Source organism: Chiloscyllium punctatum, unplaced genomic scaffold, assembly GCF_047496795.1.
Source record: "Chiloscyllium punctatum isolate Juve2018m unplaced genomic scaffold, sChiPun1.3 scaffold_427, whole genome shotgun sequence".
Lineage (NCBI taxonomy): Eukaryota > Metazoa > Chordata > Chondrichthyes > Orectolobiformes > Hemiscylliidae > Chiloscyllium > Chiloscyllium punctatum.
Genome location: NW_027310161.1, coordinates 2,277 through 144,444, shown reverse-complemented (window position 1 = coordinate 144,444; position 142,168 = coordinate 2,277). Strand labels below are relative to the sequence as shown.

At 43.5% G+C, this 142,168-nt stretch overlaps 37 non-coding genes across 37 annotated transcripts; all 37 read left to right on the top strand.

The window, feature by feature from the left end:
- The first annotated feature begins 64,761 nt into the window (after positions 1 to 64,761).
- trnal-cag (transfer RNA leucine (anticodon CAG)) lies at positions 64,762 to 64,843 on the top strand. Its single transcript has one exon. It is a non-coding gene; the product is annotated as a tRNA-Leu (tRNA).
- Positions 64,844 to 66,578: 1,735 nt separating this feature from the next.
- Positions 66,579 to 66,651, top strand: trnav-cac (transfer RNA valine (anticodon CAC)). Its single transcript has one exon. It is a non-coding gene; the product is annotated as a tRNA-Val (tRNA).
- A 1,649-nt stretch (positions 66,652 to 68,300) lies between these two features.
- On the top strand, positions 68,301 to 68,382 carry trnal-cag (transfer RNA leucine (anticodon CAG)). The gene has a single exon. It is a non-coding gene; the product is annotated as a tRNA-Leu (tRNA).
- A 1,525-nt stretch (positions 68,383 to 69,907) lies between these two features.
- Positions 69,908 to 69,980, top strand: trnav-cac (transfer RNA valine (anticodon CAC)). The gene has a single exon. It is a non-coding gene; the product is annotated as a tRNA-Val (tRNA).
- A 3,267-nt stretch (positions 69,981 to 73,247) lies between these two features.
- On the top strand, positions 73,248 to 73,320 carry trnav-cac (transfer RNA valine (anticodon CAC)). The gene has a single exon. It is a non-coding gene; the product is annotated as a tRNA-Val (tRNA).
- A 1,649-nt stretch (positions 73,321 to 74,969) lies between these two features.
- Positions 74,970 to 75,051, top strand: trnal-cag (transfer RNA leucine (anticodon CAG)). Its single transcript has one exon. It is a non-coding gene; the product is annotated as a tRNA-Leu (tRNA).
- A 1,525-nt stretch (positions 75,052 to 76,576) lies between these two features.
- trnav-cac (transfer RNA valine (anticodon CAC)) lies at positions 76,577 to 76,649 on the top strand. The gene has a single exon. It is a non-coding gene; the product is annotated as a tRNA-Val (tRNA).
- Positions 76,650 to 78,298: 1,649 nt separating this feature from the next.
- Positions 78,299 to 78,380, top strand: trnal-cag (transfer RNA leucine (anticodon CAG)). The gene has a single exon. It is a non-coding gene; the product is annotated as a tRNA-Leu (tRNA).
- A 1,525-nt stretch (positions 78,381 to 79,905) lies between these two features.
- trnav-cac (transfer RNA valine (anticodon CAC)) lies at positions 79,906 to 79,978 on the top strand. The gene has a single exon. It is a non-coding gene; the product is annotated as a tRNA-Val (tRNA).
- A 1,649-nt stretch (positions 79,979 to 81,627) lies between these two features.
- Positions 81,628 to 81,709, top strand: trnal-cag (transfer RNA leucine (anticodon CAG)). Its single transcript has one exon. It is a non-coding gene; the product is annotated as a tRNA-Leu (tRNA).
- Positions 81,710 to 83,244: 1,535 nt separating this feature from the next.
- On the top strand, positions 83,245 to 83,317 carry trnav-cac (transfer RNA valine (anticodon CAC)). The gene has a single exon. It is a non-coding gene; the product is annotated as a tRNA-Val (tRNA).
- Positions 83,318 to 84,966: 1,649 nt separating this feature from the next.
- Positions 84,967 to 85,048, top strand: trnal-cag (transfer RNA leucine (anticodon CAG)). Its single transcript has one exon. It is a non-coding gene; the product is annotated as a tRNA-Leu (tRNA).
- A 1,525-nt stretch (positions 85,049 to 86,573) lies between these two features.
- trnav-cac (transfer RNA valine (anticodon CAC)) lies at positions 86,574 to 86,646 on the top strand. Its single transcript has one exon. It is a non-coding gene; the product is annotated as a tRNA-Val (tRNA).
- A 1,649-nt stretch (positions 86,647 to 88,295) lies between these two features.
- Positions 88,296 to 88,377, top strand: trnal-cag (transfer RNA leucine (anticodon CAG)). Its single transcript has one exon. It is a non-coding gene; the product is annotated as a tRNA-Leu (tRNA).
- A 1,525-nt stretch (positions 88,378 to 89,902) lies between these two features.
- Positions 89,903 to 89,975, top strand: trnav-cac (transfer RNA valine (anticodon CAC)). The gene has a single exon. It is a non-coding gene; the product is annotated as a tRNA-Val (tRNA).
- Positions 89,976 to 91,624: 1,649 nt separating this feature from the next.
- On the top strand, positions 91,625 to 91,706 carry trnal-cag (transfer RNA leucine (anticodon CAG)). The gene has a single exon. It is a non-coding gene; the product is annotated as a tRNA-Leu (tRNA).
- Positions 91,707 to 93,231: 1,525 nt separating this feature from the next.
- On the top strand, positions 93,232 to 93,304 carry trnav-cac (transfer RNA valine (anticodon CAC)). The gene has a single exon. It is a non-coding gene; the product is annotated as a tRNA-Val (tRNA).
- A 1,649-nt stretch (positions 93,305 to 94,953) lies between these two features.
- trnal-cag (transfer RNA leucine (anticodon CAG)) lies at positions 94,954 to 95,035 on the top strand. Its single transcript has one exon. It is a non-coding gene; the product is annotated as a tRNA-Leu (tRNA).
- A 1,525-nt stretch (positions 95,036 to 96,560) lies between these two features.
- trnav-cac (transfer RNA valine (anticodon CAC)) lies at positions 96,561 to 96,633 on the top strand. Its single transcript has one exon. It is a non-coding gene; the product is annotated as a tRNA-Val (tRNA).
- A 1,649-nt stretch (positions 96,634 to 98,282) lies between these two features.
- On the top strand, positions 98,283 to 98,364 carry trnal-cag (transfer RNA leucine (anticodon CAG)). The gene has a single exon. It is a non-coding gene; the product is annotated as a tRNA-Leu (tRNA).
- Positions 98,365 to 99,889: 1,525 nt separating this feature from the next.
- On the top strand, positions 99,890 to 99,962 carry trnav-cac (transfer RNA valine (anticodon CAC)). The gene has a single exon. It is a non-coding gene; the product is annotated as a tRNA-Val (tRNA).
- Positions 99,963 to 101,611: 1,649 nt separating this feature from the next.
- Positions 101,612 to 101,693, top strand: trnal-cag (transfer RNA leucine (anticodon CAG)). The gene has a single exon. It is a non-coding gene; the product is annotated as a tRNA-Leu (tRNA).
- A 1,525-nt stretch (positions 101,694 to 103,218) lies between these two features.
- trnav-cac (transfer RNA valine (anticodon CAC)) lies at positions 103,219 to 103,291 on the top strand. The gene has a single exon. It is a non-coding gene; the product is annotated as a tRNA-Val (tRNA).
- Positions 103,292 to 104,940: 1,649 nt separating this feature from the next.
- On the top strand, positions 104,941 to 105,022 carry trnal-cag (transfer RNA leucine (anticodon CAG)). The gene has a single exon. It is a non-coding gene; the product is annotated as a tRNA-Leu (tRNA).
- Positions 105,023 to 106,547: 1,525 nt separating this feature from the next.
- trnav-cac (transfer RNA valine (anticodon CAC)) lies at positions 106,548 to 106,620 on the top strand. Its single transcript has one exon. It is a non-coding gene; the product is annotated as a tRNA-Val (tRNA).
- A 1,649-nt stretch (positions 106,621 to 108,269) lies between these two features.
- trnal-cag (transfer RNA leucine (anticodon CAG)) lies at positions 108,270 to 108,351 on the top strand. Its single transcript has one exon. It is a non-coding gene; the product is annotated as a tRNA-Leu (tRNA).
- Positions 108,352 to 109,876: 1,525 nt separating this feature from the next.
- Positions 109,877 to 109,949, top strand: trnav-cac (transfer RNA valine (anticodon CAC)). Its single transcript has one exon. It is a non-coding gene; the product is annotated as a tRNA-Val (tRNA).
- Positions 109,950 to 111,598: 1,649 nt separating this feature from the next.
- trnal-cag (transfer RNA leucine (anticodon CAG)) lies at positions 111,599 to 111,680 on the top strand. Its single transcript has one exon. It is a non-coding gene; the product is annotated as a tRNA-Leu (tRNA).
- Positions 111,681 to 113,215: 1,535 nt separating this feature from the next.
- trnav-cac (transfer RNA valine (anticodon CAC)) lies at positions 113,216 to 113,288 on the top strand. Its single transcript has one exon. It is a non-coding gene; the product is annotated as a tRNA-Val (tRNA).
- Positions 113,289 to 114,937: 1,649 nt separating this feature from the next.
- On the top strand, positions 114,938 to 115,019 carry trnal-cag (transfer RNA leucine (anticodon CAG)). Its single transcript has one exon. It is a non-coding gene; the product is annotated as a tRNA-Leu (tRNA).
- A 1,525-nt stretch (positions 115,020 to 116,544) lies between these two features.
- On the top strand, positions 116,545 to 116,617 carry trnav-cac (transfer RNA valine (anticodon CAC)). Its single transcript has one exon. It is a non-coding gene; the product is annotated as a tRNA-Val (tRNA).
- A 1,649-nt stretch (positions 116,618 to 118,266) lies between these two features.
- trnal-cag (transfer RNA leucine (anticodon CAG)) lies at positions 118,267 to 118,348 on the top strand. Its single transcript has one exon. It is a non-coding gene; the product is annotated as a tRNA-Leu (tRNA).
- A 1,524-nt stretch (positions 118,349 to 119,872) lies between these two features.
- Positions 119,873 to 119,945, top strand: trnav-cac (transfer RNA valine (anticodon CAC)). The gene has a single exon. It is a non-coding gene; the product is annotated as a tRNA-Val (tRNA).
- A 1,649-nt stretch (positions 119,946 to 121,594) lies between these two features.
- Positions 121,595 to 121,676, top strand: trnal-cag (transfer RNA leucine (anticodon CAG)). Its single transcript has one exon. It is a non-coding gene; the product is annotated as a tRNA-Leu (tRNA).
- A 1,524-nt stretch (positions 121,677 to 123,200) lies between these two features.
- trnav-cac (transfer RNA valine (anticodon CAC)) lies at positions 123,201 to 123,273 on the top strand. The gene has a single exon. It is a non-coding gene; the product is annotated as a tRNA-Val (tRNA).
- Positions 123,274 to 124,922: 1,649 nt separating this feature from the next.
- On the top strand, positions 124,923 to 125,004 carry trnal-cag (transfer RNA leucine (anticodon CAG)). Its single transcript has one exon. It is a non-coding gene; the product is annotated as a tRNA-Leu (tRNA).
- Positions 125,005 to 128,251: 3,247 nt separating this feature from the next.
- trnal-cag (transfer RNA leucine (anticodon CAG)) lies at positions 128,252 to 128,333 on the top strand. Its single transcript has one exon. It is a non-coding gene; the product is annotated as a tRNA-Leu (tRNA).
- The last annotated feature ends 13,835 nt before the right edge of the window (positions 128,334 to 142,168 follow it).

Sequence of the window (142,168 nt, the reverse complement as noted above, 5' to 3'; positions counted from 1 at the left end):
TATTGAGAGACAAGTTTAGAGTTAACGATGGCGGCCTTTTCGCAGGAGGGGAATGTCAAGACGAGATGGCATATGTTTAAGATTAAAAGAGAGATTTTTTTAAAAAAAAGACATGTGCGGCATTTTTTTAGGGACGGTGTTTTAGGGACGGTGTAATTAACTTGCTGAGGAAGTGATTGATGAGGGAATGTTTGCAGCATTTAATGGACAATTGATTCCAAACATGAATGGGAAAGTGGGATTTTAAAAATAAATGTATTCATGCCTAGTACGTCAGTTATTTCCCAGAGCGCATTTAAGAGTCAACTACAGTATTATCCGTCTGGAGTCTCATGTGGGACGGAGCAGATGAATATGACAATTTGCTTCCTGAACTGGCATGAGTGAATCAGATGGGTTTTTCCACACATCTTTTTCAGGTCATCACGAGACTCTTCAATTCCAGGTGCTTATTGAATTCAAACTCCACTATCTGCCATGCCAGGACCTGAACTATTTGTCCACAAAATATTACCTGGGCTTTGGATAAACAACACAGTAATAAAGCTACAAGGGCCTTATCACCACTCAGCGGGAACAGGAGGAGGCAGACGGGAATGGGTTAGTTTGGCAGTATGTTCAGCATGGATCGGTTGCACTGACAGGCCTGTTTTCATGTTGTATGACTCTGACTGACGCTATGGAGCAGGCAGCTGGTTGGGATTAACAGCCGCATTGACATCATAATCGAACACCTGATGGGATATGTGATCCTGCTGGAGTCTCCGGAGGTTGGTTTGCTCAGTCATACCTTCCCACACACGGGACTGGTGAACGGTCTCTCCCCAGTGTTACTGATTAAATGAGATTCCATTTCTATGGTTAATTAACTCCCTTCCAGCAGTTCCCACATTGCCCTGCTTTCTCTGTGGTATCAGTGTCCTTTTTTTCTACACAGCGTGAACGATCCTTTTAAATTGTGTCCACACAGATACCAATCCTGTTTTCCATGTTGTGAATGTGTTTTCATTCTTCCTCATTCACCCACGGGGTGTGCGTATCACTGGTGATGACAACATTTATTCTTTGCCCCTCGTTCGTTGCTGTCTGGCTACACCACAAACCCGGATGTGATCCCAGCCTCGGGTGTCTGTCTGTGGGGAATCTACACATTCTCTTTGTGTTTGCGTTTTTATTTCTCCCTCTGACCAAAGATGTGTCAGTTACAGATTTCAACAATGGGAAATGCAGGCTTATGGGGCATGGAATACCGTGGGGACTGGTGGAATGGGCTTCGGCTGTACCGTGTGGACTGGCAGGGCCGATTTGACTGCTTCCCCACGCGGAGGAGATTCTTGAATTCAGGGTCAGCTCATGTTTTTCTGGTCCTGGAGTCTCTCGTAGGCAGGACTTGGTGAAGATGGTTGAATCCCCTGCATCGGGGACATGAATGAATGGGATTGCAGGAAATTAAAGTCATGATCTCTGTTCCTGAGGTCAGGCTTGTATTTCATGTTTTATTTGTCGAACGTAAACATCAAAATTTCCGGTGTCCCAACCCCCAAGGATGACTAGTTTAAAATATCACCGCCAGCAGCACCTTCTCCAGGTTGAAGTCTTGACTGTGTGGAAGAAACTGAGCTGATGCGAGCAAATGTAGCTGCCACCGCCAGTGTCGGAAACACAGATCCAAACAGAAAAATCATCTTTGCAGCAAAACCATTGCAAAGTTAAGGGTTCAACACGCTCCACTTGTGCCACTCAGCTGTCTTAGAAAGATGCACCGGAAATCGCAATGATAGTATAAACGGGGACAACCATTCCCTTGAGCAGGAGCACACTCAACCGAGGAATTTCTTGCGCCCCTGTACCATCACAGAAGGACAGGACGCTCACCTATTGCATCACTGGAACCAGAGAGTAACTCCGCGCGCACATTCCCATCCCCATTTCCGGTTGGATCTGGGCGGCTGTGCTGTTGTTAAGCTAAAATGCTATTGAAGCATACATTTCAACAATATCCTGTACTGTCCCCCGAGTCTTTGATGTTTTGTCGAAATCGATCGATCTCATTGTCATTCAAGGGATCTCCACAGTCTCTGAGGACATCGAACTGAACGATTCAGCTCATTGTCAGTTCCCACATATCTGTCACTCTTCGCTGAGTACTGATATTGTACATTTGCTGTTCTTCCGAACATTTCCTCTGCTAGTATACTTATTGCTGCTTGCAAGCATCCAGTTCAATGGTTGCTGTGATCGTGGTTGTCGGTATTTTGCATTGTGACCACAGCAACCTCGATTTGAAACCAAATCACGGCACTAATTGTTCTCTCCGTTGTCCTTTTTGTGACACATGCTAAGAAATTAATTGCTTTACCTTCAAATTCCGCTCTCTTACATCTCTGCGTTTCATATATCAGGGTTCAAACACGCCCGTTGTCAGAGATTCCGGTCCTTCCCACGATTATTAAACCTCCTTTCCGTCCCTCCTCCCATTTCTCTGAGGCAATGCACAATCTATCACTCTCTTTCACATTCATACTGTTCTGTCTGTGCTGCTGCTGCGGTTACTGTTGTTGGGTGAACGTGCCCCAATCCCACCATCGGGACCTTCAAACAAGTCGATCCATTTGGATCCCATGGTTGTGAAATCAATCCCCATGTAGCAGCTTTGACTGACATAGGACAGAGACAATTGTAGCGTCAGGCTCATGGAAAATACCCAGGGCAGTTTTGGTGAAAAGACATTTTATTGTTCAAGATCAGCTTTGTGGCATTCTGTGTTGGTCTTGTGGTAATTTCAAAGGACTGATAATCCAGAGACCAAGGTAATAGTCTGAGTACTCGGGCTTGAATCCCACCACGCCATGATCATCAAATTTGGATTCAATAAATATCTACATTGAAGAATCTAATGACTACTCTATATCCAATGACAATGGTTGATTAAAAAAAACTATTTCATTGATGTTATTTCGGGATGGAATTTGCTATCCTTAATTGGTCTGGGCTGCATGTGACTTCAGACTCATAGCAATATGGTTGAGTCTCAACTGCCCTCTGGGCAATTCGGAATGGGTAATAAATTCTGCTTCGCCAGAATCGCCCTCATACTAATCTAGAAATTTAAAAAAACAAATGCTCATTAGCCTCAAGCAAGAGCGTTGTGTGCAGTCTTGCAAGTCACATTATAGCAGGGATGTGATCACACTGAGAACATTACAGGAGATATTTACCGGGATATTGTTTGGGCTGAAGAGTTTCAGTGGTGAAGAAAGACAGGACAGAGTGGAGTGTTTGTCGCAGTGCAAAGGAGATGTAGACAAGACATGATTGAGTTAGGGTATGGACAGGGTTGACTGAACGAGTTTACCATTGATGCAGGGATCGATCAGCAGGGGCCAGAGATTTAAGGAGAAAGCCAGAAAGGTTTGAGCAGATGTGCGAAAAAGCTTTATCAGCCACGGGGGGTTGGAATTTGGAATACACTGTCTGCATTGTTCAGAGCGGCAGAAACCCTTATAGCCTGAACAAATATTCAGATGTGAACTTTTGATGCCAAGACAAATCAGGCTGTGGGGTAAGCATTCTAAAATGGGATTCAGTTCATTAGGCATTGTTTTTGACAAGTGTGGCCACAATTGGTGGAAGGGCCTCCTTTGACACTCTTGTCCTCGGTCGTATAATGGTTAATATCCCTGCTTGTCACAGGGCTCAATTCTCCACTGGGGACAATGTGAATATTTTAAAATTGTCGCTCCATTTCCAAGTGCGGGTATTGATACCTGTCCTTCCATTCTCGATGGGGCATGTCACAGGAAGGACAGTGCTGCCTGAATCAGTGGGGGAAAGGGCTGCAGCTCTCAGGGAGGCAGATTGTCAGTGAAAGTGCAAACACGTGATCTCTGCAAACTGCACCTTTTTACTGTGTTGGAATGAAAAGCATTTGACAGACTTGTTCCTGATTGAAGTGTTTATTGGAAGCAGGAAGGTGAGGAAGGAACAGCGTAAAAGCGTTCAAATATGAGCGCAGAAACATTTCCCGCAGCACGAATCAGATTGTAAAGCACAGAGTAGTGTTTCGATACATTGAATTTGGGTTGATTTGCTTTGATGAGGCTGAGTTACCAGGATATAAAGCCATTAAGAATGATACAGGTTTTGCTCACGATGATGGAACATTGGCTCAGTAATTCGCATTGCTGTTCGGTCTGAGGGTTATATTGATTGGCCAAGTTAAATTGCCCTCTCGTGTCCAGGGATTGAATTAAGTAAATTAAGTGAATTAGCCATGGATAACGCGGGGATAATGCCAGAAGTCACAGGACGCCAGGTTATAGCCCAACAGCTTTTTTTTTCGATATCATAACGGGGAGGGTTGCCCCTTCTTCTGGTGAAATATAAAGAAATGGGGAGGGGAGCTAGGTCTGGGTGAGATGCTCTTCAGTGTGTCGACACCGGCTTGATTGACTGAAATGCTCTCTCTGCACTGTAGGATTCTGTGATTCTCTCGGAGAGGGTTATGAAGGTGTTTACTGGGGTGTAAAGCCTTTAGAGACGATGCTGAGACGGGGTGTACTGAGGATGAGATTTTATTCACTTGTTGTCTTCGAAAATTTAGAACAGTTTTCCCTGAACCAAGAAAGACTTAATTGGGGTGGGGGGTTCATGTTATGAGATGTTTGGACAGAGTAAATAGGAGGAAAATTCCATATTTCAATTGAGTAAATGTCTAGACGTCAGGCATTCAAAACCTTTGATGAAACCTTTGAAGGACAAAGAAATGATGAGAGCAGAATCGCTGTTACTCCGAGAATCTGTTTTTCAAAATATTTGGAAAGGCACATTTGGTGACATACAAGGAAAAAAATTCACAAGGAGAGAGACAGCGTGTGGCTAGGTAAAGGTGTAGGGGTGTGGTGTAGTCGGTCGGAAGTTGCGGGGAAACAATGTCTAAGTGGGTTGACTTTAAATGTAAAGAATTTCGTGAACGTGTGCAGCTGAATATCATTCGATTCCAAAACCTCTGGACTTCGAAAGATTTGGCATAATATTCTACCTGAAGCATTGTGAATGGAACTGAGTGGATTTTTCTTATTGTGAAGGGAAGATATTCCATAATGAATAGGAAGTGACCAGTTGCTTGGAGAGCGACTTACTGCTTTAATCACATGCGATAATGATGTGAGGACAAATACCATGATGTTTGGTCCATTTAATACTCGTTGAAATCTGCCAAAGCAACGAACAACAAAAATGGTGGATTTTCTTTTGCACTTTAACCCTCTGATTTTCTAAGCAGTATTTTCCTAAAGCTGAAATAAAGTCTGAGCAAATTTGAATGCAACATTAATCGTTCCAAGGAGATAAATCTAATTCACTTGTGATTATTACAATGAACATTGTGAGGTTGCAGCAAAATTAAAATGAAACGAACAAAACAGTGTTTCTTGCGATTTAATCCAATTCAGGTTCAGCCATATGAGAAAGGCCATTGAGCCACAACATCGCCTTTATTTCCCTCTCCATGGCTGCTTCTTGACGTGAAAGAGAAAGTGACTGAAGAAATTATGAGTCAAATGTAGATGTGATTATGAGGGAAAATTCTTGTTCTCTGTTTCATTCCGTCACAGTTCTGACTCAGAATGTATCAATGACAGCTATTCATTCGGACGAGCATGGCGATTTGTTGGCATTTGCTGTTATTATAATTCAGGTGCAAGCAGAATCACAATGGTGTGGATTTGATTCCGCTCTGCAAATTTCTCATCCTTCACTTTCACCACATATAACCTGATGAGGTGACATGTCACCACTCTACAAAATGTGCTGAGAAGACTGAATGATTGTGGTGGTGGGTTATTACACCACTGTGCTCCGCATTCACGAGTTCGAGTCACACTCTGGTTGCTAACTTCACAAACCGCTCCAGCAGTTTTTATTGGCACCTCACACGTCTGGTATAGAATGGATAGAGAATCTTGTTCTTGCCCTTCACTGCACGGGAGATTCACGAATAATCGGCATCACATTAAAGTCGAAATGAAGAGTGAGAGCAGTCATTCTATTCAATTGTAGATTAACTTGGTGTAATGAGAAAGAACGCATTTTTCTTTCCGCCCCACATTCCATCTCGTCTTTCTATGAATTTGCATCGAAAGAATGAGAAACAAATAACAACAGATCGGGAGCACAAGTTTATCCAGTGGGGGGTGGGGGGGGGGGGGTGGGGGCATGAGTATCTTAACCTAACACTTCACACAATGATCTGATCAGTAATTCAAACAGTGACTCGGAATTGGAACCACAGAAAACTTCTGCAATGAAACGAACCTTTCATTCTTTCACAAATTTCTGCTGTGTGTGAATCAAACAGCGATCCATCATCCAGCGTGATCACTGACTTGCCAATTGTATAAGGTCTACCAACTTTCTTCAGCTTTCACAACTTATGTATGCAGCCACCTGTGCTGTGCCCAGTGTCATTTGTTGTCCCCAGGTCACAGCACATTTCGTCTTCCTGAACTTATGAGCCTTGTTCCTGATATGTCTGATCTGTTTAATAAACCTTTTCTATCACTTCATCCCATCCCCCCACAATTCTGAACTTATTAATAAAATAATGCGTTTGACAAAATGTTAAACAAATGGGAGTTTGCCATTCAGCCCCTGGGGTCTGCCCCACCATTCAACGAACTCATGATTGATCTGATAATCTTTAACTCCTTTCTGCCCACTTACCTCGTCAAATTTTCATCATCTTTCTGATTAACTACCTGGCACTGTTTGAAAACACCCAACAACACTGATGGCACAGATTGTTTGGCCGCTGAGCAAAGAGACGACTCCTCATTTCTGAATTAAATGAGCAATATCTAATTCTGAGATTATGTCCTCTGGTGCTCTCCTCACAGCATGGGGCAAACCACCTGACCGTGTCTACCCTGTCAAGATTCCACGAATATTGAACGTTTATGATTCGTGTTATATGATTATAGAGCACCCCTCCACCTCCTTTGTTTCGAGGAGAATAATCCCAGCCTAACCAATCATTCCACGAAGGTCTATTTTATACAGAGTTGGCAACATCCTCGTAAATCTCTGCTGTCCCCTGCAGCGTCCTTAGATATTCTTAAGACAGGTGGAGAAATTTCGGTGATGAAATGTGTTGGAATTTCGGCCGCAGACCAAATACAGCAATGATAACTCTGACAAATCAGAATCTAATCATATTCGATTGTCATTTGATGGCTTCATTGTAGCTGAATTCCTCCGTGTCATCGTCCTGACAGCTAGTGTTTCGGAGAAATGGAACCTGATCGCGCATAAAAGAAGTTGACAACAAAAATATGTCCGTCGGTCAACTTTGTTTGATTATTAACTCAACCCTTGTCTCCGTGAAGCCTACATCGTCCACAACGCACAAATTAGATGTTGAACAGAACTCTCTCCATTTGCCTAGGTGGGTGCCGCTGAAATACCACTGAAGGAACTGGAAACCCTCCACGACAATACAGGCACTTACTGTACATTGTTCAATGCCTGAATATTTATTCACTTCACTGCTGAGGCACAATTGCAGCAGAGTGCACCACCTAGAATATTCACTGAAGTAACTCATCCAGGCTTTGTTGACAGAACCTTCAAAGCTCAAAGACTGTACCGACTATAATGACAAGGTTGAAGATGCACTGAAACATCACCATTTATGAATTCCCCTCCAAGGCACATACTAGCATGACTTGGAGAGGAAGCAGTGGTAACTTCATTGAGTGGTGAAGCGGTCTTGATGGCAAAGAGTTATAATCGAGCCCTCCACATTTTATTTTACAATTTTGAAAAATGTTGATTATCGCATTGACCAGACTTGTGCTCATTCCTTCAGTTGTTTCCAAAACTGGCGTTTGCTAAAGATCGAATATCATTCTCAGACTGTGGTCAACAAAGAGCCTCTCGTACAACTGATCTCCCTGCCCAACAATCTTCAGAGATCTGTGAATATCTACTCCAAAATCTCTTTGGTCCTGTACACCACTCAGAATCCTCACTGCTATTGTTTCAACTCTCCAAATTCATTACCATTTATTGGTTTGGATTCAATTCCATTCGCTGTTTTTCCTTTCCACCTGATTGATACATCGCTGCGATCCCTGATATTATTCATCACAGTCACCAAGACGACCAGTTGTTGCATCGTCTGTAAACATCTAAACGTAACTCCTACAACTATGTTTGAATTATTGATCTACATCAGGAAATAGTGGTACTCCACTGGAAACAGGCATCCAAGCATTGTTCATTGCTGGATGGGATGAACACCTGCAATAACAGCAGAATCGGACCCTTGCTATCATTTGTAAACCTGATTGCAACTCTGCAGGTTGGTCTCCTGACTGATTCCTTCTCACATAGGGGAGTTGGTGAATGACCTGCCCACATTGTGACTGAGGAAGTGAGTTTACATTTCAGCGGGTAATTAAATCCCTTCCTACAGACCCCGTCCCCATGGACCTGACTTCTTGGAGGCGTGGGTATTCTTGTGTCTATTTAGTTTGGATAATCAGCTGAATTTGAGACCACGCTGAGACGATTCCCAATTTTCCTGGTCATCCATGTATCTTTTTTATCCTTCCTTATTCTCCCCAGGAGTGTGACCATCATAGTCTGAACAGCATTTGCTGTTCATCCTTAACTCTCCTTGAGCTGAGTCAGAGGGAATGTATGGGTGAACCGTACTATTGTGGGTCTGGAGTTATATGTTGGCAGGTCTCTTTAAGGACGGCAGATTTCCCTTTTGAAGGGACATGAATGAATGGGTTTTCAGCAAATTAAAACTTTTTGTCACTCTTCCTCTGAACGGGTTTATATTCCAGATTTTATTCATCAAATCTAATTACCAGCAGCTGCAATGCTCCAGTCTCCAAGGGTTGCTCGCCCAAATATCACCATGATATTTACAGATGACACGAAGATTGGTGGAGTAGCAGAAAGCATAGTGGACTGTCAAAGAATGAAGAAGAATATAGATAGGGCAGTTGAGCGGAGAAGAGGCAGATGGAGTTGAATCCAGGCAAATGTGAGTTGATGCATTTTGGGAAGTCTAATTCCTGGACAGATGCATGTGTCGGAAGAGTGCAGAGGGATGCTTTGGAATTGGGTGATAGGTTTAGACAATGGATTTGGATCAGCTCAGGCTTCGACATCCAAAGGGCGTGTTCCTGGGCTGTAAATTTTCTCTGTTCTTTGTTCTTCTTTGTTCACTACTCTGTCAACTTGATGCTACATTGCTGCATCTCAGAGAATGATATTGTCAATTCTAATTTTCACAGAGGGAATGAGAATATGACATGTGGCTGTGTCGGAATGAAAGTGATGTACGCTGGTCTGGAGTGTTTACTGGGAGCAAGCGGCTGATGTGGAGATGATGTGATCAAAAACAGCTCGTACTGTCGAAGTAAAAAAACTGCGCATTGTTAAGGAAAATTTCAGAGAATGCGTTCAATTAATCGATCGCTTGCTGAAGGCTCCAGCACGCTTCAGCTGATCCAATCTGTAGTGCGGGTTAATGCTGGTATTGTATCCTAATACAACAATTATGCTCTTCGTTCCCGCCTTTGACCAGGAGCACTCCCAGCTTTGGCATTTCTTTCGCCTCGGTGCCGTCATAGAAGAACCAGGTGCTCATCTTCAAGCCAATCAATCCATTTCGATACTATGGTTGTGAGATCAATTCTCATGTAACAGCTTTTACCACATGGACCAGAGATTATTCGAAAATCAGGCTATGGAAAAGGACAGAGGGCAGCACTGAGGAAAAGAAAATTTATTCGAAAATACTTCTGTCTGTGGACTTCTACATCATTTATTCCACTTGCTCATTTAGCTCTGTCTTGTCTATTGTGTGCAGTTATGCAATTCGCATTATAGAACGGATATGATAGCACTGGAAATGATGCAGGAGAGATTTAACAGGATATTGTCTGGGTAGAAGAGTTTCAGTTTTGAAGAGAAATTGGACAGACTGGAGGCGTTTTTCTTAGAGTCGAAGAGATTGAGAGGAAACATGATTGAAATGCATAAAATAATGAGGAATATGGATGGCATAGACTGAAATCAATGTTTTTCTTTGATGGTGAGATCGATCACGGGGGGAGGGGCAGGGTGGCATAGATTTAAGGATAGAGGAGGAAAGGTTTGAGTGAATGTGCAGACAAATGTCTTGAAACAGCCGTGGGTTGAAATCTGGAACACAATGCATGCAAAGGTTGCAGAGGCAGAAATCCTCAGAACTTTCAGAAGTTTTCCGATGTGAATTTGTGATGCCAAGACATACAAGGCTATAGGCCAAGTAATTTTAAAAAGTGTTCCAATAGTTAAGCGAATGTTAATTTCCAGTATTAACACATAGGCTTATTTTTGCATAGAATTCCTGGGTAGTACCACCGCCTGTCACTGCGTGAGGTCGGGTTCAATTTGCTTCCAGGACAGGCACTTGCATATTGGGAGGTCTCAGTGGGTAGAACTGCACCATTCAGCGTCAGAAATCTGCCTTCGATTCAAGTCTTGTGTGACTGACTGTGTGGAATTTGCACACTCCTGCTCTCTCTCTCTCTCTCTCTCTCTCCCTTGTGAGTTTTCTCTGGCTGCTCCGATTCCTTCCCACAATGCAAATGTGTGCAATTCAGGTAAATGGCAAACAAAATCTGAATGGACTGTAAGTGCTGTAAATAAGATACAAAATTCAGAATTGCTGGTCGGGGAAAACAGAATGACCATTTCGGGTCAACAGACCCTTCGTAGGACCTCATTTAAATTCTCAATGTTAATTCTGATTTCTCTCCACTGATGCTGCCTGACTCGCTGAGCTTTTCGAGTATTTTCTATTTTTGTAGGTGCACCACAAATGCTGGTTTAGAAAGATAGAGTGGAGAGTGTGAATCTCTTCCATGGCACAGTGCAGACTCAACTGGCCAAATGGTTTCTGTGTGCACTGTGTCTAATTCCATTAACTCTGAATCTAGAAGTTTTTGTCCTTTCTTTAGTCTTTGGTTTTCACATCTCTCCTGTCATGTGAATTGCAGAGCAGGACAATCGACGGTTCGGACATAAGCCACCACCAAAACTTTACCACCTGACGCCTGGAAGATGAACGACTTATATTCTGCCTTGGGACCCTGCAACCACGCGGGATAAATGTGGATTTCAGCGGCTTCCTCATTTCCCCTCCCCCACATTATCACAGTCTGAAACATCCAACTCAGCACCACCCTTCGGACCTATTCATCTCTACCCCTCTGACTTATTACCTTCTCCCCGCCTCCATCCACCATTTGCTTTTCAAGCTACCTTGCACCCAACCCCAACTCCCTCCCAATTATCTCTCAGTCCCCACCCTCAAGCCTCATTTCTGATGAAAGATTTATGCCAGAAACGTCGATTCTCCCGCTCCATGGATGCTGCCTGACCTGCTATACTTTACCAGCACGACACTATTGCCATGGCGAAGATAGACAAGCTATGTTCAGGCTCTTTATCTGGGAGCGGAGAAGGCTAAGTGAGGAAGTGGTTAAGGTGCACATTAAGGGGATCGGTATGTGTGATAGGAATGAACTTCTTATGGGAAGAGTTAGCATCCAGGGTTTTCTGTTAAACGCAAGGGAGAGAGGATGTTCAGATGAGATATAGGAAGAACGTTCTCACTCTGAGAGTATTGTATAATTGGAAATCACTGTTTGAACGTGAGGTAAAGCTATGAGTCATCAAAACATTCCAGGAGTATTTAGCCGAATACTTGAGAAGTGAGAGCACTCTTGGATAAGGACCAGTTACTGGAAAGTGGGGTCAAGATGTCTGATGAAAGATCGCAACACTGCACAAAAAATACAGAGCATGAAAGCATGGGAAGGTTAAAGGCATGGAAACGACTGGCCAACTGTTACAAGGGGTCTATGGAATGCTACATTCATCAAAAGGTCACTGTGGCAGGATGGGATAAGTACAGTGGAATGCTCCTACACCAATTAGCAGAGTCAGACTGAAGCTGAAAGGTTACTATGGCAGGCTGAGATAATATCAATTATATTATATTCCTACTAAATATTATCATGGCAGTTTGGGAAACGTCGTGACAGTACATACTTAGGACATGACTTTAAATAATTAATTGATAATAGAGTCAGCCTGCTTGAGACACTTGTCGCAGGATATGGCATTAAATATCTAATTCGTAGTTAGTAGAGTCCGCTTGGGAGAGGAAAACATTGTGATAGATGGGGGAGCTAAATATCTAATCATGACAGGTTAGTCTGGGATGGAGGTTCATTGTAGCACAGGTGGCAGTAGAATACTTCATAGTTACAGTAGAATAAATTAGGAAAAACAATGGTGGCAGAAGTAGAACGATAATCGGAATTAGCACCATTGGTTTATTGTATAGCTGGAGTGAGGTAATTCTGACTAACACAGTTGGCATTCTGATAAGCGAACAATACATGATTAAAGAAAAAGGTATAAAGTGATGGAGTTTAATTCAGATGCATGTGAGGTGCTGAATTTTGGGAAAGCAAATCTTAGCAGGACTTATACACTTAATGGAAAGTCCCTCGGGAGTGTTGCTGAACAAAGAGACCTTGGAGTGGAGGTTCATAGCTCCTTGAAAGTGGAGTCGCAGGTAGATAAGATAGTGAAGAAGGCATTTGGTATGCTTTCCTTTTTTGGTCAGGGTGTTGAGTACAGGTGTTGGGAGGGCATGTTGCGGCTGTACAGGACATTGGTTAGGCCACTGTTGCAATATTGCGAGCAATTCTGGTGTCCTTCCGATCGGAAAGATGCTGTGAAACTTGTAAGGGTTCAGAAAAGATTCACAAGGATGTTGTCAGGGTTGGAGGATTTGAGCTATAGGGAGAGGCTGAACAGGCTGGGGCTGTTTTCCCTGGAGGTTCGGAAGCTGAGGGGTGACCTCATAGAGATTTACAAAATTATGAGGTGCATGGAAAGGATAAATAGACAAAATATTTTCCCTGAGGTTCGGGCAGTCCAGAACTAGAGGGCATAGGTTTAGTGTGAGAGGGTTAAGATATGAAAGAGACCTAAGGGGTAAACGTTTCACACAGAGGGTGGTACGTGAATGGAATGAGCTGCCAGAGGATGTGGTGGAGGCTTGTACAATTGCAACATTTGAGAGGCATGTGTCTAGGAAGGGTTTGGAGGAATATGGTCCGGGTGATTGCAGGTGGGACTAGACTGGTTGGGATATCTGGTCGGCATGGACAAGTTGGACAGCAGTGTCTGTTTTGATGCTGCACATCTCAATGACTCTATGACTCTATGCCATGGACCCTGAGGTTCGTGCGAGTCAAAAATTTGTTTTCTGAATGTCACTGTTTTTGTTTGCCAATAAAAGATCTTCTCCTTGAAAAACTCCCCATCTCCTGGTGATTGTCGACATCTTCTCGATGACAACCGCAACTTTGGGTGCAGTACAAATTGTGGCGAGTGCAGCTCTGTGGCGCAATGGAAAGCGTGTTAGATTTCTACAAATTTGGGAACTTTGCAATTTAATGTTTGTGGGTTTGAACCGCACTAGAATTGGAGTTAAATTCAGTTTTCAGCTGAACCGTTGAGTGTTGTGCTGTTTCATCGCCAATTCCTAACGTCTGGAGTTCTCCTCCCTGCTACTGACCAGAGGAAATTCATTACCTTCTTGGTTGTGAGTTTTTACAGAATCATATCGTTTGAATAATGATAAGATCAGAATCAGATGCTCATCGGCAAAACCTGCAAATTTCGTGCAGAAACCCACTGTGCAACGTGTTCTTGGATGTCCGAATGGTGAAGAATATTGATGGATGCAATATGTATCATGTTACCTGTATGAACAGAAATTTTCGATTGCTTAAATGTCTTTATCGCATTGTATGACAGGATGTTGTGGATGAGCTGGGCAAAGACATTGACATGTTTGGTCAGCCATTATAATATCAAACGGCGGGTAGACAGTGAGAGAATTAATCCCACGCTGTTGGTCTCATTTTTCTCACAAACCAGTTACTCAACGAACTGAGCTAACCGACTTCCATTCAATGCAGAGCTAAACAAAACAGATCAGTGCATTTGAATTATATAATATTTCATGTAGAATGAGCTGCTGCACCTTCCAACCCCCTTAGCTCTTCTTACACTTAACATTTTCAATTGCAGGTGTTATGCAATTTCTTTCCGATGAATGTTAACCACTTCCAGAGTGTTTCCCTTTGGGCACCCCCATCCAGGCAGCCCAGAATCACTGTCGCTGTTTAATTCACTCCTTGTCTGCCTGCACGTGCTTTTCGAATATTCTGGAATCAGCTCCTAAAATGTTTTTATTTCTGAAAATTCATCTCCGAATGCAATAACTCTCAGAATATAAAATGCCTGACCAAAATTATTTCCCGTGCCCTGCTGGGTTTGAAGTTCTAACGTCTAGTTTCCACTCACTGAAACGAGGAAACTTCCCTCATATTTACTCTTAAGATCTTCACATCAGCTGGATAACCTCTATTCGAACACAACTCAGTCTCTCCTGATTTCTCCCGTATTATTCTTTATCTATGCCATCATCCCATTAAAACGCCTCTTTTCTTTTCTGGTGGCTTTATCTCCCAGTCAACCTCATTTCAACAACATGGAATCATGGGCGTGTCATTCCTAATGTCTTTGTATTTCAGTAAACGGTGCCCGTGTCATTATTCATGTCCTTCTATCCCTGCAAATTTCAACCTGAGAAAGGATGCTGGGTCGAATTCAATGCATGAAAACTCACCACTAAGCTGTGCAATCTTATTACCGAAACAGGAAAGGTGGAAGCAATTTCAATTACAGCTGCAACAGAATCGGGTCAAATCGCAGTCACATGCTTGACTGTTGTTCTTATAGTTATTTCTTCTCTACGTGTGCTGAAGTTTCACAGTGAGGGATCAATTACTATTGCCAGACATACATAAGGGGGCGTATGAAATGCTGAAGTTGTGAGACCAGAGCAGGTTTTTATTGACATAGACCATTCACTGTTTGAACATCAGTCTTAGGAATTAGACAGAGAGCGATTTTGAGCAAAATTTGAGCAGGGACATTTACGCCATGATGTAATACCAAATTATGCGGTTACTTTGTTGTTTACCTCATTTGTGTGTTTTGCCTCATTGAGGATTTTGAAGTTATCCTCTCTATACAAAAGTTTCGTGCTTTTGCACCATTATACAAAAGATGCAGTACAATAACACCCAATGCTGTTTCAGTCTACTTGTACAGATATTGACCCCTGGAAACAGCACTATGCACTCGCCTCGAGTCTGGAAAATAATTTGCTACATTCCCATTCTTATGGCTCTTTTCATTCCATCGGCTTCTGTTCTTCACAGAACCCAATTCAGCAGATCTGGTCACTGAGTCATTACTTTGTATGTGTTCAGATCATGTGAGCAGAATATCACAGTCCATAACCCAGAAGTCAGACCATACTCAGGGAACCGTACTCTGCTCTAGATCATTTCATGAACACCAGGAAGAAATATCTGTGATCTTCAAAATTTACTCACCTGTTTTTCAGAAGCAAGGTAAACAATTCCAGGTTTCTGCTTTTGTTGTCACACCGACAAGGTTGTAATTGCTGGAACCAGTTGAGACTGTCCGCTCTTCCATATCAATTTTCTCCACAGGAAGTGTTAAGATGATGGTCTGAATGGGATTCTTCAAAAAAGAAGAATCTTTTTATCGATTGATTTCTGGTTTAGGGCCGACCAGGCTTCCGCTGGGCCTCTACGCTAGCGCTGATCACAGCAGTTTCCCGCAGTCTTCAGCGTTTTTGTAGCAAGTCCCTTCGAGGATGACATCAAAAGATATTTGCTGTTACTGTATGATACTCTACCAATAAAGACAGCTCTATCAATGCTGGCAGCTCAGTCCGCTGGGATGGGAAAATTTCTGCAGTGTGTCCTGCGGATCAGATACAATGCACTTTATCATTCAGATCATACAGAGTGAGAGTGCTCGAAAAGGCAAAGCGAGATTTCCCCACAGGAGTTTATTGTAGGTGGAACAATACCAGTGGCATTACCCGAACCGAGGAAAGAACAGTCTCAGAAGTCCATTTGGCAAGATTACTTTTCAGACTCTGGTCACCATGCTCCACGAGCCCTGCAGCTTGTGGGCAATAAGCACAATGAAGTTGATGGTGGATCCCAAAATGAAAGTATAATTCTTCATTAATATGTCCAATAAAATGGGGGTGAGGGTGGAGGGTGGCATTGTCAGAAGGTAGACAATATCAAATACCAAAGCAGGTCATAATCTCCTTGAGTAAAACATTTACAACAGTTTTAGCAGTAGTGTTGGAAGTGGGGTAAGCTTGAACCCATCAAGGAAAAGAAAATCTACAATGACCAAAACATAATTATAGTACTGACACTTTTGCAACTCAATGAAGTCTTTAAACATCTTTTGCAGTTGGCATTAGGTGGTCAGAGGTCGACTCACACTTGTCAGAAAACGTAGAACATAGAAAGTACAGCACAAAACAGGCCCTTTCATCCACTATGTTCTGCCGCGATTTAATCCTAATGTAAAATATAATAACAACCTACACACCCCTCAATTCACTGCTATCCATGTGCAAGTCTAGAAGTTGCTTAAATGTCCCCAATAACTCTGCTTCCACCACTACCACTGGTAACGTATTCCATGCATTCACAGCTCTCTGTGTTAAAACAAAAACTACTTCTGATATCTCCTTTATACCTTCCTCCTAATATCTTCAAACTATGAGTTCTCATACCAGTCAATCTTGTCCTGGGGAAAATACTCTAGCTATTGACTCTATCTATTCCTCTCATTATTTTGTACACCTCTATCAGGTCTCCTCTCTTCCTCCTTCTCTCCAGAGAGATATCGGAGCCTATTCAACTTTTTTTTCATAAGCCAAGCCCTCCAGTTCAAGCAGAATCCTGGTAAACCTTCTTTGCACCCTCTCCCAAGCCTCTGTATCTTTCTTACAGTAGGGCCACCAGAACTGGACACAATATTTCAAGTATTGCTTCACCAGGGACTTGTAGAGCTACAGCAAAACGTCACAGCTCTTAAACTCTATCCCCCCGTTGATGAAAGCCGAAACTCCATATGCTTTCTTAACAACCTTATCCACTTGTATTGCAACTTTGAGGGATCTATGTACTTGCACATCCAAATCCCTCTGTTCCTCCACACTGCCTTAAATCCTATCTTTAATCCTATATTCAGCATTCGAGCTCCACCTTCCAACATGCATCATTTCGCATTTATCCAGGTTGAACTCAATCTGCCATTTCTCAGCCCAGCTCTGGATTCTGTCTATGTCGCGCTGCAGCCTACAGTAGCCATTTATACTATCGCTGACACCTCCAAACTTTATGTCATCTGCAAATTTACTAACCCTCCCCTCAACCTACTCATCCAAGTCATTTAAAAAAAACTGCATAAAGCAGAGGCCCAAGTACAGAACCCTGGGAGACCCCACTCAACACTGTCGTCTAGGCAGAATACTTTCTATCTACAGCCACTCTCTGCCTTCTGTCAGCCAGCCAATTCTGTGTATATCTGTTTAATGCCTGGAAACAGAGTGTTGATGGAGGGTTGTCTGTTTATGTCTGATGAATGGTCGGTGTTAGGGGGTGGTGCAGGATTGTGTGTGTTTTTCTTTATATATCTGCTTAATGACAGGAGACAGACTGGTGGTGGTCGAATGCTGTGTGTGTGTATTTATGTGCATATCTGCTCAATGGAAGGATAACAGGACAGTGGTGGAGGGTTGTGTGTGTGTGTGTTTCTGTGTATATCTGTTTAATGGCACGAGATAGGGTTGTCCTGGAGAGGTGTGCGTGTGATTCTGTGTATGTCTATTTAAGGGCTGGAGACAGGGTGGTGGTGTGAGTGTTTCTGTGTATATCTGTTCAGTGGCAGGAGACAAGGTGGTCATGAAGGGTTGTGTGTGTGTTCCTGCAAATATCTGCTCAATGGCAGGAGGCACGTTGTTCATGGAATGTTGTGCTTGTATGTGTGTTTCTGCGTGTATCTATTTAATTGCAGGAGATAGGGTGGTGGTGGAGGATTGTGTTTGCATGTGCGTTTTTGTGTATATCTGTTTAAGGGCAGTAGGCAGGGTGTTCGTAGAAGGTTGTGTGTGTATATTTCCGTGTATGACTGTTTGATGAGAGGAGACATGGTGGTCAAGGAGGTTTGACTGAGTGTGCATGTGTGTTTCTGTGCATATGTGCTTAATGGCACGAGACAATTTGGTGTGTGTATGTTATTGTGTATATCTGTCCAATGGCAGGAGGCAGGGTGTTCATGGAGTGTTGTGCATGTGGGTGTTTCTGCGTATATCCTTTATAATGGCAGGAGACAGGGTGGTGGTGGAGGATATATGTCTGTGTTTCTGTGTCTAAGTGCTTATTGGTAGGAGACACGTTGGTGGTGGAGGTTTGTGTGTGTGTGTTTCTGTGCATATCTGTAAAATGGCAGGAGACAGGGTGGTGGTGGTGGAGGGGTGTGTGTGTGTTTCTGTGTATATCTGTTTAATACCAGGAGACAGAGTGTTGGTGGAGGGTTGTCTGTGTGTTTGTTTTTTTTTCCGTGTCTGTCTGTTTAATGCTGGTGTTAGGGTGGTGGTGCTGGGATGTGTATGTTTTTCTGTAAGTATCTGCTTAATGATAGGAGACAGACTGGTGGTGGTGGAAGGTGTGTGTGTCTGTTTCTTTGTATATCTGATTAATTGCAGGAAACAGTGTGGCAATGGAGCATTCTGTATATATGTGTGTTTCTCTGTATATTTGTTTAAGGGCAGGAGACAGGGTGATGGTAGAGGGATGTGTGCGTGTTTCTGTGTATATCTGTTTTATGGGTTGGAGAGAGTGTGGTGGTGGAGGGTTGTGCATGTGTGTTTCTGTGTACATCTGATGAACGGCAGGAAACGGGGTGGTGGCCGAGGGATGTGTATGTGTGTGTGTTTGTGTGTTTGTGTATATACCTGCTGAAAGGCAGTAGACAGGTGGTAGTGGAGAGTATCGTGTCTGTATTCCTGTATCTATGTGCTTACTGGCAGGAGACAGGGTGTTGGTGGAGGGTTGTGTATGCATGTGCGTTTTTGCATATATCCGTTTAAGGTCAGAAGGCAGGGTGTTCATAGAACATAGAATATAGATCATTATGGTGCAGTACAGGCCCTTCGGCCCTCAATGTTGTGTCGACCTGTCATTCCAATCTGAAGCCCATCTAACATACACTATTCCATGTACGTCCATATGCTTGTCCAATGACGACTTAAATTTACTTAAAGTTGGCGAATCTACTACCATTGCAGGCAAAGCATTCCATACCCTCACTACTCTCTGAGTAAAGAATCTACCTCTGACATCTGTCCTATATCTGTCACCTCTCAATTTAAAGCTATGCCCCTCATGCCCGCCGTCACCATACTTGGAAAAACCTCTCCCTGTCCACCCTATCTAATTCTCTGATTAACTTATATGTCTCTATTGAGTCACGTCTCAAACTTCTCTCCAACGAAAACAGCCTCAAGTCCCTCAGACTTTCCTCAGACGACCTTCTCTCCGTACCAGGCAAGATCCTAGTAAATCTCTTCTGCACTCTTTCCAAAGCATACTTCGTATACTTCTTATATTGCGGTGACCAGAACTGTACACAATACTCCAAGTGCGGCCGCACCAGAGTTTTGTACAGATGTAGCATAACCTCATGGTTTCAGAACTCGATCCCTATATTAATGCCTTCCTAACAACACAGTCAACCTGGGTGGCAACTTTCAAGGATCTGTGTACCTGGACACCGAGATCTCTCTGCTCATCTACACTACCAAGAATCTTATCAAAAGCCCAGTACTTTGAATTGCTGTTCCTCCGACCAAAGTGCATCACCTCTCACTTGTCCACATTAAACAACATTTGCCACCTCTCAGCCCAGCTCTGCAGCTTATCTATGTCTCTCTGTAAACTACAACATCTTTCGTCACTATCCACAACTCCACCGACCTTAGTGTTGTCTGCAAATTTACTAACCCATCCTTCTACTCCCTCATCCAGGTCGTTTATAAAAATGATGAACAGCAGTGGACCCAACACCAACCCTTGCGGCACATCACTAGCAACTGAACTCCAGATGAACATTTCCCATCAACCACCACCCTCTGTCTTCTTTCAGCAATCAATTACTGATCCAACCTGCTATATCTCCTACAATCCCATTCCTCCGCATTTTGAACGATAGCCTACTGTGGAGAATCTTATCAAATGCGTTGCTGATATTCATATACACCACATCATCCAGTTTACTCTCATCTACCTGTTTGGTCACTTTCTCAAAGAACTCAATACGGTTTGTGAGGCACGACATAACCTTCACAAAACCGTGCTGACTCTCCATTATCAAATTATTATTTTCTAGATGATTGTAAATCCTATCTGTTATAACCTTTTCCAACACTTTACCAATAACTGAAGTAAGGCTCACTGGTGTATAATTATCAGGGCTGTCTCTACTCCCCTGCTTGAACAGGGAAACCACATTTGCTATCCTCCAGTCTTCTAGCACTATTCCTGTAGACAATGACGATTTAAAGATCAATGCCAAAGGTTCGGCAACCTCCTCCCTCGCTTCCCAGAGGATCCCAGGCTAAATCCCATCCGGCCCAGTGGACTTATCTATTTTCACATTCTGCAGGATTTCTAATACCTCTTCATTGTGAACCTCAATCCCACCTAGTCTAGTAGCCTGTATCTCAGTATTCTCCTCGACAACATTGTCGATTTCTAGAGTGAATACTGTCGAAAAATATTCATTTAGTCCTTTCTCTATCTCCTCCGACTCTTCACACAACTTCCCATTAATATCCTTGATTGCCCCTAATTTTACTCTTGTCATTCTTTTATTCCTTAAATACCTATAGAAAGCTTTATGGTTTACCCTGATCCTATCGGCCAACAACTTCTCATGTCTCCTCCTGACTCTTCTGAGCTCTCTCTTTCGGTCTTTCCTGGCTACCTTGTAACCCTCAAGTGCCCTAACTGAACATTCACATCTCATCCTACCGTAAGCCTCCCTCTTCCTCTTGACCAGAGGTTCCACTTCCTTTGTAAACCACGGCGCTTGCGCTCTACAGCTTCCTCCCTGCCTGACAGGTACATATTTATCTAGGACTCTCAGGAGCGTTTCCTTGAATAAGCTCCACATTTCTAATGTGCCCATTCCCTGCAGGTTCCTTCCCCATCCCATACTTCCTAAATCTTGCCTAATCGCATCGTAACTGCCGTTCCCTCAGCTGTAAATTTCTGGAAGTTGTGTGTGTGGGTATTTCCATGTATAACTGTTGGTGGTCGAGGAGATTTTAGTGAGTGTGTGTTTCCATGTATATGTGCTTACTGGCACGAGACAGTTTGATGTGTGAGTTTTTTGTGTATATCTATCCAATGGCAGGAGGCAGGGTGTTCATGGAGTTTTGTCCGTGCTTGTGTGTGCGTGTGTGTGTATGTTTGTGAGTTTCTGCATACATCTTTTTCATGGCAGGAAACAGGGTGGTGGTTGAGGGATGTGTGTGTGTTTGTGTGTATATCTGCTTAAAGACAGGAGACAGGGTGGTGGTGGAGGATTGTGCATTGGGTTCAGTGTCTACCTGTTTAATGTCAGGAGGCAGGATGGTCATATTGGATTGAGTGCATGTGTGTCAATGTGTATATATATTTAAGGGCTAGAGACAGGGTCGGAGTGGAGTGTGCTGTGTGTGTGTTTCTGTGTATAACTGTTTAATGGCAGGTGGCATGTTGGTGTGGAGGGTTGTGTGTGTGCTTCTGCGTATATATGCTAAATGGCAGGTGACATGACTGTGTGTGAGTGTTTCTCTGTATACCTGCTCAATGGCAGGAGACAGGATTGTCATGGAGGGTTGTGTGTGTTTCTGCGTATCTCTATTCAATGTCAGGAGACAGTGGTGTTGAAGGGTAGAGTGTCTGTGTTTCTGTGTCTGCGAGCTTAGTGGCACGTGACAGGGTGGTGGAGGATTGTGTATGTTTCTGTGTATACCTGTTTAAAGTCAGTAGACAGGGTGTTCGTAGAAGGTTGTATGTGTGTTTCTGTGTATATCTGTTTAATGGCAGGTGAAAGGGAGGTGGTCGAGGTTGGTGTGTGTGTGTTTCTGTGTATATATGTTTAATTGCAGGAGACGTGGTGGTGCTTGAGGATTGTGCGTGTGTTTCTGTGTATATCTGCTTAATGGCAGGCAAAAAGATGTTGGTCGGGGATTTTGTGTGTGTTTGTGTGTCGGTGTTTCTGTGTGTATCTGTTTAATGGCATAAAACAATGTGGTGGTTAACAGTTGTGTGTTTGTGCATTTATACGTATATCTGTTTAATCGCAGGGGACAGGGTTGTGGTGGAGGGTTGTGTTTAATGTCAGCAGACAGGGTGGCAGTCGAGGATTGTGTGTGTGTGTTTTTCTATGTATATCTGTTTAGTGGCAGGAGAAATGGTTGTGGTTCAATTGTAGCGTGCGTGTTTAAATGTATATCCACTTAGTGGCAGGAAATAAGGTTGTGGTGGAGGACTGTGTGTGTGTTTCTGCATGTATCTATTTAATGGCTGCTGACAGGGAGGTAGTGGGGGGTTTGTGTGTTTCTATATATATATTGAATTGCAGGAGACAGGCTGGCAATGGAGGGTTGTGTGTGTGCTTCTGTGTATATCTGTTTTAGGGCAGGAGACAGGGTGATGGTTGAGGGTTGTGTGTGTGTATTTCTGTGTATATCTGCTCAATGGCACGAGAACAGTGTGGTAGTGGAGGGTTGTGTGTGTGTGTGTGTGTGTGTGTGTGTGTGTGTGTGTGTGTGTGTGTGTGTGTGTGTGTGTGTGTGTGTGTGTGTGTGTGTGTGTGTGTGTGTTCCTGTGTATATCAGTTTAATGCCAGGAGACAGTTTGTTGGTGTAGGGTTGTCTGTGCGTGTTTTTTGTACCAGTCTCTTTAATGGGAGTTGATAAGGTGGTGGTGCAGGGTTGTGTGCGTTTTTCTGTATATATCTGCTTAATGACAGGAGACAGACTGGTGTTCGTGGAGGGTTGTGTGCATGTGTGTTTCTGTGTATATCTGTTTAATGGCAGGAGACAGGGGGTGGTGCTGAAGATATGCGTGAATGTTTCTGTGTATATCTGTTTAGTTGCAGGAGACAGTGTGTTGGAGGAGGATGGTGTGTGTGTGTTTCTGTGTATATATGTTTAGTTTCAGGAGACAGGGCGGTGGTGGAGGGATTTGTATATGTGTTACTGTATATATCTGTTTATGGGGAGGAGATGGGGTGTCATGGAGGTTTGTGTATGTGTGTGTGTTTCTGTGTATGTCTGTTTAAGGACTGGTGACAGGGTGGTGGTGGAGGGTTGTGTGTGTGTATTTCTGTATATCTCTGCTTAATAATAGGAGAACAAGGTGGTGTTGGAGGATTGTGTGTGTGTGTTTCTGTGTATATTTATTTAAGGGCAGGAGACAGGGTGGTGATGGAGGATTGTGTGTGTATTTCTGTGCATATCTGATTAATGGCAGGAAACAAGGTGGTGTTGGAGGATTGTGTGTGTGTTTCTGTGTATATTTATTTAAGGGCAGGAGACAGGGTGGTGATGGAGGATTGTGTGTGTATTTCTGTGTGCACCTGTTTAACAGCAGGAGACAGGGTGTTCGTTGAGTGTTGTGTGCCTGTGTTTCTATATACATCTATTTAAGGGCTGCAGACAGGGTGGTGGTGGAGGGTAGTGTGCGTGCGTGTTTAATGACAGGAGACAGTGGTGGAGGAGGAACGTGTGTGTGTTTCTGTGTTTAACTGCTTAATGACAGGAGACAGGGTGTTGCTGGAAATATGTGTGTATGTTTCTGTATGTATCGGTTTAATTACAGGACACGGTGGTGGAGGAGGCTGGTGTGTGTGTTTCTGCGTAAATCTATTTAATGGCAAGACACAGTGTGGTAGTGGAGGGTAGAATGTCTGTGTTTCTGTGTCTATGTGCTTACTTGCAGGAGACAGGATGGTGGTGGAGGGTTGTGTATGTGTGAGTGTTTCTTTGTATATCTGTTTAATGGCAGGAGACAGGGTGGTGGCCAAGAGTTGAGTGTGTTTGTTTCTGTGTATATCTGTTTAATGGCAGGAGACAGGGAGTTGGTCGAGGGTTGTGTGTGTGCATTTCTGTGTATATCCACTCAATGGCAGGAGACAGGGTGGTGATGGAGGGTTGTGTGTGTGTTTCTGTGTATATCTGTTTAATGGCAGGAGACAGGGTGGTCGTGGAGGGTTGTGCATGTGTGTGTTTCTGTGTATATCTATTTAATTGCTGAGGACAGGGTGCTGGTGGAGAGATGTCTCTGTGTTTCAGTGCATATCTGTTTAATGACAGGAGACGAGATGGTGGTAGGGCGATGTATGGGTCTGTGTTTCAGTGTATATCCGTTTAATGGCAGTTAACAGGGTGGTGGTGGTTGGAGTATGTGCGTGTTTCTGTGTATGTCTGTTTAATTTCAGCAGACAGGGTGGTGGTAGAAGTGGTGTATGTGCGTTTCTGTGTATTTCTGTATCATAGTAGGAGACAGAGTGGTGATGGAAGTTTGTGTGTGTTTGTGTTCCTGTGTATATCTGTTTAATGAAAGGAGACAGGGTGGTGGTGGAGGGTTACTGTATGTTTCTGTAAATTTCTGTTTAATAGCAGCAGACAGCGTGGTGGTGGAGGATGGTGAGTGTGTGTTTCTGTGTATAACTGTTTAATAGCCGGAGACAGGGTGGTGTTGGAGTTTTGTGTGTGTATTTCTGTACATATCTGTTTAATGACAGGAGACAGGTGGAGGGTTGTGTGTGTGTTTCTGTGTATACCTGCTCAATGACAGGAGACAAATTGGGTGTCATGGATTGTGTGTGTGTGTGTGTGTTCCTGTGTATATCTGTTTAATGGCAGAAAACAATATGGTGGTGAAGGGGTTTGTGTGTGTTTCTGTGTATGTCTATTTAATGGCAAGAGACAGGGGGATGGTGTCGAGATGTGTGTGTGTTTCTTTTTGTACCTGTTTAATTGCCGGTGAGTGTGTGATGGTAGATCGTTGTGTGTGTGAGTGTGTGTGCGTGTGTTTCTGTGTAGATCTGTTTAATGGCAGGAGACAGTGTGGTCATGAATGATAGTGTGTGTGTTTCTGTGTATATTTGTTTAATGGCAGAAATCAATGTGGTGTTGAAGGGTTGTGTGTGTGTGTGTGTTTCTGTTATATTTGTTTAATGGCAGGAGACAGGAAGGTGTTTTAGAGATTTGTGTGTGTTTCTGTGTATATCTGCTTATTGTTCGGAGGCAAAGTGTTGGTGCAGGATTGTGTGTGTATGTGCTTCTGTGTATATCTGCTTGATAGCGTGAGACAACGTGGCGGTGGAGGCTTGTGTTTTGTGTTTTAGTGTATATCTGAATAGTGGCAAGAAACAGGGTTTTGCTGGAGAGTTGTGTGTGTTTCTGTGTATATCTACTTAATGGAAGGAGACAGTGTGATGATGGAGGGTTGTGTGTGTTTCTGCATATATCTGCTTATTGGCAGGAGACAGAGTAGTGGTGGAAGGTTGTGTGCTGGTGTTTCTGTCAATAACAGTTTAATAACAGGAGACAGGTATTGGTGCAGGTTGGTGTGCATGTTTTTCTGCATTTTACGTGAACCGTACAATTTGCTGCAGAGACATTCACAACTGGACACGAGCCACATTGATAATAAGTGAGTTGGAAACGTGTTGGAACTGAGTTGGAAGAGTGTCTTTTTTTTAACGTTTGCAAGATGTCAATTATGCTGAACAGCAACACGCTATTGGAAACAGAAAGGTGAACAGTGGAATAGCTTCAACTTTCAGTGCTGAATGCCACTGAGCCGCAGGAGGTGGGACAGCGGCTTGTTCCTGTAGTGTAGCGGTCATCACATTCGCCTTACGCGCGAAAAGTACCCAGTTCGAAATTCGGCAGAAACTGCTTTGCTCTTCAACTGCAGCCTTTTACATGGACAAGAACGGAGCTTTCTTGCTTGCTTTCCAATCTGCAAACCTGCCTTCGAGTTTGCTTGAACAAATCTGCTCTCGAAGTGAACTGCAATACAATTCCATTTAAATACTGTGAAAAGCATTGTAAATGATCATATGCCATTCTGTTTGAGAGTGTAGTTACCCCCTTCAGATCCTTCCACGAAAAGCATTACCGAATTTGCATTCCTTGCGCAGGCGGCTCGGTTCAAAGACAGGGAAGAAGCTGATGCGCTGGTGTCACAGTGCACCACGGATTCCTCAACTAGTCTGTCTTTCAAATGTACCCCAAAGTCATCGCTGAAAGACCTCATTTGGAAGGTGTCTGTCGTTATTCAACGTGCGAGAATTGGCACCAGAGATCCTGAATCATGTTTTGGAGCAGTTCGCACGTTAGTGGCTCATTCATTCAGCAACAGCAATGAAAGAAATTACACTCTCAGAGGAACCTCTGGACCTCTGCTTTCATAGCGTCGCTAGTATTAAGGTGCGCCCTGAGATCTAAGCCACGTTGGAACTGAAACGGAGAATCGACAGAGAGGCTACAGAATGACATCGCATCCATTTGGTTTTCTTTAAATCACTGACGAGCAGGAAAATGTAAACGGGGAGGGCGAGTGGGGAAGTGAGGCAGTTGCAGCTCTGGAGAAACTCCTTCTTTGTGACTCGCTCTGCAACCAGAGACGTGACGGTGACTCAGGCATGAGAGCACTTCACCTCGTGAACAAAAAGCAATCAAGGGCAGTTAGCACCTCTTCCGGAGTGGGGGTGGGGTAAGGTAATTACCTTTTTACTTCTGTTACTATGTTCAGAAACTGCTTTTTAGATTGAGGTGAACAGAAACTGCATTTCTAAAAAGCACCATGGAAAATGTTAAACTTTATTGAGTCGCTTCTCATCGATTCCCACACAGGTTTCCAACTCAGTTGGTATCCATGAGGCTCATGTCCAGGTGTGATAATCTCTGCAGCAAATTGCACGGTGAAGGTAAAAGGCAAAGAAAGTGGCATCTCGAACCGGCCCCGATGTCAGAGCATCCTCACAATGTAATCTGTCGTTCTCGGATTGGAATGCGACCTCCGGTTTTAGGGTGGAACATTCTTTGGGAACCTTATTCTGCAAAACAGACACAGTGACTGAAACTATGCTGCACGGTATGATTTGGGACACGGCCTGCTCAGCTTTGTGTATTTTCCCTGTAGTCCGGTGTGTTTCATGTTCCGTGTAAACGTGAAAGTTGTCCTGTTTTGAGCAATGGGTGAAATCATTTAGCAAAGCAAGAATCCGAATTGCAGTAATGTCAAGTAGCTGATGGTAATTTGACCCAATCATAACCGATCATATATTCTCACGCACTCACAGATACATTTGTAGCTGAATCCAGTCTGAGAAGATAGACTCAGCTTACCATTGATTTTTGTCTGGATTGATGGGCTGTCTTTATCTGCTGAGAAATTGATATTGTAGACGGGCACATCCGAGCAGCTGTGCGAGTCGGAGAGGGATCATAGAACCCTTTTCACGTAAGTTTGCATCTGTTGTTATGCAGGAGCACAATTGGAATTGCAAGGAAATGACGAGTTGGGCGTGTTGGTAGTGTTGGTAGTGTATCCGAGCGCTCTATAGCGCTGGATTAAGGCTCCAGTCTCGGCAGAGGCGTGGGTTCGAATCCCACCGCGGCCTTTTCTTCTGAACAGCTCCATTGGCACAGCTTGTTAAAATGCTGTTTCAAAACCTGCTGCATTTCTGTTTAAAACAGAAGAAAAATGGATTTGCTTCCCGGGGAATTGACTGCGGTGTGGGAAAGTCCCTAATTTTCCAAAGTGTCTGTGCTGTCGTGATCGTGTTCGCCTCCCGCGCGGAAAATCGCAAGCAGCTCTACTGTTGCTTTCTGTTCCAGGCAAGTTGAGCTTTTACTGGAACCGAATGGAGACTGTTGTTTCAGCGCTGTTGCGAAACAGAGTCCTACGGTGACTCGACTCGCCGTCATTCGGTTTTCTGGCCAATGAGAAAATCGTTCCAATCTATTTCGCTGTCATATGTTGTTGAATTTCTCCCACTTTCTTCATTTCCGTCCTGGAGACATCGGAAGGGAAAGGTAATCTAATCGAGAATGCGATTGGTGAAATTCACTTTTTATGGTCCATTCTTATTATGTTCTTTCTTTGTCGCTTTGCAGCATTGTCTGGGAAGTGGTGGTGCACTCAGGCTCCAGTATGTTTGAAAGAGTAGTTTGGAATTGCCCTGTTGTTAGTTGTGTGATTACTTTATGGCTCATGCCCCCGGACTGTCTCACATTTAGCATTCATGCTCGCGATGTCTGAAAATGCATTTGGTTTTCCAGTTTTGTTTGTGTTCCGTGTTAAATGCTTTCTGTTTTACGATTCGCTCAATACATTACGAATTAACAGGGTTTCTGAGGTAACTTCCAGCTGCAAAAATCTTCAACTGAGAATCTGGTAAACTTTCACGGAGTTTGGCCAGTCGGAGCAAAAGTAAGGAAGTCGTTCGTTTCTGCAATGTTTCACAATGCAACCTTTCCCGTGAGCAGTCGAACAGACTGAATGATTTTGCCACAGACTGCGACGGCAAGCTCCGCAAAACGTAATTCTTTAAAGCAGGTGTGAGCAACACAACGTTATTGGGGTACACCGCGTGGAAACAGATACTTCGGTGTATCACGTCCATGCTCACCACATAGCCAAATTTAAACAAGTCCCATGAAACAACGAGCTCATGGAAACAGAAAGGTGAAAGGTAGAATGGCTTCAACTTTCAGTGCTGGGTGCCACGGGGCCGCCTCAGCGTCGGCTGCGGCTTGTTTCTGTAGTGTAGTGATCATCACGTTCGCCTCACACGCGAAAGGTCCCCAGTTCGAAACGGGGCAGAAACTGCTTTGTTCTTCAACTGCAGCCTTTCACATGGACAAGAACGGAGCTTTCCTGCTTGCTTTCCCATCTGCAAACCTGCCTTCGAGTTTGCTTAAACAAATCTGCTCTCGTAGTGAAATGCAATGCAGTTCCATTTACTAACAGTGCAAAGCCTTGTAAAGTTTTTCTCCAACCTGGTTCTGATCATATGCCATTCTGTTTCAGAGTGTAGTTACCGCCTTCTGATCCTTCCACGAAAAGCAGTACCGCATTTGCATTCCTTGCGCAGGCGGCTCGGTTCAAAGGCAGGGAAGAAGCTGATGCGCTGGTGTCACAGTGCACCACGGATTCCTGAACTCGTCTGTCTGTCAAATGTATCCCAAAGTCGTCTCTGAAAGACATCATTTGGAAGCTGTCTGTCGTTATTCAACGTGCGAGAATTGGCACCAGAGGTCCTGAATCATATTTTGGAGCAGTTCGCACGTTAGTGGCTCATTCAATCAGCAACAGCAATGAAAGAAATTACACTCTCAGAGGGACCTTTGGACTTTCACCACAGCTGCAACTTCCTCACTTCCCCACTCGCCCTCGCCGTTTACATTTTCCTGCTCGTCAGTGATTTAAAGAAATCCAAATGGATGCGATGTTATTCTGTAGCCTCTTTGTAGATTCCTCCGTTTCAGTTCCAACATGGCTTATATCTCGGGCTGTACAGTAATACTAGCGACGCCACGAAAGCACCCCTGTTCCCTCAATGCTATAACAGGCCATTTGTTTGAATAAAATGATCCTCCAAAGAGTAACCCACCCAAACACTTTTTCTGATCATATTTCTTCACATTTACAGCTGACTAATACACATATCCCTGAACACCATGTGCGATTTAGCATGGCCAGCTCACCTAACCTGCACATGTTTGGATTGTGGGAGGACACGACAGCAAAGTCACATAGACTTGGGGAGAACGTGCAAAGTCCCCACAGTCACCCGAGGAGAGAATCAAAACAATGTCCCTGGCGCTGTGAGGCAGCATTGTTAAACACTGAGGTACCATGTAATCTTATGCAATAAGTAAAATCAGTGAAAGATATGAAACAAACAAGTTTCAAATGAACACTCTCCGGCATTGTCAACGCATGTCAATCTTGCATTCAATACGAATAGGTGTATGGAAAACAATAAAAAACAAAATCCCGGCAATTCATGAATATACAATAATTAAAAGTTTAATTTGATCAAAGGTCATAACAATGTTTCGATGAATTGCAATTTTTAATGACACATGTAGGTAATTAGCTAACTAATGAATAATTGGAAGTGGCATATATTTACTTAATGCCGAAGAAAGCGACTTGTTTTCCCTTTGTTACACAGCAGCATAACAATGTATGTGTGTGTGTGTGTGTGTGTGTGTGTGTGTGTGTTCGAAATGTTTGAATCAAGCTCTTTCTCACAAAATAACTGATGACTTACGATCATTTAGCCTTGTCACCTTTAAAACCACAACATTGTCAAATATTTTCCAGGAATTTACAACCAGAAGAACTAGTTAACTTCTTTTCATAGGAACCCAAAGAGAATAAGTAGCGGACACTGTGAATTCGTTGAGTCAATGCAAGAATTCAACTGAAGACAACATCACTTCTTTACAAAAATGTTCAAAATTTTAAAAAATCAGAATTTATTGCCATTGTTGAATGAAAGAATAGAGATGCTAATTCATTTTCATTTGATTTTGTTACATGAAACATCCGTAAGCCGTATTATGATTACAAGCACAATAAATGTGAGCATTGAAGTCAAATATAATTTATTGAATTCAACGATGTTTCAACAGGCAAAATAAAAATTGATATTTACAATGATTGAGAGATTGTGCACTGCAATATCTTTGCAGTGGTTCATGTACTGTGCCGTAAATCCAAATTTGTGCAACCTACTAGATTGAATAATTATTATTTTTATTCTAAATCAGCAACAATTTAATTTTCAAAGTCTGTCAATGCATTAAAGAATAATGAATAATCTCTTTTTGCAAGTGATTGAGCAATGTCTGGAAATGAACTGGAATTAATTCAGTTAAAAGTAATTACATTTCCCTGAATTTTAAGGCTGAGATTACCGTGATCATTCAAATGAGCAAACATCAGATATTTTCAATGACGTTGGATGGGAAGTCATTGGTTTCTTTGTGGGGTAGGTGACCTGAAAAATAAAGGCATTTTCATACTGTACTATTCGTACTCAGAAATAATGGATTAAATCTAAATGTGAATCTCATTATACTTGTTCAAAAGACTTATTTATAAATAATTGTGCCATTACTGTAATGGCAATGACTTGATAATGAATGCTGTATTTTGAAGAATTAAAATGATACAATATTTCAAAAGCACTTTGCTGTGATGTTGATTGGATATTTATTAAGATCAGTAAACCGAGGCATAAAACATTGTACCTAGCTTTATGGATTGAAGAAAAATGAGCCATTCTGTGATTATTGAGCAATATTCTTCTTTTTTTAAGTAAAAAATGTGCATAATACAAGAATTGTGAATTTCCATACACCGGATTCCTTGTAGAGATATGATACATCAATATTATGATCAATGTTGAAAGATTTGTGTCAGAATTAGGAAGAGAATTCGTAAGTCATGAAAGTGAGCTTGAAACTGAACAATGTAGTCAATGACATGTGGCATATATGCGATTTTAATAATATTGTCATTTTTGGACAATGATGAATAATGTTGGAATAGAAATGCCAAAAACATCAACATGGTCAAAGCAGTTCTTTTCTTACAATGAAATGAAAACAATAATCATTTTGTAGCACGCATGATTTGAAATAGCAGTTTTTTAAATATGACATATACAGTGAAGACTAACCCTTTTTCAAAAATGTAGGAACTTCACGAATTTAAAATGCAGTATTTGTTCAAATTGTAATAAAATGGTTATAATTTGAATTGTCTCTTGTAAACATACAACAAAAAAAGAGCTTAAAGATTGTTAGATTGACAAAAATTTGCTTCCCAACGTTATTGTAGTATCCTCAATATCTGTGATAAAGTAGAATTATTGGTTTAAACAATATAAATCAACATGAACGACTGAACTGAAATATAACACATCAATTGCATAAACTGCATAGAATAGTAAATAAATGCTTAATGTTGTCATTTGTCCCAGGAACAATAAGACACTTACTCAGGTTATTCCACTGAATAGTAATCAGCTGATGATGAATATTTTGTGTCGCTTTATGTGCACTGTTTTGTGTGAACATTGATTTCAATAAATTTAGATATTTACATGAATTAGGAACAGGCTGATAACTGGGTGTGAAAGATCTTATTTAAGATTAGACAATTTTGAGTATTCTCTAGGTTTGCTGAGCAAAACACAGTTAAGTCATCATGCAATAAACTGGATTAGAGAGAAATATGCAAAATTCAATTTCAAATGGATGCACTCGGATATTTTCACAACATTTCAATCTTACATTCAATATAAATAGATGAATGGAAAACTAAAAACAAATTTAAGACAACTCATAAACAGATGAATAACTAAAAATTTATATATAGTAGGAAGTGGCATTTGTTTATTTAACTGAAGAAGAACTTGATTTTTTTCTCGTATTTACACCTTTGAAGCATCAAGTTCTATGTGCAGTCTGAACTCAGCTCTTCAGAACAAAAGAAAATCAAGGAATATCTGTACTTTGCATATTTCATCTTTGTGAGTGCAACATTATCAAATATTTTGCAAAGAATATTGATTGAGTGGAATTAGATACATTCTGTTATTCGTGGACTGAAGAAAATATATAGCAGATATTGTGATTATTGGAATGAACAACAAATGAAAACATATCTAATGTTGAATTGAAAGGCAATTCATTCGATTCTTAGATATTTTCTTATCAACATTCAGAGCTGCTCTGGCACAGCTCTGTGCAAGGTGGGAATTGAAATTGTACCCTCTGGTCTGGTAACAGAGACACGACCAGAGTTGCACAAGATTCCTTCATAACATTCCCAACCAGGCTGGGCAGGGCTGAAAACTAATCAGATGTTTATTGTAATAATTGGATTGGAATTAAATGGTTGGATACTGTGTGTAATCTACTTAAAATTCAGTAGCAATTTACAATAATGATGGGAGTTAACAAATGTCTTAATTAAACATGATTTTTATGATCACTTGGGGAACGACAGCTTGACAGGATGGTGTGATTAGTGTGCATTATATATAAAAAATGAATTTAATTATTCTATATGGTCAGAAGTTTCTCATTTTCTGAAATGCAGATTAGAATGTTTTTGATAGACATGTAAATTGGAACAAAATGATGAATTGGTCAGTCAATGTGCCTATTCAGCTGAAGACAACTTTCATTCTTTCTGAAAATGTACGATTTCTAAGAAGTCACTATTTCCTGTGATTGTTTAATGAAATAAGATAGATGCCAACCCTTTTTTGTATGCTTCAAAAAATTCATGGGGATTTGAATGATTTTGCACATGAAACATATTCAATTGTTATTGTGATTAAAAACACAATAAATGTTAACATTAAAGTGATTTCCAATCAAATCAATTCAAAAGTGTTTCCAAGTTTAAACTGAAAAGCAATATCCAGAATGATTGAGTGATTGTACATTGCAATGTCCTTGCATTAGTTATTGTATGGAAACATAGTTCCACATGTCCACCCCTTACCGAATTGAACAATTATTAGGTATTGACAACAAATCGATTTGAAAACTTTTATTAATGAATTTAAGAATAATGAAGTATCTCCTCTTCCTATTCCACTGAGTAATGTTCAGAAACGAAGAGAAATATTGCAGTGTAAAATAACTGGTGTTCTCTGAATTCCAATGGCTGAGAAGACTGTGATCGTTCAACTGAGCAAAAGTCATATATTTACAAATGATGTTGCAATGGCAATTATTGGTCTTTTGTGGGTATATTGGCCTGATCAAACAGGTTTTAATATTGTAGCAGTCACACTAAGAAATATGGAAGGTATTAAAAGCACATTGTTCTTGTTATAAAGCCGAAGTTAAAGTATTGCGTAATTATTGTAATTGATCATTGTTTCTAAAATCCTGATAAATAAATTGACTTAATATTTTGAATGCACTTTGCACTGATGTCGATTGTATATTCATTAAGATTAATAAACTGAAAATTAAAATATAAAACTTGGCTTCAATAATTAAAAAATCTCAGCAACAATTGAACATCGTTCAACTTTTTTTTGGTCGGTTCATGTCTATTTTATTAATGTAACTTTTATCATGATAAATGTTTAGATAAATGTCAGCACTAGGAAGAAAATAATGAGGATAGGAAAGTGAGTATTATCATGAACTAAACATCGAGTTAATGACCTTTGGTACAGGAAGTCATTTTGTCGGAAAAAACTAATAATTCTTTGATTATTGATCATTGACAACTACTGTTGGAAGAAAATAAAACTATCTCAAAATGAAACCAAAAAATGAATATCATTTTGGAGGTCACATGATTTGAAAAGTGGACATTGTCACTTAATGTGACATTTGAGCTGAAGAATCGTTCTTCCCCCCTCCCCCCGCCACCCCCATGTGTAGTCCTTTCAATAATTTAAAATTTAGCTTAAGTTGAACTAAATAACAAATGGATATTCCTCCATTATTTTCTTGCACACAAAAAATTAAAAAAAAACATGAAAATGATATCGCTCTGCAAGGAATAGCTTCACAGATAATAAGTGTTTATATTGAATTAAAATGTCACCATAGCTGTAGGAGTGATTTCCCCTGACAAGGAATGAAGATTGAGGAGATAGGCCAAACTCAGGCAAGTGGAAGATGTTTACTCATGCTGCAATCAGTTAATGCAGGGATCATCCCCCGAGGCAAATCTAGGAAGGGAGATGCATGACACACTGTAACGTGTACAGTAAAAAACAGTATTTTTACACACCTTCTGTATTACAATGTCCACATGCAATGTAGTTACAGTCCTTCCCTCATTATACAGACACCCGATCCTGTAGAACAACTAATCTTGGATGAACATCGCTATGGATAGCCCGAGCTTCCTATAGCTTCATGGTGTTTTACAGGTGGTATAATCTCCAGGCCTTGGGATCTCTCTGTGCATTTTATTTCCTCAGATTACAAAATTAATTGTTGCAGTCCTTTGGGCCTCTCACTCTGCCTTATTTACGATTCTCAAGAATATGTAATTAGAAACTTTTTAAATGTTCTGAGCAACGTTAGTGGGCAGCATGGTGGCACAGTAGTTAGCACTGCTGCATCACAACGCCAGAGACCCGGCTTCAATATCCCGCCTCAGGCGACTGACTGTGTGGAGTTTGCACATTCTCCCCGTGTCTGCGTGGGTCTCCTCCAGGTGCTCCGGTTTCCTCCCACATTCCAAAGATGTGCAGGCCAGGTGAATTGGCCATACTAATTTGCCCATAGTGTTACCTAAGGGGTAGATGCAGGGGTATGGGTGGGTTGTGCTTCAGCGGGGCGGTGTGGGCTTGTTGGGCCGAAGGGCCTGTTTCCACACTGAAAGTTATCTATCTATTCTCCAAAAAAAATAGTAACTATTTCTGGCAATCAAACCCTGTCTGTTTCCCTGATAGCAGCTGTGGAAGTTAGCTGGGCTCTATCCTACAGCTGGTGTTTATTCATTCACTGGGAAAATTATTCTTTCATTAATGAAAGTCAGGGTTGGTCATTTTTCTGTATGCCTGCATTCTCTTATCACTATCTGGTGTATGACTGTCTGGAATGGCATACTTATGGACTTGGAGTAGGATTGTACTAAATGTTCTTTTTCAACTTACGACTGAAACAGATTGTTCGTCTCATTTATCTCCCCTCCACCATTTTGTGTTTTAATTCCAAGGCAGGCTGCTCGGGGCTTCCCTACAGCAGCAAATCTACAAGGATTTCAGCACTAAAATAAAAATTAGCATTCGCTACCATTAGGAAACAGTACCATGCAATATGCCTACGTCACTGAGACTTAATTCCACACTTAAAGCCGACTATACTGGATTTGATCAATGATTACATATTAGATATAAGTAACATTTAGTGTTAAAACTAGTCACGGTAAACTTAAAATAATTATAAATGTCATATTACAATCCGTCACATGTAGAATTGAACATTAATTATTGGAGTCTAAAACAATCAGACGTATCTTCATTTGTAAGGCGAATATGAATCCAATGATTTCTGTGAACATTCAAATGAGAAGGTATCAGATATTTCCTGTCAGTGTTGGATGAGGAATCATTGCTTGGTTTGTGGTTGTGTTGACCTGGAATAAAAGATAATTTTTTCTTTGTAAAATTGGCACTACTAAATAATGATTAAATTGAACTGTGAATCTCACGATATTTGTTACAAAACCTAAATTGAATTACTGTGTGATTGTTGGACTAACAATGAATTGGTAATCTATTTTAGAACACTGACACATTAAGTGATTCAATATTTCCAAACGGGTTTGCTGTGATATTGATTACATAATAATTAGTATCAGTGAACTGAGAGTTAGAATGCTTCCATGATGTTTTGGAAAATATTTTCGATATGCAGTGATTATTGATCATTCAACATTCTCAGATAAAACTGCAATCTGTAATTGCTGTCTCAGCTTTTCTTCTGTAGAAATACAATATATAATCCATGCAACTTTTCATGTCATCAATATTCAGACATTTGTGTCGGCATTACAAAGAAAATAAATCGACAAGGAACATGGGTATCATAGCAAAAAACAGTCAACAGCATTTATAGAGAAAATTTTTAAACATTGTCTCTGAGTGAATACATAAAAAGGTTGAATGGGGATCTGTTACAATGTATTGAGCCGCATTTACATTTTTAGCACGATGATTGGGGGAACCTATCAGAAAACTCGCCTATATTTAGGAATTCCTTTATCTTAAAACATGTTACTATCAGCATCCTTTGTCGTAAGTGAAGTCTATTTAATGGTGTGGGAAAGATGTGTGTATATGATAAGAAGGAATCTCTTGCATATATTTGGGATGGTGTGAAAGCGTGATGTTTGTTGTGGTTATTCATCTTGAGAACAATACAATACTGACAAAAGATTTTGCACTGAACAGTAGTTAGGTGGCCTTGAATCCCATCGTGTGGCTTTATGTGCAGTGATGAATTTATTACAAGAGCTTTTCAATAGCAATCATATTTTCCATGATTTGTAAAATGATTAATAATTTTGTGACAAACATCCACATGTGGTCATGAGCTGGATTCAAAGAATCCAATGTGTTGGTGTGAAAACCCTTCATTATTGACATTTCCAAGCGAGGTGTATAATGCTCAGGCACTGGCTGGAAGTCAAGGTGGAAGAAAATCTGATTCACCCTGGAGCTGATTGATTCTAACTGCTGTTTGATTGAGGTTGATTGATTTTGTATTTGTCCCGATTTCTCTGCCTGTGGGTGAATTTACAACGTCCAATTTCTGTCCATGGGTCACTTCACATCACTGGAGGTTTAAAATATAATTCTCATATTGTGATAACAACGAATTTTCAATTAAAGTTTGTGTGTTAACAAACAAAACGATTTGTTGTTTTCCAGGAATTTCCACTGACATTGATTAGATATTTATTAAGATAGATAAACTGAGAATTATAATCTAGTTGCAGGATTGTTGAATTGTTCAACCACAGACTTAAGGGTTTTATTTTGGGAATGATTTGGAGGCGCCAGTGTTGGACTGGGCTGTACAAAGTTAAAAATCAAACACCAGCAGTTTATTAACCAATATGTTTATTTTGAAGAACTCGCTTTCAGAAGAACCAGCGTTCATCAGCTGTTTGAAGGAACAGCGCTCCGAAAGCCAGTGCTTCCAAATAAACATGTTGGACTATAGCCTGGTGTTGTGCGATTTTTAACTTTGTTTTTTGGAAGGAATGTTTTCTTTATTCAAATATACAGGCTGTTCAATAACTCTATCGCGCCTTTCTTGATTTTCTTCTAGATTTTCTCATGTAAAATTCACACAATTTTCACTGTAATCAGTATTTCAAATTTCCGTCAGATCTAAGATGAAACGAGGATCAATTAATGAGTACTTCCATGAATGGAAAGCACAATAAATTCACTTTGCAGAGGCAAGATTCAAAATTTATCTGAATAAGCAAATAAACATTTTGAATGGAAAATATCTGAAAATGTTTACATTCAAATTTGAATGAAGTCAAATAACTTCTTTTTGAAATACATGGCCTGAAAACCTGTTTGAAAACATGAACAAATCAAGACTATCAATATGTCTTGCTCTCAGTGTCCTCGGCCAATTTTCAGAAAGAATAAACACCACTTTCAGCAGAAAGTATCATGTGTAATTACTGAATTGAAAAATAAGGTGATCGCTCTTGTATCTATTGGCAAGAATGTTTACTGTGGTTATTGCACTCAGTAAAAATAAGATCAAGACCAATGGCTGTTAGAATCATCAAAAACTATGTGACATGCGTTTATTATTATTTAATAAAATAATTATTAAATTATTTTAATAATTTTAATAAATTTTAAAGATATTAAAAATTATCTTTAATAATTTTAAAGATTCTGCGGTGTAAATAATATTTAAGGTGAGGGGGAAAGATTTAAAAGGGGTCTGAGGGGAAACTTTTCCACACAGTGTGTTTCACATTTTGGGATGAGCTGTGAGAGGAAGGGCAGTTGCTGGTACAATTACAACATCTAAAAGACTTTTGGACACTTTATTGGATAGAAAACTTACAAACGGGTATGGGACAAACACAGGGAAATGGGACTAGTTTAGTTTAGGAAACCTGGCCGGAATGCTAAGTTGGGCTGAATGGTCTGTTTCTGTGCTGTGTCAGTCTAGCATTCTACAATTCAAACTTCACTGTGATTGGTAAAGGAAAGAACAAACGGGTGTTAATTGTATTTTGTGTCCATAAAAAAGTGTCATGAATTTTAAATAATTTTGTCACATGAAATATTTCGCTCTTATTGTGATTAGAAGTACAATGAACGTGAGCATCAAAGTGAAATATAATTAAATCAATTCAACTGGTTCCATGGTTAAGATAAAAATTGATATTCACAATCATTGTGAGTTTGTAAATTGCAATATCTTCACATTACTTCATGCACTGAGCCATTATTACACATTTATACCCCCTACTGAATTGAACAATACTTAGATATTAGCAACACTTAGATTTTCTAAAATCTATCAGTACATTTAGAAGGAGAAATCTAATTTTGCTGCATGACTGTGCAATGCGCAGACATGAACAGGAAGTATTGCAGAGAAAAGTAGTTACAGTTCTCTGAACTCATAAGGCTGAGATTACTGTGATTATTCAAATGAGCAAAAGTCAGTTTTCGAAGCGTGTTGGATGCAAAATGATTGATTCCATTGTGGGATAGTTGACCTGAAAACATTGTTGCAATGGATTAAATTAAAATATGAAATAAAACAATATATGGATCTGACGATACACGTTAGAAAGCCAAATAACTTATTCAGCAATTATTATAAGGATAATGAATTCCTAATAAATGTTGTATTCTGAACAAATAAATTGACACAATATTTTAAAAACACTTTGCTCTAGTGTTGATTAGACGCACATTAAGATCGGTAAACTGATGACTGAAATATAAAATCTAGATTGATGGATTGAGGACAATAAATCAGCCATTCATTAGTTTATGAAAAGAATTTATTTTTTTCTCAAAATGCAGACAATACAGGAGTAATGTATTTCATTCAATTAGTTTACTTTTAGAAACATGTGTTTTTAATTTATGTAATTTTATTCCGATCGATGTTCAAATATTTGTGTCTGAATTAGGAAGCAAATAAAAAGATAATGAAAGTGAATATGATAGTGACCACAAGATACAGTTCATGACATTTGATAGAAAAAGGAATTTGCATAATCTCATGACTATTTAATGTTCATAAATAATTAACTCCTCAGGTACTGAAGCAGTCCAAGTCCAACGACAACAAGATCAGGACAATATCCAGGCTTGGGCTGACAAGGGGTAAGTAACATACATGCCACACAAATGCAGGCTATGTCCATCACGTATAAGAAATAACCTAACCACCATCCCTTGACATTCGATGGTGTTACCATGACTGAACACCCACTATCAACACTGTCCTGGGGATAATCGTTGATCAGGAACTGAATTGGTCTCACCACATAAACACAGTGGCTACAAGAGTAATTCAAATCCTGGCTCCTGAAATCCTGTCCAAACGCTACCAGGCACAAGTCAGGAGTATGTTGGAATACTCCTCACTTGCCTGGTTGAGTGCAGCCCTTACAACACTCAAGAAACTTGATACCATCCGGAATAAAGCAGCCCACTTGATTGGCACTGCGGCTACTGAGCATCAGTGGTGCAATCTCTACCTCTTCTTATTAACAAGGATAAAAGAATTTTACATTGTTCAACTTTCTCATCAAAACCGAGTACAGTATTCACCGCAGCCCTCTTTTATACTAACCAGCAGCATTTCCATCACCAATAGCAGCTCCTCTTAAAATATTTTGTCAGTAACTTGTAATTAACTGATTGCTCCAATTAAAACTGAAAGCGTGTTACTGTAAAAGCGCAGCAGGTCAGTCAGTATCTACGGAGGAGGAGAATCGACGTTTCGGGCATGAGCCCTTCTTCACGAAGGTCCTGAAGAAGCAGTGAACCAAATTTTGAAATGATCTTTCTAAACATAATATCGATCAGGTTAAAACTGAAGTAGGTGTCTTACACAACTTGCTGCAAGGACAAAGACAGTAGAATCTGAGGTGATCATGAGTATGTGGAGGTGAATGTGGGAGACAAGCTGGGACTGTATTGGATTAGTCATGGTGAGAGGGAACAAATGCTGGATGCAGGGTTTCAGCAGCTGATGGACTGACGCTGAGGCGAGCCATCGGAAACTGAGCAGGAGACCACCATCTAATAGGACAGAGAAACTGATCCATCAGCCTGAAACTGAGTGACCACGTGGCTGTCAGTGACTCCAACACAAGTGAATGGAAACATTGCTCAGAGCCTGTTTCTGTACAACTCAACACAACCAGGAAATGGAAAGTGATTAATTAGCTGAGAACAAAGCCATTGCTCTGTTAGAGTCTAAACCATTCAATGTTCAGTTATTGAACATTATTGATTCTCAGAATATTCTACCCTGCAGAATCACAGTAAAAGGGGAAAGTAAACAACATTCTTGGCAAAGACATAATGAACCAACTGCTTATATAAAAACAGCTCAGCAAAAAGGGCTGAATCCTCCACAAACTGACAAACACAGTTACCATCAGATTTATAGATAGACAATGAAATTCTTCAGAAAATCACTTCCCTGCTTATGGTGTGTGGGAGAAACCATTCTCAGTGAGAACTGCCACTTATTTCCTTTGAAAAGAGTCTCATGTCCCCCTCAGAAAAGCAGGTGTGTTGCTCACTTACAGACTGACTTACAGACAAAGGAAACCTGATCAGGGACTCGCAGGTTAATTAAGCTATTAATGACAGTCCATTGCACACAACAAGAGCTTAGACCACAACAGATTCTAGTGAAACCAACAATGCAATGAAAAAGGTGAGTTAGTCTTTATAATCATGCAGCCTCTCTCAATCAAATAATCCCAGTCAACTTCCAAACATTTTAAAACTATTAATACCAATGTATACATATTTATTTCCTTTCCTAATTTCCTCCAAAAAATATCTGATTATTCTCTTCAAAGTATATTTTAAATGATTAATTCATAATCACAATTCATTTCCAAGTATTCTTAGAGCAAAACAACTTGCAAACTAAAATAGTTTTCATGTCAATAATGACACTGGAAACTTTGTTATGTAGTTTACCCATATTTCCAAATATTGTTTTGGTTCATTATTGCAGTGGAGCTAAAATTGAAGTCTACTTATTTTCTTTGATATCCTTCCATTACTTTATTCCCTAATAACAATGCCCATGGTGTAATGGGTTACAAGCATTGAATAAAATTGAATTTTCATTGCAAGAACTGGTACAAATAATCACATGTTGTCGTTGATTATCATTTATTTTCATTGTATGATCACATTAAATTCACTTAAATAATCACAGTACAATTCTCACCTCGATAGATATGTCGAGTGAATGTCAAATTTTTCTTATTTCAAGTAAAACCAAATTACATTTTGCTCTGTTTTATTCCAGGAATGACGGAATATGTTGCATTATTATGACAAACAGGAACAGGTGAAGGTGGTGGCTCTCAGACGTGAGGCCTTAAAGCCAAAGAACCAGGTGGTAGTTACAGTGGGGGAGGTACCTAGTGCCCCGCTCTCCTCAGAAGGCAGTGAGGATGGTGACACTGACTGGAACGGGTTAGATGACAAAGCGCACACGTATGGACAGAGAGACGGCAATGAGTGGGATCACCCATTGCCCTATAAGGTCCAAAAGGCCCTCTCTATGGAACCACTGGGCATCTAAGCTCAACTTGGACAGACAGTAGGGAGCAACAAACGGAACTGACAGAAATCAAACATGAACCGTTCACCTGCTGAATGACAGATGTTGGTGAGTTAACACCCAGCCTGATAGAGAAATGGTAATAATGGGCCTTATTGGGAGAATATAGATGAATTAATTGAGGTACAGTCTCACCGATGATGGTGTCAGGCCAAAAACTCTCAGGCCAAGATGCCCCGACATGTACATCAGAACCTGTCTCTGCAATGAGAGGGTGCGGGTGCGAGCCGATTCCCCCAGTGCACAGCTGATCAGTGTCTCCAGGCATTTACATATATTACAAGGACACACTGGGGAGGGTACAGGCTGAATGGGCTAAAATAACCTTGGTGTCTCAGGGAACCAAGGGTAATATCGAGGATCATACAGAGAGGAAGCCTGAGGTGTGTAAGGGCCACGGGGGATTACCAAATCCCAATCTGTGATGATGATATCAGTTTGTTGTTTTTCAACTGGGACCCCATTTAACTATAATTATAAACATGTGACTCCCAGTGGGAGATCATTCTAACCACCTTCTGAATTGGACCATGAGTGCTGAGACAAGCTCAGAAACACAGGGGAATAGCTGCAGTACAGGGAGGGTAACCAGACTGGCAATTTTACAAGTAAAGCAGTAAAGGACATATTGCCAACGAACGTAGGCAGAGAGAGGGAGATAGATATTCACATTGTATGTGTGCATGTGTTCACCTAGGCACATGAATATTCTTTGATGCTGTGTTTGGGAACCAGCAGAGCATAATATTAATACAGGAGCATCTATATCAATTACCAATATGGATTTGCCACATATCACCTCAATTGCTAAAATGAGAGCAGTCGGAGAGGGAATCGAGGAAGCTGGACGAAATAAACCTCTCCCGACGCAGATCACGGATGTGGCAAAATATATTCAGATATGGGAGTGGGAAACTGGGGAAGGGACCATTCTGGGAGTTGCAAGTTTAGAACAGTTAGGACCAACTATTGATGTAGAGACACAAACTGTAATATGGGAACAACCTGAACAGGCCTGGGACAGGAAGCAAAGGAAAGGCGACATCTGCAGAGTAGTTACCTTGCAGGGAGACTGGAACAGTCAGGGAATCTGAGGAGTTATAGCTAGGACCCAAACAGCAGTGTGGATAACTTAAACAGGAATGTGGGTTATTACCTGTAGATACTGTAAAGATCGAGGGCCCTCTCACACCCCACACAAACAGGATCTCATTAAAGCTGAGGAGGCAGTAATTGCGACAGTAACAGATTGACAGAAGCAGGGAATAGTCAGATGGACAGTATCCCAGACTAACTCACAGAAGCCGGACAGCTCATCCCACCTCACTATTTAGTATACCTCCCTCAGTAAATCCGCCACTAAAGAGTATCCTACATGAGCGAACCACACCACTGTATTTAATGGACTGAAATCGCAACAGTACATTGTCTCAACCCTTGATATTGTGAATGGGTTCTGGTCCATACCTGTGCACCTGGAATCCCAGAATAAGCTGGCGTTTACTGGCTGAGGAAAACAGCACACCTGGATCCAGTTACCTCAGGGATCCCACAATATTCCACTATATCCCACCGATATATGGCTGATGGAATTAGTCACATTGATCTTTCCAACACCTCATTACCTCAGTTGGTGAGAAAGAACATATCCAGATATTAAACAGAATATAGTGCCAGGTCAGGCAGGCCGGGCTTAAAATTAACCCACAGAGAGTGGGAAGGTAGGGGACCTGGGACATCACATCAGGGAGATCAAATCAGGAAGGGGGAGGGGACAATCCCAGTGGAACGACAGACCATGATTTTAAAACTATCCACCCCCACAGCGTGAAGGGGGTAAGGCAAACATTAGGATTGTTTAATTACTGTGGAAAGTTTGTGGAGAATTCTCCAGAATTGGCAGAATCATCACAAACCCTGACAGAAGCACGGACATTAGCCAGGGGTCAGGGAGTCAACATCTACACACACAGTCAGCATGCCTTTGGTATTGTTCATGACCATGTGCTGGCCTGTGCTCGGTGAGGGTACATCACCCTGTCTCGGGGTCACATAGAGCACGAAGCACAGGTCAGATAGTTAGTGGGAGCAGTTAACTATCCCAGTGAAGCAGCAATAATGAAAGATTAGAGCTCACAGGGAAGTAGAAACCCCACACCAACGGGGCAGTAAGTATGTGGGGAACGCGAGTGAAATACTGACTGAAACAGTGCAGACATTTGGGGAAGTGGCAGTGGCAGTAACTGCAGAAGTGAGTAAGGAAAGTTTAAAGACCTTCGCAGATACAGCCCCACAACAGGAGAATGAGGAATGGGAAAAGGGTGGGGCAGTAATATGACACAACAGAGTCTCGATGACCCAGCAGTGCCACTACACTGTATAAGACAAACATTATTAAAACATATCATGGGCTGGCCCATACTGGTGAGGATAAAATGCAATATCAGATGATCCACTACAATCCTTGCCTGGAACAGGGAGAAATACAGCAAGGTTTTGTCGAAGGTGTGTAGTCTGTTCACAGTGTGAGCCAGGGAAAGCAATCAGGATAAAATGGAGGCAGCAGCAGCGACCCAGAGGCCCATGGGAACAAGTACAGATGGGTTTTACACACCCACACCCACCCCAATCCCAGGGAAGGAGGTCCTGCTGGGTTTTAATAAATAGGTTAACTCAGTGGGTGGAATCATTCCCCTGCAGATTCTGACCAAGGGACACATGTTACAGGGAACATAGCTAAAAAGCTATGTGCCCTGTTTAATACTGAACAGAAATCCCATCACCATACCACCCCCAGAGCTCTGTGACAGTAGAAGGAATGACGCAGACACTTAAAGCTCGTCTGACTAAGGCTCTCTCAGAGACAGTACAGCGATGGGTTAGAGTACTCCCCACCAGCCTAATGAAACTGAGGACAAGCCCAGAAAAGGGGACGGGGCTGTCCCCCTTTGACTTAATAACTGGATGGAAGATGCAGATGGCACAGGGTATAGTAGTGGGAGAACCGGAGATGTGTGGTAGTGGGAGGGCTGGAGATGTGCAATGATAAGGTTAGGGTTAAACCATTTGTGAAAGAGCTAACAAAGCAGCTGCATGAATTGAGAGAATCAGACTGTGAAAGGGAACGCGGAAATATCGGAGCTGACATTCCAAACCCTGGAGTTCAGGTCAGGGGGCAAATATTACTGGAACATATGAAGTAAACACATCAAAATGCTGGACTTATCTGGGGGAGCCGGAGAGGGACATCTCCCATCATGTATTAGTAAGGAGCTCTGAATAAACGTTGGTCGTGCTGCTCAACGCAGAACTCAAGGCTCCTCTTTGATATTTCTCTCAGCAATAGTTGTGCAGGGGCATGTTGCTGGCTGGAGGTCTATGGCTAGTGCTGTTCCACAAGGATCAGAACTGGGACATCTGTTGTTTGTAATGTATATAAATGAAAAGTTTGAAAATGTAAATGATTTAATTAGCATGATTTGGAGATGCCGGTGTTGGACTGGGGTTTAATTAGCAAGTTTGTAGATGGCGCAAACTGTTGAACTTGTGAATTGTGAAGAATGATGTCAAAGGATACAGCAAGAAAAAGATGAGTCGGAAAGTTTTGTGGAGAAACTGCAGATATATTTTAATTCAGACAAGTGTGAGGTGATGTGTTTTGGAGGACACATAGCAAGAGGAATGTATACTATAAACGGAAGGGTCCTGAGCAGCACTGATATACAGAGCGATCTTCAGTTGCAAGCTGAAAGATCCCTGAAAGTGGTGAAGGAGGTGAATGGCAGGCTTGCCTTCTTCAGTCAGGGGAGTGAATTTAAAACTATAATCAGGCCACCTTTGGGGGATTGTGTGCCGTTTTGATCACCACATTATAGGTAAAATGTGAAGGCGTTTGGGAAGGTGGAAGCAAGTTTTCCAGGAGGTTTCCTGGATTGGGAGAGGTTGGAAAATCTTGAATTGTTGTCTTTGAAAAGTCAATGGCTGTGGGGTGACACAACTGGCACAGACAGAGTTTGTAAACCATGGTTTACTACAGAAATTGCATCCCTTGTTAAGAAGAAGAAAGAGGCTTATGTGTTGATGAGGCAAAATGGTACAGATGAAGCAATAGAGATTACAGATCAGCTAGGAAAGATTTAAGGAGAGAGTTAGGGACAGCAAAGGGAGGACACAAGCAGTCTTCAGCAAATAGAACAAAGGATAACCCTGAGATTTTCAATAGGTATGTGAAGAATAAAAGGATGTTTAGGGTAGGAATAGGGCTAATCAAAGACAGAAGTGGGAAGTTTTAATGTTTTTCATGTATTGTTATTTTTATGGGTGGCACGGTGGCACAGTGGTTCGCACTGTTGCCTCACAGCACCAGAGACCCGGGTTCAATTCCCCCCTCAGGCGACTGACTGTGTGGAGTTTGCACATTCTCCCCGTGTCTGCGTGGGTTTCCTCCAGGTGCTCCGGTTTCCTCCCACAGTCCAAAAATGTGCAGGTTAGGTGAATTGGCTCTGCTAAATTGCCCGTAGCGGTCGGTGAAGGGGTGAAATGTAGGGGAATGACTCTGGGTGAGTTGCACTTCAGCGGGGTCGGTGTGGGCTTGTTGGGACGAAGGGCCTGTTTCCACACTGTAAGCAATCTAATTTCAAAGTTGAGTGTGGACCCTGCAGAGATCAGAAAAGTGCTAAATGAACATTTCTCATTGGTGCTTACACAGTAAAAGGAGAATATTGTAGAGGACAAAAATGAGGTACGCGATACTAGACCAGAAAGGATTGAGGTTAGTTATGCACAGGTGCAATCAATTCTAGAAGGAGTGAAAGTAGACAGGTCCCCAGCCCGGATGGGGTTTATCCGTGGATTCTCTGCAAAGCTAGGGAAGAGATAGCAGAGCCTTTGGCTTTGGTATTTGAGTCATCATTGTCAATGGGTTTAGTACCCGAGGACAGGAGGATTGCAAGTGTTGTGTCCTTGTTCAAGAAGGGCAGCAGAGATGACCCAGGTAATTATAGACCAGTGAGCCTTACTTCCATTGTAGGAAATGTTTTGGAAAGGATTATAAGAGATAACAGTTATAATCATCGAACAAGCAACAATTTGATTTCAGATAGTCAACATAGTTTTGTCAAGGGCAGGTCGTGTCTCACAAACCTCGTTGATTTTTTTGAGAAGGTGACCAAGCATTTAGATGAGACTAGGACAGTTGACGTGGTATACATGGACTTCAGTAAAGCCTTTGATAAGGTTCCACATGGTAGGTTGTTAGAGAAAATGCAGAGGTATGGAGTTGAGGGTGATTTAGCAGTTTGGATTAGAAACTGGCTTTCTGAAAGAAGGCAGCGAATGGTGGTTGATGGAAAATATTCAGTCTGGAGCCCAGTTACTTGTGGTGTTCCACAAGGATCTGTTTTGGGACCACTGCTGTTTGTCATTTTTATAAATGACTTAGACGCAGGCATAGGTGGATGGATTAGTAAATTTGCAGACGACACTAAAGTCTGTGAAGTTGTAGACAGTTTGGAAGAATGTCACAGGTTTCAGGGGGATTTAGATAAACTGCAGAATTGGGCTGAGAGGTGCAAGTGGAGTTCAATGCAGCGAAATGTGAGGTGTTGCACTTTGGGAGGAATAACAGGAAGGCAGAGTACTGGGTCATTGGAAAAATTCTTGGTAGTGTGGGTGTGCAGAGGGATCTTGGTGTCCATGTACATAGATCCCTGAAAGTTGCCATCTAGATTGATAGTACTGTTAAGGCGGCATACGGCATGTTAGGTTTCATTGGGAGAGGGATTGAGTTCTTAAACCACAATATCATGCTGCAACTATACAAAATGCTGGTGCGGCCACAGTTTTAATATTGTGTACAGTTCTGGTCGCCCCATTACAAAAAGGATGTGGAAGCATTGGAAAAGGTGCAGAGGAGATTTATCAGGATGGTGCCTGGTGTGGAGGGAATGTCTGAAGAGGAAAGGCTGAGAGACATGGATCTGTTCTCATTGGAAGGAAGGCGGCTAACGGGGGATTTGGTAGAGACATACAAGATGATCAGAGGATTAGATATGGTAGACAGTGAAAGTCTTTTTCTTAGGATGATGAGGACAGCTTGTATGAGAGGTCATAACTACAAATTGAGGGGTGATAGATTTAAGTCAGAGACAAATTCTTTACACAAAGAGAATGGTAAGTGTGTGGAATGCCCTACCTGCTAAGGTAGTCAACTCAACCACATTAGGGAGATTTAAACAATCCTCAGAAATGCTCATGGATGATTTTAGGATAGTGTAGGGGGACGAGTTGAGAAAATTCCACAGGTCGGCACAACATTGAGGGCCGAAGGGACTGTTCTGCACTGTATTGTTCTATGTTCTATGTTCTATAAACTCAATCTTTTTCCAAGGTAGAAATGACAAATTCTAGAGGCCATAGCTTTCAGGGGACAGGGGGAAAGTTAAAGAAAATAAAAACCGGGAGAACAGTAGATGCTGTAAATCAGAAACAAAAACAGAAGTGTCTAGAAATGCTCAACAAGTCTGGAAGCATCTGTAAAGAGAAATCAGAGGTCACATTTCTGAAGAAGGACCCGAAACATTAACGGATTTTTATTTTCACAGATGCTGCAAGACCTGCTGAGCATTTCCAACAACATGTGAAAGTTTAATGGGAGTTATATCAGGCAAGTCTCGTATGCAAAAGGTGATAGATGACTGGAAATGTACTTTCCTGGGAGGTGGTAAATGCAGAAACAATCACAATGCTTTAGAGGCATTTGGGCAGGCACATAAGTGGACAGGGGTTGGCAGGGATATGGATCATGTCCAGGCCGGTGGAAATGGTTTGGAATGGCATCATGGTCTGCACAGACATAATGAGCCAATTAATCAGATGCTGTACTTTTCTGTTTTCCAGGGGGTACTGTGCATGGAGCGAGAGGTAATATTTTTTTCTAACACACAGTGAGTTGATACATTTTGAGAGAAGCAATGTAGAAAGGAAATATATATTTAGATAGCACAGACACAAAGAGTAGAGACTGAGGGAAGGGCGGGGGAATGTGTATAATTCATTAAAGGAGAGAAAACATAATCAGAGTGTTTTGATCAAAATATATGGGAACCTGGGTTTCATTAATAAAGGGAATGAGAACAAATTCATGGAAACAATTTCAGTGACTGATTAGGTCACAATCAATCATTGTATCCAATTCAGGTCAACAAATTCCTGCTCAGGAAGGATCTGAGTGATCTTCAGAGTGTGCAGTACAGACTTACTGGTGTGGTGCACTGATGAAGAAAATGCAGTCACTGGATTGATTTGGAAAAAAGATTGTTATTTTCTTTGAAGAAATCAAGTTGAATATATCTTAATAGATTAAAATGGATAAGATTATAACTACCTAGATAGAGCAGACAATAAAATAAATTGCACTCAATAGGTGATGGCTCAAAACTTAAGATCAAATATAACGTTTTGAGAAAGTGGAAGATTGCAATGTTCCGCTGACTGTATTGGCTGGAAATATGCAGAACGTGCTGCCTATTATGGTGTTGCAAGTAGAGATGATCAAAGATTCACAAATACGATTATATCAGATCTGAGGGAAATAAACTTTCAGGGTTTTGAGGACAGTTGGAGAATGAGAATAAGGGATTCTGCTGCAGAGAACCAGCTTGAATTTGATGGGCCCCTTTCTGTGCTATAACACATTTTTTTGTACTTGCTTAACTTGGTCTGGTTATTTGTCTTCAGGGGTTAAATTATCATTAAGGTAAATCTGCTCTGTGCTCATGCTCAGACCAACACAGGTTGTCCTTCCACAGCAGGAGATAATGTTTACTCCTTTATAATTGGTTCTGGGGGAGTCCCCAGGTAGGGTACCCAGAACTGAAAATCTGCTCCAGGGTGTTTTAACCAGGATTGTGAATATCTTGGAACATCTAGTGCCACACCAATACCTGAAATACTTTCCGACTGAATGACTAAATGAAATATGTTCCTTCCACAACATGTTGCTGGCTGGAGTTCTGTGGTCAGTGTTGTTCCACAAGGATCAGAATTGGAACATCATTGTCTGCAACATACATCAATGCTTAGCATGGAAATGTAAACGATTTGATTAGCAGGTTTTAGATGGAAGAAATTGATGAAGTTGTGAATCGTGAAGAATATTGTCCAAGGATACAGCAAGAAAGAGATCAGTAGGAAAACCTGTACGGAGATAGATATTGATCCAGACAAGTGTGAGGTGATGTATTTTGTGAGGCTCATTGCAAGAGGAATGTATTCACTAAACTGAAGGGCTCTCAGCAGCATTGATGTACACAGGGTTCTCTAGGGGCAAGTTCACAGCTCCCTGAAAGTGGTGAAGAAGGTGGATGGCATACTTGCCTTCTTGTGTCAGGGACTGAATATAAAACTGTCATTAGGCAACCTTTGGAGTATTGTGTGCTGTTTTGATCACCACATAAAAAGGAGGATGTTGAGGCTTTGGACAGCGTGAAAACAGGTTTACCAGGATGTTGCCTGGATTGGGAGAGGTTGGAAAGACTTGGATTTTTGCGTTGGGAAAGTCAGTGGCTGTGGGTGATCCGAAAGGCTCAGACAGAGTGAATAATCTGAATCTTTTCCCAAGGTGAAAACGGCAAATTCTACAGGCCAGAGTTTTAAGGGGAGTGGGGGCAAGTTTAAAGGAAATGAAAACTGAACCAACTGCAGATGCTGTAAACCAGAAACAAAAAAATTTTTCTGGAAAAGTTCAGCAGGTCTAGCAGCTTCTATGAAGATAAATTAAAGTCAACGTTTCTGAGGAGGGGTGACCAGACCCGAAATATTAACTCATTTTTCTTCACAGATGCTGCATGATCTGCTAAGCATTTCCAACAACACCTGAGCAAGCTTAAAGGGAGTTGTGTCAGACAAGTTTCTTATGCAGAAGCTGGTAAGTGCCAAGAATGTACTTTCCTGAGAGATGGGAAAAGCAGAAACAATCACAATGTTTCAGAGGCATTTGGACAGACAGATAAGCAGGCATGGATTGGCAGGGATATGGACCATGTACAGGCAGATGGAATTAGTTTGGAATGGCATCATGGACCGCACAGACATGGTGGGCCAATTATTCCGGTGCTGTCCTGTTCTGTTTTCTAGGGGGTAGAATGTGTGGAGCGAGAGATAATATTTTGAGTGGAATATGTCTCTTCTTTAGAACACACAGTAAGTTAATACATTTTGAGAGAAGCAATGTAGAAAGGGAATATATATTTGCATGGCACAGACACAGAGAGCAGGACAGCAGGAATGGGGGACAATGTGTACCAATCCTTAAAGGAGAGAAAACATTATGTGTTTTGGGTAAAACAAATGGGATGCTGGGCTCCATTAATGGAGGAATGATAACAAACTCACGGAAAAGATTCTGACCCTTGACAAAGCTTGAGTTAGGTCACAGTCAATCATTGCATTCAATTCTGGTCAACATATTCCTGGTCAGAACGAGGAAGTTAAAATACCATAGAGGGACCAGTTCCATACATTTTGCTTCTCTTTCAGGACACCGTGGGGTCTCAAGGGTTAAACATTACCTTGCAAAAGGCCTTATTTCATCAACTGAAGGCCTGTACTCTTAGAATACAGACAGAACACCTCAGAATGGTGGAGGCTGACAGTATCTCAAAATAGAACCTCTTGCAGCCAGACATGTGGATTGCCCCGTAATCCCAGACAGAGGAATTTGCCCTTTTCAGACAAGACTGGTAGCCCTGGGCACAACTCTGTTAAACTGCCTCCCACTCCCATTGTCTTACCTCCCCTCCATATTGGCATAGGTAAGTGAATCCCTTATTTACTGAAGGAAGAACCATTCTGCCTTAATCTCCTCCCATCAACACATAATCAACACATAATCATGAACAATACGATCATCAGTTTCTGTAATCCATCACACGTTATCACAGACATCGCTTTGTAAGGTCATAATTACCTACTTTAAACTATGCAAAGACAATCGTCCATGTGATTGATATGCCTTTGTCTAATTCCTATTAAATATACTGTCTCTGTGGGTAAGGCAGAGATTCGTGAAGAAGAGTGTCTACAAGTAGACACTCAGCTACTTTAGAGACATTTTGAAACTCTCGCCGGCTGTCCAATAATAAAGTTACTGCTGTTGTGCAGAAAACTTGCATCGTCTGGATTTGTGGAACAAAATAGGCATCAACAATGAAGGATATGAGTGATCTTCAGACTGTGGCATATAGGCTTACTGGAGTGGCTCACTGATGAAGAAAATGCAGTCACTGGATTGATTTGAAAAAATTGCGATTTTCTTTGAAGTGAAGAAGTTGGATATATTTTTGATAAAGCTGTATAAGGTTATAACACACCTAGATACAGCAGACAAAAATATCTGCATTCGATAGGTGATGGCACAAGAGTTCAGGTCAGATGTAAGGTTTTGAGACAGCGGGAGATGAGTAAGTGTTTCTGCTGACTGTATTGGCTGGAAATATGCAGAACATGCTGCCTACTATGTTGGTGCAAGGAGAGAAGATCAATGATTGATAAAAACAATTAGATCAGTTCTGAGGGAAATAAACTTGCAGAGTTTGGGGTACGTATGGGGAATGAGAATATGGGATTCTGCTACAGAGAGACAGCTTGGATTTGATGGGCCTCTTTCTGTGCTATAATGCATTTTATTTGGACTTGCTCAACTTGCTCTGGTCACCGATTAAGTTGTCATTGAGGTACATCTTCTCAGTGTTCCTACTCAGACCAATACAGGCTGTCCCTCCACAACAGGAGATAATGTTTACTGCTTTATACTGGGTTCTTGGGGGGGGGGGGGGGTGATGGGGACGGGCTATCGGTGTGTGTAACAGTCTGTCAACATTTATCTGAAATGGCTCAACACCAGTGCAGCCACACCAGGGATCGACTCTGGAAATGTGGGGAATGCCAGAAGGGAATTCTTTACCCATCCCACCTGGAAACTGGCCAAACCAGTCAGACTGGGGGGCCGTTCACCTGCTCTGTGTGTGTGAGGGGGAAGGGATTCACTCAGGCATCCATCCTGCTGAGACACCAGTCAATTTACTGATAACCACAGTTGAAGGACTTTTTCCTCTTTTTCACGCCAAGTAATGAACAATGGTTTTGACAGCTCATAAAGTTGTGCACACAGAAATTAGCTTTGGAAATGTTCACAACATTGTTGAACATGCACAGATTCACACTGGGTACAGATTTTTATTTTCCTTTATTCATTCACAGGATGAGGGTGCCGCTGGCCCGGCAGCATTTACTGCCCATACCTCATTGCCCAGAGGGAAGGTAAGAGTCAACCACATTACTGTGGATCTGAGGTCACAATGTTGGCCAGACCAGGTAAGGATGGCAGCTTCATTCCTGAAAGGGCATTAGTGATCCAGATGGGTTTTTCTGACAATCGATTAATGGTCATCATTAGACTCTAATTTCACAAGTTTTTTTATTGAATTCAAATTCCCCCATCTGCTGCAATAGGCTTTGAACCCAGGTCTCCAGAACACGATCTGGGGTTTTAGATTAACTGCCTCGCGACAATACCACGAGACCAATACTTCCCCACATCGCTGTCCATCTGCACAGAGTGAACAGTGATTTTCTGGTTCATCAGAACTTGGTAATCACACATATGTTTGCTCAATGATTGCAGGAGTTGGATGTTGATTGGCTATTGACATCCATCTCCGAACCATGTATTCTGGGGTTTTTTTCTGATGATGATTGGAAGCATCATCAGTCTTGTTATCTTTTGGGGGTAAAAACAGTTTCAATTAGCTTTCTGCTAAATGCATGGCAATCAATTCTATCTCACAACTCACAGGCACATTAGTTTCTTTTGAAGTGCTCTCCGTCTCCCCAACCTCCTTCATCCTCACCTCCAGCAATACAATAATCTCACAGTCTCTTTGTGACTATGAATGAGATAATCTGATCAGCTGCTTCTTCCCCAGCTCCTATGTCAAGTTGGATCTTAAACTCCCCTTGCTGCAGTTGTGGTCCTGCATCATTGTACAGTGTTTCTTGTATTTCATGACTTGGCCTATCAGTGTTCATGATACTGCATGTATTATATGGGGCCAACAGTGTAAGAGTTTAGCTCATTCCTTCCAAGAACTGCAGTAGAATTGTACTCCAACAAATCATATACAATCAGGGCCCCGCATATTACCCAACTTGCCTCTTACCATCAAACCAGAGTATCAGTCCTCATTCAACTGTGAGAATTCAGGAGGGCATATCAGTAAAAGCAGCATGAATACCTAAAAATGAGGTGTTAACCTGATGAAGTTCCCAAAGAGGACTACTTGTGTGCCTAACAGCATAAGCAGCAAGTGATAGACAGAGTGAAGCAATCCGGGAAACAACAGAACAGATCTAAGATTTGCAGTCCAACCAAATCCAGTTGTGAAGGAAGTCAGAGCACAGCTGGAGTTCTGAGGACAGTTCTCTTCAAGATATTAACCAACAAGAATGTCAGACTGGATTAATTATCGTAAAACTCAAGTCCGTTTGATATTCATATATTTACAATCAGTGTTCAATTCACCAAATGTAGCTGAAGGTAAAGATAATCTTCAAGTAATTGTCACGATGGAGACATCTGAATACTTGGTCAGCAACTTAAAGCCTATTGTGTTTAGATAGTAATATTTTTAAAGAGATTTTAAAAAGTAAGGTGACTTGAGTATAATGGAAGCAGTTGATTGGTAGGTAGCTGATAATGTTCTTTTAATCTGAAGTTAATTTAGGATGTGTTAACAAATAAACACATGGTAGGGAATCCCAGCCCCATGGAGTGCAAATCCAGTTCCAAGTGGGAAACCAGGACACGTCTTGTGTGATCGACAACCACAAGAACACGGAGGTGACATGGGAAATATCAGCAACACTCATTTGACTGCAGTTAATGTACTGCACACACTTCTGATCCCCTTATTCCAGGGTTAATGTGATCACACCAGAGAGGATACAGAGGAGATTGATCAGAATGTTTCTACAATTGGAAAATTCCTGCTCTGAGGAAAGGTTGGATAGGCTGGGGATGATTTCCGAGGAGGATGACCTGAGATTTAATTGAAGTGATAAAATGCTGAGGAATCCAGATCGAGTGTCTAGGAAGGAGCTATGCATTAACTGAGAGGTCAGAAACTGGACGATTTAGATTGAAACAAATTCCCAGAAAGAAGGGGAGAGGAGAATTCATTTCACTCAGAGATGGTGGGGAGCAGGAAATCATTGATGGGGTGGCAGAGGCAGTAACCAGCATCACATTAGAATAAAAGGACATGGATGTAACTGCGATGCTGGAACATTAAGGGCTGTGGACTAAAGTCTGCAGAATGGCATCATTGTGATTTATTTAACATTTCTCCAGAATATTAAACTCAAGTCCAATTTGAGAATTTATGAACATCATTCGACCTAAATTCCAAATGTCAGAATAAATTTATCAGAAAGTTACAGCACAGATAGAGGCCACTTGGCCTATCCTGCATATGTTGGCTGAAATAGAATGACCCAGGCTTTACAGCGTTCTGTACTCACCAATGAGAGCAACAATTTCAGACTGTGTACTCTGCCCTCAATGTTGTTATAATCTGCTTTTTCAATGTATTTCTTTGACAGCTGCTCACCTTGTTTCCTGGTTTCTTTCCCAGCTCTAACTCCATTCCCCATGGCCTTGAGGGACTACCATTTCTGTAATTTAATCTCTCCTGTCTTCCCCCGTGTGACAGAGTGTCTTTTTGTCCTTGTCTCCCTCCCACCTTGCTCACATCTTGTTTCAGTTCTGATTGTTCCCAGACCTCTGTGACTTCACTGCGCCCCCTGGGTCAGTGGCACGAGTTTTGAATTCTATTTCTCATGAGATAATCGGAAATCTTTCTGGCTGCAGTTTCTCCCAGATTTTATTTTGAAAAAAAAGAGGATTTGCGTCAAAGTCAAGTATTTCTGAGCCTTCATCCCACAATCCTGAGCACTTAGACATAATATGTGACCCTCCCACAGATGTGCAGGTTTGGTGGATTGGCCATGCTAACATGGCCAATAGTGTGTAGGTTAGGTGGGTTGAGTTAGCCAGGCTAAATGTGGGGTTATGAAGGTAGGGTAGGACAGCAAGTCATTGCATACTGGATGGACCAAATAGTCTCTTTGTGCGCCTAAGGGATTCTGTAATTCTAACTAGTTGTGATTGTTGTCACATTTTCCTAAGTCCAGGTTCATTCAACTCAGGTACACATGCTGCCTTTTGTGTTTTTGTGGGTGCTCAATCAATCCTTTCCTTCTGTTTTACATCAAATTCACACTGTGTGTGAGGGTGGGAATTTATGTAAATATAAATACTCCAACCGAACCCCCTCACAAGTCAGGAACTGTTTCTGGTACGAGCATCACTCACAACAGGAAAATAAAGGTTCAGTCATAAATCTGACAGAGAAACAGTGGGTATAATCACCAGGAAAGGCATAACAGCTTAAAAATCTTTTCTTAAGAAAACAGGAGGCTGAGAGACAACCTGGTACAAGTAGAAAGCTTTGTATCTGTGTTTTAAGAGATTTGAGGTTGAAATCATTGCGTTTGAAGCATGTTTCATTGCTCCAGGTCATCAAAGGTACGATCTAAATGTGCATCTTTCTTACTGCCTATCTGTCTGAGTCAACAATCAGACGGATATGTCATTGTCTGAGTGTTTTCCCAAATCCCTGATTGAATCTGCCTCCTCCCACAATTTCAGGTGCCAGCTGCCTCGAGTCCACCCACATGGGCATGTTGAAGAGCATGACAGGAGAATGGATTGAAACCGAGAGTTCAATGCCGGAATGAAATAGGAAGAAGGAAATAAACAGTATTTTTGGATCCCAGGGGATACAGACTCCAGGATTATTCCCTGTGGGCATTCCCGCAGTAACACGAGACAGCATTCCATGATGAGAGTTAAATCCGGGTGGCAGGAGAGGGAGTCACTGAACATGAGCAGGTTTAGTTCAAACACAGGAGGTTTGTTCAGTCGGTAACAGTGTGTTAGACATGGAGGGGAAGTGAGCAGTGAGGGGAAATGTTACCACAAGCTGACGATGGATCACTTTCATTGGAACAGGAGGAAGTCATTCAGCCCTTCAACCCTGCTCTGCCATTCAATAGATCATGGCTGATTTGTGGCCTAAGTTGGAATTTTCAAAACCATTCAAACACATCAATTAACTACTCTGCACCAGACAAGATCAATATTCAAAAACTAAACATCTGCAAATGCTGGGAAATCAGGAACAATACCAGAAACTGCTGGAAAAAACCAGATCTGGTAGCATCTGTGGAGAGTGAACCTTTGGGTCCAGCGACCGGTCAAGTGATCACCTGCAGCTGACCATTCTGCAACACTCTCTGGAATAGGTTCTGGTGCGAGTGGAATGAGACAGTCAATAACAATTTAGAAAATAGGAGGATGTGCTCAATCAGAATAAAACACATTTTGGTCTTTCACTTTTAATTCAACTGCAAAAATTATTCATTATCATTTCAGAAATAAGATAATAGGCCAGAAATCAACTCTTCATGTCATTGGGTCTGAGAAACTGTTAATTCTGACCTGGTCCAGCCTACAAGTGAATCCAGACATTGAATAACGTGGTTGACTCTGAACCATCTCTTGGGCAGTTAGAATGGATGATAAATGCTGCCCCAGCACGTGATGCCATGATCCCACGAACAAACAAAACAAATCTGATCGCTGTGGTTACTTGTGAACTCGCCGGTGTTATTGGAAGAGGATGAATGGGAAGGTTTATGGGGTAAAGGCAGAAGACTGGCATTCAGTGAGGTGATCCTTTGGAGAGCTGATGAGCCAATCAGCCTCCTTTTGCACAGTAACAATTCTGTGAATATTTCATTCTGAGCCTTATGAGGAAATATCTGGGCAGGGTTTGTAAAGAGGTCAGATTGAATGAGGGTCTCAGTGAGCACAAGTGAGACACAAGTACAGAGAGGTTTTGGGATAGATTAAATTAAATTTTATACATTTGCATAGTCATCAACATGACAGCAGTTAAAACTGGGAGTCTAATTAGAGCAGCAAATAAATCTTAAACAGTTACGCAGCTAAAGGGGATGCTGGGTAAAGATACTGTAGTTCGCGTTTATTTTATTCCAGGCACACCAGCCTAGGAGCACATCCTTCCTGTATGTATCCTCTCGAGCTCTTGAAGATTTTTGTTCCTTTGAAGTGTTTCATGTTTAGATACTCCAGAGAAGACAGCTTCAAGCTCCTTAATCTCTCCTGCCAGGGCAATGCTGCTGTTAGATTTAAATTCACTGCTGCATGTTACTGGCTGCTTCATGGACTGGAACTGGCAATTGAGAATGAAAGGTTACTGTATAAAATATCTTCAATGGTATTACCAGACGGGAGTGGTTTTAGGAAAATTACCTTGGCTTACCGGCATTGAGTGTCAGAGCACTTCCTGTTGTGGGGCATCCTGTTTAGATTCAATCTATTGATAACTATTAGAACTGACTTGTACTGGCTCCGTCAAAGTGGTCAGAGCATTATGGCTGTCATCGAAGGTGGTAACAAACTTCTCATGGGTTAAAAATCATAAAAGATAAAGTAGTCTGAATTGCAGAACTGCACACAGTAATCTAGCTAGGATCCCGCTGGGCTTCTGTATATCGCACTGACGACAGCTGTTTCCAGCCGTCTTCCGCTTTTTTGTTGCAAGTACCTTCGCGGATGACATCAAAAGACGTTGGCTGTTACTGTGTGATACTATACCAATGGAAACAGCTCGATCAATAGAGGCAGCTCAGTCCGCTGGGATGGGTTAATTTCTGCAGTGTCTCCTGCGGATCAGATGCAGTACATTTTATCATTCAGATCATACAGAGTGAGAGCGCTCGAAAAGGCCAATTGGTCACTCGTACCTGTGTCAGCTCGGGAGTTACAAAATATGGGTTAAAGCAGAAACACTGGGGATTGGATCATGTTTCAAGTATTTACGTGAGGCAGGAAGCAGTGATTAGGATCTGACTACAGGAGCAGCAAATAGGTTGTATAGCGCATAGGAGAACTTTGAAGTATTGAATTCTGATTGATGGGCCGATCATGCTTTCACTAGGCCACGCTGTTGCAGAAGATAATATGTCAGTGTCTCTCGCAATTGTGATGTCGCAGGCAAATATCACCGTTACTTTGCAGGAAATTCCTTTTTCCAATGTGACGACAGTCTGTAAGTAAAATAGCTTCTAAATTTAATCCTTTCTCATAAATAATTCCACTCCATCTCAGTGTGTTCAATTGTCTTCTTTCTAATTTACCTGTTATTGTGCCTGCATTGAAGTTGCTTTGCTCCTTCTGCGAATCTTTTACAGTCTGGGTGATGTGATGCATTTGTATTGACCCACCTTCTGACAGAATTTTCCACTTCACTTCAGCCCGTCCTAACTTCGCTATCTGATACCATTCCCGTTGTCTGGGTGTTAAGCGCTCGTCTCAGACACAGACTACCCTCACCCAAAATAAACGCAAAACTCAGACACACTGTGATCACTGCAATATACCGGCCATTCGAACTGACAACCGGAAGCGGCAGAGACAGGCCACGATAAATGCCGGAAGAAACAGCACAGAAGCGCGTCACAGGAGGTTCCCAAACACTGAGGATGTCAACTCGACGAAACGTTTGCAAGACAAATTCCCAGCTCCACAACAGAACCACAACAGGGGCTCTATTCTCTTCTCATGAGGAAGAAGGTACTTATCTCAATCTGTGGAATTCCCTATTCAAAATGCGGTGGATGCCAGGACAATGAGCCAATTTAATGAAGAGATACAGATGTTTAATTTGCAATGAGATGAAGGGTGAGAGAGCAGGCTGGAAAATCCAGCTGAGACCGATGTGAGCTCAATCATCACCGTATTAAATGGTGGGGCTGGTTCTCCAGTGCCCAGTGCTTATCTTCTAACGGTAATAACTGGAAAGCTGAATCCAAAAATCACCAACTTCACCAAAGGAGATTTTCGGAAAATGACAGATAGTCAAGTGCATTAGCATACCAAGCTTAGATAGTGAGGAAGTGTGTAGGAGATAATGATTTTGCAATTTTAAACTCAGGGGAGAGAGTGATTTATGGTTTTAGACTGTGTGGTACATTCACACCGTCCAGAATACTCTGTTGTGATTACCTATCCTGTACTTTATTACACAGCCAAGGTCTCTGACAATGAAAACCAAAACACCCAGGAAACATCGCCTCCCCTCTTAATCTGATAAAAGAATTCTGAGAAGTCTGGTTGAACTTAGAACACAGATGGAAAGCTGGAAGATTAGATCCACTCCCAAGATCCAGTGCTTAAACAAAAGGAGACTACAATAGAATGAGGCAGGAGTTGGCTAATGTGGACTGGAAACAAAGACTTTATGGTGGGAAAGTTGGCGGACAGTGCAGGAATATCAAAGCCATTTTTCGAAGTGCTCAGCAAAAGTATATAGCAGGGAAAAGGAAGGACTGTAGGAAGAGGAGTCATCTGGCAAGGGTGGCTCAGGAAATAAGGTAGTCTATCAAAATGAAATAAAATACATAAATATTGGCAAAGACCAAGGAGATTAGAAAAACTTTAAAGATCAACAGAAAGCGAGATGGAATTGGCGGAGAAAAGTGATTAATACCTGTCCCTTGGGCTGGAATAGCAGTTTACCCTGCTGAGGGGAACATATTGTGTGGGGAATATATGGCCTCTGTAATTGCTGAAGTACTTAACTGTTACCATTGAGATAATCTTAGAACATAGAACATAGAACAATACAGCACAGAACAGGCCATTCGGCCCACGATGTTGTGCCGAACTTCTATCCTAGATTAAGCACCCATCCATGGACATATCCAAATGCCGCTTAAAGGTCGCAAATGAATCTGACTCTACCACTCCCACGGGCAGTGCATTCCATGCCCCCACCACTCTCTGGGTAAAGAACCCACCCCTGACATCTCCCCTATACCTTCCACCCTTCACCTTAAATTTATGTCCCCTTGTAACACTCTGTTGTACCCGGGGAAAAAGTTTCTGACTGTCTACTCTATCTATTCCCCTGATCATCTTTCAACCTCTATCAAGTCACCCCTCATCCTTCGCCGTTCCAACGAGAAAAGGCCGAGAACTCTCAACCTATCCTCGTACGACCTACTCTCCATTCCAGGCAACATCCTGGTAAATCTTCTCTGCACCGTCTCCAAAGCTTCCACATCTTTCCTAAAGTGAGGCGACCATAACTGCACACAGTACTCCAAATGTGGCCTAACCAAAGTCCTGTACAGCTGCAACATCACCTCACGACTCTTGAATTCAATCCCTCTGCTAATGAACGATAATACTCCATGGGCCTTCTTACAAACTCTATCCACCTGAGTGGCAACCTTCAAAGATCTATGTACATAGACCCCAAGATCCCTCTGTTCCTCCACCTGACCAAGAACCCTACCATTAACCCTGTATTCCGCATTCTTATTTGTTCTTCCAAAATGGACAACCTCACACTTGGCAGGGTTGAACTCCATCTGCCACTCCTCAGCCCAGCTCTGCATCATATCTAAGTCCCTCTGCAGCCGACAACAGCCCTCCTCACTGTCCACAACTCCACCTATCTTTGTATCATCTGCAAATTTACTGACCCACCCTTCGACTCCCTCATCTAAGTCATTAATAAAAATTACAAACAGCAGAGGACCCAGAACTGATCCCTGCGGAACTCCACTTGTAACTGGACTCCATGCTGAATATTTACCATCTACCACCACTCTCTGACTTCGACCGGTTAGCCAGTTTTCTATCCAATTGGCCAAATTTCCCTCTATCCCATGCCTCCTGACTTTCCGCATAAGCCTACCATGGGGAACCTTATCAAATGCCTTACTAAAATCCATGTACACTACATCCACTGCTCTACCCTCATCCACATGCTTGGTCACCTCCTCGAAGAATTCAATAAGACTTGTAAGGCAAGACCTACCCTTCACAAATCCGTGCTGGCTGTCCCGAATCAAGCAGTGTCTTTCCAGATACTCGTAAATCCTATCCCTCAGTACCCTTTCCATTACTTTGCCTACCACAGAAGTAAGACTAACTGGCCTGTAATTCCCGGGGTTATCCCTATTCCCTTTTTTGAACAGGGGCACAACATTCGCTACTCTCCAGTCCCCTGGTACCACCTCAGTGGCCAGTGAAGACGAGAAGATCATTGCCAACGGTACTGCAATTTCCTCTCTTGCTTCCCACATAATCCTCGGATATATCCCGTCAGGCCCGGGGGACTTGTCTATCCTCAAGTTGTTCAAAATGTCCAACACATCTTCCTTCCTAACAGGTATCTCTTCTAGCTTATCAGTCCGTTTCACACTCTCCTCTTCAACAATACGGTCCCTCTCGTTCGTAAATACTGAAGAGAAGTACTTGTTCAAGACCTCTCCTATCTCTTCCGACTCAATACACAGTCTCCCACCACTGTCCTTGATCGGACCTACCCTCGTTCTCGTCATTCTCAGGTTTCTCACGTACGCATAGAATGCCTTGGGGTTATCCTTGATCCTATCCGCCAGGATAATCTTGATCAAGTTAAAAATCACAGCACACTCCAAAGGCTTGTACCTCAAAATAATCCTGTTGGATTGCAACTTGGTGATGTGTGGTTTTTAACTTTGTCCACCCCACCACCGGCTCCTCGACATCAGAATCCTGAGAGATACCCCACTGAAACTGAAGCGCCTGTCAGATACTTGAGGGAGTCACAGGGGTGTGGGGGAAGGGTATGTGGTTTAACCACAAAGTGCTGAACTGAACTAGACTTTCTAACTGCCGTTGCCATGGAGATAATACTGAGAGACAGTCTCTATTCAAAGTCCCAAACCACAACGGTATACGAATGGGAGCTGTACATCCGACAGGCAGGGAGTTACCTGATGCTGTCTGGAGGTATTTTGTATGTACACTATCTAGGTATCTGCCATGTCTCATAAATGAAGATTCAAAGAAGACCTCTCACAGTTCTGTGCCGAGTTATTCCTATCCAGCAGGGTTCAGGAATATGAGTACACAGCAGTCAGCCTTCACAGTGGAGGATACGAAGAACAGGACAGGAATTGATAAGGAGACTGAGGAAGGTGAGGACCTAGATAATAACAATTATCGTGAAAGAGTTAGAGCTGGGCAAGTTAATGGAGCGAAAGGTACACAAGTCTCATTGCCCTGATGGAATACATCCCAGGATACCAGAGTTAGTGGGAGAAATAGGAAATGCACTTAGAATTGTAGAATCTTACAGCAGAGATAGGCCCTTTGGCCCAAACTGGCCCATGCCGACCAGAATGTCTATCCACACTAACCCCATTTCGCTGCACTTGCCCATTTGCTTCTGACCCTTTCCTATCCATGTATTTGTCCAAATGCCTTTTCCCTGTTGTGAGTGTTCCTGCCTGACCCACTTCCACTGGCAGGTCATTCCATATACATACCACCCTCTGTCTAAAACAGTTGCCCCTCAGCTTCCCTTTTATTCTTTCTCCTCTAACCTTAAACTGATCTAATCAAGCCGTCCAATCCTTGAGTTCCTGGGAAAAGGATGAGTGCATTCACCTTATCCATGACCCTCATGGTCTTATACACTTCTAGAAAATAACCCACTCAGTTTCCTCTGCACTAAACGTAAAATCCTCACTTGTACAACCTCTCCCTATAACACAGACCCCTAAGCGCTGGCAACATCCTTTTAAAATGTTCTGCACTTTTTACTGTTTCATACAGGAAAATACATTACATTCATCATATTCTCACTATTTCCCCACGGTGCTGGAACCGACATGACAATGCAAATCGATTACAATCCATGATCGAGAATGAACTCCTTGACAACAATCCCGTTTTCATAGTGTTTCCCATGGTGCAGGTATACGAGTGTCTTTCTGGTTGTATGGTTAATTCTCACAGATACATTTGGAGCTGAAAGGAGTCTGAGAAGATAGACTCAGCTTCCCATTGATTTTTGTCTGGATTGATGGGCTCTCATTATCTGCTGCGAAATTGATATTGTAGACGGGCACATCCCAGCAGCTGTGCGAGTCGGAGAGGGATCATGGAACCATTTTCATGTGACTTGGCATCTGTTGTTATGCAGGAGAGCACAGTTGGAAACGGAAGAAAATGGTGCGCGCGGCCGGCTGGTAGTGTGGCCGAGCGGTCTAAGGCGCTGGATCCAGGTTCCAGTCTCGAAAGGGGCGTGGGTTCGAATCCCACCACTGCCATTTCTGCAGATCAACTCCAACGCTGCAGCCTTTTTGTTAAAATGCTGTTTCTGTCCCCACTGTATTGATGTTGAAAACAAAAGTAAAATGGCTTTGCTTCCCGGGGAATTAACTGTGGTGTGGGATAGTGCCGAATATTTCAAAGTGTCTCTGTCTGTCATGATCGTGTTCGCCTCGAAAGGGGCGTGGGTTCGAATCCCACCACTGCCATTTCTGCAGATCAACTCCAACGCTGCAGCCTTTTTGTTAAAATGCTGTTTCTGTCCCCACTGTATTGATGTTGAAAACAAAAGTAAAATGGCTTTGCTTCCCGGGGAATTAACTGTGGTGTGGGATAGTGCCGAATATTTCAAAGTGTCTCTGTCTGTCATGATCGTGTTCGCCTCCCGCGCAGAAAATCGCAAGCAGCTGTGCTGTTCCAGGCAAGTTGAGCTTGTACTGGAACCGAATGGAGACCGGTATTTCATCGCTGTTGTGAAACAAAGTCCTGGGGTGACTCGACTCGTCGTTATTTGGTTTTTCGGCCAATGGGAAAATCGTTCCAACGAATTTCGATGTGATATGTTGTTGAATTTCTCCCATTTCCTTCGTTTCCGTCCTGGAGACATCGGAAGGGAAAGGTAATCTAATCGAGACTGTGATTGGTGAAATTCACTTTTTATGGCCCATTCTTATTAGGTTCTTTCTTTCTCTCTTTTCAGTATTGTCTGGGAAGTGGTGGTTCCCTAAGGCTGCAGTATGTGTGAAAGAGTAGTTTGGAATTGTCCTGTTGTTAGTTGTGAGATTACTTTATAAATCATGCCCTCGGACTGTCTCACATTTAGCATTCATGCATCTCTGTGTCTGAAAATGCATTAGGTATGCCAGCTTTGTTTGTGTTCCGTGTTAAATGCTTTCTGTTTTGCGATTCGCTCAATACTTTACGAGTTAACAGCGTTTCTGAGGAAACTTCCAGCTGCAAAAGTCCTTAAATGAGGATCTGGGAAAATTTCACAGAGTATGGTCAGTCGGAGCAAAAGTAAGGAAGTCGTTCCTTTCTGCAGTGTTTCGCAATACTACCTTTCCCGTGAGCATCGAACACAGTAAAGGATTGTGCCACAGACTGCGACGGCAAGCTCCGCTAAAAAGTAATCCTTTAAAGCAGGTGTAAGCAACACAACGTTATTGGGGGACACCGCGTGGAAACAGATACTTCGGTGTATCTCGTCCATGCTCAGCACATAGCCAAATATAAACAAGTCCGGTTCCCCAGTATTTGGCCCCAAACCCTCTCAACCCATCCTATCCAGAAACTCATGCAATTTTCTGAGCCTCCTCCGCTTCCTCTGGGAGCTCATTCCATACACGCACAACCTTCTGTGTGGGAAATGTGCCTCAGGTCCTTTGTCAATTTCAGCCCACTCACCTTAAACCTATGCTCTCGAGTTTTCAACTCACCCCAACTTGGGTAAAACACGTAAATACTCAGTTTCCAACCCTTCCATTAGATCATGTCGCAGTCGTTACGCTGCAGGGAAAGTCGTCCCAGCCTAGTCGACCTCGCCCTACGGTCCAAACATTGACCACATCCTTGTCTATATTTTATCATCAATTTCACGTGTCTTTTTTTTATGTTTTGAAGATGTCAATTACGCTGGACAACAACGAGCTATTGGAAACAGAAAGGTGAAACGAAGAATGGCTTCAACTTTCAGTGCTGGATGCCCCTGAGCTGCCGGATGGGCGGCTGCGGCTTGTTTCTGTAGTGTAGTGGTCATCACGTTCGCCTCACACGCGAAAAGTCCCCAGTTCGAAACTGGGCAGAAACTGCTTTGTTCTTCATCGGCAGCCTTTTACATGGACAAGAACGGTGCTTTCTTGCTTGCTTTCCCATCTGCAAACCTGCCTTCGAAGTTGCTTGAACAAATCTGCTCGCGTAGTGAAATGTAATGCAATTCCATTTAATGACTGTGCAAAGAATTGTAAAGTTTTTATCCAAACTGGTTCTGATCATATGCAATTCTGTTTGAGAGTGTAGTTACCCCCTTCTGATTCTTCTACGAAAAGCAGTACCGCATTTGCATTCCTTGCGCAGGCGGCTCGGTTCAAAGACAGGGAAGAAGCTGATGCGCTGGTGTCACAGTGCACCACGGATTCCTGAACTTGTCTGTCTGTTAAATGTACCCCAAAGGCGTCTCTGAAAGGCCTCGTTTGGAAGCTGTCTGTCGTTATTCAACGTACGAGAATTGGCACCAGAGGTCCTGAATCATGTTTTGGAGCAGTTCGCACTTGAGTGGCTCTTTCAATCAGCAACAGCAATGAAAGAAATTACACTCTCAGAGGAACCTCTGGACCTGTGCTTTCATGGTGTCGCTAGTATTAAGGTGCGCCCCGAGACCTAAGCCACGTTGGAACTGAAACGGAGGAATCGACAGAGAGGTTACAGAATGACATCGCATCCATTTGGTTTTCTTGAAATCACTGAGGAGCAGGAAAATGTAAACGGCGAAGTCGAGTGGGGAAGTCAGGCAGTTGCAGCTCTGGAGAAACTCCTTCTTTGTGACTCACTCAGCAACCAGACACGTGAAGGTGACTCAGAGGCGTGAGAGCTCTTCACATCGAGAACAAAAAGCAATCAAGGGCAGTTAGCACCTCTTCCGGAGTGGGGGTGGGGTGAGGTAATTACCTTTTGACTTTGTTACTATGTTGAGAAACTGCCTTTTAAATTGAGGTGAACAGAAAATGCATTTCTAATAAGCACCATGGAATTGAGCAAAATTTATTGAGTCGCTTCTCGTCGATTCCCACACAGGTTTCCAACTCAGTTGCTATCCATGTGGCTGATGTCCAGGAGTGAACATCTCTGCAGCAAATTGCACGGTTAGGGTAAAAGGCAAGGAAAGTGTCATCTCGAACTGGCTCCGAGGTCAGAGCATCGTCACAATGTAATCTGTCGTTCTCGAATAGGAATGCGACCTCCGGTTTTAGGGTGGAGTACATTGTTTGGGACTCTTTTTCTGCAAAACAGACAGAGTGACTGAAATTACGCTGCACGGTATGATGTGGAACACGGCTTTGTGCATTTTCCCTGTAGTCCGGTGTGCTTTATGTTCCGTGTAAACGTGAAACTTGCCCTGTTTCAAGCAATGGGTGAAATCATTTAGCAAAGCAAGAATCGAAATTGCAGTAATGTCAAGCAGCTCGTGGTTATTTGACCAAATCATAACCGAACATATATTCTCACAGATACATTTGGAGCTGAAAGGAGTCTGAGAAGATAGACTCAGCTTACCATTGATTTTTGTCTGGATTGATGGGCTCTCATTATCTGCTGCGAAATTGATATTGTAGACGGGCACATCCCAGCAGCTGTGCGAGTCGGAGAGGGATCATGGAACCATTTTCATGTGACTTGGCATCTGTTGTTATGCAGGAGAGCACAGTTGGAAACGCAAGAAAATGATGCGCGCGGCCGGCTGGTAGTGTGGCCGAGCGGTCTAAGGCGCTGGATCCAGGTTCCAGTCTCGAAAGGGGCGTGGGTTCGAATCCCACCACTGCCATTTCTGCAGATCAACTCCAACGCTGCAGCCTTTTTGTTAAAATGCTGTTTCTGTCCCCACTGTATTGATGTTGAAAACAAAAGTAAAATGGCTTTGCTTCCCGGGGAATTAACTGTGGTGTGGGATAGTGCCGAATATTTCAAAGTGTCTCTGTCTGTCATGATCGTGTTCGCCTCCCGCGCAGAAAATCGCAAGCAGCTGTGCTGTTCCAGGCAAGTTGAGCTTGTACTGGAACCGAATGGAGACCGGTATTTCATCGCTGTTGTGAAACAAAGTCCTGGGGTGACTCGACTCGTCGTTATTTGTTTTTTCGGCCAATGGGAAAATCGTTCCAACGAATTTCGATGTGATATGTTGTTGAATTTCTCCCATTTCCTTCGTTTCCGTCCTGGAGACATCGGAAGGGAAAGGTAATCTAATCGAGACTGTGATTGGTGAAATTCACTTTTTATGGCCCATTCTTATTAGGTTCTTTCTTTCTCTCTTTTCAGTATTGTCTGGGAAGTGGTGGTTCCCTAAGGCTGCAGTATGTGTGAAAGAGTAGTTTGGAATTGTCCTGTTGTTAGTTGTGAGATTACTTTATAAATCATGCCCTCGGACTGTCTCACATTTAGCATTCATGCATCTCTGTGTCTGAAAATGCATTAGGTATGCCAGCTTTGTTTGTGTTCCGTGTTAAATGCTTTCTGTTTTGCGATTCGCTCAATACTTTACGAGTTAACAGCGTTTCTGAGGAACCTTCCAGCTGCAAAATTCCCTAACTGAGGATCTGGGAAAATTTCACAGAGTATGGTCAGTCGGAGCAAAAGTAAGGAAGTCGTTCCTTTCTGCAGTGTTTCGCAACACTACCTTTCCCGTGAGCATCGAACACAGTAAAGGATTGTGCCACAGACTGCGACGGCAAGCTCCGCTAAAAAGTAATCCTTTAAAGCAGGTGTAAGCAACACAACGTTTTTGGGGGACACCGCGTGGAAACAGATACTTCGGTGTATCTCGTCCATGCTCAGCACATAGCCAAATATAAACAAGTCCGGTTCCCCAGTATTTGGCCCCAAACCCTCTCAACCCATCCTATCCAGAAACTCATGCAATTTTCTGAGCCTCCTCCGCTTCCTCTGGGAGCTCATTCCATACACGCACAACCTTCTGTGTGGGAAATGTGCCTCAGGTCCTTTGTCAATTTCAGCCCACTCACCTTAAACCTATGCTCTCGAGTTTTCAACTCACCCCAACTTGGGTAAAACACGTAAATACTCAGTTTCCAACCCTTCCATTAGATCATGTCGCAGTCGTTACGCTGCAGGGAAAGTCGTCCCAGCCTAGTCGACCTCGCCCTACGGTCCAAACATTGACCACATCCTTGTCTATATTTTATCATCAATTTCACGTGTCTTTTTTTTATGTTTTGAAGATGTCAATTACGCTGGACAACAACGAGCTATTGGAAACAGAAAGGTGAAACGAAGAATGGCTTCAACTTTCAGTGCTGGATGCCCCTGAGCTGCCGGATGGGCGGCTGCGGCTTGTTTCTGTAGTGTAGTGGTCATCACGTTCGCCTCACACGCGAAAGGTCCCCAGTTCGAAACTGGGCAGAAACTGCTTTGTTCTTCATCGGCAGCCTTTTACATGGACAAGAACGGTGCTTTCTTGCTTGCTTTCCCCTCTGCAAACCTGCCTTCGAAGTTGCTTGAACAAATCTGCTCGCGTAGTGAAATGTAATGCAATTCCATTTAATGACTGTGCAAAGAATTGTAAAGTTTTTATCCAAACTGGTTCTGATCATATGCCATTCTGTTTGAGAGTGTAGTTACCCCCTTCTGATTCTTCTACGAAAAGCAGTACCGCATTTGCATTCCTTGCGCAGGCGGCCCGGTTCAAAGACAGGGAAGAAGCTGATGCGCTGGTGTCACAGTGCACCACGGATTCCTCAACTAGTCTGTCTGTTAAATGTACCCCAAAGGCGTCTCTGAAAGGCCTCGTTTGGAAGCTGTCTGTCGTTATTCAACGTACGAGAATTGGCACCAGAGGTCCTGAATCATGTTTTGGAGCAGTTCGCACTTGAGTGGCTCTTTCAATCAGCAACAGCAATGAAAGAAATTACACTCTCAGAGGAACCTCTGGACCTGTGCTTTCATGGTGTCGCTAGTATTAAGGTGCGCCCCGAGACCTAAGCCACGTTGGAACTGAAACGGAGGAATCGACAGAGAGGTTACAGAATGACATCGCATCCATTTGGTTTTCTTGAAATCACTGGGGAGCAGGAAAATGTAAACGGCGAAGTCGAGTGGGGAAGTCAGGCAGTTGCAGCTCTGGAGAAACTCCTTCTTTGTGACTCACTCAGCAACCAGACACGTGAAGGTGACTCAGAGGCGTGAGAGCTCTTCACATCGAGAACAAAAAGCAATCAAGGGCAGTTAGCACTTCTTCCGGAGTGGGGGTGGGGTGAGGTAATTACCTTTTGACTTTGTTACTATGTTGAGAAACTGCCTTTTAGATTGAGGTGAACAGAAAATGCATTTCTAATAAGCACCATGGAATTGAGCAAAATTTATTGAGTCGCTTCTCGTCGATTCCCACACAGGTTTCCAACTCAGTTGCTATCCATGTGGCTGATGTCCAGGAGTGAACATCTCTGCAGCAAATTGCACGGTTAGGGTAAAAGGCAAGGAAAGTGTCATCTCGAACTGGCTCCGAGGTCAGAGCATCCTCACAATGTAATCTGTCGTTCTCGAATAGGAATGCGACCTCCGGTTTTAGGGTGGAGTACATTGTTTGGGACTCTTTTTCTGCAAAACAGACAGAGTGACTGAAATTACGCTGCACGGTATGATGTGGAACACGGCTTTGTGCATTTTCCCTGTAGTCCGGTGTGCTTCATGTTCCGCGTAAACGTGAAACTTGCCCTGTTTCAAGCAATGGGTGAAATCATTTAGCAAAGCAAGAATCGAAATTGCAGTAATGTCAAGCAGCTCGTGGTTATTTGACCAAATCATAACCGAACATATATTCTCACAGATACATTTGGAGCTGAAAGGAGTCTGAGAAGATAGACTCAGCTTACCATTGATTTTTGTCTGGATTGATGGGCTCTCATTATCTGCTGCGAAATTGATATTGTAGACGGGCACATCCCAGCAGCTGTGCGAGTCGGAGAGGGATCATGGAACCATTTTCATGTGACTTGGCATCTGTTGTTATGCAGGAGAGCACAGTTGGAAACGCAAGAAAATGGTGCGCGCGGCCGGCTGGTAGTGTGGCCGAGCGGTCTAATGCACTGGATCCAGGTTCCAGTCTCGAAAGGGGCGTGGGTTCGAATCCCACCACTGCCATTTCTGCAGATCAACTCCAACGCTGCAGCTTTTTTTGTTAAAATGCTGTTTCTGTCCCCACTGTATTGACGTTGAAAACAAAAGTAAAATGGCTTTGCTTCCCGGGGAATTAACTGTGGTGTGGGATAGTGCCGAATATTTCAAAGTGTCTCTGTCTGTCATGATCGTGTTCGCCTCCCGCGCAGAAAATCGCAAGCAGCTCTACTGTTGCTTTCTGTTCCAGGCAAGTTGAGCTTGTACTGGAACCGAATGGAGACCGGTATTTCATCGCTGTTGTGAAACAAAGTCCTGGGGTGACTCGACTCGTCGTTATTTGGTTTTTCGGCCAATGGGAAAATCGTTCCAACGAATTTCGATGTGATATGTTGTTGAATTTCTCCCATTTCCTTCGTTTCCGTCCTGGAGACATCGGAAGGGAAAGGTAATCTAATCGAGACTGTGATTGGTGAAATTCACTTTTTATGGCCCATTCTTATTAGGTTCTTTCTTTCTCTCTTTTCAGTATTGTCTGGGAAGTGGTGGTTCCCTAAGGCTGCAGTATGTGTGAAAGAGTAGTTTGGAATTGTCCTGTTGTTAGTTGTGAGATTACTTTATAAATCATGCCCTCGGACTGTCTCACATTTAGCATTCATGCATCTCTGTGTCTGAAAATGCATTAGGTATGCCAGCTTTGTTTGTGTTCCGTGTTAAATGCTTTCTGTTTTGCGATTCGCTCAATACTTTACGAGTTAACAGCGTTTCTGAGGAACCTTCCAGCTGCAAAATTCCCTAACTGAGGATCTGGGAAAATTTCACAGAGTATGGTCAGTCGGAGCAAAAGTAAGGAAGTCGTTCCTTTCTGCAGTGTTTCGCAACACTACCTTTCCCGTGAGCATCGAACACAGTAAAGGATTGTGCCACAGACTGCGACGGCAAGCTCCGCTAAAAAGTAATCCTTTAAAGCAGGTGTAAGCAACACAACGTTTTTGGGGGACACCGCGTGGAAACAGATACTTCGGTGTATCTCGTCCATGCTCAGCACATAGCCAAATATAAACAAGTCCGGTTCCCCAGTATTTGGCCCCAAACCCTCTCAACCCATCCTATCCAGAAACTCATGCAATTTTCTGAGCCTCCTCCGCTTCCTCTGGGAGCTCATTCCATACACGCACAACCTTCTGTGTGGGAAATGTGCCTCAGGTCCTTTGTCAATTTCAGCCCACTCACCTTAAACCTATGCTCTCGAGTTTTCAACTCACCCCAACTTGGGTAAAACACGTAAATACTCAGTTTCCAACCCTTCCATTAGATCATGTCGCAGTCGTTACGCTGCAGGGAAAGTCGTCCCAGCCTAGTCGACCTCGCCCTACGGTCCAAACATTGACCACATCCTTGTCTATATTTTATCATCAATTTCACGTGTCTTTTTTTTATGTTTTGAAGATGTCAATTACGCTGGACAACAACGAGCTATTGGAAACAGAAAGGTGAAACGAAGAATGGCTTCAACTTTCAGTGCTGGATGCCCCTGAGCTGCCGGATGGGCGGCTGCGGCTTGTTTCTGTAGTGTAGTGGTCATCACGTTCGCCTCACACGCGAAAGGTCCCCAGTTCGAAACTGGGCAGAAACTGCTTTGTTCTTCATCGGCAGCCTTTTACATGGACAAGAACGGTGCTTTCTTGCTTGCTTTCCCCTCTGCAAACCTGCCTTCGAAGTTGCTTGAACAAATCTGCTCGCGTAGTGAAATGTAATGCAATTCCATTTAATGACTGTGCAAAGAATTGTAAAGTTTTTATCCAAACTGGTTCTGATCATATGCAATTCTGTTTGAGAGTGTAGTTACCCCCTTCTGATTCTTCTACGAAAAGCAGTACCGCATTTGCATTCCTTGCGCAGGCGGCCCGGTTCAAAGACAGGGAAGAAGCTGATGCGCTGGTGTCACAGTGCACCACGGATTCCTGAACTTGTCTGTCTGTTAAATGTACCCCAAAGGCGTCTCTGAAAGGCCTCGTTTGGAAGCTGTCTGTCGTTATTCAACGTACGAGAATTGGCACCAGAGGTCCTGAATCATGTTTTGGAGCAGTTCGCACTTGAGTGGCTCTTTCAATCAGCAACAGCAATGAAAGAAATTACACTCTCAGAGGAACCTCTGGACCTGTGCTTTCATGGTGTCGCTAGTATTAAGGTGCGCCCCGAGACCTAAGCCACGTTGGAACTGAAACGGAGGAATCGACAGAGAGGTTACAGAATGACATCGCATCCATTTGGTTTTCTTGAAATCACTGAGGAGCAGGAAAATGTAAACGGCGAAGTCGAGTGGGGAAGTCAGGCAGTTGCAGCTCTGGAGAAACTCCTTCTTTGTGACTCACTCAGCAACCAGACACGTGAAGGTGACTCAGAGGCGTGAGAGCTCTTCACATCGAGAACAAAAAGCAATCAAGGGCAGTTAGCACCTCTTCCGGAGTGGGGGTGGGGTGAGGTAATTACCTTTTGACTTTGTTACTATGTTGAGAAACTGCCTTTTAGATTGAGGTGAACAGAAAATGCATTTCTAATAAGCACCATGGAATTGAGCAAAATTTATTGAGTCGCTTCTTGTCGATTCCCACACAGGTTTCCAACTCAGTTGCTATCCATGTGGCTGATGTCCAGGAGTGAACATCTCTGCAGCAAATTGCACGGTTAGGGTAAAAGGCAAGGAAAGTGGCATCTCGAACTGGCTCCGAGGTCAGAGCATCGTCACAATGTGATCTGTCGTTCTCGAATAGGAATGCGACCTCCGGTTTTAGGGTGGAGTACATTGTTTGGGACTCTTTTTCTGCAAAACAGACAGAGTGACTGAAATTACGCTGCACGGTATGATGTGGAACACGGCTTTGTGCATTTTCCCTGTAGTCCGGTGTGCTTCATGTTCCGCGTAAACGTGAAACTTGCCCTGTTTCAAGCAATGGGTGAAATCATTTAGCAAAGCAAGAATCGAAATTGCAGTAATGTCAAGCAGCTCGTGGTTATTTGACCAAATCATAACCGAACATATATTCTCACAGATACATTTGGAGCTGAAAGGAGTCTGAGAAGATAGACTCAGCTTACCATTGATTTTTGTCTGGATTGATGGGCTCTCATTATCTGCTGCGAAATTGATATTGTAGACGGGCACATCCCAGCAGCTGTGCGAGTCGGAGAGGGATCATGGAACCATTTTCATGTGACTTGGCATCTGTTGTTATGCAGGAGAGCACAGTTGGAAACGCAAGAAAATGGTGCGCGCGGCCGGCTGGTAGTGTGGCCGAGCGGTCTAAGGCGCTGGATCCAGGTTCCAGTCTCGAAAGGGGCGTGGGTTCGAATCCCACCACTGCCATTTCTGCAGATCAACTCCAACGCTGCAGCTTTTTTGTTAAAATGCTGTTTCTGTCCCCACTGTATTGACGTTGAAAACAAAAGTAAAATGGCTTTGCTTCCCGGGGAATTAACTGTGGTGTGGGATAGTGCCGAATATTTCAAAGTGTCTCTGTCTGTCATGATCGTGTTCGCCTCCCGCGCAGAAAATCGCAAGCAGCTGTGCTGTTCCAGGCAAGTTGAGCTTGTACTGGAACCGAATGGAGACCGGTATTTCATCGCTGTTGTGAAACAAAGTCCTGGGGTGACTCGACTCGTCGTTATTTGGTTTTTCGGCCAATGGGAAAATCGTTCCAACGAATTTCGATGTGATATGTTGTTGAATTTCTCCCATTTCCTTCGTTTCCGTCCTGGAGACATCGGAAGGGAAAGGTAATCTAATCGAGACTGTGATTGGTGAAATTCACTTTTTATGGCCCATTCTTATTAGGTTCTTTCTTTCTCTCTTTTCAGTATTGTCTGGGAAGTGGTGGTTCCCTAAGGCTGCAGTATGTGTGAAAGAGTAGTTTGGAATTGTCCTGTTGTTAGTTGTGAGATTACTTTATAAATCATGCCCTCGGACTGTCTCACATTTAGCATTCATGCATCTCTGTGTCTGAAAATGCATTAGGTATGCCAGCTTTGTTTGTGTTCCGTGTTAAATGCTTTCTGTTTTGCGATTCGCTCAATACTTTACGAGTTAACAGCGTTTCTGAGGAAACTTCCAGCTGCAAAAGTCCTTAAATGAGGATCTGGGAAAATTTCACAGAGTATGGTCAGTCGGAGCAAAAGTAAGGAAGTCGTTCCTTTCTGCAGTGTTTCGCAATACTACCTTTCCCGTGAGCATCGAACACAGTAAAGGATTGTGCCACAGACTGCGACGGCAAGCTCCGCTAAAAAGTAATCCTTTAAAGCAGGTGTAAGCAACACAACGTTATTGGGGGACACCGCGTGGAAACAGATACTTCGGTGTATCTCGTCCATGCTCAGCACATAGCCAAATATAAACAAGTCCGGTTCCCCAGTATTTGGCCCCAAACCCTCTCAACCCATCCTATCCAGAAACTCATGCAATTTTCTGAGCCTCCTCCGCTTCCTCTGGGAGCTCATTCCATACACGCACAACCTTCTGTGTGGGAAATGTGCCTCAGGTCCTTTGTCAATTTCAGCCCACTCACCTTAAACCTATGCTCTCGAGTTTTCAACTCACCCCAACTTGGGTAAAACACGTAAATACTCAGTTTCCAACCCTTCCATTAGATCATGTCGCAGTCGTTACGCTGCAGGGAAAGTCGTCCCAGCCTAGTCGACCTCGCCCTACGGTCCAAACATTGACCACATCCTTGTCTATATTTTATCATCAATTTCACGTGTCTTTTTTTTATGTTTTGAAGATGTCAATTACGCTGGACAACAACGAGCTATTGGAAACAGAAAGGTGAAACGAAGAATGGCTTCAACTTTCAGTGCTGGATGCCCCTGAGCTGCCGGATGGGCGGCTGCGGCTTGTTTCTGTAGTGTAGTGGTCATCACGTTCGCCTCACACGCGAAAAGTCCCCAGTTCGAAACTGGGCAGAAACTGCTTTGTTCTTCATCGGCAGCCTTTTACATGGACAAGAACGGTGCTTTCTTGCTTGCTTTCCCATCTGCAAACCTGCCTTCGAAGTTGCTTGAACAAATCTGCTCGCGTAGTGAAATGTAATGCAATTCCATTTAATGACTGTGCAAAGAATTGTAAAGTTTTTATCCAAACTGGTTCTGATCATATGCAATTCTGTTTGAGAGTGTAGTTACCCCCTTCTGATTCTTCTACGAAAAGCAGTACCGCATTTGCATTCCTTGCGCAGGCGGCTCGGTTCAAAGACAGGGAAGAAGCTGATGCGCTGGTGTCACAGTGCACCACGGATTCCTGAACTTGTCTGTCTGTTAAATGTACCCCAAAGGCGTCTCTGAAAGGCCTCGTTTGGAAGCTGTCTGTCGTTATTCAACGTACGAGAATTGGCACCAGAGGTCCTGAATCATGTTTTGGAGCAGTTCGCACTTGAGTGGCTCTTTCAATCAGCAACAGCAATGAAAGAAATTACACTCTCAGAGGAACCTCTGGACCTGTGCTTTCATGGTGTCGCTAGTATTAAGGTGCGCCCCGAGACCTAAGCCACGTTGGAACTGAAACGGAGGAATCGACAGAGAGGTTACAGAATGACATCGCATCCATTTGGTTTTCTTGAAATCACTGAGGAGCAGGAAAATGTAAACGGCGAAGTCGAGTGGGGAAGTCAGGCAGTTGCAGCTCTGGAGAAACTCCTTCTTTGTGACTCACTCAGCAACCAGACACGTGAAGGTGACTCAGAGGCGTGAGAGCTCTTCACATCGAGAACAAAAAGCAATCAAGGGCAGTTAGCACCTCTTCCGGAGTGGGGGTGGGGTGAGGTAATTACCTTTTGACTTTGTTACTATGTTGAGAAACTGCCTTTTAAATTGAGGTGAACAGAAAATGCATTTCTAATAAGCACCATGGAATTGAGCAAAATTTATTGAGTCGCTTCTCGTCGATTCCCACACAGGTTTCCAACTCAGTTGCTATCCATGTGGCTGATGTCCAGGAGTGAACATCTCTGCAGCAAATTGCACGGTTAGGGTAAAAGGCAAGGAAAGTGTCATCTCGAACTGGCTCCGAGGTCAGAGCATCGTCACAATGTAATCTGTCGTTCTCGAATAGGAATGCGACCTCCGGTTTTAGGGTGGAGTACATTGTTTGGGACTCTTTTTCTGCAAAACAGACAGAGTGACTGAAATTACGCTGCACGGTATGATGTGGAACACGGCTTTGTGCATTTTCCCTGTAGTCCGGTGTGCTTCATGTTCCGCGTAAACGTGAAACTTGCCCTGTTTCAAGCAATGGGTGAAATCATTTAGCAAAGCAAGAATCGAAATTGCAGTAATGTCAAGCAGCTCGTGGTTATTTGACCAAATCATAACCGAACATATATTCTCACAGATACATTTGGAGCTGAAAGGAGTCTGAGAAGATAGACTCAGCTTACCATTGATTTTTGTCTGGATTGATGGGCTCTCATTATCTGCTGCGAAATTGATATTGTAGACGGGCACATCCCAGCAGCTGTGCGAGTCGGAGAGGGATCATGGAACCATTTTCATGTGACTTGGCATCTGTTGTTATGCAGGAGAGCACAGTTGGAAACGCAAGAAAATGATGCGCGCGGCCGGCTGGTAGTGTGGCCGAGCGGTCTAAGGCGCTGGATCCAGGTTCCAGTCTCGAAAGGGGCGTGGGTTCGAATCCCACCACTGCCATTTCTGCAGATCAACTCCAACGCTGCAGCTTTTTTGTTAAAATGCTGTTTCTGTCCCCACTGTATTGACGTTGAAAACAAAAGTAAAATGGCTTTGCTTCCCGGGGAATTAACTGTGGTGTGGGATAGTGCCGAATATTTCAAAGTGTCTCTGTCTGTCATGATCGTGTTCGCCTCCCGCGCAGAAAATCGCAAGCAGCTGTGCTGTTCCAGGCAAGTTGAGCTTGTACTGGAACCGAATGGAGACCGGTATTTCATCGCTGTTGTGAAACAAAGTCCTGGGGTGACTCGACTCGTCGTTATTTGTTTTTTCGGCCAATGGGAAAATCGTTCCAACGAATTTCGATGTGATATGTTGTTGAATTTCTCCCATTTCCTTCGTTTCCGTCCTGGAGACATCGGAAGGGAAAGGTAATCTAATCGAGACTGTGATTGGTGAAATTCACTTTTTATGGCCCATTCTTATTAGGTTCTTTCTTTCTCTCTTTTCAGTATTGTCTGGGAAGTGGTGGTTCCCTAAGGCTGCAGTATGTGTGAAAGAGTAGTTTGGAATTGTCCTGTTGTTAGTTGTGAGATTACTTTATAAATCATGCCCTCGGACTGTCTCACATTTAGCATTCATGCATCTCTGTGTCTGAAAATGCATTAGGTATGCCAGCTTTGTTTGTGTTCCGTGTTAAATGCTTTCTGTTTTGCGATTCGCTCAATACTTTACGAGTTAACAGCGTTTCTGAGGAACCTTCCAGCTGCAAAATTCCCTAACTGAGGATCTGGGAAAATTTCACAGAGTATGGTCAGTCGGAGCAAAAGTAAGGAAGTCGTTCCTTTCTGCAGTGTTTCGCAACACTACCTTTCCCGTGAGCATCGAACACAGTAAAGGATTGTGCCACAGACTGCGACGGCAAGCTCCGCTAAAAAGTAATCCTTTAAAGCAGGTGTAAGCAACACAACGTTTTTGGGGGACACCGCGTGGAAACAGATACTTCGGTGTATCTCGTCCATGCTCAGCACATAGCCAAATATAAACAAGTCCGGTTCCCCAGTATTTGGCCCCAAACCCTCTCAACCCATCCTATCCAGAAACTCATGCAATTTTCTGAGCCTCCTCCGCTTCCTCTGGGAGCTCATTCCATACACGCACAACCTTCTGTGTGGGAAATGTGCCTCAGGTCCTTTGTCAATTTCAGCCCACTCACCTTAAACCTATGCTCTCGAGTTTTCAACTCACCCCAACTTGGGTAAAACACGTAAATACTCAGTTTCCAACCCTTCCATTAGATCATGTCGCAGTCGTTACGCTGCAGGGAAAGTCGTCCCAGCCTAGTCGACCTCGCCCTACGGTCCAAACATTGACCACATCCTTGTCTATATTTTATCATCAATTTCACGTGTCTTTTTTTTATGTTTTGAAGATGTCAATTACGCTGGACAACAACGAGCTATTGGAAACAGAAAGGTGAAACGAAGAATGGCTTCAACTTTCAGTGCTGGATGCCCCTGAGCTGCCGGATGGGCGGCTGCGGCTTGTTTCTGTAGTGTAGTGGTCATCACGTTCGCCTCACACGCGAAAGGTCCCCAGTTCGAAACTGGGCAGAAACTGCTTTGTTCTTCATCGGCAGCCTTTTACATGGACAAGAACGGTGCTTTCTTGCTTGCTTTCCCATCTGCAAACCTGCCTTCGAAGTTGCTTGAACAAATCTGCTCGCGTAGTGAAATGTAATGCAATTCCATTTAATGACTGTGCAAAGAATTGTAAAGTTTTTATCCAAACTGGTTCTGATCATATGCCATTCTGTTTGAGAGTGTAGTTACCCCCTTCTGATTCTTCTACGAAAAGCAGTACCGCATTTGCATTCCTTGCGCAGGCGGCCCGGTTCAAAGACAGGGAAGAAGCTGATGCGCTGGTGTCACAGTGCACCACGGATTCCTGAACTTGTCTGTCTGTTAAATGTACCCCAAAGGCGTCTCTGAAAGGCCTCGTTTGGAAGCTGTCTGTCGTTATTCAACGTACGAGAATTGGCACCAGAGGTCCTGAATCATGTTTTGGAGCAGTTCGCACTTGAGTGGCTCTTTCAATCAGCAACAGCAATGAAAGAAATTACACTCTCAGAGGAACCTCTGGACCTGTGCTTTCATGGTGTCGCTAGTATTAAGGTGCGCCCCGAGACCTAAGCCACGTTGGAACTGAAACGGAGGAATCGACAGAGAGGTTACAGAATGACATCGCATCCATTTGGTTTTCTTGAAATCACTGGGGAGCAGGAAAATGTAAACGGCGAAGTCGAGTGGGGAAGTCAGGCAGTTGCAGCTCTGGAGAAACTCCTTCTTTGTGACTCACTCAGCAACCAGACACGTGAAGGTGACTCAGAGGCGTGAGAGCTCTTCACATCGAGAACAAAAAGCAATCAAGGGCAGTTAGCACTTCTTCCGGAGTGGGGGTGGGGTGAGGTAATTACCTTTTGACTTTGTTACTATGTTGAGAAACTGCCTTTTAGATTGAGGTGAACAGAAAATGCATTTCTAATAAGCACCATGGAATTGAGCAAAATTTATTGAGTCGCTTCTCGTCGATTCCCACACAGGTTTCCAACTCAGTTGCTATCCATGTGGCTGATGTCCAGGAGTGAACATCTCTGCAGCAAATTGCACGGTTAGGGTAAAAGGCAAGGAAAGTGTCATCTCGAACTGGCTCCGAGGTCAGAGCATCCTCACAATGTAATCTGTCGTTCTCGAATAGGAATGCGACCTCCGGTTTTAGGGTGGAGTACATTGTTTGGGACTCTTTTTCTGCAAAACAGACAGAGTGACTGAAATTACGCTGCACGGTATGATGTGGAACACGGCTTTGTGCATTTTCCCTGTAGTCCGGTGTGCTTCATGTTCCGCGTAAACGTGAAACTTGCCCTGTTTCAAGCAATGGGTGAAATCATTTAGCAAAGCAAGAATCGAAATTGCAGTAATGTCAAGCAGCTCGTGGTTATTTGACCAAATCATAACCGAACATATATTCTCACAGATACATTTGGAGCTGAAAGGAGTCTGAGAAGATAGACTCAGCTTACCATTGATTTTTGTCTGGATTGATGGGCTCTCATTATCTGCTGCGAAATTGATATTGTAGACGGGCACATCCCAGCAGCTGTGCGAGTCGGAGAGGGATCATGGAACCATTTTCATGTGACTTGGCATCTGTTGTTATGCAGGAGAGCACAGTTGGAAACGCAAGAAAATGGTGCGCGCGGCCGGCTGGTAGTGTGGCCGAGCGGTCTAAGGCGCTGGATCCAGGTTCCAGTCTCGAAAGGGGCGTGGGTTCGAATCCCACCACTGCCATTTCTGCAGATCAACTCCAACGCTGCAGCTTTTTTGTTAAAATGCTGTTTCTGTCCCCACTGTATTGACGTTGAAAACAAAAGTAAAATGGCTTTGCTTCCCGGGGAATTAACTGTGGTGTGGGATAGTGCCGAATATTTCAAAGTGTCTCTGTCTGTCATGATCGTGTTCGCCTCCCGCGCAGAAAATCGCAAGCAGCTCTACTGTTGCTTTCTGTTCCAGGCAAGTTGAGCTTGTACTGGAACCGAATGGAGACCGGTATTTCATCGCTGTTGTGAAACAAAGTCCTGGGGTGACTCGACTCGTCGTTATTTGGTTTTTCGGCCAATGGGAAAATCGTTCCAACGAATTTCGATGTGATATGTTGTTGAATTTCTCCCATTTCCTTCGTTTCCGTCCTGGAGACATCGGAAGGGAAAGGTAATCTAATCGAGACTGTGATTGGTGAAATTCACTTTTTATGGCCCATTCTTATTAGGTTCTTTCTTTCTCTCTTTTCAGTATTGTCTGGGAAGTGGTGGTTCCCTAAGGCTGCAGTATGTGTGAAAGAGTAGTTTGGAATTGTCCTGTTGTTAGTTGTGAGATTACTTTATAAATCATGCCCTCGGACTGTCTCACATTTAGCATTCATGCATCTCTGTGTCTGAAAATGCATTAGGTATGCCAGCTTTGTTTGTGTTCCGTGTTAAATGCTTTCTGTTTTGCGATTCGCTCAATACTTTACGAGTTAACAGCGTTTCTGAGGAACCTTCCAGCTGCAAAATTCCCTAACTGAGGATCTGGGAAAATTTCACAGAGTATGGTCAGTCGGAGCAAAAGTAAGGAAGTCGTTCCTTTCTGCAGTGTTTCGCAACACTACCTTTCCCGTGAGCATCGAACACAGTAAAGGATTGTGCCACAGACTGCGACGGCAAGCTCCGCTAAAAAGTAATCCTTTAAAGCAGGTGTAAGCAACACAACGTTTTTGGGGGACACCGCGTGGAAACAGATACTTCGGTGTATCTCGTCCATGCTCAGCACATAGCCAAATATAAACAAGTCCGGTTCCCCAGTATTTGGCCCCAAACCCTCTCAACCCATCCTATCCAGAAACTCATGCAATTTTCTGAGCCTCCTCCGCTTCCTCTGGGAGCTCATTCCATACACGCACAACCTTCTGTGTGGGAAATGTGCCTCAGGTCCTTTGTCAATTTCAGCCCACTCACCTTAAACCTATGCTCTCGAGTTTTCAACTCACCCCAACTTGGGTAAAACACGTAAATACTCAGTTTCCAACCCTTCCATTAGATCATGTCGCAGTCGTTACGCTGCAGGGAAAGTCGTCCCAGCCTAGTCGACCTCGCCCTACGGTCCAAACATTGACCACATCCTTGTCTATATTTTATCATCAATTTCACGTGTCTTTTTTTTATGTTTTGAAGATGTCAATTACGCTGGACAACAACGAGCTATTGGAAACAGAAAGGTGAAACGAAGAATGGCTTCAACTTTCAGTGCTGGATGCCCCTGAGCTGCCGGATGGGCGGCTGCGGCTTGTTTCTGTAGTGTAGTGGTCATCACGTTCGCCTCACACGCGAAAGGTCCCCAGTTCGAAACTGGGCAGAAACTGCTTTGTTCTTCATCGGCAGCCTTTTACATGGACAAGAACGGTGCTTTCTTGCTTGCTTTCCCATCTGCAAACCTGCCTTCGAAGTTGCTTGAACAAATCTGCTCGCGTAGTGAAATGTAATGCAATTCCATTTAATGACTGTGCAAAGAATTGTAAAGTTTTTATCCAAACTGGTTCTGATCATATGCAATTCTGTTTGAGAGTGTAGTTACCCCCTTCTGATTCTTCTACGAAAAGCAGTACCGCATTTGCATTCCTTGCGCAGGCGGCTCGGTTCAAAGACAGGGAAGAAGCTGATGCGCTGGTGTCACAGTGCACCACGGATTCCTGAACTTGTCTGTCTGTTAAATGTACCCCAAAGGCGTCTCTGAAAGGCCTCGTTTGGAAGCTGTCTGTCGTTATTCAACGTACGAGAATTGGCACCAGAGGTCCTGAATCATGTTTTGGAGCAGTTCGCACTTGAGTGGCTCTTTCAATCAGCAACAGCAATGAAAGAAATTACACTCTCAGAGGAACCTCTGGACCTGTGCTTTCATGGTGTCGCTAGTATTAAGGTGCGCCCCGAGACCTAAGCCACGTTGGAACTGAAACGGAGGAATCGACAGAGAGGTTACAGAATGACATCGCATCCATTTGGTTTTCTTGAAATCACTGAGGAGCAGGAAAATGTAAACGGCGAAGTCGAGTGGGGAAGTCAGGCAGTTGCAGCTCTGGAGAAACTCCTTCTTTGTGACTCACTCAGCAACCAGACACGTGAAGGTGACTCAGAGGCGTGAGAGCTCTTCACATCGAGAACAAAAAGCAATCAAGGGCAGTTAGCACCTCTTCCGGAGTGGGGGTGGGGTGAGGTAATTACCTTTTGACTTTGTTACTATGTTGAGAAACTGCCTTTTAGATTGAGGTGAACAGAAAATGCATTTCTAATAAGCACCATGGAATTGAGCAAAATTTATTGAGTCGCTTCTTGTCGATTCCCACACAGGTTTCCAACTCAGTTGCTATCCATGTGGCTGATGTCCAGGAGTGAACATCTCTGCAGCAAATTGCACGGTTAGGGTAAAAGGCAAGGAAAGTGGCATCTCGAACTGGCTCCGAGGTCAGAGCATCGTCACAATGTGATCTGTCGTTCTCGAATAGGAATGCGACCTCCGGTTTTAGGGTGGAGTACATTGTTTGGGACTCTTTTTCTGCAAAACAGACAGAGTGACTGAAATTACGCTGCACGGTATGATGTGGAACACGGCTTTGTGCATTTTCCCTGTAGTCCGGTGTGCTTCATGTTCCGCGTAAACGTGAAACTTGCCCTGTTTCAAGCAATGGGTGAAATCATTTAGCAAAGCAAGAATCGAAATTGCAGTAATGTCAAGCAGCTCGTGGTTATTTGACCAAATCATAACCGAACATATATTCTCACAGATACATTTGGAGCTGAAAGGAGTCTGAGAAGATAGACTCAGCTTACCATTGATTTTTGTCTGGATTGATGGGCTCTCATTATCTGCTGCGAAATTGATATTGTAGACGGGCACATCCCAGCAGCTGTGCGAGTCGGAGAGGGATCATGGAACCATTTTCATGTGACTTGGCATCTGTTGTTATGCAGGAGAGCACAGTTGGAAACGCAAGAAAATGGTGCGCGCGGCCGGCTGGTAGTGTGGCCGAGCGGTCTAAGGCGCTGGATCCAGGTTCCAGTCTCGAAAGGGGCGTGGGTTCGAATCCCACCACTGCCATTTCTGCAGATCAACTCCAACGCTGCAGCTTTTTTGTTAAAATGCTGTTTCTGTCCCCACTGTATTGACGTTGAAAACAAAAGTAAAATGGCTTTGCTTCCCGGGGAATTAACTGTGGTGTGGGATAGTGCCGAATATTTCAAAGTGTCTCTGTCTGTCATGATCGTGTTCGCCTCCCGCGCAGAAAATCGCAAGCAGCTGTGCTGTTCCAGGCAAGTTGAGCTTGTACTGGAACCGAATGGAGACCGGTATTTCATCGCTGTTGTGAAACAAAGTCCTGGGGTGACTCGACTCGTCGTTATTTGGTTTTTCGGCCAATGGGAAAATCGTTCCAACGAATTTCGATGTGATATGTTGTTGAATTTCTCCCATTTCCTTCGTTTCCGTCCTGGAGACATCGGAAGGGAAAGGTAATCTAATCGAGACTGTGATTGGTGAAATTCACTTTTTATGGCCCATTCTTATTAGGTTCTTTCTTTCTCTCTTTTCAGTATTGTCTGGGAAGTGGTGGTTCCCTAAGGCTGCAGTATGTGTGAAAGAGTAGTTTGGAATTGTCCTGTTGTTAGTTGTGAGATTACTTTATAAATCATGCCCTCGGACTGTCTCACATTTAGCATTCATGCATCTCTGTGTCTGAAAATGCATTAGGTATGCCAGCTTTGTTTGTGTTCCGTGTTAAATGCTTTCTGTTTTGCGATTCGCTCAATACTTTACGAGTTAACAGCGTTTCTGAGGAACCTTCCAGCTGCAAAATTCCCTAACTGAGGATCTGGGAAAATTTCACAGAGTATGGTCAGTCGGAGCAAAAGTAAGGAAGTCGTTCCTTTCTGCAGTGTTTCGCAACACTACCTTTCCCGTGAGCATCGAACACAGTAAAGGATTGTGCCACAGACTGCGACGGCAAGCTCCGCTAAAAAGTAATCCTTTAAAGCAGGTGTAAGCAACACAACGTTTTTGGGGGACACCGCGTGGAAACAGATACTTCGGTGTATCTCGTCCATGCTCAGCACATAGCCAAATATAAACAAGTCCGGTTCCCCAGTATTTGGCCCCAAACCCTCTCAACCCATCCTATCCAGAAACTCATGCAATTTTCTGAGCCTCCTCCGCTTCCTCTGGTAGCTCATTCCATACACGCACAACCTTCTGTGTGGGAAATGTGCCTCAGGTCCTTTGTCAATTTCAGCCCACTCACCTTAAACCTATGCTCTCGAGTTTTCAACTCACCCCAACTTGGGTAAAACACGTAAATACTCAGTTTCCAACCCTTCCATTAGATCATGTCGCAGTCGTTACGCTGCAGGGAAAGTCGTCCCAGCCTAGTCGACCTCGCCCTACGGTCCAAACATTGACCACATCCTTGTCTATATTTTATCATCAATTTCACGTGTCTTTTTTTTATGTTTTGAAGATGTCAATTACGCTGGACAACAACGAGCTATTGGAAACAGAAAGGTGAAACGAAGAATGGCTTCAACTTTCAGTGCTGGATGCCCCTGAGCTGCCGGATGGGCGGCTGCGGCTTGTTTCTGTAGTGTAGTGGTCATCACGTTCGCCTCACACGCGAAAGGTCCCCAGTTCGAAACTGGGCAGAAACTGCTTTGTTCTTCATCGGCAGCCTTTTACATGGACAAGAACGGTGCTTTCTTGCTTGCTTTCCCATCTGCAAACCTGCCTTCGAAGTTGCTTGAACAAATCTGCTCGCGTAGTGAAATGTAATGCAATTCCATTTAATGACTGTGCAAAGAATTGTAAAGTTTTTATCCAAACTGGTTCTGATCATATGCAATTCTGTTTGAGAGTGTAGTTACACCCTTCTGATTCTTCTACGAAAAGCAGTACCGCATTTGCATTCCTTGCGCAGGCGGCCCGGTTCAAAGACAGGGAAGAAGCTGATGCGCTGGTGTCACAGTGCACCACGGATTCCTGAACTTGTCTGTCTGTTAAATGTACCCCAAAGGCGTCTCTGAAAGGCCTCGTTTGGAAGCTGTCTGTCGTTATTCAATGTACGAGAATTGGCACCAGAGGTCCTGAATCATGTTTTGGAGCAGTTCGCACTTGAGTGGCTCTTTCAATCAGCAACAGCAATGAAAGAAATTACACTCTCAGAGGAACCTCTGGACCTGTGCTTTCATGGTGTCGCTAGTATTAAGGTGCGCCCCGAGACCTAAGCCACGTTGGAACTGAAACGGAGGAATCGACAGAGAGGTTACAGAATGACATCGCATCCATTTGGTTTTCTTGAAATCACTGAGGAGCAGGAAAATGTAAACGGGGAAGTCGAGTGGGGAAGTCAGGCAGTTGCAGCTCTGGAGAAACTCCTTCTTTGTGACTCACTCAGCAACCAGACACGTGAAGGTGACTCAGAGGCGTGAGAGCTCTTCACATCGAGAACAAAAAGCAATCAAGGGCAGTTAGCACCTCTTCCGGAGTGGGGGTGGGGTGAGGTAATTACCTTTTGACTTTGTTACTATGTTGAGAAACTGCCTTTTAGATTGAGGTGAACAGAAAATGCATTTCTAATAAGCACCATGGAATTGAGCAAAATTTATTGAGTCGCTTCTTGTCGATTCCCACACAGGTTTCCAACTCAGTTGCTATCCATGTGGCTGATGTCCAGGAGTGAACATCTCTGCAGCAAATTGCACGGTTAGGGTAAAAGGCAAGGAAAGTGTCATCTCGAACTGGCCCCGAGGTCAGAGCATCCTCACAATGTAATCTGTCGTTCTCGAATAGGAATGAGACCTCCGGTTTTAGGGTGGAGTACATTGTTTGGGACTCTTTTTCTGCAAAACAGACACAGTGACTGAAATTACGCTGCACGGTATGATGTGGAACACGGCTTTGTGCATTTTCCCTGTAGTCCGGTGTGCTTTATGTTCCGTGTAAACGTGAAACTTGCCCTGTTTCAAGCAATGGGTGAAATCATTTAGCAAAGCAAGAATCGAAATTGCAGTAATGTCAAGCAGCTCGTGGTTATTTGACCAAATCATAACCGAACATATATTCTCACAGATACATTTGGAGCTGAAAGGAGTCTGAGAAGATAGACTCAGCTTACCATTGATTTTTGTCTGGATTGATGGGCTCTCATTATCTGCTGCGAAATTGATATTGTAGACGGGCACATCCCAGCAGCTGTGCGAGTCGGAGAGGGATCATGGAACCATTTTCATGTGACTTGGCATCTGTTGTTATGCAGGAGAGCACAGTTGGAAAGGCAAGAAAATGGTGCGCGCGGCCGGCTGGTAGTGTGGCCGAGCGGTCTAAGGCGCTGGATCCAGGTTCCAGTCTCGAAAGGGGCGTGGGTTCGAATCCCACCACTGCCATTTCTGCAGATCAACTCCAACGCTGCAGCCTTTTTGTTAAAATGCTGTTTCTGTCCCCACTGTATTGATGTTGAAAACAAAAGTAAAATGGCTTTGCTTCCCGGGGAATTAACTGTGGTGTGGGATAGTGCCGAATATTTCAAAGTGTCTCTGTCTGTCATGATCGTGTTCGCCTCCCGCGCAGAAAATCGCAAGCAGCTGTGCTGTTCCAGGCAAGTTGAGCTTGTACTGGAACCGAATGGAGACCGGTATTTCATCGCTGTTGTGAAACAAAGTCCTGGGGTGACTCGACTCGTCGTTATTTGGTTTTTCGGCCAATGGGAAAATCGTTCCAACGAATTTCGATGTGATATGTTGTTGAATTTCTCCCATTTCCTTCGTTTCCGTCCTGGAGACATCGGAAGGGAAAGGTAATCTAATCGAGACTGTGATTGGTGAAATTCACTTTTTATGGCCCATTCTTATTAGGTTCTTTCTTTCTCTCTTTTCAGTATTGTCTGGGAAGTGGTGGTTCCCTAAGGCTGCAGTATGTGTGAAAGAGTAGTTTGGAATTGTCCTGTTGTTAGTTGTGAGATTACTTTATAAATCATGCCCTCGGACTGTCTCACATTTAGCATTCATGCATCTCTGTGTCTGAAAATGCATTAGGTATGCCAGCTTTGTTTGTGTTCCGTGTTAAATGCTTTCTGTTTTGCGATTCGCTCAATACTTTACGAGTTAACAGCGTTTCTGAGGAACCTTCCAGCTGCAAAATTCCCTAACTGAGGATCTGGGAAAATTTCACAGAGTATGGTCAGTCGGAGCAAAAGTAAGGAAGTCGTTCCTTTCTGCAGTGTTTCGCAACACTACCTTTCCCGTGAGCATCGAACACAGTAAAGGATTGTGCCACAGACTGCGACGGCAAGCTCCGCTAAAAAGTAATCCTTTAAAGCAGGTGTAAGCAACACAACGTTTTTGGGGGACACCGCGTGGAAACAGATACTTCGGTGTATCTCGTCCATGCTCAGCACATAGCCAAATATAAACAAGTCCGGTTCCCCAGTATTTGGCCCCAAACCCTCTCAACCCATCCTATCCAGAAACTCATGCAATTTTCTGAGCCTCCTCCGCTTCCTCTGGGAGCTCATTCCATACACGCACAACCTTCTGTGTGGGAAATGTGCCTCAGGTCCTTTGTCAATTTCAGCCCACTCACCTTAAACCTATGCTCTCGAGTTTTCAACTCACCCCAACTTGGGTAAAACACGTAAATACTCAGTTTCCAACCCTTCCATTAGATCATGTCGCAGTCGTTACGCTGCAGGGAAAGTCGTCCCAGCCTAGTCGACCTCGCCCTACGGTCCAAACATTGACCACATCCTTGTCTATATTTTATCATCAATTTCACGTGTCTTTTTTTTATGTTTTGAAGATGTCAATTACGCTGGACAACAACGAGCTATTGGAAACAGAAAGGTGAAACGAAGAATGGCTTCAACTTTCAGTGCTGGATGCCCCTGAGCTGCCGGATGGGCGGCTGCGGCTTGTTTCTGTAGTGTAGTGGTCATCACGTTCGCCTCACACGCGAAAGGTCCCCAGTTCGAAACTGGGCAGAAACTGCTTTGTTCTTCATCGGCAGCCTTTTACATGGACAAGAACGGTGCTTTCTTGCTTGCTTTCCCATCTGCAAACCTGCCTTCGAAGTTGCTTGAACAAATCTGCTCGCGTAGTGAAATGTAATGCAATTCCATTTAATGACTGTGCAAAGAATTGTAAAGTTTTTATCCAAACTGGTTCTGATCATATGCCATTCTGTTTGAGAGTGTAGTTACCCCCTTCTGATTCTTCTACGAAAAGCAGTACCGCATTTGCATTCCTTGCGCAGGCGGCCCGGTTCAAAGACAGGGAAGAAGCTGATGCGCTGGTGTCACAGTGCACCACGGATTCCTGAACTAGTCTGTCTGTTAAATGTACCCCAAAGGCGTCTCTGAAAGGCCTCGTTTGGAAGCTGTCTGTCGTTATTCAACGTACGAGAATTGGCACCAGAGGTCCTGAATCATGTTTTGGAGCAGTTCGCACTTGAGTGGCTCTTTCAATCAGCAACAGCAATGAAAGAAATTACACTCTCAGAGGAACCTCTGGACCTGTGCTTTCATGGTGTCGCTAGTATTAAGGTGCGCCCCGAGACCTAAGCCACGTTGGAACTGAAACGGAGGAATCGACAGAGAGGTTACAGAATGACATCGCATCCATTTGGTTTTCTTGAAATCACTGGGGAGCAGGAAAATGTAAACGGCGAAGTCGAGTGGGGAAGTCAGGCAGTTGCAGCTCTGGAGAAACTCCTTCTTTGTGACTCACTCAGCAACCAGACACGTGAAGGTGACTCAGAGGCGTGAGAGCTCTTCACATCGAGAACAAAAAGCAATCAAGGGCAGTTAGCACTTCTTCCGGAGTGGGGGTGGGGTGAGGTAATTACCTTTTGACTTTGTTACTATGTTGAGAAACTGCCTTTTAGATTGAGGTGAACAGAAAATGCATTTCTAATAAGCACCATGGAATTGAGCAAAATTTATTGAGTCGCTTCTCGTCGATTCCCACACAGGTTTCCAACTCAGTTGCTATCCATGTGGCTGATGTCCAGGAGTGAACATCTCTGCAGCAAATTGCACGGTTAGGGTAAAAGGCAAGGAAAGTGTCATCTCGAACTGGCTCCGAGGTCAGAGCATCCTCACAATGTAATCTGTCGTTCTCGAATAGGAATGCGACCTCCGGTTTTAGGGTGGAGTACATTGTTTGGGACTCTTTTTCTGCAAAACAGACAGAGTGACTGAAATTACGCTGCACGGTATGATGTGGAACACGGCTTTGTGCATTTTCCCTGTAGTCCGGTGTGCTTCATGTTCCGCGTAAACGTGAAACTTGCCCTGTTTCAAGCAATGGGTGAAATCATTTAGCAAAGCAAGAATCGAAATTGCAGTAATGTCAAGCAGCTCGTGGTTATTTGACCAAATCATAACCGAACATATATTCTCACAGATACATTTGGAGCTGAAAGGAGTCTGAGAAGATAGACTCAGCTTACCATTGATTTTTGTCTGGATTGATGGGCTCTCATTATCTGCTGCGAAATTGATATTGTAGACGGGCACATCCCAGCAGCTGTGCGAGTCGGAGAGGGATCATGGAACCATTTTCATGTGACTTGGCATCTGTTGTTATGCAGGAGAGCACAGTTGGAAACGCAAGAAAATGGTGCGCGCGGCCGGCTGGTAGTGTGGCCGAGCGGTCTAAGGCGCTGGATCCAGGTTCCAGTCTCGAAAGGGGCGTGGGTTCGAATCCCACCACTGCCATTTCTGCAGATCAACTCCAACGCTGCAGCTTTTTTGTTAAAATGCTGTTTCTGTCCCCACTGTATTGACGTTGAAAACAAAAGTAAAATGGCTTTGCTTCCCGGGGAATTAACTGTGGTGTGGGATAGTGCCGAATATTTCAAAGTGTCTCTGTCTGTCATGATCGTGTTCGCCTCCCGCGCAGAAAATCGCAAGCAGCTGTGCTGTTCCAGGCAAGTTGAGCTTGTACTGGAACCGAATGGAGACCGGTATTTCATCGCTGTTGTGAAACAAAGTCCTGGGGTGACTCGACTCGTCGTTATTTGGTTTTTCGGCCAATGGGAAAATCGTTCCAACGAATTTCGATGTGATATGTTGTTGAATTTCTCCCATTTCCTTCGTTTCCGTCCTGGAGACATCGGAAGGGAAAGGTAATCTAATCGAGACTGTGATTGGTGAAATTCACTTTTTATGGCCCATTCTTATTAGGTTCTTTCTTTCTCTCTTTTCAGTATTGTCTGGGAAGTGGTGGTTCCCTAAGGCTGCAGTATGTGTGAAAGAGTAGTTTGGAATTGTCCTGTTGTTAGTTGTGAGATTACTTTATAAATCATGCCCTCGGACTGTCTCACATTTAGCATTCATGCATCTCTGTGTCTGAAAATGCATTAGGTATGCCAGCTTTGTTTGTGTTCCGTGTTAAATGCTTTCTGTTTTGCGATTCGCTCAATACTTTACGAGTTAACAGCGTTTCTGAGGAACCTTCCAGCTGCAAAATTCCCTAACTGAGGATCTGGGAAAATTTCACAGAGTATGGTCAGTCGGAGCAAAAGTAAGGAAGTCGTTCCTTTCTGCAGTGTTTCGCAACACTACCTTTCCCGTGAGCATCGAACACAGTAAAGGATTGTGCCACAGACTGCGACGGCAAGCTCCGCTAAAAAGTAATCCTTTAAAGCAGGTGTAAGCAACACAACGTTTTTGGGGGACACCGCGTGGAAACAGATACTTCGGTGTATCTCGTCCATGCTCAGCACATAGCCAAATATAAACAAGTCCGGTTCCCCAGTATTTGGCCCCAAACCCTCTCAACCCATCCTATCCAGAAACTCATGCAATTTTCTGAGCCTCCTCCGCTTCCTCTGGTAGCTCATTCCATACACGCACAACCTTCTGTGTGGGAAATGTGCCTCAGGTCCTTTGTCAATTTCAGCCCACTCACCTTAAACCTATGCTCTCGAGTTTTCAACTCACCCCAACTTGGGTAAAACACGTAAATACTCAGTTTCCAACCCTTCCATTAGATCATGTCGCAGTCGTTACGCTGCAGGGAAAGTCGTCCCAGCCTAGTCGACCTCGCCCTACGGTCCAAACATTGACCACATCCTTGTCTATATTTTATCATCAATTTCACGTGTCTTTTTTTTATGTTTTGAAGATGTCAATTACGCTGGACAACAACGAGCTATTGGAAACAGAAAGGTGAAACGAAGAATGGCTTCAACTTTCAGTGCTGGATGCCCCTGAGCTGCCGGATGGGCGGCTGCGGCTTGTTTCTGTAGTGTAGTGGTCATCACGTTCGCCTCACACGCGAAAGGTCCCCAGTTCGAAACTGGGCAGAAACTGCTTTGTTCTTCATCGGCAGCCTTTTACATGGACAAGAACGGTGCTTTCTTGCTTGCTTTCCCATCTGCAAACCTGCCTTCGAAGTTGCTTGAACAAATCTGCTCGCGTAGTGAAATGTAATGCAATTCCATTTAATGACTGTGCAAAGAATTGTAAAGTTTTTATCCAAACTGGTTCTGATCATATGCCATTCTGTTTGAGAGTGTAGTTACCCCCTTCTGATTCTTCTACGAAAAGCAGTACCGCATTTGCATTCCTTGCGCAGGCGGCCCGGTTCAAAGACAGGGAAGAAGCTGATGCGCTGGTGTCACAGTGCACCACGGATTCCTGAACTAGTCTGTCTGTTAAATGTACCCCAAAGGCGTCTCTGAAAGGCCTCGTTTGGAAGCTGTCTGTCGTTATTCAACGTACGAGAATTGGCACCAGAGGTCCTGAATCATGTTTTGGAGCAGTTCGCACTTGAGTGGCTCTTTCAATCAGCAACAGCAATGAAAGAAATTACACTCTCAGAGGAACCTCTGGACCTGTGCTTTCATGGTGTCGCTAGTATTAAGGTGCGCCCCGAGACCTAAGCCACGTTGGAACTGAAACGGAGGAATCGACAGAGAGGTTACAGAATGACATCGCATCCATTTGGTTTTCTTGAAATCACTGGGGAGCAGGAAAATGTAAACGGCGAAGTCGAGTGGGGAAGTCAGGCAGTTGCAGCTCTGGAGAAACTCCTTCTTTGTGACTCACTCAGCAACCAGACACGTGAAGGTGACTCAGAGGCGTGAGAGCTCTTCACATCGAGAACAAAAAGCAATCAAGGGCAGTTAGCACTTCTTCCGGAGTGGGGGTGGGGTGAGGTAATTACCTTTTGACTTTGTTACTATGTTGAGAAACTGCCTTTTAGATTGAGGTGAACAGAAAATGCATTTCTAATAAGCACCATGGAATTGAGCAAAATTTATTGAGTCGCTTCTCGTCGATTCCCACACAGGTTTCCAACTCAGTTGCTATCCATGTGGCTGATGTCCAGGAGTGAACATCTCTGCAGCAAATTGCACGGTTAGGGTAAAAGGCAAGGAAAGTGTCATCTCGAACTGGCTCCGAGGTCAGAGCATCCTCACAATGTAATCTGTCGTTCTCGAATAGGAATGCGACCTCCGGTTTTAGGGTGGAGTACATTGTTTGGGACTCTTTTTCTGCAAAACAGACAGAGTGACTGAAATTACGCTGCACGGTATGATGTGGAACACGGCTTTGTGCATTTTCCCTGTAGTCCGGTGTGCTTCATGTTCCGCGTAAACGTGAAACTTGCCCTGTTTCAAGCAATGGGTGAAATCATTTAGCAAAGCAAGAATCGAAATTGCAGTAATGTCAAGCAGCTCGTGGTTATTTGACCAAATCATAACCGAACATATATTCTCACAGATACATTTGGAGCTGAAAGGAGTCTGAGAAGATAGACTCAGCTTACCATTGATTTTTGTCTGGATTGATGGGCTCTCATTATCTGCTGCGAAATTGATATTGTAGACGGGCACATCCCAGCAGCTGTGCGAGTCGGAGAGGGATCATGGAACCATTTTCATGTGACTTGGCATCTGTTGTTATGCAGGAGAGCACAGTTGGAAACGCAAGAAAATGGTGCGCGCGGCCGGCTGGTAGTGTGGCCGAGCGGTCTAAGGCGCTGGATCCAGGTTCCAGTCTCGAAAGGGGCGTGGGTTCGAATCCCACCACTGCCATTTCTGCAGATCAACTCCAACGCTGCAGCTTTTTTGTTAAAATGCTGTTTCTGTCCCCACTGTATTGACGTTGAAAACAAAAGTAAAATGGCTTTGCTTCCCGGGGAATTAACTGTGGTGTGGGATAGTGCCGAATATTTCAAAGTGTCTCTGTCTGTCATGATCGTGTTCGCCTCCCGCGCAGAAAATCGCAAGCAGCTGTGCTGTTCCAGGCAAGTTGAGCTTGTACTGGAACCGAATGGAGACCGGTATTTCATCGCTGTTGTGAAACAAAGTCCTGGGGTGACTCGACTCGTCGTTATTTGGTTTTTCGGCCAATGGGAAAATCGTTCCAACGAATTTCGATGTGATATGTTGTTGAATTTCTCCCATTTCCTTCGTTTCCGTCCTGGAGACATCGGAAGGGAAAGGTAATCTAATCGAGACTGTGATTGGTGAAATTCACTTTTTATGGCCCATTCTTATTAGGTTCTTTCTTTCTCTCTTTTCAGTATTGTCTGGGAAGTGGTGGTTCCCTAAGGCTGCAGTATGTGTGAAAGAGTAGTTTGGAATTGTCCTGTTGTTAGTTGTGAGATTACTTTATAAATCATGCCCTCGGACTGTCTCACATTTAGCATTCATGCATCTCTGTGTCTGAAAATGCATTAGGTATGCCAGCTTTGTTTGTGTTCCGTGTTAAATGCTTTCTGTTTTGCGATTCGCTCAATACTTTACGAGTTAACAGCGTTTCTGAGGAACCTTCCAGCTGCAAAATTCCCTAACTGAGGATCTGGGAAAATTTCACAGAGTATGGTCAGTCGGAGCAAAAGTAAGGAAGTCGTTCCTTTCTGCAGTGTTTCGCAACACTACCTTTCCCGTGAGCATCGAACACAGTAAAGGATTGTGCCACAGACTGCGACGGCAAGCTCCGCTAAAAAGTAATCCTTTAAAGCAGGTGTAAGCAACACAACGTTTTTGGGGGACACCGCGTGGAAACAGATACTTCGGTGTATCTCGTCCATGCTCAGCACATAGCCAAATATAAACAAGTCCGGTTCCCCAGTATTTGGCCCCAAACCCTCTCAACCCATCCTATCCAGAAACTCATGCAATTTTCTGAGCCTCCTCCGCTTCCTCTGGTAGCTCATTCCATACACGCACAACCTTCTGTGTGGGAAATGTGCCTCAGGTCCTTTGTCAATTTCAGCCCACTCACCTTAAACCTATGCTCTCGAGTTTTCAACTCACCCCAACTTGGGTAAAACACGTAAATACTCAGTTTCCAACCCTTCCATTAGATCATGTCGCAGTCGTTACGCTGCAGGGAAAGTCGTCCCAGCCTAGTCGACCTCGCCCTACGGTCCAAACATTGACCACATCCTTGTCTATATTTTATCATCAATTTCACGTGTCTTTTTTTTATGTTTTGAAGATGTCAATTACGCTGGACAACAACGAGCTATTGGAAACAGAAAGGTGAAACGAAGAATGGCTTCAACTTTCAGTGCTGGATGCCCCTGAGCTGCCGGATGGGCGGCTGCGGCTTGTTTCTGTAGTGTAGTGGTCATCACGTTCGCCTCACACGCGAAAGGTCCCCAGTTCGAAACTGGGCAGAAACTGCTTTGTTCTTCATCGGCAGCCTTTTACATGGACAAGAACGGTGCTTTCTTGCTTGCTTTCCCATCTGCAAACCTGCCTTCGAAGTTGCTTGAACAAATCTGCTCGCGTAGTGAAATGTAATGCAATTCCATTTAATGACTGTGCAAAGAATTGTAAAGTTTTTATCCAAACTGGTTCTGATCATATGCAATTCTGTTTGAGAGTGTAGTTACACCCTTCTGATTCTTCTACGAAAAGCAGTACCGCATTTGCATTCCTTGCGCAGGCGGCTCGGTTCAAAGACAGGGAAGAAGCTGATGCGCTGGTGTCACAGTGCACCACGGATTCCTGAACTTGTCTGTCTGTTAAATGTACCCCAAAGGCGTCTCTGAAAGGCCTCGTTTGGAAGCTGTCTGTCGTTATTCAATGTACGAGAATTGGCACCAGAGGTCCTGAATCATGTTTTGGAGCAGTTCGCACTTGAGTGGCTCTTTCAATCAGCAACAGCAATGAAAGAAATTACACTCTCAGAGGAACCTCTGGACCTGTGCTTTCATGGTGTCGCTAGTATTAAGGTGCGCCCCGAGACCTAAGCCACGTTGGAACTGAAACGGAGGAATCGACAGAGAGGTTACAGAATGACATCGCATCCATTTGGTTTTCTTGAAATCACTGAGGAGCAGGAAAATGTAAACGGGGAAGTCGAGTGGGGAAGTCAGGCAGTTGCAGCTCTGGAGAAACTCCTTCTTTGTGACTCACTCAGCAACCAGACACGTGAAGGTGACTCAGAGGCGTGAGAGCTCTTCACATCGAGAACAAAAAGCAATCAAGGGCAGTTAGCACCTCTTCCGGAGTGGGGGTGGGGTGAGGTAATTACCTTTTGACTTTGTTACTATGTTGAGAAACTGCCTTTTAGATTGAGGTGAACAGAAAATGCATTTCTAATAAGCACCATGGAATTGAGCAAAATTTATTGAGTCGCTTCTTGTCGATTCCCACACAGGTTTCCAACTCAGTTGCTATCCATGTGGCTGATGTCCAGGAGTGAACATCTCTGCAGCAAATTGCACGGTTAGGGTAAAAGGCAAGGAAAGTGTCATCTCGAACTGGCCCCGAGGTCAGAGCATCCTCACAATGTAATCTGTCGTTCTCGAATAGGAATGAGACCTCCGGTTTTAGGGTGGAGTACATTGTTTGGGACTCTTTTTCTGCAAAACAGACACAGTGACTGAAATTACGCTGCACGGTATGATGTGGAACACGGCTTTGTGCATTTTCCCTGTAGTCCGGTGTGCTTTATGTTCCGTGTAAACGTGAAACTTGCCCTGTTTCAAGCAATGGGTGAAATCATTTAGCAAAGCAAGAATCGAAATTGCAGTAATGTCAAGCAGCTCGTGGTTATTTGACCAAATCATAACCGAACATATATTCTCACAGATACATTTGGAGCTGAAAGGAGTCTGAGAAGATAGACTCAGCTTACCATTGATTTTTGTCTGGATTGATGGGCTCTCATTATCTGCTGCGAAATTGATATTGTAGACGGGCACATCCCAGCAGCTGTGCGAGTCGGAGAGGGATCATGGAACCATTTTCATGTGACTTGGCATCTGTTGTTATGCAGGAGAGCACAGTTGGAAAGGCAAGAAAATGGTGCGCGCGGCCGGCTGGTAGTGTGGCCGAGCGGTCTAAGGCGCTGGATCCAGGTTCCAGTCTCGAAAGGGGCGTGGGTTCGAATCCCACCACTGCCATTTCTGCAGATCAACTCCAACGCTGCAGCCTTTTTGTTAAAATGCTGTTTCTGTCCCCACTGTATTGATGTTGAAAACAAAAGTAAAATGGCTTTGCTTCCCGGGGAATTAACTGTGGTGTGGGATAGTGCCGAATATTTCAAAGTGTCTCTGTCTGTCATGATCGTGTTCGCCTCCCGCGCAGAAAATCGCAAGCAGCTGTGCTGTTCCAGGCAAGTTGAGCTTGTACTGGAACCGAATGGAGACCGGTATTTCATCGCTGTTGTGAAACAAAGTCCTGGGGTGACTCGACTCGTCGTTATTTGGTTTTTCGGCCAATGGGAAAATCGTTCCAACGAATTTCGATGTGATATGTTGTTGAATTTCTCCCATTTCCTTCGTTTCCGTCCTGGAGACATCGGAAGGGAAAGGTAATCTAATCGAGACTGTGATTGGTGAAATTCACTTTTTATGGCCCATTCTTATTAGGTTCTTTCTTTCTCTCTTTTCAGTATTGTCTGGGAAGTGGTGGTTCCCTAAGGCTGCAGTATGTGTGAAAGAGTAGTTTGGAATTGTCCTGTTGTTAGTTGTGAGATTACTTTATAAATCATGCCCTCGGACTGTCTCACATTTAGCATTCATGCATCTCTGTGTCTGAAAATGCATTAGGTATGCCAGCTTTGTTTGTGTTCCGTGTTAAATGCTTTCTGTTTTGCGATTCGCTCAATACTTTACGAGTTAACAGCGTTTCTGAGGAACCTTCCAGCTGCAAAATTCCCTAACTGAGGATCTGGGAAAATTTCACAGAGTATGGTCAGTCGGAGCAAAAGTAAGGAAGTCGTTCCTTTCTGCAGTGTTTCGCAACACTACCTTTCCCGTGAGCATCGAACACAGTAAAGGATTGTGCCACAGACTGCGACGGCAAGCTCCGCTAAAAAGTAATCCTTTAAAGCAGGTGTAAGCAACACAACGTTTTTGGGGGACACCGCGTGGAAACAGATACTTCGGTGTATCTCGTCCATGCTCAGCACATAGCCAAATATAAACAAGTCCGGTTCCCCAGTATTTGGCCCCAAACCCTCTCAACCCATCCTATCCAGAAACTCATGCAATTTTCTGAGCCTCCTCCGCTTCCTCTGGGAGCTCATTCCATACACGCACAACCTTCTGTGTGGGAAATGTGCCTCAGGTCCTTTGTCAATTTCAGCCCACTCACCTTAAACCTATGCTCTCGAGTTTTCAACTCACCCCAACTTGGGTAAAACACGTAAATACTCAGTTTCCAACCCTTCCATTAGATCATGTCGCAGTCGTTACGCTGCAGGGAAAGTCGTCCCAGCCTAGTCGACCTCGCCCTACGGTCCAAACATTGACCACATCCTTGTCTATATTTTATCATCAATTTCACGTGTCTTTTTTTTATGTTTTGAAGATGTCAATTACGCTGGACAACAACGAGCTATTGGAAACAGAAAGGTGAAACGAAGAATGGCTTCAACTTTCAGTGCTGGATGCCCCTGAGCTGCCGGATGGGCGGCTGCGGCTTGTTTCTGTAGTGTAGTGGTCATCACGTTCGCCTCACACGCGAAAGGTCCCCAGTTCGAAACTGGGCAGAAACTGCTTTGTTCTTCATCGGCAGCCTTTTACATGGACAAGAACGGTGCTTTCTTGCTTGCTTTCCCATCTGCAAACCTGCCTTCGAAGTTGCTTGAACAAATCTGCTCGCGTAGTGAAATGTAATGCAATTCCATTTAATGACTGTGCAAAGAATTGTAAAGTTTTTATCCAAACTGGTTCTGATCATATGCAATTCTGTTTGAGAGTGTAGTTACCCCCTTCTGATTCTTCTACGAAAAGCAGTACCGCATTTGCATTCCTTGCGCAGGCGGCTCGGTTCAAAGACAGGGAAGAAGCTGATGCGCTGGTGTCACAGCGCACCACGGATTCCTGAACTTGTCTGTCTGTTAAATGTACCCCAAAGGCGTCTCTGAAAGGCCTCGTTTGGAAGCTGTCTGTCGTTATTCAATGTACGAGAATTGGCACCAGAGGTCCTGAATCATGTTTTGGAGCAGTTCGCACTTGAGTGGCTCTTTCAATCAGCAACAGCAATGAAAGAAATTACACTCTCAGAGGAACCTCTGGACCTGTGCTTTCATGGTGTCGCTAGTATTAAGGTGCGCCCCGAGACCTAAGCCACGTTGGAACTGAAACGGAGGAATCGACAGAGAGGTTACAGAATGACATCGCATCCATTTGGTTTTCTTGAAATCACTGAGGAGCAGGAAAATGTAAACGGCGAAGTCGAGTGGGGAAGTCAGGCAGTTGCAGCTCTGGAGAAACTCCTTCTTTGTGACTCACTCAGCAACCAGACACGTGAAGGTGACTCAGAGGCGTGAGAGCTCTTCACATCGAGAACAAAAAGCAATCAAGGGCAGTTAGCACCTCTTCCGGAGTGGGGGTGGGGTGAGGTAATTACCTTTTGACTTTGTTACTATGTTGAGAAACTGCCTTTTAGATTGAGGTGAACAGAAAATGCATTTCTAATAAGCACCATGGAATTGAGCAAAATTTATTGAGTCGCTTCTTGTCGATTCCCACACAGGTTTCCAACTCAGTTGCTATCCATGTGGCTGATGTCCAGGAGTGAACATCTCTGCAGCAAATTGCACGGTTAGGGTAAAAGGCAAGGAAAGTGGCATCTCGAACTGGCTCCGAGGTCAGAGCATCGTCACAATGTGATCTGTCGTTCTCGAATAGGAATGCGACCTCCGGTTTTAGGGTGGAGTACATTGTTTGGGACTCTTTTTCTGCAAAACAGACAGAGTGACTGAAATTACGCTGCACGGTATGATGTGGAACACGGCTTTGTGCATTTTCCCTGTAGTCCGGTGTGCTTCATGTTCCGCGTAAACGTGAAACTTGCCCTGTTTCAAGCAATGGGTGAAATAATTTAGCAAAGCAAGAATCGAAATTGCAGTAATGTCAAGCAGCTCGTGGTTATTTGACCAAATCATAACCGAACATATATTCTCACAGATACATTTGGAGCTGAAAGGAGTCTGAGAAGATAGACTCAGCTTACCATTGATTTTTGTCTGGATTGATGGGCTCTCATTATCTGCTGCGAAATTGATATTGTAGACGGGCACATCCCAGCAGCTGTGCGAGTCGGAGAGGGATCATGGAACCATTTTCATGTGACTTGGCATCTGTTGTTATGCAGGAGAGCACAGTTGGAAAGGCAAGAAAATGGTGCGCGCGGCCGGCTGGTAGTGTGGCCGAGCGGTCTAAGGCGCTGGACCCAGGTTCCAGTCTCGAAAGGGGCGTGGGTTCGAATCCCACCACTGCCATTTCTGCAGATCAACTCCAACGCTGCAGCTTTTTTGTTAAAATGCTGTTTCTGTCCCCACTGTATTGACGTTGAAAACAAAAGTAAAATGGCTTTGCTTCCCGGGGAATTAACTGTGGTGTGGGATAGTGCCGAATATTTCAAAGTGTCTCTGTCTGTCATGATCGTGTTCGCCTCCCGCGCAGAAAATCGCAAGCAGCTGTGCTGTTCCAGGCAAGTTGAGCTTGTACTGGAACCGAATGGAGACCGGTATTTCATCGCTGTTGTGAAACAAAGTCCTGGGGTGACTCGACTCGTCGTTATTTGGTTTTTCGGCCAATGGGAAAATCGTTCCAACGAATTTCGATGTGATATGTTGTTGAATTTCTCCCATTTCCTTCGTTTCCGTCCTGGAGACATCGGAAGGGAAAGGTAATCTAATCGAGACTGTGATTGGTGAAATTCACTTTTTATGGCCCATTCTTATTAGGTTCTTTCTTTCTCTCTTTTCAGTATTGTCTGGGAAGTGGTGGTTCCCTAAGGCTGCAGTATGTGTGAAAGAGTAGTTTGGAATTGTCCTGTTGTTAGTTGTGAGATTACTTTATAAATCATGCCCTCGGACTGTCTCACATTTAGCATTCATGCATCTCTGTGTCTGAAAATGCATTAGGTATGCCAGCTTTGTTTGTGTTCCGTGTTAAATGCTTTCTGTTTTGCGATTCGCTCAATACTTTACGAGTTAACAGCGTTTCTGAGGAACCTTCCAGCTGCAAAATTCCCTAACTGAGGATCTGGGAAAATTTCACAGAGTATGGTCAGTCGGAGCAAAAGTAAGGAAGTCGTTCCTTTCTGCAGTGTTTCGCAACACTACCTTTCCCGTGAGCATCGAACACAGTAAAGGATTGTGCCACAGACTGCGACGGCAAGCTCCGCTAAAAAGTAATCCTTTAAAGCAGGTGTAAGCAACACAACGTTTTTGGGGGACACCGCGTGGAAACAGATACTTCGGTGTATCTCGTCCATGCTCAGCACATAGCCAAATATAAACAAGTCCGGTTCCCCAGTATTTGGCCCCAAACCCTCTCAACCCATCCTATCCAGAAACTCATGCAATTTTCTGAGCCTCCTCCGCTTCCTCTGGTAGCTCATTCCATACACGCACAACCTTCTGTGTGGGAAATGTGCCTCAGGTCCTTTGTCAATTTCAGCCCACTCACCTTAAACCTATGCTCTCGAGTTTTCAACTCACCCCAACTTGGGTAAAACACGTAAATACTCAGTTTCCAACCCTTCCATTAGATCATGTCGCAGTCGTTACGCTGCAGGGAAAGTCGTCCCAGCCTAGTCGACCTCGCCCTACGGTCCAAACATTGACCACATCCTTGTCTATATTTTATCATCAATTTCACGTGTCTTTTTTTTATGTTTTGAAGATGTCAATTACGCTGGACAACAACGAGCTATTGGAAACAGAAAGGTGAAACGAAGAATGGCTTCAACTTTCAGTGCTGGATGCCCCTGAGCTGCCGGATGGGCGGCTGCGGCTTGTTTCTGTAGTGTAGTGGTCATCACGTTCGCCTCACACGCGAAAGGTCCCCAGTTCGAAACTGGGCAGAAACTGCTTTGTTCTTCATCGGCAGCCTTTTACATGGACAAGAACGGTGCTTTCTTGCTTGCTTTCCCATCTGCAAACCTGCCTTCGAAGTTGCTTGAACAAATCTGCTCGCGTAGTGAAATGTAATGCAATTCCATTTAATGACTGTGCAAAGAATTGTAAAGTTTTTATCCAAACTGGTTCTGATCATATGCAATTCTGTTTGAGAGTGTAGTTACCCCCTTCTGATTCTTCTACGAAAAGCAGTACCGCATTTGCATTCCTTGCGCAGGCGGCTCGGTTCAAAGACAGGGAAGAAGCTGATGCGCTGGTGTCACAGTGCACCACGGATTCCTGAACTTGTCTGTCTGTTAAATGTACCCCAAAGGCGTCTCTGAAAGGCCTCGTTTGGAAGCTGTCTGTCGTTATTCAATGTACGAGAATTGGCACCAGAGGTCCTGAATCATGTTTTGGAGCAGTTCGCACTTGAGTGGCTCTTTCAATCAGCAACAGCAATGAAAGAAATTACACTCTCAGAGGAACCTCTGGACCTGTGCTTTCATGGTGTCGCTAGTATTAAGGTGCGCCCCGAGACCTAAGCCACGTTGGAACTGAAACGGAGGAATCGACAGAGAGGTTACAGAATGACATCGCATCCATTTGGTTTTCTTGAAATCACTGAGGAGCAGGAAAATGTAAACGGGGAAGTCGAGTGGGGAAGTCAGGCAGTTGCAGCTCTGGAGAAACTCCTTCTTTGTGACTCACTCAGCAACCAGACACGTGAAGGTGACTCAGAGGCGTGAGAGCTCTTCACATCGAGAACAAAAAGCAATCAAGGGCAGTTAGCACCTCTTCCGGAGTGGGGGTGGGGTGAGGTAATTACCTTTTGACTTTGTTACTATGTTGAGAAACTGCCTTTTAGATTGAGGTGAACAGAAAATGCATTTCTAATAAGCACCATGGAATTGAGCAAAATTTATTGAGTCGCTTCTTGTCGATTCCCACACAGGTTTCCAACTCAGTTGCTATCCATGTGGCTGATGTCCAGGAGTGAACATCTCTGCAGCAAATTGCACGGTTAGGGTAAAAGGCAAGGAAAGTGTCATCTCGAACTGGCCCCGAGGTCAGAGCATCCTCACAATGTAATCTGTCGTTCTCGAATAGGAATGAGACCTCCGGTTTTAGGGTGGAGTACATTGTTTGGGACTCTTTTTCTGCAAAACAGACACAGTGACTGAAATTACGCTGCACGGTATGATGTGGAACACGGCTTTGTGCATTTTCCCTGTAGTCCGGTGTGCTTTATGTTCCGTGTAAACGTGAAACTTGCCCTGTTTCAAGCAATGGGTGAAATCATTTAGCAAAGCAAGAATCGAAATTGCAGTAATGTCAAGCAGCTCGTGGTTATTTGACCAAATCATAACCGAACATATATTCTCACAGATACATTTGGAGCTGAAAGGAGTCTGAGAAGATAGACTCAGCTTACCATTGATTTTTGTCTGGATTGATGGGCTCTCATTATCTGCTGCGAAATTGATATTGTAGACGGGCACATCCCAGCAGCTGTGCGAGTCGGAGAGGGATCATGGAACCATTTTCATGTGACTTGGCATCTGTTGTTATGCAGGAGAGCACAGTTGGAAAGGCAAGAAAATGGTGCGCGCGGCCGGCTGGTAGTGTGGCCGAGCGGTCTAAGGCGCTGGATCCAGGTTCCAGTCTCGAAAGGGGCGTGGGTTCGAATCCCACCACTGCCATTTCTGCAGATCAACTCCAACGCTGCAGCCTTTTTGTTAAAATGCTGTTTCTGTCCCCACTGTATTGATGTTGAAAACAAAAGTAAAATGGCTTTGCTTCCCGGGGAATTAACTGTGGTGTGGGATAGTGCCGAATATTTCAAAGTGTCTCTGTCTGTCATGATCGTGTTCGCCTCCCGCGCAGAAAATCGCAAGCAGCTGTGCTGTTCCAGGCAAGTTGAGCTTGTACTGGAACCGAATGGAGACCGGTATTTCATCGCTGTTGTGAAACAAAGTCCTGGGGTGACTCGACTCGTCGTTATTTGGTTTTTCGGCCAATGGGAAAATCGTTCCAACGAATTTCGATGTGATATGTTGTTGAATTTCTCCCATTTCCTTCGTTTCCGTCCTGGAGACATCGGAAGGGAAAGGTAATCTAATCGAGACTGTGATTGGTGAAATTCACTTTTTATGGCCCATTCTTATTAGGTTCTTTCTTTCTCTCTTTTCAGTATTGTCTGGGAAGTGGTGGTTCCCTAAGGCTGCAGTATGTGTGAAAGAGTAGTTTGGAATTGTCCTGTTGTTAGTTGTGAGATTACTTTATAAATCATGCCCTCGGACTGTCTCACATTTAGCATTCATGCATCTCTGTGTCTGAAAATGCATTAGGTATGCCAGCTTTGTTTGTGTTCCGTGTTAAATGCTTTCTGTTTTGCGATTCGCTCAATACTTTACGAGTTAACAGCGTTTCTGAGGAAACTTCCAGCTGCAAAAGTCCTTAACTGAGGATCTGGGAAAATTTCACAGAGTATGGTCAGTCGGAGCAAAAGTAAGGAAGTCGTTCCTTTCTGCAGTGTTTCGCAATACTACCTTTCCCGTGAGCATCGAACACAGTAAAGGATTGTGCCACAGACTGCGACGGAAAGCTCCGCTAAAAAGTAATCCTTTAAAGCAGGTGTAAGCAACACAACGTTATTGGGGGACACCGCGTGGAAACAGATACTTCGGTGTATCTCGTCCATGCTCAGCACATAGCCAAATATAAACAAGTCCGGTTCCCCAGTATTTGGCCCCAAACCCTCTCAACCCATCCTATCCAGAAACTCATGCAATTTTCTGAGCCTCCTCCGCTTCCTCTGGGAGCTCATTCCATCCACGCACAACCTTCTGTGTGGGAAATGTGCCTCAGGTCCTTTGTCAATTTCAGCCCACTCACCTTAAACCTATGCTCTCGAGTTTTCAACTCACCCCAACTTGGGTAAAACACGTAAATACTCAGTTTCCAACCCTTCCATTAGATCATGTCGCAGTCGTTACGCTGCAGGGAAAGTCGTCCCAGCCTAGTCGACCTCGCCCTACGGTCCAAACATTGACCACATCCTTGTCTATATTTTATCATCAATTTCACGTGTCTTTTTTTTATGTTTTGAAGATGTCAATTACGCTGGACAACAACGAGCTATTGGAAACAGAAAGGTGAAACGAAGAATGGCTTCAACTTTCAGTGCTGGATGCCCCTGAGCTGCCGGATGGGCGGCTGCGGCTTGTTTCTGTAGTGTAGTGGTCATCACGTTCGCCTCACACGCGAAAGGTCCCCAGTTCGAAACTGGGCAGAAACTGCTTTGTTCTTCATCGGCAGCCTTTTACATGGACAAGAACGGTGCTTTCTTGCTTGCTTTCCCATCTGCAAACCTGCCTTCGAAGTTGCTTGAACAAATCTGCTCGCGTAGTGAAATGTAATGCAATTCCATTTAATGACTGTGCAAAGAATTGTAAAGTTTTTATCCAAACTGGTTCTGATCATATGCAATTCTGTTTGAGAGTGTAGTTACCCCCTTCTGATTCTTCTACGAAAAGCAGTACCGCATTTGCATTCCTTGCGCAGGCGGCCCGGTTCAAAGACAGGGAAGAAGCTGATGCGCTGGTGTCACAGTGCACCACGGATTCCTCAACTAGTCTGTCTGTCAAATGTACCCCAAAGGCGTCTGTGAAAGGCCTCGTTTGGAAGCTGTCTGTCGTTATTCAACGTACGAGAATTGGCACCAGAGGTCCTGAATCATGTTTTGGAGCAGTTCGCACTTGAGTGGCTCTTTCAATCAGCAACAGCAATGAAAGAAATTACACTCTCAGAGGAACCTCTGGACCTGTGCTTTCATGGTGTCGCTAGTATTAAGGTGCGCCCCGAGACCTAAGCCACGTTGGAACTGAAACGGAGGAATCGACAGAGAGGTTACAGAATGACATCGCATCCATTTGGTTTTCTTGAAATCACTGGGGAGCAGGAAAATGTAAACGGCGAAGTCGAGTGGGGAAGTCAGGCAGTTGCAGCTCTGGAGAAACTCCTTCTTTGTGACTCACTCAGCAACCAGACACGTGAAGGTGACTCAGAGGCGTGAGAGCTCTTCACATCGAGAACAAAAAGCAATCAAGGGCAGTTAGCACTTCTTCCGGAGTGGGGGTGGGGTGAGGTAATTACCTTTTGACTTTGTTACTATGTTGAGAAACTGCCTTTTAGATTGAGGTGAACAGAAAATGCATTTCTAATAAGCACCATGGAATTGAGCAAAATTTATTGAGTCGCTTCTCGTCGATTCCCACACAGGTTTCCAACTCAGTTGCTATCCATGTGGCTGATGTCCAGGAGTGAACATCTCTGCAGCAAATTGCACGGTTAGGGTAAAAGGCAAGGAAAGTGTCATCTCGAACTGGCTCCGAGGTCAGAGCATCCTCACAATGTAATCTGTCGTTCTCGAATAGGAATGCGACCTCCGGTTTTAGGGTGGAGTACATTGTTTGGGACTCTTTTTCTGCAAAACAGACAGAGTGACTGAAATTACGCTGCACGGTATGATGTGGAACACGGCTTTGTGCATTTTCCCTGTAGTCCGGTGTGCTTCATGTTCCGCGTAAACGTGAAACTTGCCCTGTTTCAAGCAATGGGTGAAATAATTTAGCAAAGCAAGAATCGAAATTGCAGTAATGTCAAGCAGCTCGTGGTTATTTGACCAAATCATAACCGAACATATATTCTCACAGATACATTTGGAGCTGAAAGGAGTCTGAGAAGATAGACTCAGCTTACCATTGATTTTTGTCTGGATTGATGGGCTCTCATTATCTGCTGCGAAATTGATATTGTAGACGGGCACATCCCAGCAGCTGTGCGAGTCGGAGAGGGATCATGGAACCATTTTCATGTGACTTGGCATCTGTTGTTATGCAGGAGAGCACAGTTGGAAACGCAAGAAAATGGTGCGCGCGGCCGGCTGGTAGTGTGGCCGAGCGGTCTAAGGCGCTGGATCCAGGTTCCAGTCTCGAAAGGGGCGTGGGTTCGAATCCCACCACTGCCATTTCTGCAGATCAACTCCAACGCTGCAGCCTTTTTGTTAAAATGCTGTTTCTGTCCCCACTGTATTGATGTTGAAAACAAAAGTAAAATGGCTTTGCTTCCCGGGGAATTAACTGTGGTGTGGGATAGTGCCGAATATTTCAAAGTGTCTCTGTCTGTCATGATCGTGTTCGCCTCCCGCGCAGAAAATCGCAAGCAGCTGTGCTGTTCCAGGCAAGTTGAGCTTGTACTGGAACCGAATGGAGACCGGTATTTCATCGCTGTTGTGAAACAAAGTCCTGGGGTGACTCGACTCGTCGTTATTTGGTTTTTCGGCCAATGGGAAAATCGTTCCAACGAATTTCGATGTGATATGTTGTTGAATTTCTCCCATTTCCTTCGTTTCCGTCCTGGAGACATCGGAAGGGAAAGGTAATCTAATCGAGACTGTGATTGGTGAAATTCACTTTTTATGGCCCATTCTTATTAGGTTCTTTCTTTCTCTCTTTTCAGTATTGTCTGGGAAGTGGTGGTTCCCTAAGGCTGCAGTATGTGTGAAAGAGTAGTTTGGAATTGTCCTGTTGTTAGTTGTGAGATTACTTTATAAATCATGCCCTCGGACTGTCTCACATTTAGCATTCATGCATCTCTGTGTCTGAAAATGCATTAGGTATGCCAGCTTTGTTTGTGTTCCGTGTTAAATGCTTTCTGTTTTGCGATTCGCTCAATACTTTACGAGTTAACAGCGTTTCTGAGGAAACTTCCAGCTGCAAAAGTCCTTAACTGAGGATCTGGGAAAATTTCACAGAGTATGGTCAGTCGGAGCAAAAGTAAGGAAGTCGTTCCTTTCTGCAGTGTTTCGCAATACTACCTTTCCCGTGAGCATCGAACACAGTAAAGGATTGTGCCACAGACTGCGACGGAAAGCTCCGCTAAAAAGTAATCCTTTAAAGCAGGTGTAAGCAACACAACGTTATTGGGGGACACCGCGTGGAAACAGATACTTCGGTGTATCTCGTCCATGCTCAGCACATAGCCAAATATAAACAAGTCCGGTTCCCCAGTATTTGGCCCCAAACCCTCTCAACCCATCCTATCCAGAAACTCATGCAATTTTCTGAGCCTCCTCCGCTTCCTCTGGGAGCTCATTCCATCCACGCACAACCTTCTGTGTGGGAAATGTGCCTCAGGTCCTTTGTCAATTTCAGCCCACTCACCTTAAACCTCTGCTCTCGAGTTTTCAACTCACCCCAACTTGGGTAAAACACGTAAATACTCAGTTTCCAACCCTTCCATTAGATCATGTCGCAGTCGTTACGCTGCAGGGAAAGTCGTCCCAGCCTAGTCGACCTCGCCCTACGGTCCAAACATTGACCACATCCTTGTCTATATTTTATCATCAATTTCACGTGTCTTTTTTTTATGTTTTGAAGATGTCAATTACGCTGGACAACAACGAGCTATTGGAAACAGAAAGGTGAAACGAAGAATGGCTTCAACTTTCAGTGCTGGATGCCCCTGAGCTGCCGGATGGGCGGCTGCGGCTTGTTTCTGTAGTGTAGTGGTCATCACGTTCGCCTCACACGCGAAAGGTCCCCAGTTCGAAACTGGGCAGAAACTGCTTTGTTCTTCATCGGCAGCCTTTTACATGGACAAGAACGGTGCTTTCTTGCTTGCTTTCCCATCTGCAAACCTGCCTTCGAAGTTGCTTGAACAAATCTGCTCGCGTAGTGAAATGTAATGCAATTCCATTTAATGACTGTGCAAAGAATTGTAAAGTTTTTATCCAAACTGGTTCTGATCATATGCAATTCTGTTTGAGAGTGTAGTTACCCCCTTCTGATTCTTCTACGAAAAGCAGTACCGCATTTGCATTCCTTGCGCAGGCGGCTCGGTTCAAAGACAGGGAAGAAGCTGATGCGCTGGTGTCACAGTGCACCACGGATTCCTGAACTTGTCTGTCTGTTAAATGTACCCCAAAGGCGTCTGTGAAAGGCCTCGTTTGGAAGCTGTCTGTCGTTATTCAACGTACGAGAATTGGCACCAGAGGTCCTGAATCATGTTTTGGAGCAGTTCGCACTTGAGTGGCTCTTTCAATCAGCAACAGCAATGAAAGAAATTACACTCTCAGAGGAACCTCTGGACCTGTGCTTTCATGGTGTCGCTAGTATTAAGGTGCGCCCCGAGACCTAAGCCACGTTGGAACTGAAACGGAGGAATCGACAGAGAGGTTACAGAATGACATCGCATCCATTTGGTTTTCTTGAAATCACTGGGGAGCAGGAAAATGTAAACGGCGAAGTCGAGTGGGGAAGTCAGGCAGTTGCAGCTCTGGAGAAACTCCTTCTTTGTGACTCACTCAGCAACCAGACACGTGAAGGTGACTCAGAGGCGTGAGAGCTCTTCACATCGAGAACAAAAAGCAATCAAGGGCAGTTAGCACTTCTTCCGGCGTGGGGGTGGGGTGAGGTAATTACCTTTTGACTTTGTTACTATGTTGAGAAACTGCCTTTTAGATTGAGGTGAACAGAAAATGCATTTCTAATAAGCACCATGGAATTGAGCAAAATTTATTGAGTCGCTTCTCGTCGATTCCCACACAGGTTTCCAACTCAGTTGCTATCCATGTGGCTGATGTCCAGGAGTGAACATCTCTGCAGCAAATTGCACGGTTAGGGTAAAAGGCAAGGAAAGTGTCATCTCGAACTGGCTCCGAGGTCAGAGCATCCTCACAATGTAATCTGTCGTTCTCGAATAGGAATGCGACCTCCGGTTTTAGGGTGGAGTACATTGTTTGGGACTCTTTTTCTGCAAAACAGACAGAGTGACTGAAATTACGCTGCACGGTATGATGTGGAACACGGCTTTGTGCATTTTCCCTGTAGTCCGGTGTGCTTCATGTTCCGCGTAAACGTGAAACTTGCCCTGTTTCAAGCAATGGGTGAAATCATTTAGCAAAGCAAGAATCGAAATTGCAGTAATGTCAAGCAGCTCGTGGTTATTTGACCAAATCATAACCGAACATATATTCTCACAGATACATTTGGAGCTGAAAGGAGTCTGAGAAGATAGACTCAGCTTACCATTGATTTTTGTCTGGATTGATGGGCTCTCATTATCTGCTGCGAAATTGATATTGTAGACGGGCACATCCCAGCAGCTGTGCGAGTCGGAGAGGGATCATGGAACCATTTTCATGTGACTTGGCATCTGTTGTTATGCAGGAGAGCACAGTTGGAAACGCAAGAAAATGGTGCGCGCGGCCGGCTGGTAGTGTGGCCGAGCGGTCTAATGCGCTGGATCCAGGTTCCAGTCTCGAAAGGGGCGTGGGTTCGAATCCCACCACTGCCATTTCTGCAGATCAACTCCAACGCTGCAGCTTTTTTGTTAAAATGCTGTTTCTGTCCCCACTGTATTGACGTTGAAAACAAAAGTAAAATGGCTTTGCTTCCCGGGGAATTAACTGTGGTGTGGGATAGTGCCGAATATTTCAAAGTGTCTCTGTCTGTCATGATCGTGTTCGCCTCCCGCGCAGAAAATCGCAAGCAGCTCTACTGTTGCTTTCTGTTCCAGGCAAGTTGAGCTTGTACTGGAACCGAATGGAGACCGGTATTTCATCGCTGTTGTGAAACAAAGTCCTGGGGTGACTCGACTCGTCGTTATTTGGTTTTTCGGCCAATGGGAAAATCGTTCCAACGAATTTCGATGTGATATGTTGTTGAATTTCTCCCATTTCCTTCGTTTCCGTCCTGGAGACATCGGAAGGGAAAGGTAATCTAATCGAGACTGTGATTGGTGAAATTCACTTTTTATGGCCCATTCTTATTAGGTTCTTTCTTTCTCTCTTTTCAGTATTGTCTGGGAAGTGGTGGTTCCCTAAGGCTGCAGTATGTGTGAAAGAGTAGTTTGGAATTGTCCTGTTGTTAGTTGTGAGATTACTTTATAAATCATGCCCTCGGACTGTCTCACATTTAGCATTCATGCATCTCTGTGTCTGAAAATGCATTAGGTATGCCAGCTTTGTTTGTGTTCCGTGTTAAATGCTTTCTGTTTTGCGATTCGCTCAATACTTTACGAGTTAACAGCGTTTCTGAGGAAACTTCCAGCTGCAAAATTCCTTAACTGAGGATCTGGGAAAATTTCACAGAGTATGGTCAGTCGGAGCAAAAGTAAGGAAGTCGTTCCTTTCTGCAGTGTTTCGCAACACTACCTTTCCCGTGAGCATCGAACACAGTAAAGGATTGTGCCACAGACTGCGACGGCAAGCTCCGCTAAAAAGTAATCCTTTAAAGCAGGTGTAAGCAACACAACGTTTTTGGGGGACACCGCGTGGAAACAGATACTTCGGTGTATCTCGTCCATGCTCAGCACATAGCCAAATATAAACAAGTCCGGTTCCCCAGTATTTGGCCCCAAACCCTCTCAACCCATCCTATCCAGAAACTCATGCAATTTTCTGAGCCTCCTCCGCTTCCTCTGGGAGCTCATTCCATACACGCACAACCTTCTGTGTGGGAAATGTGCCTCAGGTCCTTTGTCAATTTCAGCCCACTCACCTTAAACCTCTGCTCTCGAGTTTTCAACTCACCCCAACTTGGGTAAAACACGTAAATACTCAGTTTCCAACCCTTCCATTAGATCATGTCGCAGTCGTTACGCTGCAGGGAAAGTCGTCCCAGCCTAGTCGACCTCGCCCTACGGTCCAAACATTGACCACATCCTTGTCTATATTTTATCATCAATTTCACGTGTCTTTTTTTTATGTTTTGAAGATGTCAATTACGCTGGACAACAACGAGCTATTGGAAACAGAAAGGTGAAACGAAGAATGGCTTCAACTTTCAGTGCTGGATGCCCCTGAGCTGCCGGATGGGCGGCTGCGGCTTGTTTCTGTAGTGTAGTGGTCATCACGTTCGCCTCACACGCGAAAGGTCCCCAGTTCGAAACTGGGCAGAAACTGCTTTGTTGTTCATCGGCAGCCTTTTACATGGACAAGAACGGTGCTTTCTTGCTTGCTTTCCCATCTGCAAACCTGCCTTCGAAGTTGCTTGAACAAATCTGCTCGCGTAGTGAAATGTAATGCAATTCCATTTAATGACTGTGCAAAGAATTGTAAAGTTTTTATCCAAACTGGTTCTGATCATATGCAATTCTGTTTGAGAGTGTAGTTACCCCCTTCTGATTCTTCTACGAAAAGCAGTACCGCATTTGCATTCCTTGCGCAGGCGGCTCGGTTCAAAGACAGGGAAGAAGCTGATGCGCTGGTGTCACAGTGCACCACGGATTCCTGAACTTGTCTGTCTGTTAAATGTACCCCAAAGGCGTCTCTGAAAGGCCTCGTTTGGAAGCTGTCTGTCGTTATTCAACGTACGAGAATTGGCACCAGAGGTCCTGAATCATGTTTTGGAGCAGTTCGCACTTGAGTGGCTCTTTCAATCAGCAACAGCAATGAAAGAAATTACACTCTCAGAGGAACCTCTGGACCTGTGCTTTCATGGTGTCGCTAGTATTAAGGTGCGCCCCGAGACCTAAGCCACGTTGGAACTGAAACGGAGGAATCGACAGAGAGGTTACAGAATGACATCGCATCCATTTGGTTTTCTTGAAATCACTGAGGAGCAGGAAAATGTAAACGGCGAAGTCGAGTGGGGAAGTCAGGCAGTTGCAGCTCTGGAGAAACTCCTTCTTTGTGACTCACTCAGCAACCAGACACGTGAAGGTGACTCAGAGGCGTGAGAGCTCTTCACATCGAGAACAAAAAGCAATCAAGGGCAGTTAGCACCTCTTCCGGAGTGGGGGTGGGGTGAGGTAATTACCTTTTGACTTTGTTACTATGTTGAGAAACTGCCTTTTAGATTGAGGTGAACAGAAAATGCATTTCTAATAAGCACCATGGAATTGAGCAAAATTTATTGAGTCGCTTCTCGTCGATTCCCACACAGGTTTCCAACTCAGTTGCTATCCATGTGGCTGATGTCCAGGAGTGAACATCTCTGCAGCAAATTGCACGGTTAGGGTAAAAGGCAAGGAAAGTGTCATCTCGAACTGGCTCCGAGGTCAGAGCATCCTCACAATGTAATCTGTCGTTCTCGAATAGGAATGAGACCTCCGGTTTTAGGGTGGAGTACATTGTTTGGGACTCTTTTTCTGCAAAACAGACACAGTGACTGAAATTACGCTGCACGGTATGATGTGGAACACGGCTTTGTGCATTTTCCCTGTAGTCCGGTGTGCTTCATGTTCCGCGTAAACGTGAAACTTGCCCTGTTTCAAGCAATGGGTGAAATCATTTAGCAAAGCAAGAATCGAAATTGCAGTAATGTCAAGCAGCTCGTGGTTATTTGACCAAATCATAACCGAACATATATTCTCACAGATACATTTGGAGCTGAAAGGAGTCTGAGAAGATAGACTCAGCTTACCATTGATTTTTGTCTGGATTGATGGGCTCTCATTATCTGCTGCGAAATTGATATTGTAGACGGGCACATCCCAGCAGCTGTGCGAGTCGGAGAGGGATCATGGAACCATTTTCATGTGACTTGGCATCTGTTGTTATGCAGGAGAGCACAGTTGGAAACGCAAGAAAATGGTGCGCGCGGCCGGCTGGTAGTGTGGCCGAGCGGTCTAAGGCGCTGGATCCAGGTTCCAGTCTCGAAAGGGGCGTGGGTTCGAATCCCACCACTGCCATTTCTGCAGATCAACTCCAACGCTGCAGCCTTTTTGTTAAAATGCTGTTTCTGTCCCCACTGTATTGATGTTGAAAACAAAAGTAAAATGGCTTTGCTTCCCGGGGAATTAACTGTGGTGTGGGATAGTGCCGAATATTTCAAAGTGTCTCTGTCTGTCATGATCGTGTTCGCCTCCCGCGCAGAAAATCGCAAGCAGCTGTGCTGTTCCAGGCAAGTTGAGCTTGTACTGGAACCGAATGGAGACCGGTATTTCATCGCTGTTGTGAAACAAAGTCCTGGGGTGACTCGACTCGTCGTTATTTGGTTTTTCGGCCAATGGGAAAATCGTTCCAACGAATTTCGATGTGATATGTTGTTGAATTTCTCCCATTTCCTTTGTTTCCGTCCTGGAGACATCGGAAGGGAAAGGTAATCTAATCGAGACTGTGATTGGTGAAATTCACTTTTTATGGCCCATTCTTATTAGGTTCTTTCTTTCTCTCTTTTCAGTATTGTCTGGGAAGTGGTGGTTCCCTAAGGCTGCAGTATGTGTGAAAGAGTAGTTTGGAATTGTCCTGTTGTTAGTTGTGAGATTACTTTATAAATCATGCCCTCGGACTGTCTCACATTTAGCATTCATGCATCTCTGTGTCTGAAAATGCATTAGGTATGCCAGCTTTGTTTGTGTTCCGTGTTAAATGCTTTCTGTTTTGCGATTCGCTCAATACTTTACGAGTTAACAGCGTTTCTGAGGAAACTTCCAGCTGCAAAAGTCCTTAACTGAGGATCTGGGAAAATTTCACAGAGTATGGTCAGTCGGAGCAAAAGTAAGGAAGTCGTTCCTTTCTGCAGTGTTTCGCAATACTACCTTTCCCGTGAGCATCGAACACAGTAAAGGATTGTGCCACAGACTGCGACGGCAAGCTCCGCTAAAAAGTAATCCTTTAAAGCAGGTGTAAGCAACACAACGTTATTGGGGGACACCGCGTGGAAACAGATACTTCGGTGTATCTCGTCCATGCTCAGCACATAGCCAAATATAAACAAGTCCGGTTCCCCAGTATTTGGCCCCAAACCCTCTCAACCCATCCTATCCAGAAACTCATGCAATTTTCTGAGCCTCCTCCGCTTCCTCTGGGAGCTCATTCCATACACGCACAACCTTCTGTGTGGGAAATGTGCCTCAGGTCCTTTGTCAATTTCAGCCCACTCACCTTAAACCTATGCTCTCGAGTTTTCAACTCACCCCAACTTGGGTAAAACACGTAAATACTCAGTTTCCAACCCTTCCATTAGATCATGTCGCAGTCGTTACGCTGCAGGGAAAGTCGTCCCAGCCTAGTCGACCTCGCCCTACGGTCCAAACATTGACCACATCCTTGTCTATATTTTATCATCAATTTCACGTGTCTTTTTTTTATGTTTTGAAGATGTCAATTACGCTGGACAACAACGAGCTATTGGAAACAGAAAGGTGAAACGAAGAATGGCTTCAACTTTCAGTGCTGGATGCCCCTCAGCTGCCGGACGGGCGGCTGCGGCTTGTTTCTGTAGTGTAGTGGTCATCACGTTCGCCTCACACGCGAAAGGTCCCCAGTTCGAAACTGGGCAGAAACTGCTTTGTTCTTCATCGGCAGCCTTTTACATGGACAAGAACGGTGCTTTCTTGCTTGCTTTCCCATCTGCAAACCTGCCTTCGAAGTTGCTTGAACAAATCTGCTCGCGTAGTGAAATGTAATGCAATTCCATTTAATGACTGTGCAAAGAATTGTAAAGTTTTTATCCAAACTGGTTCTGATCATATGCAATTCTGTTTGAGAGTGTAGTTACCCCCTTCTGATTCTTCTACGAAAAGCAGTACCGCATTTGCATTCCTTGCGCAGGCGGCCCGGTTCAAAGACAGGGAAGAAGCTGATGCGCTGGTGTCACAGTGCACCACGGATTCCTGAACTTGTCTGTCTGTTAAATGTACCCCAAAGGCGTCTCTGAAAGGCCTCGTTTGGAAGCTGTCTGTCGTTATTCAACGTACGAGAATTGGCACCAGAGGTCCTGAATCATGTTTTGGAGCAGTTCGCACTTGAGTGGCTCTTTCAATCAGCAACAGCAATGAAAGAAATTACACTCTCAGAGGAACCTCTGGACCTGTGCTTTCATGGTGTCGCTAGTATTAAGGTGCGCCCCGAGACCTAAGCCACGTTGGAACTGAAACGGAGGAATCGACAGAGAGGTTACAGAATGACATCGCATCCATTTGGTTTTCTTGAAATCACTGAGGAGCAGGAAAATGTAAACGGGGAAGTCGAGTGGGGAAGTCAGGCAGTTGCAGCTCTGGAGAAACTCCTTCTTTGTGACTCACTCAGCAACCAGACACGTGAAGGTGACTCAGAGGCGTGAGAGCTCTTCACATCGAGAACAAAAAGCAATCAAGGGCAGTTAGCACCTCTTCCGGAGTGGGGGTGGGGTGAGGTAATTACCTTTTGACTTTGTTACTATGTTGAGAAACTGCCTTTTAGATTGAGGTGAACAGAAAATGCATTTCTAATAAGCACCATGGAATTGAGCAAAATTTATTGAGTCGCTTCTCGTCGATTCCCACACAGGTTTCCAACTCAGTTGCTATCCATGTGGCTGATGTCCAGGAGTGAACATCTCTGCAGCAAATTGCACGGTTAGGGTAAAAGGCAAGGAAAGTGGCATCTCGAACTGGCTCCGAGGTCAGAGCATTCTCACGATGTGATCTGTCGTTCTCGAATAGGAATGCGACCTCCGGTTTTAGGGTGGAGTACATTGTTTGGGACTCTTTTTCTGCAAAACAGACACAGTGACTGAAATTACGCTGCACGGTATGATGTGGAACACGGCTTTGTGCATTTTCCCTGTAGTCCGGTGTGCTTCATGTTCCGCGTAAACGTGAAACTTGCCCTGTTTCAAGCAATGGGTGAAATAATTTAGCAAAGCAAGAATCGAAATTGCAGTAATGTCAAGCAGCTCGTGGTTATTTGACCAAATCATAACCGAACATATATTCTCACAGATACATTTGGAGCTGAAAGGAGTCTGAGAAGATAGACTCAGCTTACCATTGATTTTTGTCTGGATTGATGGGCTCTCATTATCTGCTGCGAAATTGATATTGTAGACGGGCACATCCCAGCAGCTGTGCGAGTCGGAGAGGGATCATGGAACCATTTTCATGTGACTTGGCATCTGTTGTTATGCAGGAGAGCACAGTTGGAAACGCAAGAAAATGGTGCGCGCGGCCGGCTGGTAGTGTGGCCGAGCGGTCTAAGGCGCTGGATCCAGGTTCCAGTCTCGAAAGGGGCGTGGGTTCGAATCCCACCACTGCCATTTCTGCAGATCAACTCCAACGCTGCAGCTTTTTTGTTAAAATGCTGTTTCTGTCCCCACTGTATTGATGTTGAAAACAAAAGTAAAATGGCTTGGCTTCCCGGGGAATTAACTGTGGTGTGGGATAGTGCCGAATATTTCAAAGTGTCTCTGTCTGTCATGATCGTGTTCGCCTCCCGCGCAGAAAATCGCAAGCAGCTGTGCTGTTCCAGGCAAGTTGAGCTTGTCCTGGAACCGAATGGAGACCGGTATTTCATCGCTGTTGTGAAACAAAGTCCTGGGGTGACTCGACTCGTCGTTATTTGGTTTTTCGGCCAATGGGAAAATCGTTCCAACGAATTTCGATGTGATATGTTGTTGAATTTCTCCCATTTCCTTCGTTTCCGTCCTGGAGACATCGGAAGGGAAAGGTAATCTAATCGAGACTGTGATTGGTGAAATTCACTTTTTATGGCCCATTCTTATTAGGTTCTTTCTTTCTCTCTTTTCAGTATTGTCTGGGAAGTGGTGGTTCCCTAAGGCTGCAGTATGTGTGAAAGAGTAGTTTGGAATTGTCCTGTTGTTAGTTGTGAGATTACTTTATAAATCATGCCCTCGGACTGTCTCACATTTAGCATTCATGCATCTCTGTGTCTGAAAATGCATTAGGTATGCCAGCTTTGTTTGTGTTCCGTGTTAAATGCTTTCTGTTTTGCGATTCGCTCAATACTTTACGAGTTAACAGCGTTTCTGAGGAAACTTCCAGCTGCAAAAGTCCTTAACTGAGGATCTGGGAAAATTTCACAGAGTATGGTCAGTCGGAGCAAAAGTAAGGAAGTCGTTCCTTTCTGCAGTGTTTCGCAAAACTACCTTTCCCGTGAGCATCGAACACAGTAAAGGATTGTGCCACAGACTGCGACGGCAAGCTCCGCTAAAAAGTAATCCTTTAAAGCAGGTGTAAGCAACACAACGTTTTTGGGGGACACCGCGTGGAAACAGATACTTCGGTGTATCTCGTCCATGCTCAGCACATAGCCAAATATAAACAAGTCCGGTTCCCCAGTATTTGGCCCCAAACCCTCTCAACCCATCCTATCCAGAAACTCATGCAATTTTCTGAGCCTCCTCCGCTTCCTCTGGGAGCTCATTCCATACACGCACAACCTTCTGTGTGGGAAATGTGCCTCAGGTCCTTTGTCAATTTCAGCCCACTCACCTTAAACCTATGCTCTCGAGTTTTCAACTCACCCCAACTTGGGTAAAACACGTAAATACTCAGTTTCCAACCCTTCCATTAGATCATGTCGCAGTCGTTACGCTGCAGGGAAAGTCGTCCCAGCCTAGTCCACCTCGCCCTACGGTCCAAACATTGACCACATCCTTGTCTATATTTTATCATCAATTTCACGTGTCTTTTTTTATGTTTTGAAGATGTCAATTACGCTGGACAACAACGAGCTATTGGAAACAGAAAGGTGAAACCAAGAATGGCTTCAACTTTCAGTGCTGGATGCCCCTGAGCTGCCGAACGGGCGGCAGCGGCTTGTTTCTGTAGTGTAGTGGTCATCACGTTCGCCTCACACGCGAAAGGTCCCCAGTTCGAAACTGGGCAGAAACTGCTTTGTTGTTCATCGGCAGCCTTTTACATGGACAAGAACGGTGCTTTCTTGCTTGCTTTCCCATCTGCAAACCTGCCTTCGAAGTTGCTTGAACAAATCTGCTCGCGTAGTGAAATGTAATGCAATTCCATTTAATGACTGTGCAAAGAATTGTAAAGTTTTTATCCAAACTGGTTCTGATCATATGCAATTCTGTTTGAGAGTGTAGTTACCCCCTTCTGATTCTTCTACGAAAAGCAGTACCGCATTTGCATTCCTTGCGCAGGCGGCCCGGTTCAAAGACAGGGAAGAAGCTGATGCGCTGGTGTCACAGTGCACCACGGATTCCTCAACTAGTCTGTCTTTCAAATGTACCCCAAAGGCGTCTGTGAAAGGCCTCGTTTGGAAGCTGTCTGTCGTTATTCAACGTACGAGAATTGGGACCAGAGGTCCTGAATCATGTTTTGGAGCAGTTCGCACTTGAGTGGCTCTTTCAATCAGCAACAGCAATGAAAGAAATTACACTCTCAGAGGAACCTCTGGACCTGTGCTTTCATGGTGTCGCTAGTATTAAGGTGCGCCCCGAGACCTAAGCCACGTTGGAACTGAAACGGAGGAATCGACAGAGAGGTTACAGAATGACATCGCATCCATTTGGTTTTCTTGAAATCACTGAGGAGCAGGAAAATATAAACGGCGAAGTCGAGTGGGGAAGTCAGGCAGTTGCAGCTCTGGAGAAACTCCTTCTTTGTGACTCACTCAGCAACCAGACACGTGAAGGTGACTCAGAGGCGTGAGAGCTCTTCACATCGAGAACAGAAAGCAATCAAGGGCAGTTAGCACCTCTTCCGGAGTGGGGGTGGGGTGAGGTAATTACCTTTTGACTTTGTTACTATGTTGAGAAACTGCCTTTTAGATTGAGGTGAACAGAAAATGCATTTCTAATAAGCACCATGGAATTGAGCAAAATTTATTGAGTCGCTTCTCGTCGATTCCCACACAGGTTTCCAACTCAGTAGCTATCCATGTGGCTGATGTCCAGGAGTGAACATCTCTGCAGCAAATTGCACGGTTAGGGTAAAAGGCAAGGAAAGTGGCATCTAGAACTGGCTCCGAGGTCAGAGCATCCTCACGATGTGATCTGTCGCTCTCGAATAGGAATGCGACCTCCGGTTTTAGGGTGGAGTACATTGTTTGGGACTCTTTTTCTGCAAAACAGACACAGTGACTGAAATTACGCTGCACGGTATGATGTGGAACACGGCTTTGTGCATTTTCCCTGTAGTCCGGTGTGCTTCATGTTCCGCGTAAACGTGAAACTTGCCCTGTTTCAAGCAATGGGTGAAATCATTTAGCAAAGCAAGAATCGAAATTGCAGTAATGTCAAGCAGCTCGTGGTTATTTGACCAAATCATAACCGAACATATATTCTCACAGATACATTTGGAGCTGAAAGGAGTCTGAGAAGATAGACTCAGCTTACCATTGATTTTTGTCTGGATTGATGGGCTCTCATTATCTGCTGCGAAATTGATATTGTAGACGGGCACATCCCAGCAGCTGTGCGAGTCGGAGAGGGATCATGGAACCATTTTCATGTGACTTGGCATCTGTTGTTATGCAGGAGAGCACAGTTGGAAACGCAAGAAAATGGTGCGCGCGGCCGGCTGGTAGTGTGGCCGAGCGGTCTAAGGCGCTGGATCCAGGTTCCAGTCTCGAAAGGGGCGTGGGTTCGAATCCCACCACTGCCATTTCTGCAGATCAACTCCAACGCTGCAGCTTTTTTGTTAAAATGCTGTTTCTGTCCCCACTGTATTGATGTTGAAAACAAAAGTAAAATGGCTTGGCTTCCCGGGGAATTAACTGTGGTGTGGGATAGTGCCGAATATTTCAAAGTGTCTCTGTCTGTCATGATCGTGTTCGCCTCCCGCGCAGAAAATCGCAAGCAGCTGTGCTGTTCCAGGCAAGTTGAGCTTGTCCTGGAACCGAATGGAGACCGGTATTTCATCGCTGTTGTGAAACAAAGTCCTGGGGTGACTCGACTCGTCGTTATTTGGTTTTTCGGCCAATGGGAAAATCGTTCCAACGAATTTCGATGTGATATGTTGTTGAATTTCTCCCATTTCCTTCGTTTCCGTCCTGGAGACATCGGAAGGGAAAGGTAATCTAATCGAGACTGTGATTGGTGAAATTCACTTTTTATGGCCCATTCTTATTAGGTTCTTTCTTTCTCTCTTTTCAGTATTGTCTGGGAAGTGGTGGTTCCCTAAGGCTGCAGTATGTGTGAAAGAGTAGTTTGGAATTGTCCTGTTGTTAGTTGTGAGATTACTTTATAAATCATGCCCTCGGACTGTCTCACATTTAGCATTCATGCATCTCTGTGTCTGAAAATGCATTAGGTATGCCAGCTTTGTTTGTGTTCCGTGTTAAATGCTTTCTGTTTTGCGATTCGCTCAATACTTTACGAGTTAACAGCGTTTCTGAGGAAACTTCCAGCTGCAAAAGTCCTTAACTGAGGATCTGGGAAAATTTCACAGAGTATGGTCAGTCGGAGCAAAAGTAAGGAAGTCGTTCCTTTCTGCAGTGTTTCGCAAAACTACCTTTCCCGTGAGCATCGAACACAGTAAAGGATTGTGCCACAGACTGCGACGGCAAGCTCCGCTAAAAAGTAATCCTTTAAAGCAGGTGTAAGCAACACAACGTTTTTGGGGGACACCGCGTGGAAACAGATACTTCGGTGTATCTCGTCCATGCTCAGCACATAGCCAAATATAAACAAGTCCGGTTCCCCAGTATTTGGCCCCAAACCCTCTCAACCCATCCTATCCAGAAACTCATGCAATTTTCTGAGCCTCCTCCGCTTCCTCTGGGAGCTCATTCCATACACGCACAACCTTCTGTGTGGGAAATGTGCCTCAGGTCCTTTGTCAATTTCAGCCCACTCACCTTAAACCTATGCTCTCGAGTTTTCAACTCACCCCAACTTGGGTAAAACACGTAAATACTCAGTTTCCAACCCTTCCATTAGATCATGTCGCAGTCGTTACGCTGCAGGGAAAGTCGTCCCAGCCTAGTCCACCTCGCCCTACGGTCCAAACATTGACCACATCCTTGTCTATATTTTATCATCAATTTCACGTGTCTTTTTTTATGTTTTGAAGATGTCAATTACGCTGGACAACAACGAGCTATTGGAAACAGAAAGGTGAAACCAAGAATGGCTTCAACTTTCAGTGCTGGATGCCCCTGAGCTGCCGAACGGGCGGCAGCGGCTTGTTTCTGTAGTGTAGTGGTCATCACGTTCGCCTCACACGCGAAAGGTCCCCAGTTCGAAACTGGGCAGAAACTGCTTTGTTGTTCATCGGCAGCCTTTTACATGGACAAGAACGGTGCTTTCTTGCTTGCTTTCCCATCTGCAAACCTGCCTTCGAAGTTGCTTGAACAAATCTGCTCGCGTAGTGAAATGTAATGCAATTCCATTTAATGACTGTGCAAAGAATTGTAAAGTTTTTATCCAAACTGGTTCTGATCATATGCAATTCTGTTTGAGAGTGTAGTTACCCCCTTCTGATTCTTCTACGAAAAGCAGTACCGCATTTGCATTCCTTGCGCAGGCGGCCCGGTTCAAAGACAGGGAAGAAGCTGATGCGCTGGTGTCACAGTGCACCACGGATTCCTGAACTTGTCTGTCTTTCAAATGTACCCCAAAGGCGTCTGTGAAAGGCCTCGTTTGGAAGCTGTCTGTCGTTATTCAACGTACGAGAATTGGGACCAGAGGTCCTGAATCATGTTTTGGAGCAGTTCGCACTTGAGTGGCTCTTTCAATCAGCAACAGCAATGAAAGAAATTACACTCTCAGAGGAACCTCTGGACCTGTGCTTTCATGGTGTCGCTAGTATTAAGGTGCGCCCCGAGACCTAAGCCACGTTGGAACTGAAACGGAGGAATCGACAGAGAGGTTACAGAATGACATCGCATCCATTTGGTTTTCTTGAAATCACTGAGGAGCAGGAAAATATAAACGGCGAAGTCGAGTGGGGAAGTCAGGCAGTTGCAGCTCTGGAGAAACTCCTTCTTTGTGACTCACTCAGCAACCAGACACGTGAAGGTGACTCAGAGGCGTGAGAGCTCTTCACATCGAGAACAGAAAGCAATCAAGGGCAGTTAGCACCTCTTCCGGAGTGGGGGTGGGGTGAGGTAATTACCTTTTGACTTTGTTACTATGTTGAGAAACTGCCTTTTAGATTGAGGTGAACAGAAAATGCATTTCTAATAAGCACCATGGAATTGAGCAAAATTTATTGAGTCGCTTCTCGTCGATTCCCACACAGGTTTCCAACTCAGTAGCTATCCATGTGGCTGATGTCCAGGAGTGAACATCTCTGCAGCAAATTGCACGGTTAGGGTAAAAGGCAAGGAAAGTGGCATCTCGAACTGGCTCCGAGGTCAGAGCATCCTCACGATGTGATCTGTCGCTCTCGAATAGGAATGCGACCTCCGGTTTTAGGGTGGAGAACATTGTTTGGGACTCTTTTTCTGCAAAACAGACACAGTGACTGAAATTACGCTGCACGGTATGATGTGGAACACGGCTTTGTGCATTTTCCCTGTAGTCCGGTGTGCTTCATGTTCCGCGTAAACGTGAAACTTGCCCTGTTTCAAGCAATGGGTGAAATCATTTAGCAAAGCAAGAATCGAAATTGCAGTAATGTCAAGCAGCTCGTGGTTATTTGACCAAATCATAACCGAACATATATTCTCACAGATACATTTGGAGCTGAAAGGAGTCTGAGAAGATAGACTCAGCTTACCATTGATTTTTGTCTGGATTGATGGGCTCTCATTATCTGCTGCGAAATTGATATTGTAGACGGGCACATCCCAGCAGCTGTGCGAGTCGGAGAGGGATCATGGAACCATTTTCATGTGACTTGGCATCTGTTGTTATGCAGGAGAGCACAGTTGGAAACGCAAGAAAATGGTGCGCGCGGCCGGCTGGTAGTGTGGCCGAGCGGTCTAAGGCGCTGGATCCAGGTTCCAGTCTCGAAAGGGGCGTGGGTTCGAATCCCACCACTGCCATTTCTGCAGATCAACTCCAACGCTGCAGCTTTTTTGTTAAAATGCTGTTTCTGTCCCCACTGTATTGATGTTGAAAACAAAAGTAAAATGGCTTTGCTTCCCGGGGAATTAACTGTGGTGTGGGATAGTGCCGAATATTTCAAAGTGTCTCTGTCTGTCATGATCGTGTTCGCCTCCCGCGCAGAAAATCGCAAGCAGCTGTGCTGTTCCAGGCAAGTTGAGCTTGTACTGGAACCGAATGGAGACCGGTATTTCATCGCTGTTGTGAAACAAAGTCCTGGGGTGACTCGACTCGTCGTTATTTGGTTTTTCGGCCAATGGGAAAATCGTTCCAACGAATTTCGATGTGATATGTTGTTGAATTTCTCCCATTTCCTTCGTTTCCGTCCTGGAGACATCGGAAGGGAAAGGTAATCTAATCGAGACTGTGATTGGTGAAATTCACTTTTTATGGCCCATTCTTATTAGGTTCTTTCTTTCTCTCTTTTCAGTATTGTCTGGGAAGTGGTGGTTCCCTAAGGCTGCAGTATGTGTGAAAGAGTAGTTTGGAATTGTCCTGTTGTTAGTTGTGAGATTACTTTATAAATCATGCCCTCGGACTGTCTCACATTTAGCATTCATGCATCTCTGTGTCTGAAAATGCATTAGGTATGCCAGCTTTGTTTGTGTTCCTTGTTAAATGCTTTCTGTTTTGCGATTCGCTCAATACTTTACGAGTTAACAGCGTTTCTGAGGAAACTTCCAGCTGCAAAAGTCCTTAACTGAGGATCTCGGAAAATTTCACATAGTATGGTCAGTCGGAGCAAAAGTAAGGAAGTCGTTCCTTTCTGCAGTGTTTCGCATTACTACCTTTCCCGTGAGCATCGAACACAGTAAAGGATTGTGCCACAGACTGCGACGGCAAGCTCCGCTAAAAAGTAATCCTTTAAAGCAGGTGTAAGCAACACAACGTTTTTGGGGGACACCGCGTGGAAACAGATACTTCGGTGTATCTCGTCCATGCTCAGCACATAGCCAAATATAAACAAGTCCGGTTCCCCAGTATTTGGCCCCAAACCCTCTCAACCCATCCTATCCAGAAACTCATGCAATTTTCTGAGCCTCCTCCGCTTCCTCTGGGAGCTCATTCCATACACGCACAACCTTCTGTGTGGGAAATGTGCCTCAGGTCCTTTGTCAATTTCAGCCCACTCACCTTAAACCTATGCTCTCGAGTTTTCAACTCACCCCAACTTGGGTAAAACACGTAAATACTCAGTTTCCAACCCTTCCATTAGATCATGTCGCAGTCGTTACGCTGCAGGGAAAGTCGTCCCAGCCTAGTCCACCTCGCCCTACGGTCCAAACATTGACCACATCCTTGTCTATATTTTATCATCAATTTCACGTGTCTTTTTTTTATGTTTTGAAGATGTCAATTACGCTGGACAACAACGAGCTATTGGAAACAGAAAGGTGAAACCAAGAATGGCTTCAACTTTCAGTGCTGGATGCCCCTGAGCTGCCGGACGGGCGGCAGCGGCTTGTTTCTGTAGTGTAGTGGTCATCACGTTCTTCTCACACGCGAAAGGTCCCCAGTTCGAAACCGATCAGAAACTGCTTTGTTGTTCATCGGCAGCCTTTTACATGGACAAGAACGGTGCTTTCTTGCTTGCTTTCCCATCTGCAAACCTGCCTTCGAAGTTGCTTGAACAAATCTGCTCGCGTCGTGAAATGTAATGCAATTCCATTTAATGACTGTGCAAAGAATTGTAAAGTTTTTATCCAAACTGGTTCTGATCATATGCCATTCTGTTTGAGAGTGTAGTTACCCCCTTCTGATTCTTCTACGAAAAGCAGTACCGCATTTGCATTCCTTGCGCAGGCGGCTCGGTTCAAAGACAGGGAAGAAGCTGATGCGCTGGTGTCACAGTGCACCACGGATTCCTGAACTTGTCTGTCTGTTAAATGTACCCCAAAGGCGTCTCTGAAAGGCCTCGTTTGGAAGCTGTCTGTCGTTATTCAACGTACGAGAATTGGCACCAGAGGTCCTGAATCATGTTTTGGAGCAGTTCGCACTTGAGTGGCTCTTTCAATCAGCAACAGCAATGAAAGAAATTACACTCTCAGAGGAACCTCTGGACCTGTGCTTTCATGGTGTCGCTAGTATTAAGGTGCGCCCCGAGACCTAAGCCACGTTGGAACTGAAACGGAGGAATCGACAGAGAGGTTACAGAATGACATCGCATCCATTTGGTTTTCTTGAAATCACTGAGGAGCAGGAAAATGTAAACGGCGAAGTCGAGTGGGGAAGTCAGGCAGTTGCAGCTCTGGAGAAACTCCTTCTTTGTGACTCACTCAGCAACCAGACACGTGAAGGTGACTCAGAGGCGTGAGAGCTCTTCACATCGAGAACAAAAAGCAATCAAGGGCAGTTAGCACCTCTTCCGGAGTGGGGGTGGGGTGAGGTAATTACCTTTTGACTTTGTTACTATGTTGAGAAACTGCCTTTTAGATTGAGGTGAACAGAAAATGCATTTCTAATAAGCACCATGGAATTGAGCAAAATTTATTGAGTCGCTTCTCGTCGATTCCCACACAGGTTTCCGACTCAGTTGCTATCCATGTGGCTGATGTCCAGGAGTGAACATCTCTGCAGCAAATTGCACGGTTAGGGTAAAAGGCAAGGAAAGTGGCATCTAGAACTGGCTCCGAGGTCAGAGCATCCTCACGATGTGATCTGTCGCTCTCGAATAGGAATGCGACCTCCGGTTTTAGGGTGGAGTACATTGTTTGGGACTCTTTTTCTGCAAAACAGACACAGTGACTGAAATTACGCTGCACGGTATGATGTGGAACACGGCTTTGTGCATTTTCCCTGTAGTCCGGTGTGCTTCATGTTCCGCGTAAACGTGAAACTTGCCCTGTTTCAAGCAATGGGTGAAATCATTTAGCAAAGCAAGAATCGAAATTGCAGTAATGTCAAGCAGCTCGTGGTTATTTGACCAAATCATAACCGAACATATATTCTCACAGATACATTTGGAGCTGAAAGGAGTCTGAGAAGATAGACTCAGCTTACCATTGATTTTTGTCTGGATTGATGGGCTCTCATTATCTGCTGCGAAATTGATATTGTAGACGGGCACATCCCAGCAGCTGTGCGAGTCGGAGAGGGATCATGGAACCATTTTCATGTGACTTGGCATCTGTTGTTATGCAGGAGAGCACAGTTGGAAACGCAAGAAAATGGTGCGCGCGGCCGGCTGGTAGTGTGGCCGAGCGGTCTAAGGCGCTGGATCCAGGTTCCAGTCTCGAAAGGGGCGTGGGTTCGAATCCCACCACTGCCATTTCTGCAGATCAACTCCAACGCTGCAGCTTTTTTGTTAAAATGCTGTTTCTGTCCCCACTGTATTGATGTTGAAAACAAAAGTAAAATGGCTTTGCTTCCCGGGGAATTAACTGTGGTGTGGGATAGTGCCGAATATTTCAAAGTGTCTCTGTCTGTCATGATCGTGTTCGCCTCCCGCGCAGAAAATCGCAAGCAGCTGTGCTCTTCCAGGCAAGTTGAGCTTGTCCTGGAACCGAATGGAGACCGGTATTTCATCGCTGTTGTGAAACAAAGTCCTGGGGTGACTCGACTCGTCGTTATTTGGTTTTTCGGCCAATGGGAAAATCGTTCCAACGAATTTCGATGTGATATGTTGTTGAATTTCTCCCATTTCCTTCGTTTCCGTCCTGGAGACATCGGAAGGGAAAGGTAATCTAATCGAGACTGTGATTGGTGAAATTCACTTTTTATGGCCCATTCTTATTAGGTTCTTTCTTTCTCTCTTTTCAGTATTGTCTGGGAAGTGGTGGTTCCCTAAGGCTGCAGTATGTGTGAAAGAGTAGTTTGGAATTGTCCTGTTGTTAGTTGTGAGATTACTTTATAAATCATGCCCTCGGACTGTCTCACATTTAGCATTCATGCATCTCTGTGTCTGAAAATGCATTAGGTATGCCAGCTTTGTTTGTGTTCCGTGTCAAATGCTTTCTGTTTTGCGATTCGCTCAATACTTTACGAGTTAACAGCGTTTCTGAGGAAACTTCCAGCTGCAAAAGTCCTTAACTGAGGATCTGGGAAAATTTCACAGAGTATGGTCAGTCGGAGCAAAAGTAAGGAAGTCGTTCCTTTCTGCAGTGTTTCGCAATACTACCTTTCCCGTGAGCATCGAACACAGTAAAGGATTGTGCCACAGACTGCGACGGCAAGCTCCGCTAAAAAGTAATCATTTAAAGCAGGTGTGAGCAACACAACGTTTTTGGGGGACACCGCGTGGAAACAGATACTTCGGTGTATCTCGTCCATGCTCAGCACATAGCCAAATATAAACAAGTCCGGTTCCCCAGTATTTGGCCTCAAACTCTCTAAACCCATGCCATGTTGTGTGCCATTGATTTCATTGACATTGAGATATTTTGCTTATACAGGAAGGGATTCATAATCGCGTAAAGTTCGTAATTAAAGTCATATTTTCTTTTTTAAAATTATGAGAATTCCTTTGTGAAACAGTGATTTAGAGATGCCGGAGTTGGACTGGGGTGAGGAAAGTTAAAAATCACGTGACACTATGTTATAGTCCAACAGGTTTATTGGGAAGCCCTAACTTTCAAGGTGATGCCTCTTCATCGGGCGACCTTCATCTCTTCATCCGCTCGGACTAGAGAATAAGGATTGGTGTACGTGAGGAGTTGAACTGCACCATAATGATGTGTTAAATGTTTATTGAAACTCTTCTGCAGAATTAAGTTCACAGAATAAACAATATTTGAACATTCTTGAGCTGACTAGAAGTAAAATCCTGTTGCCCACCATATGAATAATACCCGAATGTATTTTGATTTAATAAAATGAATTTCATTACTTAGATACTTTAAAATTTTAAAAACTGCAGTGTCCTCAAATCTAAAATTTGGATATAATGTAATATGATACATAATGTTATTAATGACCTGAAAATAATAAATTGCAGATTAAGAGATTATTGGAATGAACAACAGACAGAAGCAGATCCAAAACTGGATTGAAAATCAATTCAAACTCTGCTTAGATATATTCTAATCACCATTCCAAGCTGCTCTGGCATATCTCTGTTGGAGAAGGGAACCGAACCCACACCTCCTAGTCTCATAAGAGTGACACTACTAGAGATCCACAAGTGTCTTTCATTATGTTCCTAACAAGGAAGGGTGGGATTATAATCAATTGTGATGACTCAAATGAAAACTAATCAATATTCATTCCGATAATTGGGCTGGGAATTAATTAGACTGTTTCTGTGTGTAATGGACTGAGAATGAAATAATAATTCCCAATAATGATGGTACTAAGCAGAAATGCACTTACTTAAAAATTAAAATCATGACAATTGAAAGAAAGATAAATGCACATATCATGCGCTTATTGTAAATTCATGAAAAATATGACTGCGGAATGTGTTTAAAGCCGTTTTTCTTATAATGAAACGATAGCTAGAATGCTTAGCAGCAGGATGTAATCGCAAAAAAAACATTCAATGTGACTATTCAGCTGCAGGCAGCTCCCCTTCCTTACACATATGTATAACTTCCAACAATTCAAAATTTACTCTGATAAAGAAAAGAACATACGCATGTAAATTCTTTTTTCTTGTTGACAAAAAAGTCACAAATTTGAATTTTTTTTAGCTTTAAAGTATTTAACTATTCCTGTGATCAGAAATACAATAAATCTTCATGTTGAAGAAAAATATGATCAAATCAATTCAAATCAAAATAAATATCGATATTCACAACAATTGGGAGAGTAGACACAACAATATCTTTCCATGTACTGAGCCATAATTCCACTTTTATACCCCTTACTGGAATGATCAATTATTAGATATTAGCAATAACTAAATTATTAATATGCTGTCAGTGAACTGAATATTAATGAGAAATCTCATATTGCTGTTTGAAAGAGCAATGTGTCGATATAAACAGTAATTCTTAGTGAAATGCCTTAGACATCTCTTAATCAATGAGGCTATGTATACTTTGATTGTTGAAACGAGTAGCATTCAGTTACTTATAAAGAGCATTGGATGGAAATCACTGCTTTTTGGTGCAGAGCTGAAAGATTTTGTTATTGTAGTATTGGCAGTAAGAAATAATGGATTAAATTATGATGTGCATATCACCTTACTGAATATTTTCAAGTTTTCTAAAAGGCTTCTGGTCCAATCTTCAGTTTAACAAGGGGAAGTTTGGGTCAGAACATCAGTAACTGCAAACAATTTCGACACATCTCCATCAAAGTTATTAATCTGATAATTCAGAACAAATATCAAAAACTTACCTCTGTAAATTTAGTTGACTATATTTTTAGATTGTAGTCAAGTTCGTTCTCTACTTATTTCCTTCCTATTTCTGACACCATTGGCTAAATATGGATTAGATTAAATGTCATATGAGTTAGACGTTCGTTTTCTCTCACAGATCCGTGCAGCACAGGAATTGGTTATTTGGCCCATAACGTTGTGCTGAACATAATGCTAAAGAAACTCATCCCTTCTGCCAACTCTTGGTCCATATCCTTCCAAATTATCGAAATGAACATTAAAGAGCCTTAATGTATCTGCTTCCACCACCAACCATGGAAGTTCATTCCAGACACCTACCACTCCCTGTGTAAAAACAAATTGCCCGTTACATGCCCCTTGAACTTTCCCCCTAACCTTAAATGCATGTCACATAGTTTTTGATGCTTCAACTATGGGAAAAACTTTCTGACCGTCAACCCTATCTACGTATCTCATGATTGTAGAGACTTCCATCAAGTCTTCCCCCAGTCTCCGCCACTCCACAAAAAAGCAATCTGAGTTTTTTCTCGCCTCTCTGAATCCAGGCAGCATCCTGGTAAACGCCCTCTGTACCCTCTCCAAATCCTCCATCCCTGTCCTGTAATGTGGAGAACAAAAGTGAATAAAATACTTCAAGTATGCCTTAACCAGTCTTATAAATTTACAACATGGCTTCCTGACACTTGTAACCAGTTCTCTGACCAATACAGGCAAGCATACCATTTGCCTTCCTAACCACTTTCAGGGAGCCATGGTCTTGAACACCAAGATCCCTTTCAATAATAAAGCTGTTAGGGTCCTGCTATTAACTATCTACTTTTCCTTAACATTTGAGCTTCCAAAGTGAAACACCTCACACTTGTATGGATTAAACTTCACCTTTAATTACTCTGCCCATATCTGCAATTTATCTTTTTCCTGCTGCATTATATGACAACCCTCTACATTGTCCCCAACTGCACTGAACTTATTAACTCCCCCAATTCGATTATAATCCATTTCACTTCTATATAATTGTATCACAAACAGAAGGGTTCCAGTACAGGTACCTGTGGAAAAAAGACAGGTAATGAGGGAAATGCAGAATTCTTGACGAAATGAGGTTTTTTTTCAATGACAGAACAATTCTGATGAATAATCTTCTAAGGTGTGATTTTTGTTTTTAAATTAACCCAATGTTTTAATTCTCAGTTTACTGATCTTAATGAATATCCAGTACAAACTGCTTTGTTAATATTTAATCATTTTAAGTGTTGAGTTCTAACGTTAATTATTGTTTAATTGTTATTTCAATTCTCACACCATCAGGAGATTCACATTTTAGTTGAATCCATTATTTCTTAGTGCCAGTATCATAATGAAATATTAACATTCTTTTCAGGTCAACTCACCTGCAATCAACCAAAGTTTTCTCATCCAACATCTAACTATCTCATTCTCTTTCATTTGAGTTCTCATATTAATGGAAGGATCATTAAACAGTCTTATCAATTAAGAGATGGCTAACTATTTTTCATATAAATATTTCATTTTTTTCCAACATATTGCACAATTACATTGCAAAAAGAGTTTTCTTATCATTATTAAATTTGTTATCAGCCATTTTAAAACTAATTATGGACAATATCTAACCGGCAAACATTGTTGAAATCCAATATCTCCAGCTGTCGATGTGGAGCTATGGCTCAATACATCAACTGACGTAAACAATATTGCACTCTGCAATCTCTTAATCTTAGCAAAAATAATTTTAAGTGTTTACGCTTAGATGGATTGAATTGGTTGTGAGCAAAAATGCAGACTGAAGAAAGGTCACTGGCCCAAAGTTTTCACACTGATTTCTCCCCACAGATGCTGCCAGACCTGCTGAGTTATTTTCCAGCAATTACTGATTTTGCTTGTGATTTCCAGCATCCACAGTTTTGTTTACATTCTTGTATTGATTATATTTCACTTCAATTCTAACATTTCTATATATCTGATTATGACAATAAGAGCTAAATATTTTTCATGTTAAACATGATTTAAATTTTCCGAGTTTCTTGTTTAAATAAACCAGAATTAACAAATGTTTGCTCTATGCTATAACAATAAATCTTGAATTCTTAGCAATCACAATTTTTTGAAAATGAGGAAAGTTATCTTTCGCTGAATAGTCACATTGAAAGACTAATGCTTTATTTCCATTTCATGTGCATTACAAAGCGTGTTAATTTTTATTTATGCAGATGAGTAACTGCTTCAAACATATTGACTTACTTGATTATCATGAGATCTATGTTTATTTAAGATCATTGTTGCTTCGTTCCTTCATTATTAGAAATAACTAATTCTTTTTATCGATCCATTACACTCTGGAACTGTCTAATACAAGCCTAGACCAATTATAACAATAAATATCTCAGTAGTTTTCCCTGTGAATAAACACAGTAAGTATGTGATTATAGTCCTGCCCTTCCTGCAAGGGAATATTATGGAGGACTCCGGTAATGTCTGTACTAGTAGACCAGGTGGCATGGGTTCAATTCCCACCTTCAACAGAGGTGTGTCAAATCACCTCAGAGTTGATTAGAAAATATCTAAGTGTCGATTGAACTGCTTTTCAACCAACATTGTCTCAACTTGTAACTGTTGTCATTATAATGATCACAACATCTTGAATTTATTTGCTTCACATCACTGATTAAAGTATGAATGTTATTACGCTGCTTCTAAATACCTCTCAACTTTTAGTAACTTTGCAGTCTTAAAGATTCTACGATTTAAGGTGAGGGGGAAAGATTTAAAAGGGGTCTGAGGGGCAACGTTTCCACACAGTGTGTTTCACATTTTAGGATGAGCTGTGAGAGGAAGGGCAGAGGCTGGCACAAATACAACATCTAAAAGACTTTTGGACTGTTTATTGTATAGAAAACGTCCAAAGGGGTATGGGACAAACACAGGGAAATGGGACTAGTTTAGTTTAGGAAACCTGGCCGGAATGCCAAGTTAGGCTGAATGTCCTGTTTCCATGCTGTATCAGTCTAGCATTCGACAACTCAAACTTCACTGTGATTGGTAAAGGAAAGAACAAACGGATGTTAATTCTATTTAGTGTCCATAAAAAAGTGAAATGCATTTTAAATAATTTTGTCACATGAAATAGTTCGCTCTTATTGTGATAAGAAATACAATGATTGTGAGCATTGAAGTGAAATAAAATTAAATCAATTCAACTGTGTTTCCATGGTTAACATAAAAATTGATATTCACAATCATTGTGAGTTTGTACATTGCAATATCTTCACATTACTTCATGTACTGAGCCATTATTACACATTTATACCCCCTACTGAACTGAACAATAATTAGATATTAGCAACACTCAGATTTTCGAAAATCTATCAGTACACTTAGAAGAAGGAGAGATTCAATTTCACTACATGACTGTGCAATGCGCAGACATGAACAGGAATTTTTGCAGTGAAAAGTAGTTACAGTTCTCTGAATTCATAAGGCTGAAATTACTGTGATTATTCAAATGAGCAAAAGTCAGTTTACAAAGCGTGTTGGATGCAAAATGATTGGTTCCATTGTGGGATAGTTGACCTGAAAACAATAGCATTGTTGCAATGGATTAAATTAAAATATGGATTAAAATAATATATGGATCTGACGATACATGTTAGGAAGACAAACAAATTATTCTGCAAGTATTATAAGGATAATGAATTCATAATAAAAGTTGTATTCTGAACAAATAAATTGACTCAATATTTTAAAAACACTTTGCTCTGATGTTGATTAGACATACACTAAGATCGGTAAACTGAAGACTGAATTATAATACCTAGATTGATGGATTGAGGACAATAAATGAGCCATTCAATAGTTATTGAAAAGAATTTATATTTTTGTCAAAATGCAGACAATACAGAAGTAATGCATTTCATTCAATGAGTTTACTTGTAGAAACATGTGTTCTTAATTTATGAAATTTTATTGTGATCGATGTTCAAACATTTGTGTCTGAATTAGGAAGTAAATAAAAAGATAATGAAAATGAATATGAGAGTGACCACAAGATACAGTCCGTGATATTGGATAGAAAAAGGAATTCGCATAATCTTATGAGTATTTAATGTTAATAAAATATAACTCCTCAGGTACTGAAGCAGTCCAAGTCCAAGTACAACAAGACCTGGACAGTATCCAGGCTTGGGCTTACAGGAGGCAAGTAACATACATGCCACATAAATGCAGGTTATCACGTATAAGAAATAACCTAACCACCATCCCTTGACATTCGATGGTGTTACCATGACTGAACATCCACTATCAACATTATCCTGTGGATTATCATTGATCAGGAACTGAACTGGTCTCACCACATAAACACAGTGGCTACAAGAGTAATTCAACTCCTGGCTCCTGAAATCCTGTCCAAACGCTACCAAGTACAAGTCAGGAGTGTGATGGAATACTCCCCACTTGCCTGGATGAGTGCAGCCCTAACAACACTTAAGAAACTTGATACCATCCGGAATAAAGCAGCCCGCTTGATTGGCACTGCTGCTACTGAGCATCAGTGGTGGTGAGGGTGGATGCTTGTGGATGTCCTACCTGCAATCTCTGCCTCTTCTTATTAACAAAGATAAAAGAATCTTACATTGCTCAACTTTCTCATCAAAACCGAGTACTGTATTCACCTCAACCCTCCAACCACAAGGGATGAACTCAGATTTCTCCAGTTTCCTCATTTCTCCTCCACCTACCTTGTCTCAATCAAATCCCTCGAACTCAGCACCACCTTCCTAACCTACAATCTTCTTCCTGACCTCTCCGCCCCCACTCCATTCGAATCCTATCACCCTCACCTTGACCTCCCTCCACCTATCGCATTCCCAACGCCCCTCCCCCAAGTCCCTCCTCCCTACCTTTTATCTTAGCCTGCTGGACACACGTTCCTCATTCCTGAAGAAGGGCTCATGCCCGAAACGTCGATTCTCCTGTTCCTTGGATGCTGCCTGACCTGCTGCGCTTTTCCAGCAACACATTTTCAGCTCTGATCTCCAGCATCTGCAGTCCTCACTTTCTCCTCCAGCCCTCTATTATACCATCCAGCAGCATTTCCAACACCAATAGCAGCTCCTCTTAAAATATTTTGTCAGTAACTTGTAATAAACTGGTTAATACAATTACAACTGAAAATGTGTTGCTAGAAAAGCGCAGCAGGTCAGGCAGCATCAAAGGAGCAGGAGAATCGACATTTCGGGCATGAGCCCTGCTTCAGGAAGGTCCTGAAGAAGCAGTGAACCAAATTTTGAAATGATCTTTCCAAACATAATATAGATCAGGTTAAAACTGAAGTAGGTGTTTTACACAACTTGCTACAAGGACACAGACAGTAGAATCTGAGGTGATCATGAGTATGTGGAGGTAGAATGTGGGAGACAAGCTGGGACTGTATTGGAGTAGTCACGGTGAGAGGGAACAAATGCTGGATGCAGGGTTTCAGCAGCTGATGGACTGACACTGAGGTGAGCCATCGGAAACTGAGCAAGTGACCACCATCTAATAGGACAGAGAAACTGATCCATCAGCCTGAAACTGACTGACCACATGGCTGTCAGTGACTCCAACACAAGGGAATGGAAACATTGCTCAGAGCCTGTTTCTGTAACATTCAACACAACCAGGAAATGGAAAGTGAATAATGAGCTGAAAACAAGGCCACTGCTCTGTTAGAGTCAAAATCATTCAATGTTCAGTTATTGAATATTACTGACTCTCAGAATATTCTAACCTGCAGAATCACAGTAAAAGGGGAAAGTAAACAACATTCTTGGCAAAGACAGAACGAACCAACTGCTTGTATAAAAACAGCTCAGAACAAAGGGGCGGAATCCTCTACAAACTGACAAACACAGATACCATTAGATTTATAGATAGTGATTGGAATTCTTTCGAAAAACACTTCCCTGTTTATGGTGTGTGGTAGTAACCATTCTCAGTGAGAACTGCCACTTATTTCCTTTGAAAAGAGTCTCTGTTTCCCCTCAGAAAAGCAGGTGTGTTGCTCACTTACAGACTGACTTACAGACAAAGGAAACCTGATCAGGGACTCGACGGTTAATTAAGCTGTTAGTGACAGTCCATTGCACACAACAAGAGCTTAGACCACAACAGATTCTAATGAAACCAACAATGTGATGAAAAAGGTGAATTAGTCTTTATAATCATGCAGTCTCTCTCAATCAAATAATCCCAGTCAACTTCCAAACATTTTAAAACTATTAATACAATGTGTACATATTTATTTACTTTCCTAATTTCCTCCAAAAATATATCTGATAATTCTCTTCAAAATATATTTTAAATGGTCAATTCATAATCACAATTCATTTCCAATTATTCTTAGAGCAGAACAAATTGCAAACTAAAATTGTTTTCACGTCAATAATGACACTAGAAAATTTGATCTGTAGTTTAACCATATTTCCAAATATTGTTTTGGTACATTATTGCAGTGCAGCTAAAATTAAACTGTATTTATTTTCTCTGATATCCTTTCATTACTTTATTCCCTAATAACAATGCCCATGGTGCAATGGGTGACAAACATTAAATAAAATTGAATTTTCATTGCAAGAACTTGTACAAATAATCACATATTATTTAGTTCATTCATTGTCGTTGATTATCAGTTATTTTCACTGTATGATCAAGTTAAATTTACTTAAATAATCACAGTACAATTCTCACCTTTATAGATATGTCGAATGAATGCCAAATTATTCTTATTTCAAGTAAAAATAAATTCACGTTTTGCTCTGTTTTATTCCAGGAATGACAGGATGTGTTGAATTATTATGGGAAACAGGAACAAGTGAGGGTGGTGGCTCTCAGACGTGAGGCCTTAAAGCCAAAGGGCCAGGTGGTAGTAACAGTGGGGGGAGGTACCTAGTGCCCCGCTCTCCTCAGAAGGCAGAGAGGATGATGACAAAGTGCACACGAATGGACAGAGGGACGGCAATGGGTGGGATCACCCACCACCCTGTAAGGCCCAGAAGGCTATGTCCATGGCACCACTGGGCATCAAAGCTCAACTTGGACAGACAGTAGGGAGCAACAAAGGGAACTGTCAGAAACCAAACATGAACAGTTCACCCGCTGAATGACAGATGTTGGTGAGTTAACACCCAGCCTGATAGAGAAATGGTAATAATGGGCCTTATTGGGACAATATGGATGAATTAGTTGAGGTACAGTCTCACCGATGATGGTGTCAGGCCAAAATCTCTCAGGCCAAGATACCCTGACGTGTACATCAGAACCTGTCCCTGCAATGAGAGGGTGAGGGTGTGAGCTGGTCCCCCCCAGTGCACAGCCGATCAGTGTCTCCAGGAATTTACAGATATTACAGGGACACACTGGGGAGGGGACAGGCTGAATGGGCTAAAATAACCTTGGTGTCTCAGGGAACCAAGGGTAATATCGAGGATCATACAGAGAGGAAGCCTGAGGTGTGTAAGGACCACGGGGGATTACCAAACCCCAATCTGTGATGATGATATCATTTTTTTTGTTTTTAAACTGGGACCCTATTTAACTGTGATTATAAACATGGGACTCCCAGTGGAAGATCATTCTAACCACTTTCTGAATTGGACCATGAGAGCTGAGGCAAACTCAGAAACACAGGGGAATAGCTGCAGTACAGGGAGGGTAACCAGACTGGCAATGTTACAAGTGAAGAAGGAAAGGGCACATAGCCAAGGAATGTAGGCAGAGAGAGGGAGATAGATGTTCACATTGTGTGTGTGCATGTGTTCACGTAGGCACATGAATATTCTTTGATGCTGTGTTTGCGAACCAGCAGAACAAATATTAATACAGGAGCATCTATATCAATGACTGATATGGATTTGTCCCTTACCACCTCAATTACTAAAATGAGAGCAGTCGAAGAAGGAATCAAGGAAGCTGGATGAAATAAACTTCTCCCGACGCAGATCATTCATATGGCAAAATATATTCAGATGTGGGCTGTGGGAAACTGAGGAAGGGACCACTCTGGGAGTTGTCCATTTCGAACAGTTAGGACCAACTATTGATGTAGAGACACAAACTGTAATATGGGAACAACCTGAACAGGCCTGGGACAGGAAGCAAAGGAGAGTCGACATCTCCAGAGTAGTTACCTTGCAGGGAGACTGGAACAGTCAGGGAATCTGGGGAGTTATAGCTAGGACCCAAGCAGCAGTTTGGGTAACTCAAACAGGAATGTGGGTTATTATTTGTAGATCCTGTAAAGATCAAGGGCCCTCTCACTCCCCACACAAACCGGATCCCATTAAAGCTGAGGAGGCAGTAATTGTGACAGTATCAGATTGACAAAAGCAGTGAATAGTCAGACCAGCAGTATCCCAGACTAACTCACAGAAGCCGGACAGCTCATCCCACCTCACTATTGAGTATACGTCCCTCAGTGAATCCGCCACTAAAGAGTATCCTACATTAGCGAACCACACCACTGTATTTAATGGATTGAAATCGCAACAGGATATAGTCTAAGTCCTTGATGTTGTGAATGGGTTCTGGTCCATACCTGTGGACCTGGAATCCCAGAATAGGCTGGCATTTACTGGCTGAGGAAAACAGTACTCCTGGATCCAGTTACCTCAGGGATCCCACAATATTCCACTATATCCCACCGATATATGGCTGATGGAGTTAGTCACATTGATCTTTCCAACACCTCATGACCTCAGATATTAAACAGGCAGGCCAGGCTTAAAATTAACCCACAGAGAGTGGGAAGGTAGGGAGAGATGCCACTGCTCTGTTAGAGTCAAAATCATTCAACGTTCAGTTATTGAATATTACTGACTCTCAGAATATTCTAACCTGCAGAATCACAGTAAAAGGGGAAAGTAAACAACATTCTTGGCAAAGACAGAATGAACCAACTGCTTGTATAAAAACAGCTCAGAACAAAGGGGCGGAATCCTCCATAAACTGACAAACACAGATACCATTAGATTTATAGATAGACAATGAAATTCTTCAGAAAAACCCTTCCCTGTTTATGGTGTGTGGTAGTAACCATTCTCAGTGAGAACTGCCACTTATTTCCTTTGAAAAGAATCTCTGTTTCCCCTCAGAAAAGGAGGTGTGTTGCTCACTTACAGACTGACTTACAGACAAAGGAAACCTGATCAGGGACTCGACGGTTAATTAAGCTGTTAGTGACAGTCCATTGCACACAACAAGAGCTTAGACCATAACAGATTCTAGTGAAACCAACAATGCGATGAAAAAGGTGAGTTAGTCTTTATAATCATGCAGCCTCTCTCAATCAAATAATTCTAGTCAACTTCCAAACATTTTAAAACTATTAATACCAATGTATACATATTTATTTCCTTTCCTAAGTTGCCTCCAAAACTATATATCTGACTATTCTCTTCAAAATATATTTTAAATGGTCAATTCATAATCACAATTCATTTCCAATTATTTTTAGAGCAAAGCAACTTGCAAACTAAAATAGTTTTCATGTCAATAATGACACTGGAAACTTTGTTATGTAGTTTAACCATATTTCCAAATATTGTTTTGGTTCATTATTGCAGTGAAGCTAAAATTAAAGTCTATTTATTTTCTCTGATATCCTTCCATTACTTTATTCCCTAATAACAATGCCCACGGTGATATGGGTGACAAGCATTAAAATAAAATTGAATTTTCAATGCAAGAAGTGGTACAAATAATCACATATTATTCTGTTCATTCATTGTCGTTGATTATCAGAGTTATTTTCATTGTATGATCACGTTAAATTCACTTAAATAATCACAGTACAATCTCACCTCTATAGATATGTCAAAGTGAATGTCAAATTATTTCAAGTAAAACCAAATTCACATTTTGCTCTGTTTTATTCCAGGAATGACAGGATGTGTTGAATTATTATGGGAAACAGGAACAAGTGAAGGTGGTGGCTCTCAGACGTGAGGCCTTAAAGCCAAGGGCCAGGTGGTAGTAACAGTGGGGGGAGGTACCTAGTGCCCCGCTCTCCTCAGAAGGCAGTGAGGATGATGACAAAGCGCACACGAATGGACAGAGGGACGGCAATGGGTGGGATCACCCACCACCCTGTAAGGCCCAGAAGGCCCTGTCTATGGCTCCACTGGGCATCAAAGCTCAAACTTGGACAGACAGTAGGGAGCAACAAGGGGAACTGACAGAAACGAAACCTGAACCGTTTACCCGCTGAATAACAGATGTTGGTGAATGAACACCCAGCCTGATAGAGAAATGGTAACAATGGGCCTTATTGGGACAATATGGATGAATTAGTAGAGGTACACAGTCTCACCGAAGATGATGTACGGACCCTCCCTCGAGCCAAGATGCCCTGACGTGTACAGCAGAATCTGTCCCTGCAATGAGAGGGTGAGGGTGAGAGTCGGTTCCCCCAATGCACAGCCGATCAGTGGCTCCAGGCATTTACAGATATTACAGGGACACACTGGGGAGGGGACAGGCTGAATGGGCTGAAATAACCTTGGTGTCTCAGGGAACCAAGGGTAATATCGAGGATCATACAGAGAGGAAGCCTGATGTATGTACGGACCACGGGGGATTACCAAACCACAACATGTGATGATGAAATCGGTTTGATGCATTTAAAAGATGACATGGGACCCTATTTAACTGTAATTATAAACATGGGACTCCCAGTGGGAGATAATTCTAACCACTCTCTGAATTGGGCCATGAGAGCTGAGGCAAACACAGAAACACAGGGGAATAGCTGCAGTACAGGGAGGGTA